Source organism: Rhipicephalus sanguineus, unplaced genomic scaffold (assembly GCF_013339695.2).
Source record: "Rhipicephalus sanguineus isolate Rsan-2018 unplaced genomic scaffold, BIME_Rsan_1.4 Seq444, whole genome shotgun sequence".
In the NCBI taxonomy this organism is placed as follows: Eukaryota; Metazoa; Arthropoda; class Arachnida; order Ixodida; family Ixodidae; genus Rhipicephalus; species Rhipicephalus sanguineus.
Window position 1 is genome coordinate 1 of NW_023615271.1, and position 120,001 is coordinate 120,001.

The following is a 120,001-nucleotide window of genomic DNA, read 5'->3' on the forward strand; positions in this document are numbered from 1 at the left end:
TGAGAAGCGTGGTTGAGTACTTGGAGGGGAAGATCGCCCGTGTCCCAAAGGTTCTTAGGCGAGGACTGAAAAAATGCCTTTACTAATGTTTCGGCCGTGCCAGGGTCGTAACGCTAGTACATGCATTTTTACAGTGAAGCTCTACCCCCAATGGTTTCGTCTCCGTGGGCAAAAAAAAACGCGTGGGCAAAAACCACGCGGCCTACGTGGCGTAAAAACAAAACGCCAGGCCCGTAAACCACCAACAGACGCTCGCGCTCGCGTGCTCCTTTGCTAGCAGATGCGCGCGCTCCCTGCGTTTTGACGTCGGACGCTGAGGAGGGGCATTCGGAGAGGTGGACAGACGAGCCGACGAACGCATTCGCTGTAGACTCATGAACAACTACAACGCCAGCAATAAATTTCGACCTCTGGGTGATTTAGGGGCAATTTAATAACTGAAGGCAAACGGCGTATCTTTCTTTGTAACGAGGCGACAGCATAGACTCAGTATTCGCTTCAATAAAGAAAACCACAAAACAGGCATCAAAGCATCAAAGCCGCATGCTGGATATTAAGGCGCCTGTGAACAATGGGAATACCCTACCACGCGTTCCCCGTAACTATTAGCTTGCAGCTGCTTTTCACTTCAGACGAGGGCTTCGAATCACGTCAAACGGCCTTTCCTTCTTCCCGCTTGTGTTTCCCGCTTTTATATATAAAAGGGAGACCCGTCTAGCAACTCATTCAATTCATTCGAAGACTGCCATAGGTAGACCAAATAAAAGAAATGAAAGACACCAAAAGAGTAGCGTGGATACAATGCTCGACGAAAGGAACTAATTCGCCTTGCGGAAGATGGTCGCGGAACCAATCGCGGTCTACCACAGCGACCACAATGTGATTATCACTAAACCATTACATAAAATAATCATAACACATAACACCCCCCCCCCCCCATCGACCTGCGTGGTAATTTCATACTGCAGGGCGGGATGGGGCAGGCTACTTTTTTGAAATGCGAAGCATTTCTTAATGAACCCAAGGCACTTTGAGCGCTTCCGTCCGTCCATCCATCCATCCGTCCGTCCATCCGTCCATCCGTCCGTCCGTCCGTCCGTCCGTCCGTCCGTCCGTCCATCCATCCATCCATCCATCCATCCATCCATCCATCCATCCATCCATCCATCCATCCATCCATCCATCCATCCATCCATCCATCCATTCATCTATCTAGCACCGTTTGAATATCGACCGCCTCCAGATGCGCTCTCAGATGAAGTTGCCTGCAGGCAACACTCCCATCAACCACACATAATAACCACACTGCCGGACAAGGTAACTGTTCGTCACTGTTTCTGCGGAATATGGCATATTGTCTGAGGATGTTTTTGTGTGTAGGTTTTAGGTGTGTTTTAAATGCGAAGCATTTCTCGGCAAACCACACGCACTTTTAGCGTATCTATCTTAGAGCACTGCACGGGCCCGCTTTATGAAGCCCGAGCCCAGCCCGGGCCCGGGCGTACATGACCAAACCCAGCCCGAGCCCGGCCCGGGCCCGGGCGTACTTGACCGTACCCAGCCCGAGCCCGGCCCAGGCCCGTCGTTCCAAGCACGGGCCCGGCCCGGGCCCGGGCGTTCATTACTAAACTAATCCAGGGCGCGCTTGTTCATGACCAGGCCCGACACGGGCCCGCGAGGATATTAGTTGTTGATGATGATTATTAATGATGTCGTGCGCTTTGTAGCGGGCGATCGGACGGAAAATCCGATGTGTACATGCATCGAAATGTTGCTTTGCCCGCGGTGGTAGCTCAGCGGTTAAGCTGTTTCGCTGTTAAGTCCTAGGACGCGGATGCGATTCCCGCGGCCACGGCGGCCGCAATTTGATGGGGGCGAAATACAAGAACACCCGTGCATATACTTATCTTTAGGTGCACGTTAGAGAACTCGAGGTGGTCGAAATTGATCCGGTGCCACTACGGCGTGCCTCGTAATCATATCGTGGTTTTGGCACGTAATACCAAGGAATATAAATGAAATGTACCGTATGTGTCAACCTCGAATGAAAGACCGAAATCTTGATTCCTCCCATGGGGACAGTTAATATATATATATATATATATATATATATATATATATATATATATATATATATATATATATATATATATATATATATATATATATACGTGATCTGGCGTGTTTATAAGGAAACCCACCACGATGTACTTGTTACTTTGACAAAGTCTGGTCCAGCAGACGAAACGTTAGTGAAAATATACAGTGCCAAATTATATCTATACTGGTGAAAAAAAATAGCACTTCAACTGTTTTTCTATTTTTATTGCTAAGCTTTACTAAGAGTCAGCTCTTTGCACGTGTCACTTCAGTTTGGCACAGTATATCTTAAACCATGCCATGCATAACGTTCGCGTGTGCTCGAAGGCCCGACTTACGCCTTTAATGAGCGGGTCCGAGTCCGGTCCGGCCCGCAGCCTCAAGCCCGGGCCCGGCCCAGGCCCGCAGCCTCAAGCCCGGGCCCGGCCCGGGCCCGCACTTTCAAGCCCGAGCCTAGCCCGGGCCCGCCGGAAAACGCTTCGGACGGCCCGGCCCGGCCCGCGGGCCGGCCCGGGCCCGTGCAGTGCTCTAATCTATCTATCTATCTATCTATCTATCTATCTATCTATCTATCTATCTATCTATCTATCTATCTATCTATCTATCTATCTATCTATCTATCTATCTATCTATCTATCTATCTATCTATCTATCTATCTATCTAGACCCCTATGTCAGGGTGCTCTCATGATCGCCTCCTTAACTTGGAGTAGACCAAAATTGGCATGGGAGGGTAAGAGTGTTTGGCGAATACGACTGTCTGGTCATAACATGAACAACGTGAAAATCTTGTCGCGTACCTCACCATACCCTTTCCTCCCGACACGTGTGGCACATACCCGTTTACCATGGGCCGCTGTGTACGGGTATGCGCCGCAGGTGATTGACAGTTTATATCTACCCAGGAACGGCGAGAACAGACATTTGTAATTTAAGTGCGAGATCATTAAGAAAAACCACCATCGGCAGTGTTGACCCGACGAATGGAAAGATTAGAAATTGGGATCCCAGCAGGAATCGAGCCCATGCATTTTCCGTGGCAGTCAGATATCCTACCACAGTCACGCCAGGGCTATAAACTGGGGTGGAAAAACAGCCTATGCAGGAGTAATCTTGGTTCAACGTCAGTTGTGGTTGTGGTGCTGGTTATCTATTTTACAAAAGAGCAATAAACACTACATATGTACTCCTACGATGCAGGCGTCATGTCAGATTAACGTCTGTGGTTCCAGTGTTGGCTCCGCTTTTATAGCAGCCTAATAAACATTACATTTGCCTGGTCATTGTTCGCTCTTGAGACTTATCGGAGTGGTCGTTATGTCAGCCGTGCTCCGCCGCCGCCATATAGGAGCCCGTCTTAGTCGCGGGCCTTGATTTGAAGTTTCGTGATGTTCCGTTACATGAAGCGAGCTTTGGCTGGCGTGTGCAGTTTTTGCGGTGTTTGCGTGTTGCCGCCGTGGTGGTTAAAGGGACCGACAACTGGGCAGAACGCGGGATTAGATCCTGGTATAAATGAAAAGACCGTAAAATATAGTGACCAATTCCAGCATCCTTTTCGCGCTGCGAGTAGAATTTATAGTTTCAAATCGTGTGTAAATGTAACAAAACCGGTATGTCGCGCAGCCTAACAAAAGAGCCTTGAAGCTGGATTATTGAACATTGAACATTGAACATTGTTTATTTTGCAGGAAAAAAAATACAAAATTTCCCTGCGGGAGGCAAAGACTAAAGGCTAAATAGCCTGACGAGGTCTTGACCTCCTGATACAGTCTGCGTCAGTGCCACATCATACACATTTACACATCAGTAACATACACATATACAAATAAGTGACATATTATACACATATTATACACATTTCAGTAGTATGAGATATTACTTGGTTTTATGCTATCATATTCATGTTTTTTTTTTCATACATATACATTCACAACGATTTATACATTCAGAACGTGCTTACTTCTGCATACATACACAAAAATGTTTTACAAGAAACAGGCTTCTTTCTACATAATATACATTCGGAATATAATTTTCATAAAGAGAAAACAATATTGGAATCAAACGATTCTGTTTTAATATCATTGTTCACAGCAAAGAAAAAAAAAAGGAATCAACTAAGTATACAAGTATTTCTAAATGTAAATGCCTATGGATCCACTATGACGTTAGTCGAAAGAAGAAATGATTTATGATGACATTTAAATTTTTTTGTTTTCAGTGTAAAGTCTATATTCGATTCGTGAAGGTTTAGCAATTGTACAATCTTATAATCAATAGCCTGCTTGCCATAGTTCGTGCGTGTTTTCTTGGTTTTGCGGGTAGAATTTCTGAAGCCGTATTTTGTTGATACAATGCGTGGGAAGGAATCCTGTAGTTTATGCTTATGAATGTGTTGCATCAGCTTAAGGTTATATACTTTCCTAACAGATAGAATTTCATGTTTAAGAAAAAGCGGCTGAGTGTCTAGGTCCTTGGGATGACCTTTATATTTTTCTATTATACGGAGCATGCGCTTTTGCAAGATGTATATTCTGTCGTAATTGGTCTTAGTTGTCGTTCCCCATACAAGCATTCCGTATAGAAGTTTGGAGTAAAACATGCTATAATACAATGATTTAGATAGCCACGAAGGGAGGAGGAAAGCGATCTTACTCAAGCACCCTACAGAACGAGCTAGATCTGCCAAGAGACTATTGACGTGCGGTGTCCATGATAAGTGCTCGTGAAACCAGACTCCCAGGAATTTTTGTGTGCTGACTTGTTCGAGTCGCTGATCGTTAAACGAAATTACTATATTATCACTGATGCGCTTGTTAATGGGCCTGAACATAATAAATTTGGTTTTTTGCGTGTTTAATTTTAGTTTGTTTTTTGTTAGCCAACCTGAAAGTTTCGAGAGGTATGTATTTGTTGAAGCTTCTACTTCCTGAATGGTGGAGCCTGTGAAAAATATACTTGTGTCGTCAGCGAACATTTTAATTTCGGGTGTATACTGGACCTCTGTAATATCATTTATATATAAAAGGAAAAGTACGGGGCCTAAAATGGACCCTTGTGGAACTCCTTTCTTTATGCTTAAATACTCGGATTTTTCACTGTCTATACTAACAAATTGTTGTCTGGATGATAAGTAGCTTTTAAATAAATCAGAGACTACTCCTCGAATTCCATAGCAGCTTAATTTCAACAGTAGAATATGATGGTCAACAGAATCGAACGCTTTACGCAGGTCAAGGAAGACACCTAACGTGAACATTTTATTTTCAATATTTTCTATTATGCGGCTTTTTACATCAATTAGTGCCTCTTCCGTTGTTTTATTTTTGCGAAAACCATATTGATGCGGTGATAAGATGTTGTATTTCTCAAGATATTTCATAAGGCGCGCATTTATACATTTTTCATAAATTTTTGAGAAGACAGGTAATACGGATATCGGACGATAATTTGTTAATTCACTAGTGTTGCCACCTTTATGAATGGGTGTAACTTTGGCCACCTTAAGTTTTGTTGGGAAGATTCCAATCAGAAAGGAATAATTTATGAGATATGCTAATACGGGACTAAGTATAGATGCGACGGCTTTAACTGGAGCCACCTTTACGTCATCATAACCACTCGCAACGTTTGTCCTTAGTTCTTTTATATATCGGTAGACTTCCTCTGGTAATACTTCGTGCAGTACGAGAGAGTTCAAGCAACTACTTGTTTCATTTTCATATTGTGTTGTCACTTCATCACAAACAGCCACATTTACAAAGTATTGGTTAATCGCGTTCGCCAGTTCCTTGCCCTCTAGAATGATATTGTTGACTTTTACTTGTTTAGGTGTATTTGATGCTGCTGTTCTCCCAGTTAAGGAATTAACCTGTTTCCATATTTTTGCCGGTTCTGATTTTATACGTGAAAAGATGGCTTCATAATAGGCAAGTTTAGCCTTCCTAGTGTCACTATTTAGCTTGTTGCGGAATTGCTTGAATTCACGCAGTATTGCAATATCTCTAGTAGCAAGAAATCTGTGAAAAAGCGTGTTTTTCTGCTTGATTCGTTTCAAGAGGTCGCTGTTTATCCATGGTTTTCTGTTCTTACCCTTTCGTGTTCTGATCTGTTGTGTCGGGAAAGCAATATCGTAGCACTCAAGGAAGATAACTAGGAAAGTATTATATGCGCTATCTGGATTGCATTGCACATACACAGGTGACCAGTCAGCACTTTCAATTAATTCGGCAAACTTAAGCAGTGATTTGTCATTGATGCATCTGTACCGCGCAAGCCTTGGGCGTTTAGTTTTATGCAGCAGGTTTTGTGTAGAAATGTAGATAGGTAGGTGGTCACTTAAGTCTGAGCACAGTATGCCCGAGGTGTAATCACAGCTATTTAGGTTTGTTATACACACGTCAAGTGACGTGGAGCTATTGTGGGTAATACGAGTTGGATATATAATGGCATTCTGACATCCATATGATGCTACAAGGTTTTTCAAATCAAGCGCATACAACTCTTCACTCATCATGTTAATGTTCACATCACCCATGATAAAATAGGGTTTTTTTATGTCATTAAAACAATGCATGAGTTGTTCCATATGACTGAGAAAATGCCGCTTATAGCCAGTTGGGGGTCTATATACCACGGCAAGTAAAAAAGAATTTGTTTCTATTGCTAGGCACTCTATGTCACCATTACTCATAGACAGATCATCAAGCATTTGAAAACAATATTGCTGCCGGAGGTATATAGCCAACCCTCCACCTCTTCCTGCACGATCCAAGCGTGCTATGCTATAATTAGTGAACTCAGGAGACATGTCAGTATTACAAAGCCATGTCTCTGTAAACAGTATTGCATCGATGTCCGCGTGAAGAGAACTCATAAAGACATCGAATGCTTCATGCTTGTTCCTAATACTTCTTATATTTTGGTGTAGTATGGTAAAGGAGGCATCATTATTTATTGGTATTGTTGTTTCTATAGTCGACATGGTGAACTGAGAAAGAAAGAAAAAGCTGTTACCTGGAAAAAAAGAAAAAAAAAAGAACCGCCTTTCCCTTCTCTTTTCCTTCCTTTACCTAATGAGATCTAAATCAATTGTGCTTGCTATCCGGATTACATCAGACGTTTCATCTTTGCGCGCAAGAATTTTTCCTCCACTTGACCATACAAATTTCCATTTGGCAGATTTCTTTTTCGCTAAGGCTGCGCCAAGAAGCTGCTTGTTCTGTCGCGTCAGGTGCTCGTTAACATAAATAACGCTTTCCGCTCCCTCGTAATCGAGGTGACTAGAAAGGATCCTCTGTTTCTTTGCTTTTGCGAGCACCGCATTACGTTTGTTGCGCGAGATGAGCCTGACAACAATGTTCCGTTCATTCCTTTTTGCCGTCGACACCCTGTGACAGATGTCGATGTCATTGTCAGATATTGGCTCGCCCACAAGCTCACCTATCTTTTTCACGACGACAGTTGAGTCAAGTTCCTCTGGTACACCCTTTATCTCAAGATTGTTACTTCTTTGATATTGCTCAAGTTCTTCAACTTTCTTTTCAAGCCGATGGTTCTCGGCTTTTAGTTTTTCGTTCTGAGAAACCAGTTCTTTTATTTCCGCTCTTAGTGCCTTGATATCGGTTCCTATTTCCTTTACTTCATCACATGTATCGCAGCAAAATTTCAGGCTATCTTTTAGTGACCTTATCTCGGCTCGTACTTCCCGTTGAAAATCAGAGATTAACGTTGCGATTTCTTTCTTGTCACCCTTATTCATTATAGGAACTTCCGCTAACAAGTTTCAAAGCAAAAATGTTTGTCCGGCAGCAGTGCAAAAAAGCAAGGAAAGTAGTAGAGGGAGACCTCTTCCTTACCTGCAAAGAATTGCAGATGTGTTTTAGCCGTCAGATCGCTTTGTGCACTGCTGCCGGACTGTGCGGGAGACGAGAATCCCAGCGCTTATAAAGCCAGCCGAGAATCAGCTGACAGCCTTCTGCGCCGACTCCGTGATAGCTTGTTCCAGCAATCAGGCTAGCAGCGTCAAGATGCCGGTTCTCGATGCGTTGCAGGCCATACGTCGATGAAGGGTGGTTTTGCTGTAGCGTGCAACCGAAGCGTACACGTGGAAATTTCCTGCAAAGAATTGCAGATGTGTTTTAGCCGTCAGATCGCTTCGTGCACTGCTGCCGGACTGTGCGGGAGACGAGAATCCCAGCGCTTATAAAGCCAGCCGAGAATCAGCTGACAGCCTTCTGCGCCGACTCCGTGATAGCTTGTTCCAGCAATCAGGCTAGCAGCGTCAAGATGCCGGTTCTCGATGCGTTGCAGGCCATACGTCGATGAAGGGTGGTTTTGCTGTAGCGTGCAACCGAAGCGTACACGTGGAAATTTCCTGCAAAGAATTGCAGATGTGTTTTAGCCGTCAGATCGCTTTGTGCACTGCTGCCGGACTGTGAAGTCGATCACTTTGCTGTACGTAGTCTGATGCTGTCATGAGTGCCATAATTAGTCCTCGAAGTTCGAGTATGTATATTATTATCCAGCCCCACTCAATTCTGTGCGGCTTACGAGGTAAAAGGAGCTGCACGGTGAGTAGCGCCGCTGCCTTCGCGGCCGCCAGTGGACCATGTAGAGCCGCGGCGCATGCGCGCGAAGTGCACGCATGCGCAGTAACTCACCGCGCTCGAACACGAACCGCTCTCGCACTCACTGTTTGCAGCATATGTTGTCTCGTGCGTATAATGACTTCATACTCGCCGCAAATGGAAAAATTCTGATTACAAATGTTTCGCGGCGTTTTCCACGTTACCATTGCGTGATTAGGCGTTCTGACCGGTCAGCTTTCCGCTGCGCTGAAGAAAATATGTACCATGAAAATTGTTTGTCGGTCCCTTTAACGGCAAGCACCATTCGTACATCAGTGCACGGATACTTCAAGACCGGCCGGGTTAAGAAAGATCCTTCCATGTTCCGAAAAACTAAAGGTGAGCATGCGTCTTGCGTTCGCAGCCACACATATACGAGTTGCAGTTGGACAACACAATCATTGTTTTTTTTAAATATGGCTGAATCGTGAAGAGCATGACGTTGCAGTTAATATCGCTGTTCCTAGAAGCAGTGAAATTAAAGCACTTGAGACTCATCGTTTAACTTTCGCGTCTATGACAGCACTGCGTGATGGAAGTGCGTTTTGCTTTTTTTTCCCTGCCATCGCCATCGTTTAAATACGCGTTTCTGAGACTCAATAGGCAGTTTTAGAATAGCGTACGCAAAGCCTCGCGTTGGCTTTTCGCGCAACTGCGTATGCGTCGTACGCTAACCGCTTGCCGGCTCCCTTAAGTGACGGAAATAGCAGGCCGCAAACGCTAACTTAGCGTACGCTATTCTAAAACTGCCTAATGTATCACAGCTTGCACTGACCTGAGACGACGAAACTACGTTTGCCTCATGCGACTGCGTAATTTGTATCGTTGGAATTCATAGTTTTCAATTGCTTTATTTCAGGACGGAAACGTTTTCGGAGTATTCGAGAAGGCAAGAACTGATGCGTTTGCCCAAGGAGGGGTTAACAGCTGCAGAATCAGCTGTCTGCGAAGTCTCGATCCGTAGCTCAAGTGGACCAGCTTTCTATCCTGCCCCCAGTGCTTCTTCTCGGTGCGTGAATATGCTATGTACTGACGGCTGAAGAAGTACTCTGCGTGTTTATGTATTGTCTCTGTAATTACCTATGGAAAAAAGCCACAGTTTCGCCGCAATGGCCAAGCAATGAATGCGATAGCAACAAATTGGAATGTAACGCGAAGAACGGAAAGCAGCTCGAAATTGCCAGCGCGTCACTCGAGCCCAAAGGACGCACGAAAAGAAGGCACACAGGACGAGCGCGAACTATCATGCGTCACAGCTTGATACTTGAAGCGCACTGCTGAAACATAAAGCAGGACGCACGAAACGAACGCACAGGTACACACAGGACGAGCGCGAACTAAATGTCGCAGTTGTTACTTATTTCTGTTTGAAAAGCGCGCTCCTTTCGCAAACGCGGACGCTGCAGCGAGTGAACTGGCATTCGTACGCTCTGTGACTTCAGCGTGGACATCGAGGGGAAAGCACAAGACATACAACCCCCTGCCCGCCCTCCTTCTTTCCTTGAGATAAGCGCACGAAGGCGACCACGCCCTGTAGGGCGCAGAGCATCGGCGTTCGCAGGAGCGGGGAGACGACCTTCGCGCCATCTCGCTGGTAATGAAGAAACACTTATAAGCGCCTGCCGTCTCTGAGTCCGGCCAGCGGTAAGGGGTGTGTATATAACGCTCGCCATTAGCTACCTGGAGGATCTGCATTTCGTGGCGTAGTGGTTACCGTCACGCGCTGAGGAGCCAGAGGTCCCTGGTTCGATTGCGCACTTTGGAAGCATTTTTCTGAATGATTTTTCTTTGGGGCTTATATATATATATATATATATATATATATATATATATATATATATATATATATACATACGGTGCACGACGGCGACGGGGACGGACAAAAACCAGCCGAGAATGTCCATATAATTGCTATCGCAATAAAACCGCTCTAAGAATTCATGCGTAGGCATGATACATGTCCTATATGCAGAGTTTTACTGTTTGCGTTCGTCACAATGAAGTGCTCAGTGTACCCGACATGACGTCCTCCCTTCAGTGGCGTTATATTCAGCTAGGCATTGTATTCGCGGTGAAAGAAAAACTGCGTATAGGCTTAATTACAGTAAGGACAGTATGGACAGTTGCGGGCACGGCACTCACCAAAGCATGACCTCAAATACGCTCGTCTTTGCTTGTTTACAGATTCCGATTATCATTTCTGCAAGCAGCACGACTTTGCCAAGTGTGTTTTACTCGTTCGAACATTTTTCAACAAGCGGACGCATTCACGTGGTTCCCCCGGAGCCAGCAGCCTACGTCATCGACGAGCCATGCTGTGACTACGTGGCCCAATCAAAGATGGATGTGCACACCCCTCAACCGTACATAAGGAACCCCTCGGACCCACACGGACTCAGTTGCGGGCACGGCACTCACCTAAGCATGACCTCAAATACGCTCGTCTTTGCTTGTTTACAGATTCCGATTATCATTTCTGCAAGCAGCACGACTTTGACAAGTGTGTTTTACTCGTTCGAACATCTTTCAACAAGCGGACGCATTCACGTGGTTCCCCCGGAGCCAGCAGCCTACGTCATCGACGAGCCATGCTGTGACTACGTGGCCCAATCAAAGATGGATGTGCACGCCCCTCAACCGTACATACGGAACCCCTCGGACCCACACGGACTCAGTTGCGGGCACGGCACTCACCAAAGCATGACCTCAAATGCGCTGGTCTTTGCTTGTTTACAGATGAGACGGTGCTTTTCATGTTTTCAAAGAGATGAACTGTTTATTATAGTCGTGCCGTGCCCCAACACACTGTTCTCTTTATATTGTGATTGCTGGTCGGTGTTGCTGAAGTTGGCTAGGAGCGGTATTATTCAGACAAACCCCGGTCCCGCTGTACTCGAAGAAAGGATTGAACAAATTTTGCAAACATTGAAAGAACAGACGAAGACACTTGCTGATATAAAACGTGATCAACGTGCGCTTCAGAAGGAAGTAAAAGATAATGGCAGTGTCATAAAAAAATTTGAAGAACGATTGTCTACGATTGAGTCATCCCTTCCGAAATTGATCAAAACTAAAGAAGCAGTTTCTGCTTTAACTGAGCAAGTTGCTGTGCTTTCCCGGAGGGTCGACGATCTGGAAAATCGGCAACGAAGAAATAATTTGATCGTCTATGGTCTTTCTGGGAAACCAAATGAATCAGCCGATGAACTGTTCGAAGCTGTAAACCAAAAACTCTTTTTCTGCAATAGGTCTAAGCCCGTGTAGTGTAGAACGCATACATCGACTTGGAAAAAGGCGAGACGATTCCCGGTCTGTTATATTTCGCTTATACAACTCCAGAGAAAAGAGCGATATCTTGAGCAAGTGTTCGAAATTGAAGGGAACAGGTGCTTCAGTGAGTGAAGACTTTTCAAAGCGAGTACTTTAATGTCGCAAGCGTCTTTGAGATGGTGCAAAAGAAGAAAAACGAAGCGGTGCGCCTTGTTTATGACAAACTTTACGTGAACAGGGATGCATTTTTCTGGGACGAAAACACCGCTAAGCCGTGCTTAGTGGCTGATAATTCCGCAAGCCACATGAAAACCCAGGAACGTGGGCGCTAGTCCTTATGCAGTAGTGGTTATTAATCTGAATGCGCGCAGCGTCTTGAATAAAATTTCAGCCATTGAAGGTGTCTTGCTTGAGTATGAACCAGATGTACTGATTGTTACTGAGACTTGGTTGAATGAATGCATTGAGAAGAGCTATAAGGTGGGCTAGTTGGTGTTGATTCATCTTCAAAGGTGCGCTTAGTGAACACAAACGACACAAACGAAAAAGTACAGGACATAAGGCAACGAGCGCAAACTACCAACTGGTTTATTGTCTGAAAAAACGTAACCCCAAGAAAGGTGTGTGTCAAACGAGCATGCGCAGATGCTCATAAGAAGGCAAACGGGGCAAGGCGATAATGAGCGGGGGGGGGGGGGGGTACGGAAGAAAGGAAAAGGTGAGAAAGGAGGGTAAGGAGGGAACGCGATCCGAAGAAGCAAGGTCGAATCAAAATTAGCTTGTAATTTTCGCAAAATCTACCTCAGCCGCTGTAAGGACGATAGAAGGGGCACTAACACAAGCTTCCTCGCCTTCTTCCATAATTTTCAATGTCTCTCAAATTTCTCGGACCGTTTTATCTTCGGAGCGGGCTACTACAGCTGTTCTTTCGAAGAAGGCTTTACATGAACATTTCTTGCAATGTGCCGCTAAGTTACTAGTTACCGCTAAGTTACCGGGCAACCCGTTCAGGACGATAGTTGAAGACAAAGGTACATGGCAACGCTGCCTAGCGGGCTTCCTCCAAGTTTGCCTTCCTTCTCTCCCAGTCAACGTCCCCTTTAGGGTTCCCAACGCCCTCAAAGTGATTGAATACATACGAGACAGCCCACCGGTGAACTGTTTTTCAATACACGTCAAAGACCTTTTCTACAATATTCCGAGGAAAGAGACTGTCAGGGCAGTAGAGGACGCCATTGACCTGTTCGGGATTTCCAAGTTCCAGGACTTGTGCAGGTGCAGTGTTGCGGGTTTCCTCGACCTTTTGGACTATTACCTGCAGTCAACTGTGATAGCACATGAAGGGCTTTTATATGTCCAAAAAGAGGGTGTCCCAATCGGTTCTTGCGTTGCACCGGTTTTATCAGATTTGTTTTTGGCTGTGGGTAACCGTGAGATGTCGGATAGTCTACGCGAAATTGGCATTATCGCATGTTTCCGATACGTCGACGACTATTTAATTTGCACCAAAAGAACCAAGAAGGACACATTTACTCCGCAGAGTATTGTCAAGTCATTTGAAAGGGCACATAAAGGGTTGGAATTCACATTTGAACTCCCAGTGGAAGGTAGATTACAGTTCCTTGACTTGGAAATCGAAATGGGTGATCAACATACCTGTTGGTCGTACAAAGTGCGGGGTGAGAAAGGGCTTCTTCCTATCGATTCGGGGCATTCAAAAATAATTAATATATGCCTACGAAATTAATTAATTTCGTAGGCATGTATCATGCCTACGAAATCATGCCACCACAGGGTAGAAGAAAGCGTAGCAACCCAAATTAAGCGACTTCAGAGCAGTGGCTACCCTAAAGGAATGATTACACAAATTTGTGAAAAGCAGATAGGAGAACTAAAACGCGACCCTAGCATAGCTAAAGTACCTATAGATAAAAGCAAGAGGCCTGTCGTTTTGCCATACATACACAGTCTTTCACATAGAATGAAGAAAATCGCTGCGCGACACGATATTAACGTAATCTTTTCAGCTCCGAAAAAGCTGAAAGCCTTGTGCAAAAAGGTCAATACAGGTCAAACGACCCAAAAGCCAATTTGCGATGTTAAGCACAGAGACAGGTTCGTAGAGTGCACGAAAGGGGTGGTGTATAAGATACCGTTATCGTGTGGTAGGTCGTACGTCGGACAGGCGGGACGATACCTTAATCTAAGGCTAGGAGAGCATCGGTACGCTTGCCAGCAGCTAGCAGCCGCTAGTAACTTAGCGGCACATTGCAAGAAATGTTCATGTAAAGCCTTCTTCGAAAGAACAGCTGTAGTAGCCCGCTCCGAAGATGAAACGGTCCGAGAAATTTTAGAGACATTGAAAATTATGGAAGAAGGCGAGGAAGCTTGTGTTAGTGCCCCTTCTATCATCCTTACAGCGGCTGAGGTAGATTTTGCGAAAATTACAAGCTAATTTTGATTCGATCTTGCTTCTTCGGATCGCGTTCCCTCCTTACCCTCCTTTTTCACCTTTTCCTTTCTTCCGTACCCCCCCCCTCCCCGCTCATTTTCGCCTTGCCCCGTTTGCCTTCTTATGAGCATCTGCGCATGCTCGTTTGACACACCTCTTTCTTGGGGTTACGTTTTTTCAGACAATAAACCAGTTGGTAGTTTGCGCTCGTTGCCTTATGTCCTGTACTTTTTCGTTTGTGTCGTTTGTGTTCACTAAGCGCACCTTTGAAGATGAATGCATTGATAACTGCGAGTTTCTTTCTCCAAACTATGCAGCTTATCGTAGAGATCGCGGATCTAGGGGTGATGGTGTTGCGGTTCTCTGTAAAAGATCAACTGTGTGCACAGAACGTTCTTCCCCACCAGAAATAGAATGTATTGCATGTGACATGACTTTATACGGCAGTTTGTTCACATTCATTGCAGTGTATCGTACTCCCGATTCATCGGAAGACTACATGCTATCTTTCAATGACTTTTTACAAAGCGAATTTCAGAATTCAAAAAGAAAAATTGTAATGGCCGGTGATTTTAATCTTCCGTATATTGACTGGGTGGAGTATATATAAGGCGGGTCAAGTTGATGTATTACCATCCCGGGCACTACTAGATGGGGTGTTCTCGCTCAATATGGTTCAAGTTGTACAGGGGTACACACGTGTACACGAAAAGGGTGGCTCTCTACTTGATCTTGTATTTTTGAGTCCATCGCTGGCTGAACAAAAGTACACTTGTGAGGTGATGGAGGGTATTTCAGATCACAGTATGGTGATTCTTCAGCTATTAGGAATGCGTCATGAAGCGCGAGCCACAAAGTCTGTACTGGTGCCCAATTACTCTAGAGCTGATCATGTTTCAATTCTGGACTTATTTGACGTTGACTATGAAGATTTTAAGCGCATTGCTGTATCTGATATTTCAACGGTTGATGATGCGTGGATAAGGTTTAAAGAAACGGTACACACACTAATAAAACGATATATATCTGAACGAAAAAAAAAGGTTCAGAGAATGAATCCGTGGGTTTCGCGAAAAATTATTCACATGAAGCGTCATTTAAGGCGCATGCGGGCAAAACGAAAAAAATAGTAAACAAATTCTGAGATCGGCTGACGTCCCGACGCTCTCTTTGTCGTTCAATGCTGAGTTGGCTGACGCAAAGAATCGATACATGAATGAATCTTTAACGCAGTTTATTAAAACAGCACCGCAGAAATATTGGCGATATTTATCGAAATAAAAATCCAATGTTGTGTATTTAACTAACGAAAACGGCACTGTTACCGATAGTTTTATTAGCCTGTACTTTTAATGATTATTTCGAATCGGTTTTTACGAACGATGATGGTATATTGCCGGAATTCAGCTTAGGTTGTCTTGCCTCGCCAATAACTGATATTGTGGTTACTAAGGAAGGCATTTGTAACCTTCTTCTAAATCTTCATGAAAAGAAATCAACTGGCTTAGATGGCATTCCGAATGTCTTTTTAAAAAGGTATGTTGAATGGTGCTCTTATTGTCTCACTGATATATTTAACAAATCTTTGCGTGACGGAGCGTTCCTAATGATTGGAAATGTGCTAAGGTCGTACCGATTCATAAAGGAGGTGATAAAGACTGCGAAAACAACTACAGGCCTGTGTCTTTGACAAGAACGTGCTGTAAAACACTGGAGCATGTACTTACTAAGCAGTTAACAGAATTTCTCGAAGAGCACAAACTAATGGGAGAGCAACAACATGGTTTCAGACGAGGTTTCTCGACTGTGACAACTCTTACCGAGGTAACACATTTCATTAAACAGGTCTTAGACGACAGAGGGCAAGTTCACATTATTTTTCTTGATTTCAGAAAAGCGTTCGACAAAATACCACACCCAAAATTGCTACATAAACTTAACATGATCCTGCAGAATGATGAGCTCATAAATTGGATAACGGCTTATTTGACAAACAGAGAGCAAGTGGTTTGCATTAAAGGCACAATTAGTACGAGACGTTCGGTAGGTTCAGGAGTTCCGCAGGGCTCTGTCATAGGTCCACTACTGTTCTTATTGTATATCAGTGATATGAACAGCGGCTTCTCGCCCGATGTTTTCATTAAGCACTATGCGGGCGACACAATCATCTACTCAAAGGCAGAATCGAACTACGACCAGGAAAAGCTTAATGAACATCTCGGCATGATAGGCTCTTGGTGCAAAAAATGGCAAATGGAGTTGAACCCAAGCAAAACAGTTTTTATGCCGATTACAAGAAAAACCAAGCCTCTCGTATTCCGTTACGTGATACATGATGAACCGCTCTGCCATGTGTCAGAATATAAATACCCGGGAGTTTACGTCACAGATAGCTTGACCTGGAACCGCCATATAGACTCTGTATGTGATAAGTCGCAAAAAAAGCTTGCTTCGTCAGAGGCTTGGTGACGCGACACCTGAAGTAAAACTTACAGCATATAAAACCACAGTTCTTCCGTTGCTGGAATATGCATGCCCGATATGGAAACCATATACGCAAAATAACATCGCTAAATGTGAACGGGTTCAAAATAGAGCCTTAAGATTTATTTTTAATTCCTACCGAAGAACGCAGTCCGTAACAAGCCTAAGAACAAAAGCTCATATTCTTACATTGCACGAAAGAATGAACATCAACAGCATGAAATTCTTTTTTTCAGATATTCCATGGCATTTACAAAACAGAGATAAAAGTTTTCACTCTGGACACGTCGCATTCGCGGACAAAGCACACCAAACACATTAAACCGTTGAAGCATAACACAAAATCGTTCAAGAATTATTTCATTGTATCCGCTGTTGACACATGCAACAAGTTGCGAAATGATGTTGTACTGTGTAACAATGTTAAAGATTTCGAAGGCGCATTGTTGAATTAAATGTACTTTTTCTCTTTTTTTTCTTTCTTTTTTTCGATGCTGGTTTCAAATGTTCAACTGAGCTACGAAAATGTACTCACTTGCTCACCTGTGTTCTGCAGAGTTTGCTGCAGTGTGTGCATTGAATGTTGCTTTTTTTACTTTCTTTGTGTCAATATGTGAGATTTCCTTTCATTTTTGCAATGACTTTTGAAATTCGTGTACTTGTGCCCAGTTGACCAACTCCTGTTTTGGCATGTATGTTAACAGTATGAATAAATAAAAATAAAAAAATTCGGCAGATCCCACGCACTGTGGGAATCGATGTAATGCGAAGCAGCCAGCAAAGAGCTGCGTACATCGCCTTGTTTGTCTTTGAGCCAAATGAAATCATTCACGCCATGGCATCTAGTCCACCATATATCGCATGTTTGCCATGTACGCATGCATGCAAAATCTAGTGTGCACCATGCCAATGAAACGCATATTTTGGTATATAAATGCATGACCTGTCGTTTATGTTCATCACGCACTCGTGCCATGCTTACCAATTTTGGTATATATCACGTTAACAAAACGGCCGGAAGCGCACCATGACAGTGGCCTGTAAATCATACCGTACATGACATGCACAACATGATTCGCATGTTAAGACCTCTCATTTATGTTCGTCATACAGTCACATCGCGCAATACCAATTTTGGTGTATATAAAAGGAGCAAAATGGCCGCGAGTGCACCATGAGTAGAGCATGTAAATCATGCCATACTTGACATGAATATTATGGTTTTTCGTGTTACCACCCGTCACTAATGTTCATCATAGAGTCACATCGCGCAATACCAGTTTTGGTGTATATCAAGCTATCGAAACAGCCGCGAATGCACCATGAGCGTGGCATGTAAGTCATGACATACATGGCATGCATGTCATAGTTTTCATGTTACCACCTGTTATTCATGTTCTTCATACAGTCACATCGCGCAATACCAATTTTGGTGCATATAAATCTAGCGAAACGGCCACGAGTGCGCCATGAGCATGGCATGTAAATCATGACGTACATTTCATGCATGTCATGATTATCATGTTACCACCTTTCATTTACGTTCGTCATACAGTGGCGTCGCGCAATACCAATTTTGGTGCATACCAAGCTAGCGAAACGGCCGGGAATGCGCAATGAGCGCGGCATGTAAATCATGACATACATAACCTGAATGTCATGATTCCCATGTTACCACCTCTCATTTACGTTCGTCATGCAGTCGCGTCGCGCAATACCAATTTTGGTGTATATCCAGCAAGCGAAACGGCCACGAGTGCGCCATAAGCATGGCATGTAAATCATGTCGTACATGTCATGCATGTCATGATTTTCATGTTACCACGTCTCATTTACGTTCGTCATACAGTCGCTGCGCGCAATACCAATTTTGGTATAGATCAAGCTAGCGAAGCGGCCGCGAATGCATCATGAGCGTGGCATGTAAATCATGACATACATGGCATGCATGTCATGGTTTTCATCTTACCAACTGTCATTCATGTTCTTCGTACAGTCACATCGCGCAATACCAATTTTGGTGTATATCAATCTACTGAAACTGCCGCTAGCGCATCATGAGCGTGGCATTTAAATCAGGTCGTACATGACTTGCATGTCATGATTTTCATGCTACCACGTCTCACTTACGTTCGTCATACTGTCGTGTCACGTACCACAAATTTTGGTGTATATCACGCAAGCGAAACGGACGCGAATGCACCATGAGCGTGGCATGTAAATCATAACATACATGTCATGGATGTCATGATTTTCGTGCTACCACCTGTTATTCATGTTCTTCATAAAGTCACATCGCGCAATACCAATTTTGGTGTATATCAATCTAGCGAAACGGCCGCGAGTGCGCCATGAGCGTGGCATGTAAATCATGTCATACATGACATGCATATCATGATTTTCATGTTACCACGTGTCAGTTATGTTCGTCATACAGAAATGTCTCGTCATACCAGTTTTCGCATGTATCCCTTCATTTAAATGGCCGCGAGCGCCCCGAGACCATGTCATGTAAATCATGCCGCACATGACATGCGCGTCATGATTTGCATGTTAGGACCTGTCATTATGTTCGTCATGAACTCTTGTCACGCCGTACCAATTTTGGGATATATGAAATTAACGGAACGGCCGCAAGAGCCCAAAGGCCGTGGAATGTAAATCATGCTGTTTATGACATGCCTGTCATGATTTTCATGATATGACCTGTCATTTATTTTCGTGATAAGGCCATGTTATGACGCACCAATTTTGGTATACATCCGATTAACGGAACGGCCAGGGAGCCCAAAGGCCGTGGAATGTAAATCATGCTGTTCATGACATGCGTGTCATGTTTTTCATATGACCTGTCATTTATGTTCGTTATAAGGCCATGTTATGACACACCAATTTTGGTATACATCCGATTAACGAAACGGCCAGGAGAGCACAAAGTCGTAGGCGGCTAGATAGATAGATAGATACGCTCAAAGTCGCAGAAGTTCGCTAAGAAATGATTCGCATTTTAAAAAATTATTTCACCTGGTCGTTGAGTGATACGCTTTTCTTCGAACGTTATGTGCTGCTGCATAAACTGACCATCGCCTGCATCCTGTTGCCACCAACTAACTCTCAAGTACTGCTCAAGTACCATATAATGCGTATTGCTGTTTTTAGTGCAATGTGCTACTTACTCTGTTAAATCTGATCTTTTTCATTTTGTTTATGTAGTGAAGGTGTCCAGCATTCCATGTATATTTGTGCAACATCTAAGCAAACATGTAACTGGTTGTTTTGTGTTTCGTATCTGTACAACGGCTAGTAAGTAGATCATTGCATTATAATTTCACATTTAGGCATTTTGCGCTTGTTTATGCTTTTGCCATGCACTGACATTTCTTTAAACTTCATGATTATCTCTAATCAGAGGCTCCTCTGCACTTTGGTCGGTATTGCACCAAATGAAAATCGTACTCCTTATATGTGTACATGTCAAATGGCCTACACAATTTAATGTGTTCAATTTTTTAATTTCTAATTTCTAAACTTTACAATGAACTTTTGTGTTGTTTAGTCACGCACACGCTGTGAATTCTTCCCATCTGTTCTTCTCCTGAACTTGTGCCCCATTACATGCAAATCTTGAGTTTAGGAAACACAGCAATAAAAAAAAGGTTACAGAAATGTTGTGGGTGGATTCATCCTTTATGCTCTAGCACATGCTGGCTGCGGACAAACACGAATGCGTTGCCAAGCACAGCACGCGCGAGTGCACGCGAAAAAAGAAAGAAAGAACAGGCGCGTGAAGTGGGAGGGGGCGAGAAGCGAGCGGCTGTTGTTGCCCCGACGACGCAAGCAACGTAATCGCTCCGTCATCGCCGCCATTGCCCAGCGGCCTTCCGCAAGAGCCGTACTCAATCGGGCTCTTGGCGCTCTCGGCGCTAACGTCGGCGGAACGTTTGAATTTCGCGTCCCTATGGGAGGTACACGAAGAGACCCACTTTCGTTGGGACAAGACACGAAGAGAAAGGCAAGACAAACCAGCGCAAACTAAGAACTGAGTTTATTGAATGATGAAACCAGCCTTTTTAACAGCCTCAGCCCATATGACACGTCCCCCTAGGAGTAACACAGGAACCGATAAAAGCCATGAAAATAAGTACGTTAAGGAGTTGCCAAGAAGTCTAACGCTCCAGCTTTGCATTTACCAGCGCACTGCCGGCAGTGCGGATGCGAGGCACTTTTCCAAGACGCGACAGTTCTGTCGAAAGAAAGGGAGTTGATAGACCGCGAAATTATCGAGGCGTTCATATCAAGAGGCAGGGCGAGGGATGCATCAGCCACCCGTCGATTATTCTTACTGACACAGAGTATGCATATCTCGGCTCCACGTGCACGTAACCACCTCTGTCTACGTGGTTGTTTCCACGTGCGCACAATCGTTCTCATGCACCGCGTGTTTTTTCATGTTGTTTGTCATGGCTTTATAGCCTGTCATGTGTCTTTATTATAGCTCTTCAGCTGTTTCATTGATAACTCCTTAACGTGCTTATTTTCACGGCTTTTAGCGGTTCCTGTGTTAGCCCCTAGGGGGACGTGTCATATGGGCTGAGGCTGTTCAAAAGGCTGGCTTCGTCGTTCTATAAACTCAGTTGTTAGTCGTTTGTCTTGCCTTTCTCTTCGTGGCTCGTCCCACTGCACAATTCGACCAGAATGAACTCGTACCAACGCGCACAACTCTCCACGCTGCAGAACTACTCTATACGGCACTGCGGCAACTCAGTGCATTGGGATGGTGGGTTGTTGCACACAAATCAGAAACGCGTCCCTTGTGGCCACGATTCCGCCTCCCACACTCCTAGCTGGCTGCTCTTGGTGCACGACGGATTGTGTGGCCGTGACTCGTTTATCCAGGGTCACACGTACAATGCGGCGTTTATGCAAGACCTGGCCTCAAGTTAATGGAAGTAATGTTTTCGCCTCTGCAAGCCCACGACTTGACGAAAACAGCGCCGCCCTCTTATACACGGTCCCATTATATTATCCCTCGAGCACAGTCAGCCTTGAATTCAGCCTCCATCCTTTGTAAAGTGACCTCGGTAGGGCTGAATGTGAACATCGAGGTACCTTCCCGCGCCTTATCTCAGTTTGCACGTGGTAACAAGTTTGATGTCTGGCAGGGGCGTAGCGAGAAATTATTTTGTGAACCTCCTCACCTTGGCTACGTCAATCCGTCACCCCTGACAGGCATGGCGTTGCGTGCTACGCAAGCGTGCTGACTCTTTCGCGGCGTCGAGTCATCGCACGAGCACACGTCACAGACCGTCCGACCTGATCTGATTGGGCTTCTCTATTCGAGCTCTCTTCTGGTGAGCGCTTTTACGCATGCTGCGGTAGCTGATCAGATGCATGCACAGAGTCTGATTTGGCACCTTCCACTTCTCTTTCTCAGTGAACGACTAGTCGGTTAGCTCAGCTCAGCGTGCGCCTGTACTCGTTGGCATAGCGGTAAGCCTTTGTTCACACACCGTTACTGCCGCACTGTGTGGTATTTTCCAAGTCCGAAAGGACACGTGCGTGCTAGCACGGTGGTGATGCAAGCGAACGGCTTAGCAACCTAAAGGCAGGTGGTGTTATCCGTCGTACCTTGGTAGGCAAGAGTGGCGCAAACGTCGCTGGACGCCCCCGCCGGCAACCAACAGGCTGGCCGCACGGCACTGGAGAGCGTTAGGGCCTCTTCGAGCATCACCAGGGCCAGTGTCCCATCGGCTGAGAGCGTCGCTGGACCCGACAGGCGCACGTCCAAAGGTGACGCCTTCCGCGCAGACCCGAGACGAGCCTGTAGCCGCTCGTCTTCTCGCCTGCGAACAGTACAATTGCTTTAGAAATTACGATTACATCTTATACGTGTTTATGATGACTTGGGAAGGAATGTATACTATGGCATTTTCTAGCAGAACCAGGTAAATCTGTGACAGTGTTTTGTAAGCTGTTATTTTTTATATGCTGTTCAATTGGTCAGCTGCCCAGAAACCTGTAATTGTGCTCCATGACCAGCTTCGGGTATTCTTAGCCCCCCCCCCTCCCCCCCAAATGGTAAAAGAAACGTCCTCAGTCACTTCTCAATCAGCTACGCGTAAGTGTCGTAAATTCAAGCAGGTTTCGAAGCAAGATTGTAAGTGATGATTAAAGGACCAACCGCATGCACGCGCCTTTGAGGCGACAGCGACAAACGGGCTCCGTCGCGCTGTCGCGTCGAGACGGGAGCACCCACATGTTCGCGACAAAGTGTCACGGTTGCTCGATTGAAAACTATTGCGTGCACGCAGGTAAATTGCGAAAAAGAATTACAAAGTAGATGAATGAGAACATGCTAAATTTATTATTGTCTTGTTGAGATAAGGAAGCCATAAAAGCGTTTCGTGACTTTCTTTTTTCGCAATCTTATGTTAACCGCGACAGTAGTATCTGCTGTGATCTCCATGGATATCAACGGGGCGCACGGGAAGCGTAGGCTGCCTACGCTACTACGTCGCACTTTGCACACTGCGTTATGTTAGGGTTGGTCCACGATGCGCATCTCGACATTTCCTCTTGCTGTCATGGAACGTTTAAGAAAAGCGCAGCGCCTCACATCATTGCTTCGCAAGGAGAAGGGCTACCTCACACGACGACGATGTTGACATTGCAGCAAGCTACCACCAATGCAGCAAGCTACCACCGAACATCAAAACGAACCGTCGAACAAAATTGACAAAATACGGCCGCTGCCTCGGTCTCCGCGTGAGATGGGGCTCTCACGCGGAGAGCGAGGCAGGTAGTCTATAACTTGCAGAAGGTAGTCTATAACTTGCATTCCTTGAAGTACGCGCCGAATGGAAGAATCACGAGCAAATTGCAACCGAAGCGAGGGCCAGAGATGCTGCCATGTTGCCGGATATCGTCATGCTCACTTCGAAGCGACAAGCGATTCTTTCTGGCTTTTCAGAAACCCGCGGCGCGACAAGCGACGGCGATGGATGGCCCTCCGCGACAGCAAATTCTGTCGCTCGTCGCTGTCGCTCGTCGCCGTCGCTCGAAAATCGCGTGCATGCGGTTGGGCCTTGAAGGCCCAACCAACAGTTAAATGGTAATGCTTGAGCTGTTTCTGGGCGAACTAAGGTATAGGGACACTCAAAGTACAAATCCAAAAAAGCCACAAGTTCAGGGGAAGATGGAAGAGATCAAAATTTCTTGCACACGGGACGTCGATTGAGCGGACGTTTTGACAAGCGGACTTGTGTTCTTCAAGGCTGCAGTTGCAGCCTTGAAGGAGACAAGTCCGCGTGTCGGAACATTGGCTCCAGCGACTCCCAGTGTTCACGAATTTTTCATCACTCAAAGCAAGAGTAATATCCGCAGTACCAATGGTAGCAGTGAGGACGGTCGTCGATGACCTGATCGCCGGTGAAACATGTCGGCTTTTATGCATGCATGATCGAACGTTCCGCGTTATCGCTGGTGCTTGTGTTAGTTCCGCCATAAACTAAAAAAAAATACCGGCAGTTCCCACACCTTGTGGGAATCAGTTTCATGCGAAGAAGTCAGCGAGTAGTTCTAAGCGGCATTTTGTGGCTTTCAGCCAAGCGCTACCAGGTGGATCGACGTGTTTTTAAGTGGAGTAGCTGCGTGCACGTCGTGAGCTTACCAGGCACGTCGACAACACTGGCGTTTAGAGGGTAATTCATGCTGACGTAACGTCAGCACTTACGTTAGAGCACATACGTCAGCATTATCGAAACAAAGTGCACTTTACGGCGAGATGATGTGAATATCATACGTAACGTTCGCTAGCATATTCCTGCGGGATCGAGTAACCCTTGAATATAACTGGGTGTATCACAGGAATACAACTATAACGTTAATTAGACTGCTATTGGCCGCGAGATCGACTTATAGGTGGCAGCAGCGTCGCCGCGTTAGTGTGGAGAGGCCGTCGGCGGCGCGTATACAAATCCACCCAGTGGCGCTTCGTTGTGAGCGGTTTGAGGCGATTCTCGGCGAATAAATTGCGTTGATTGCAGCTTAGTACCACTTTAAGAAAAAAGGCAGCGAGAACGGGGCAACGGGCTCCGTTTCTCCTTCGAAGCAGCGACTTTCTCCCTCGCGGACGCTTTGCTCGTCGCGCCCTCTTGCGGCGAGCGCCAATGGAGAAACTTTTCTCCTCAACCACGTGGACTTGCCCCGCGCGCGCGCATGCGCACGCGGAGTTACGTCGCGATTCCGTGCTGCGGAGAGCGGCCGCCTTTTCGCGCTCACTCGCAGCCTCAGACCATCCAGTGCTACCCGACCTCGGCCAGTCGCGTGCAATTACTTGTACCTATGATTGATGCGAGCAATACACGTTCATTGTTTCTCGTCTCTGTGCTGAGTAACGTGTGTGGCGGGGTTTTTTCTTTCTTTTTTTAATCGCTCGGCGTGTGCGCGATGCGCCGCATGCTTTCGTTTGTCTCGTGTTGTTTGTATACGTTATCGCACGATCTGCTTGCCATAAATACAGTAAGTCCCGCTTCACAAAACAGTTGTGTTTTAATGAACACCTCAGACTGTACACCACTAATTCGATTTTTTTTGGCGTTAACATACTTGGCAAGAGGACGCATTTTTAGTTTTGCACAACACTTATAGCATTTATCAATACAACAAGCAATATAAAGAAGCATGAAAGTTAATTTTTTTAACATTTTAGCAAACGTGATACCACTGGACAGTGCATGCGTGAAAGTACGATAATATACAATTGCTAGAGTTTTACGTGTCAAAACCACCATATGATTATAAGGCACGCCGTAGAGTAGGACTACGGAATAACTGAGTTCTTTAACGTAACATAAGTACATGCATGTTCTTGCCTTTCGCCCCCACCGATATGCGGCCGCCGAGGCCACATTTTAACGTTAAACTGCATCATAATTGCACATATATTAAAAATAAGTCATTCACTTCTGTCAGTTAAGCCAAAATTCTCAATCACATGCGTTTTGGATTACGCATGCCATAACTGAGAATTAGGACGGACTTATGCACGCGTGCAGCATGTATCTCTCGTTCTCAGGAGTTTGGTTTGGCGTGCGAAACTCAACACAAAATGCACTTCTAATGACAGCTGTGCACAGTAGGTAATCACTAACATTCTCACTCACCTTTGTGAAAGGAGTACCGTATTCCAAATCCAGCGCAAGACTAACCACCTCCACAACGGCAACTACACAGCTGTCGCAGAATGACCGCATAATTCGACCCGCCAGGCGAATACCGTGACATAACAGTAGCAGAGTAGAATGTAGGTACAGCTTACTGGAATATTACAGAACACGTAGTGTGGGTAGTGTTCTTTTCCATAATTCGCGCGATGCTAGTTTCAAGTAATCGAGCCGCCGCGACGCCAAGAACCACTGACAGCGCTCTCGAAAGAACGTCCGGTGCGAGGCCATCTCGTCTTGTTTCTTCGCACGACCCGCGTTGTAACGTACGTATACACAACTGAGACGGCCGTTACCGCATCGGAAGCATTGTCATTCAAGGGCTAGCAGTTCAACGAATCCACGGCTCATCGTCATACTTGTGGTCAACGCTTAAATAGAATGTGAACAGATGTCAACGCCAAACCACTCACGATGTCGACTCGACGAAGGCGACAGAATCTGAATAGAGTGCCTCGATGCGCGCGCCCCCGCTTAGAGTGGTGTCAGCTTTTGAAAGGGCAGGTGCCGCCTCCTCGGCCTTGGCGGCAGCGTGGCCGCCATTTTGAATCCCCCGCCCGGTCACTTGTGCGTGGCGCGCGTGCTATTTTTAGGTCGGTGCTCGTTTCCCTCCAGTTTTATGCGCTCGCTAACGTCACCATGGCCGGGTGTTGCGTACAGCAGTGCACCAACCATTCCAGAAACGCTGGGAGCTGTATCGTTTTAGAAGATACGAGGTTTCTTTAGACAGTAAAAATCAAACGTGACAAGTGGCATCCGAAGAACTCATTATGCACTTGCAGTGTAAGCTTCCGGCCGGTATTTCGAATGCACATGCAGGGATAACTTCTGCCGGTGTTAACCTTGCGTAATAAATGGACACACTGATATCAGCTACATGCTTGAAATGCTTTGGTTCACGTGTGCATGAATCCTGCATTTTTCTTCGTAAACATTCTTTACTGCACTTGGTTGGTCCTGTATCTGCCTTTGATTTTTGCTTTCGCTATTTTTGTGATTTGAAATGTATCATGGAATATAATATGCGTGTTTGTCTGCAGATCAGATCCTTTTTTTTCTAATAATATTATTTGCGAGAATTTACGTCCCAATAACCCCGATGTGATTATGAGAGGCGCCGTATATAGTGGAAGGTTCCCGAAATTTTGATCATCTGTTGTTCTTTTAACGTACACCTAAATCTAAGTACGCGGGACCTCTGGTCATTTCACATCCATGGAAATGGGGGCCGCTGCGGCCGGGATTCCATCCCGCAACCGTTGGGTCCCAGTTAAGCATCATAACTGAAACCACGGCGGGGTCTTATTTTTTATATCCTTTCCGTGTTTTAAGTACGCCTTCTGTGTTGGTCTGATGCCCATGTATGTATGTGTGCAGGTAATGTTTTTTCCTTCCCTATATCTGTTTCAAGGTTACATTTTCGTCCTGGCTGTCTTAAATATTTACCCCGTTCCTGTTTTTTTAATCATTTACGATCACTGTGAATTGACTAGTGGCAGTTGTGTTTTATTGTGTAATTTGCTTTTGATTTGTGTAATTGCTTCTGTCAGCGCAGCATTAATGCGCACAATAAATGGCCTGTACACTGGATATTAACGCACACTCACACACACACACACACACACCACACCACACACACACACACACACACCACACACAACACACACACACACACCCACACACACACACCCACACACACACCCACACCACACACACACACACACACATTTAGTATTTTATTTCTTTGAGCAAGCATAATTATATATTAATAATGTAAGCCCTGAAGCTCATATAGGAACGCGCATACAAACAGTTTCTCGCGAAGCGTCTATACAAAGACGCATGAAAACAGAAAAGACGGGAAGCATTGCGCACAGTAGACACGCTATGTCAGTAAAAAATACCAAGAAACAAAGTCAAGTTGTACAATGAGTACGTCAGGAAAACCAGTTAATGAAATAAAACTCACAGGCTCCCTTATGCGTTCGATTAATACTGCTCGAAAGCGAAAGCTATCTTCTGCTTCTCAGTTTTTTGCGCACAAGCGCGGTTTTGCATTGCCTGCAAGATCGGAGGCACCTCACTTGGTTTTGCACTGCCTCCGTGATCTGCCCACTTTGACCAAGCTACGATGCATGTGATAACGCCATCATATGACGTCACGCCAAAATTTGTGAAGCCACATGATGACGTCATATGGTGACGTCATCACGTGACGATGATTTCTTGCATCCCTCGTCCCCGACGTCGTGGTACGCTGACGCCGTAGGCGCGGGACGCCGACGGTCAAATTTCGCGTTTGATGAGCATGTAAGGCTTTCGCCTTAAAAAATACGTCCGCCACGGTAGCATAGTGGTGACGGAGCTCGGCTGCTGACCCGAAAGTTACGGGTTCGATCCCGGCGGCGGTCGCATTTAGGTGGAGGCGAAATGCCAGAGGCCCGTGTACTGTGCGATGTCAGTGCAGATTAAAGAACGCCAGATAGTCAAAATTCATGGAGCCCTGCACTACGGCGCGCCTCATAATCATATCAGGGTTCTGGCAAGTAAAACCCCAGATATTAATAAAAGACACAAATAAACGGCGCCGTCCACCTGCCGCACGAAGTGTAAAACAGTATTGGAAACACTCAAAATATGTGCGTGCAATTGGGCATGCGAGAAAACCCGCAGATACAGAAAAAGAAACTGCACATACAAGAAGACGGAAAAACGCACTGATAATGCGCGCATGCAAAGTTTTACGGCATTCTAAAAACAACGTATTCATCGTTTTGATAACGACTCAAGGTGCAACTCGAGTGCCAATACAGTAGCGGCTACAATTGGGAGCCAGAAATGTCAGCAATAATAATGATAAAGAAGCTTTCGTTTCATTTTAGCAGGATATTTGCACCATACTGCCCCTCGCCCTTTATTCTGTGTACAATATGTATGATGCCATTTATAATAACGAGGAAATTGTTTGCACACTTAGCAAAATGAGCCACCTTAATCGCGCTTAGGTAGCTTCGCAACACTAAATTGTGTGTGTTCATACATATACTGCTGGTGCTGACATGTATACAATACTTTAAGCGATTGTTTGTGTATTTGGAATGCAGAGCTTACGAGAAAATTAGGTAAGACTTTAGACATTGTCGCTTCCGGCGTAAGGAAGAGGATTCGTTTTCAACGTAAGAGAGTCTACGTCTACCTCTAGCGCATAACACATGCGCAGGCCGTCAGCTTACATGAATTACATGCTTCCTTAATAAACATTTAGGCGACAACAGCAATAAAAGCTGCCCAAGCTTCAAAGAAAAAAAAAGAAAACTCACTAGCGTGCACTTATTTCCGGACGTATCCGTGCAGCGCAAGCGCTTTGTGTAGCGCGTTTCGCATGCTGCCGAGCTGCGGCGGGATTCGCAATGGCGGCCGTTGTAGCAGACGACGCGCCTGTCCTCACCCTCAGCGGAGCGCGCGGGCATCAAGGCACCCTAAATCTGAAATGAATGTTGCGCCCTCCCACAGTAACTGTAAGAAACAAAGAAATCAGAGAGGGAAATTCTATCTGTGGCCGCTATCGAAAGATGACGCTACTTCAAAATGGCGTGGAAATGGTATGAACGGTTCTCGATATAGTCGTTTTCGCATTAACTTAATCAACTCTGTAATTATATCGTTCATTATTATGCGGCTTTAGATTAACTGGTGCGCTTGGCTAAGCCATAGCTACAATTTAATAATGTCTACGTATATTGGGTTTCAGCCTAGAAATGGTAAATAGTTCAAGAAAAACGCATCGCTTGTGCCACCATGGTCCACTGTAATTCATGACTATATAACGGCCTGCGCCTCATAGAGGGGTATGTGTAAACACCTCTGTACGTACGCGTCTGTAGTGAATTTTTCTTGTTATAGGTTGTATACTATGAATGAGCTGTTTATTGAATTTAGTGAGTGTGTGACTATGTGGCTGTTCGTGAACGTGTGCGTAATAATAAAATGTGTATCAACCTTCCGATGTCCATCAGTTATCCATGAATGGGCCCACCTCCTCGCTGAAATGTATAGCATAGTATCAAGGTATGACGCCGCAGTCAGAAACACCTTTATTTTTTTTAGTATCGTTGAATCACTCTAGATGGCGCCAGCTACAACCTATTTCACGGCTGTGGCGCTTTCACAGCTCCACCTACTTATAATTGTTTGAACATCTATCTATCGAAACTTAGCTCTGCTGCGCCAGGATTGTTTTGGTGCTACAGAATGTACATTTTGGAGGCACTTGTCGGGGCCTATTGCCCCGTAAACGCGTGTATAACGTCGCTACACCGTGTGATGCTTGGACAAATAAAGACAGCAAGCCTAACGTACAGTCTCCGGGTGAGAGCCCCTTTGCAGTATCCGTCTCTTAAAGTGAACGCCGTCTCGCTGGCCGAGCGAAACGTACGTTCCGTCGTTCCGTTTCGCGAGGTTTTCATCACCACAGGTTTGTCTGCTTGATTTTATTGTCATATCGTTCGATATGAAGCTCAGCGGGACTGTTTTTGTGATTACCAGTGCCGCATACTCTTTATCAGTCGAGAATCGATGCACTCGCTAGGCCTAAATCTATTGCTCGCTTCACTGGCTTGGCGTCAGTCATCTTGATTTTGACGAGGGAGGAACGGTTTCTCCATTTGAAGACGAACATTGGGGACATCGCCGTTTCTCCCTTGAAGGAGAGAGTCACTCCATTTTTTTAAGAGTGAATATATAAGTTCATTGTTGAATCGATGCACGAAGAACATCCAATGTTATTATTACTAGTGAGAGAAGCACAGTCTACCGATGAAAGGATACTCGCCCTGGATAATTCAGTCTGCGCTTACGTACTTTATGACGCTTTTGGTTGTTTTCTCTGTACGTGCTTAGCTTGTATTATGTGTACTACGCACTGCTGTAGCACGACTGAACTACTTAAGTGTTTACTTCTTTCATTTGTATACCAGCCCATATTCCTGTGTAATTAGCACTGCTCGCGTAAATTCGCATTTTTTTCTTATTGTTCAGTTCTCCATGAAATGTAGGACAATTGATAAGTTTAGTCAGGAATGCTACGTGATCGACAGCGCTTTAGCGCCACTGAGACGTTCAACGCGTACGCACTTGTTCTTGCTCCAGTACAGAATAAAAAGGTAAGAGTTTAGCACAGAGCTTTCATCGATTGATTCATGCATGACAGTGATGCAACAAATGTCCGGTTATTTTATGGAATAAGTGACTTTTTTTTAAAACAAATAATGTCCGCGGCCTTCAATCAATTATAACAACTCTACACAAACGCCCAAGATAATAAAATAAAAAAGGATGAGACTTTGCGTGAAATTATACGACAGAAATGTAAGGCACGCCGTCGAGATTAGTTTTGAACATCAGGGTTCTTCGAAGCGTATACCTAAATCTAAGCACACGGGTGGTTCTGCATAAATTTTGCCCCCTTAAAATTGCGCACGGCAACTCCGTTTTATCACTGTCGTGTCATTCTAATGTCTGTTTTTTTTAAGGGGACAGTTTGAGTACCGAAGTGTCAGACTTCACTTGATAGAAATATTTCGCTGTAGCGGCACCACGACCGTAGAATAAAAGGACATCTTAAGCACAACTAAAGCTCATCGCATAACCGACGAACTACAGTGCCGCAGTTATACACATAAAAACAATGCGAAAGTTCACGGCCTAGAGCCTCGTTTGTTTACCAACGAGTCGCTAAAACGTTGCCTTCACACACTATTTAATGCTCCTCTTGTTTGGGCTATACCAAGCGCACTTTAGGATGCTCTTAAACCAGAAAGCGGCAACAACGTTGAAATGATTCTGGCGAACGAAGAGTACGACACCAATACACAGCCCTCTCGAAAGTCGCACTCACTCATCTTATTACAATGTGCATGCAGCCGAGCAAGCCCATTTGCTTCTGTACACCATGTTAGGTATACGCACGAGCAGTTAAGCTAACGCTAACACAACAGAACACACCGCCCTTTGAGAACGTGCATGACGTATACTCGCTCATGCAAACATGACGTGGCTAGCGGACGACGCAGGGAGCAATCCACACTACGTGCGCTTCAGCCAGTAGCCCCAAGCCGCGACTCCCCTCGATCTAGCGGCCAGTAAAAGCGGAGCCAGCACTGGAACCACAATTGAAGTTAACCTGACACGACGCCTGTATCGTAGGAACACATATGTAGTGCCTTACTACATTGTTATCAATAGACCTTTTTAAGCAATCCCAGAACCCCCCGCGGGCGCGCGAAGCACTATGGGAAAAGTGTGTACGGCGAGCTCGCCGGCTGTTCCGTCGCTCGCTGCTCGTTGCCGCCGTGGGAGCACCAAACGAAAAAAAAAAAAAAAACGCTTCGCCGCTGGTTGACTAGTGTTGAATCCTAAATACTACACATGTCTGAACGCACCTGCATGTATCTCTACGCATGAAATGCGAAAAGAATTTGTTCAAGAAGGATCCGTTGATGGGCGAGTTGGTACATGTCTTGAAATATACTGAGTATGTGCAGCGCAATGGTACGAAGACAAGAGAAGACACACAAACAACATAGACTGGCGCTGACTTCCAACTGATTTATTGAAAAGCACGAAGCCCGCTTTTGCATGCGCACCTGTTAGCAACAACTCAAACGCATCATCCGGGACCATACAAAACCTGCATCTCTTGTCACTTAGATAAACACTTGGCGTACTTACACACCTGATACCAGATTCTTAATGTGAGCTGCCTCGATTATTTCTCTTTCTGTTTTTGTTTTTGCATGCTTTATAAACGTCGCGCGATCAAAGTGCGGGGTGCATTTACACTTGTTGCAGTGATCTGCCAGATGTCCGCCTGATTCGTTTTTTGCATTCAAAAATGCTCACGTGCTCTGATGTTGAAACATCGGCCCGTCTGCCCAATGTACTCTTTCCACAGCTGAGTGGTATTTTATATACCACGTGAGTCACACAATCGGTGTAACGGTGAACATGCTTCTTCGTGCAGGATTTTTTCTTTTCTTTGGTGAGCATAGGGCAAATCTGGCCTAACTTACATGGCGCAGAAAACACCACTTTGACGTCATACCTTTCGGCAATCTTTTTAAGATTGTGCGAGAATCTATGGATGTATGGTATCACCTGCGGTCTTCGTTGATCTTTTTCTTTTTGCTGGTCAGGTTCCTTTTTCTTTATGCTCTGCAAAACTGATTCGCAGACAGAATTGTCAAGGGACGACGGAAAGCCCGCAGCGTCTAAACGTCTCAACTGATTGTTCAGACTGTCTGAAGTGGTGTGTAGGCAGCTTTTAGCTAGTGCTGATTTCACACAGGACATCGCAATCCCCCTTTTGACAAGTTTAGTGTGCGCGCTGTCATAAGGCAGAAGGCTCTTCTTTGTCCTGGGGTTTACATATAGCAAACATGGTCATTGTTGAAGGTTAACTTGAGATCTAAAAATTGCATACTGTTGTCAAGTGGCCTCTCACATGTAAAGGTTAGACCACGTGATTCAAAGGTAAAAACCTGGTAATCAAACGACAACGTTTTCAAAATCTGTGGGAGTCAAATCTGGTAAAAATATTAAGTCGTCTACGTATCTAAAAATACTAATGACTTCTGAATCAGCAACCCGAGCATTTACACGCCTGTCAACAGAGGCTAAAAATATGTCACAAAGTATCGCTGCGACTGATGACCCTATGCATATGCCACTTTTCTGCACGTACTGTTGTCCATTAAAAGAGATGGCGGTTGACTGGAGGTAAAATTGTAAAAGTTCTAAGAAGTTTGCAATTGCCCTAAGAGGGCAATTGTTTCTGAGAGGGGCACCTGGCAGCACCAGATCAGTGTCTACCTTCAGCGCCATCTGAAGACGCTAGCATTCAATGACCCTTTCATGTTAAGAAGCTCAAGTGAACTGGTTCAACTGCTGGAGGGGGTGGACTAGACTGCGCCCGCTCTGCCTTTTCGCTGGACGTCGAGGAACTCTTCTACTCCGTACCACACCAAGGCCTCTTCAGTGCAGTACGTGAGTGTATCGAACATTCGGGGGAGCTCAGCTTCCAGAACTCTACCGGCCTAAACATGGAAACTTCTTAGAACTTTTACAATTTTACCTCCAGTCAACCGCCATCTCTTTTAATGGACAACAGTACGTGCAGAAAAGTGGCATATGCATAGGGTCATCAGTCGCACCGATACTTTGTGACGTATTTTTAGCCTCTGTTGACAGGCGTGTAAATGCTCGGTTGCTGATTCAGAAGTCATTAGTATTTTTAGATACGTAGACGACTACTTAATATTTTTACCAGATTTGACTCCCACAGATTTTGAAAACGTTGTCGGGATGATTACCAGTGTTTTTACCTTTGAATCACGTGGTCTAACCTTTACATGTGAGAGGCCAATTGACAACAGTATGCAATTTTTAGATCTCAAGTTAACCTTCAACAATGACCATGTTTGCTATATGTATAACCCCAGGACAAAGAAGAGCCTTATGACAGCGCGCACACTAAACTTGTCAAAAGGGGGATTGCGATGTCCTGTGTGAAATCAGCACTAGCTAAAAGCTGCCTACACACCACTTCAGATAGTCTGAACAATCAGTTGAGACGTTTAGACGCTGCGGGCTTTCCGTCGTCCCTTGTCAATGCTGTCTGCGAATCAGTTTTGCAGAGCATAAAGAAAAAGGAACCTGACCAGCAAAAAGAAAAGATCAACGAAGACCGCAGGTGATACCACACATCCATAGATTCTCGCACAATCTTAAAAAGATTGCCGAAAGGTATGACGTCAAAGTGGTGTTTTCTGCGCCATGTAAGTTAGGCCAGATTTGCCCTATGCTCACCAAAGAAAAGAAAAAATCCTGCACGAAGAAGCATGTTCACCGTTACACCGATTGTGTGACTCACGTGGTATATAAAATACCACTCAGCTGTGGAAAAGAGTACATTGGGCAGACGGGCCGATGTTTCAACGTCAGAGCACGTGAGCATTTTTTGAATGTAAAAGCGAATCAGGCGGACATCTGGCAGATCACTGCAACAAGTGTAAATGCACCCCGCACTTTGATCGCGCGACGTTTATAAAGCATGCAAAAACAAAACAGAAAGAGAAATAATCGAGGCAGCTCACATTAAGAAATCTGGTATCAGGTGTGTAAGTACGCCAAGTGTTTATCTAAGTGACAAAGAGATGCAGGTTTTGTATGGTCCCGGATGATGCGTTGAGTTGTTGCTAACGGTGCGCATGCATAAAAGCGGGCTTCGTGCTTTTCAATAAATCAGTTGGAAGTCAGCGCCAGTCTATGTTGTTTGTGTGTCTTCTCTTGTCTTCGTACCATTGCGCTGCACATACTCAGTATATTTCAAGGCGAAAATAATGATGCAAACAGTGTAAATATTATCGAGCGGATGTATACTGGATGTAGCAGTTAAGCACCATGCAAGTTTTCACGTGCCAATACATCAGTCAAAATGTGCTATCGTGAGCAACGTGAGCTGGAACACCGAATTCGTATTATTCAATGATTGCATTAACCAATTGTAGTGAGGTGTTACAGTGTTTCAGGTATACAAATGGATGGATGGATGGAGACGTCACTTCTGGTGTCCCTCAGGGCTCCGTTCTGGGTCCGCTTTGTGTTTCTTTTATTTATAATGACATGGTGAAGGTGTTCTGTCACGTATGAGATTGTATGCTGATGACTGTGTGTGATATAGGCCTATTACTAGTGAAGATAACTGTCGTGCTTTGCAGTGTGATTTAAACCTTATTGGTCAGTGGTGTCGCAAGTGGAATATGACTTTAAATCTAGATAAGACTGTTCTCATGTCATTTACCAAGAAAAAATTCACCTTCATTTCAGTATACTTTAGATGATATTCCATTGTCACAAGTGCATGAATATAAATCTTGGTGTTACTTTACCCCTGACTTCAAATGGCATCGTCATGTTGATCATGTAGTTGCAAGTGCTGGCAAGTCATTAGGGTTTCTACGGCGTAATGCAAAATGTTTAGTATGGCTACTAAAGAACTGCTTTTCAAGACGTTTGTCAGATCGATTTTAGAATATGCATGTGAGGTGTGGGACCCGATGGTAGGTGACAGGGAACGTATAGAAAAAGTGCAAAATTTAGCTGCAAGGTTTGTTGTGACTGGAAATTTACATTTACCTTAGTGCTACCCAAGCGAAGGCGGGTCTTAAATGGAGTGCTAGAAAATCGCAGAAAAAAACTTCGTCTAAAGCTTTTTCATAAGATGTTTCACTCAAAAATGGCATTGATCGGCAACAATAATACTAGAACCTCTTATGTACTACACGGAGCGATCATCCCCATAAAGTGCGTGAAACGTTTTGCCATACTGAATCCTTCAGAATGTCGTTTTTCCAAAAACAATATGGGAGTGGAATAGATTACCTGCTGCTGTAGTTAATGAAATATCAAATGATACGTTTTGTTCCTTGTTGACTTAGTGTTTTTATTAGTTCCCATTTGCCTTTCCTACATGCTAGCTGTGTATGTAATTTATTTATTATTGTGGCTAGTGTTTGTTTTCTAGTGTTTACATGTGATGTGTATGAACCGCTTATAATGTGTGCACCCCCTCACTGTAATGCTCTGATGGCGCTGTGAGTATTGCGTAAATAAATAAATAAATAAATAAATAAATGGATGGATGGATGGATGAAAGAACTTTATTGGGGTCCAATAGGTCGTGCTAGTTTCCTAGCCCGAAGCGGGCTGCTCCCACGTTGGGACCGAAAGACCTAGCCTTTTGGCCGCTTCGCGGGCCTGTTGGACTGTCCATAATTGTCCCTCTAGTGTCACAGTGCGCAGAGCTGCGTCCCACCGCTCTTCAGTGTTGCCTTGTCGCTGCGTAACGCGGAGCAACGTCAGAGCATAGAGTGAGATCTATGGTTTCGTGGCATGTTTGGCATGTTGTAGGAGTAGAGAACTCCGGAAAAATCTTGGTAATTACCGGCAGGTGTACAGATTATTATTTGATTTAATTGACATGTCACGCGCTGTACAAAGAAGTGAGCACATTCTTAACGTCCTGAAAAAAAAAAGAGGTCGGACTAGAATTCCTTGCTCTTATGATTTGCAGTTTCTTGATACATGCTTTTAAGTTTCACTGCTGAGCATGTTTGCGGGAAGTAGAGCCCGCGTTCAGCGAAATAGGTGTTTAATTTCACGTCGGCGCATTCCAATATTGTTAAACGAGGAATTATGACGTCAGGATTACGCACGGCATTGGACAAAAACTTGCGCACGTAATGAGCAGTAGTTTCCACCTGCAAAGTGATAAAAGGCGGATATCCTGCGTATCGTTGTATCGGTTTGCGAACATATCTTGACATCGCAAAGAAAGATTAACACGGACGTCCTCCATCCGTAAATAATGAAGAAACTAGAAATATTGCAGTTATTACATGTCACACATGTATAAGAAAAAATCTGTAAACAGGGGTGGGTGCTCGGGCCCTTCGACAGTGGACTTCCTCACGGCTGGAAGTTCCAGCCTTGACAAGTCCACTTGTTGAAATGTCGGCTCGAGCACCACCCCTTGTTTACGGATTTTTCCTTCAATCTTGCACTTCCTGCCGTTTTCTGGATACGTATAAGAAGTCGCATGGCCTGAAGGGAAGCTTGTGTTTGCCGGCCCAAGTCAGGTAGCTCACCACTTTCGAGAAAATATGTTACAGTTGTAGTCCAAAATTATAATTATGGTTTTGGCTTGAATAGCTTAGGTAAAGTTAAACTTTAGAATGCTGAAACTGCTAAAAATGTAAAACACAAAATTTATAAAAATCAAAATCTGCCAAATATGCACGTTGCGCCAATAGTCATACTACAAAATGGTTGGTGCGATTGAAACGCGACTCGGCAGGTGCGCAGTGAGGACAATGTCCCGTGCATCTAACCTCAACGATCGCCGGCCATCTCTAATCTAAGACGCGTTATCGCAAAAAGAATAAAAAAGTTTATGTTTGACAGGTTTGTTTGCACACAATTGGCCATAGTACAAAAAGCTACAGCTCATTTTCAATAATTCTGCTTGATGCACAAGGCAACCTATAAAAAAATTGTATGCAAAATTGTGAGTAAAAATATTTATCAGAGGGAAAGTTATCACTGTTCGCGTAAGTGTAAGATGCAAAAAATCATGTTTTGAGAAAAATTTTTAAAGATTTCAGTCGAATGTACATAAAATAAAGAAACATTCAATATGTCTGAAATTCTCGAGGGTCATAGCTTGGGACCCCCTGAAGCGGCGCATTCTCCTTTTGAGCGAGCTGAAGCACTCTATTTTAAAGACGATAGTCTTCTTGGGGAACTTAAACGCAGAATTTTGGTCTGTCTTCTGTCTGTCTTTCTGTTTGTCGGCACGTCACCGATCAGCCAACCGGCCAAAGTTGAACCACTTGCTTACCGCCCACCCATCTTGAACTGGTACGGCTGTTCATACTGTGAAGTTGTCGATTAAAAAGTAAATATTACGCATAGCTGAGGCGTAACATCATTAGGTAAGTATTAGGTGGTGTGTTCCTTTAGAAAATACATACGCAATTTTAAAGAGCTTGATGGTATGCGTTTAACGTTGAGACAGTAACGCGTTTATTAAAAGATTGCCACAGCTGAAGCGATCAGCGGTCCAGCCGAGCGAGCGCGAGCGCCAACAACAACCGTCTTCGTCTTCTTCTTTCGCAGGCGTTCTTGTCTGCGCCCTACCAGCGCCCTCTAGAATATTTTCAGGCCTGCTCACTACTCCGGGTATGGCCTCTGACGTCAGTCATTTTGACCCTCGTCTCCTGCGATAGACGTGCGCATGCATGCTCACGCCGTTCGAGAGAGCAGGATTGCTAAGCCTGACGAAGCCTGCCGTGGTATACTGGTGTTCTTTTGGCGTCTGCTTGAAGACCGTGGTCTGCGTTTGTAAAGTGCTGCGTGGTGATGTGATGTGCTTCGTCACGGAATGTTGTACACCTGCAAGCTCTCCCAGTGGAACAGGCTGTGGGCCCAAGTGTCGCCGATATTGGCGATGTACCGAAGGTTCCAGTGGTTTCATTCTCCAAGGCGACCAAAAAGAGAAATGAGAGCGCACCGTTCATCGGGATGACACCGATAGCATCTCTCCGTGATTCAAAGGTATGTGTAGTCTATGCTACTTGCTTTTCAGGTGTTTTAAAGGCACCACCTCTAACACGTTCAGTATTTGATAAAATAATGTCGTGTGCACTTCTGACTTGTTAGTGTAAGCCTTGACATAAGGCACATTTAGCTGAGCGTGGCACGCCCTTATGAAAATGTGAGACGAGTTCAAAAAGAAAGTCTAATGACTTCTGACATTTCAGTCATTTGCCGCTCTAATGTGTCCCTTTAGAATTTTGTAATGTATTTGAAATGCCATTCAAAACATATTGGCCGATCATTCTGATGCGTATTAACATGCAGGGGTGAGACGGCTGAAATCGATTTGGGAGCAGTTTTGGGAGCAGCAAAATTTCAATTTAGGAGCAGGAGAACCTTGTTTGGGAGCAGTTAGTGGCATTTATTATGTCGTTTTTGGAGCTTGAAAAAAACAAATTTGTAGCAACTTTGAGGAAGAAACGCACATTTTAATCGGCTTAGAATACACATAACGTTCAAAGAGCTTTGGAGAAAGCTTTTTAACAGATTATGCCAGGTGTGAACTACACTACCTTTTTACAAACTACGCAATTTATATAACCTGGGCAACAACATATGAAATAGATGAAAAAAGTTTTTTTAACTAGTTTCACTTTACATTTGAAAATAAAAAAAATTAAAAACATCACATTTTCAAATAATAAAAAACTGATTGCACAAGAAGTAGTCACATAGCAATAGGTCTTTGAATGGTCAATGACGATTCTTACTAGCACGCGATTGCGGCGATGCCTTCACGTGTAACATCAGGAAAGAACAAAAGCGGTATGGCGGCCACCGATGAACGCATGTAGGGTGGGGGGGGGGGTCACATCAGTCAACTGCCAATTTTTCGGACGCCCGATTTTCCGGACATGCTCGAAAATTCGGACACTATCGCGGCACCGTCACCAGCCCCATAGACGTCAATCTATAAGAACGTCCGAATTTCGGACGCTGAAACTCTTCGGTTCCGATTTTTCGGACTCTCTGCCCGAATGTGGTCCGAAAGGCATTAATTGGAGCCCTCACCTCTGCCGCGTCAATCATCTCTTAGGTTTGAACCAGCGCGTACGCGAGTCGATCTGTGTGCGACAGTAGCAGTCCCAAAGTCAGCTTTGCCGCAATGCCGACGCATTATGTTGTGAAGCAGACCAGAAATTCAAAGGGCCGCTATCGCGGCGCCGTGCGGCGATGTTACGGATAAGCAGCGGAAATGCACGGAGGCGTGATGGCGGCAGCTGGCAAACGCTCCGGTACGACTTAATCGCTGACAACCCTTACGACAAGCATCTTCAGTTAACTGCTCGGTAGTGCACGTGGCCTAGCGCAGTTGCATGCGTACTGCACGCATTTATAGGCGAGAGCCCAATGCGCCGCGCCGCATTCCTGCTGCCTCTTGTGCGAGACCGCTAAGTGCGCCGCTAGACGCGTTGCCTTCGCGGACGAAACCAGCTCGCCATTGCCGCGCCCGTGTGCGGTCAAGAACGAAGTGCGCATCACGAACCCTTCGTGATAAATGCGTGCGTACGATACAGCAACAGTAAAGTGACGGCGTCAGTTTAGTTGGCGATGTACTGCACCACAACTAGAAACGATCGGCTTGATACGGCAGCAAATGCTGCGTATCAGCGGCGATTCCGCGATGCTGTGCGCATATGCGCACACGCATCGGGGAATGCCGACGAGTCGTCCGCTCTTCCGCCACAGTCTTTGTGTTCCGCGTCATCGTTTAGAAACGCTTCATGCGAGATAGCCGTACTCTATTCCGCGCTTTGCTGTTATCAGCGGCGCTCATCACGAGATGTAAAAGTGGCGGTTGGCACGTACGTAGTTAAGCGGGGTTCGCGGCAGGTACCGAATTATTTGCGAGAGCCTGGGCGCGCACTAAAATGCCTGATAATTGTACTGGGAGGCATTAAGCTATTTCGGACGTGGCTGTGGCGATTTGACCGCTTAAGCGGAAAAAAAAGCATGAATTGTTTTTTCGGACTGCCCGATTTTCGGACGATTTCGCGGTCCCTAGGGTGTCCGAAAAATCGGCAGTTGACTGTATTTACAACCAGTCAGAGGCGATTACCACAGCACTATGGAAGCCTCCATTACAAAGGTGCGTAGAAGGACACGCGTGGGCGCGTTAACATGTCTGCGAACCTATCCCTGGCGCGCTTCTAAAGTTACGTTTTCCCATGCTGAAACTGATGCAGGCTTGAAAATTCTTGCTTGCGGGGTCGTTTCGGCGCAGTTCGGCGCAATTTTTGCAATTTTTTGCTTTCGGAGCAGCTTGTGCAGGAAAACGGAATCGTATCAAAAATGCGCAATATGCGCAGCTGTCTCACCCCTGAACATGTGATAGTCTGATGCGGATTAACATGTGATAGTCCGATGCGTATTAACATGTGATAGTCTAGTGAGCATGAAACGACCTTTGACATCAACACTCCGTTTGATTCTCTAATGTATTCTTCAGAATTGTTTTATGTACTCAGTCATTCAAAAACATATTGGCCACCGCATTCTAATGTGTCCTATGAGTGACTTCTTGTGAGTATGAAAACATCCCTTTGCAATGACCCTCGGCCAAGCTTGTGCTTCGTGGCCAATGACATTCATAACATTCCTGAAACAGACTATTACAGTGCATGATAAGATTTATGATATGTCCGGATGATAGTACGGAATCACATATTAGTTGTGCCTGACAATGTGTTTGCTGGTTGATACACATGCAGCCAAGCATCAACAAAAGTGCATGTATGCACCTTCTACGACACTTGTGCTGTACAAAGACATTTCACAAAAGAAAATGGATAAAAACATTTATGACTGGGAAACAGCAGGGTTAAATGAAAGAAAAATATGGTGTACACCTGTCATATCTTCGTTTTCGTTAATCTGTCTACTTAACATTGATGACAGATTGCTTTTGATGCGCAGGGTCCTTGTAGGGAATCCATGTATGTGTATCCATGCATGTGTATCCTGCACGAAAGATCGCAGTAAATATATAAGAGTTGCAAAGAAAACTTTATCCAACACATCGTGCACCTTAGAACACTTAGATGTACTGCCAAGGCCCCGTGCAGGTAGTTGACAAAAAGCACTTTTGTGAAGTTAGAGTTAGTCAAAATTGCATCTTATATCGCATTTCCAATAGAAACTTTCAGCAAATCCTGTAAGAAAACAGGAAAACACAGAAGGTCAAGTCCAGCATCAAGTATACATTAATGGAGTTACGTCTAGGGTCTTGTTTTTTGATGTTAGAATTCCCTCAAAAAGTTGCAATAGGTTCATGAGCAGGCGCAACATGTCGAAGCGCTTTGTAAAGATTGAAAGAAATGCCTACCATAAAATATAAGCTCGACCAGGCTCACAGGTAGAACGCTCCCATCTTCGTCTGCAAGCTGTCGTCTGCTTCAGTTCCACGAACAGGTGAGATCATCGGGTACATATGTTAAGGATACCAGAAACATTCATGAGTTGGCGCACCACACAGACCTTACAGCTCACACACAATACATACAATGTATTCAGGCAAGTCTATGTTTATATACCAGCAAGGGCCTTGAATGATGGACTCAGATTGCGCTATAAGAACAAGTATAACCTGAGCAACGGCTCATGGCAGACAACTGTAATGGTGCCATTGCAAGCCGAACTTTCAGAAACTTATGTACTTAGTAAACACTATGTGGTTGGAGAACGCAGATTACGATATAGGTCATTTAAATGACGAAAATTACATCAGCTCTGCTACACAATATAAAATGCATAAATTGATAAAATAAGAGTATGTGTGGCCCATGTGCACACTCCATAATGCCGAGCTTTACATATTGTATTATATGATGAATTTGAGCCGTTTAGGAAAGTAATTCTAGTCGTGTTAAAGCCAATCAATGCCTGGAAATCGGTTTGAATTTGTAGTGCTGCAAGCCATAAAAAAAACCGTTAACCACTTTTGTCAGCCTTCTCTAAACTTCTGCACACATAGTTACATATGAGAATTTAGATTTGTTTCCCATAATAATTACTTCATAAAATTAAAGTAGCACTCTCACATGAATGCTACGTCTTAGTCGCACAACCTGCAAATAAGCGCTTTTTCAGTTTCATGCGCCTTAAGAAAAGCTCACAAAAGAAACTGAACTTTAGATAAGCACATAATTGAGGTGTGCTTTTGCCACCCCAGCACAGTGGATAAAAAGCTCTTGGAACAGTGCTGCTTAACCATTACAACAACTTCTGTTAATATAAACCAGTATGCTTCAGGAAACAATATACGACGGGAAAAATATTTCACATCATTTTTCTCAAACACAAATATGGCAACAAAGGGCACCTTGCCAAACGCAACTGGCATATTTGTCTAGAATTGATAATTATATACATCTTGTCTCTTTCAATTACTGTACACATGGTGTTAGTACCAGAATATAACGTAATTCACTGACTTGTATTCTCAAGTGGGTTCACCCAACGCAAGTTCGTTTCTCGTAGCAACGACCTTGCACAGTCAGATTAAAATCCTAACCATAGTGCAACTAACTTCTAACAAAAACAAGCGCGGTGCAGTAGTCGCGGAGAAAGCCACAACACACGCCACTGAAGAGCACCGCGCGCGCATGTGCAGCCGCAGCGTGTTTTAATCTTCCTCCCCGCGTACTACATGCCAATTATTACTGAGTTTCCTGAAAAGTTACTTCATTTGTACCTGCATCATGAGAAGGCTAGGCGATGAACGTTATGTTTAAAGCAGTTCTATTCCGAAGTGATAAGCCATCGTACAAGAAGCTTCAGGCGATGATCTCGTGCAGTATACAGCTGTAGTCGATTTCAATAACTTTCGACGACGCTAAGAAGTTTATTTACAGAATCACAACTCGATACAAAAAATCTTGCAAATTATTCTTCCTTCGGTTACGATCGGTTCTGAGCGGCGGAATGCCAAGAGCGGGCCACTTTCTCTCTCTCCTCGGTCGCGACCCGTCCCCTCTCCGGGAAAGAGCCATGTTCTCAGTCCTTCCCTCCTACCTCACCTCCCCCCTCCGGTCCCCTACGCCCAAAAGGGCGAGTGTTGCCCTCCCTGCGACAACATCGCGCAGGCGTCCCCAAGGTCAACCAGTTCCCGAGTAGAGAAGCAGCAGCGGGAAGCGGGCGGGCCGAGCGACAGGCATTCTTGGAATCGAAAAACAGCCAAGGAAGAAGAGCGCCATGACAAGAAACGCTTGCGTTACAGAAGCGAGCGGAGTATCGCGCAAAGCAACGCGCCTTCATCCACCCGTTGCAGTTAGGTAGTGAACGCACATGGTGAGTGCTTCATACAACCGTATAAAGTGCACAGAAAGCATTGAGCATAGCGTAAAACATACCTGTCTATCATCCTTCCTCTGGCCATCATCCCGCAGAGTGAACACACCGCCCAGACGATCACACTCGGTTCCTGCGTAAAAGACGTCTGTAATGAAGTAACCTAGCTGTGTAATTCAGAAATATTCTAGAACTTACCGAAATCAGGCATCCACTGTGCACTCTTCAGCTTTACAGTCCACAATGTACCGTACACTCGGCGACAGTCTTGTCAAAAGGCTGCTGTACGTCCGCACTCGCCTTCAGTCACGAGACTAGGACCTAGATCGTCTTGGAAGGTACACTTGACATTGAATCAAGTAACCAACGTGCATAATCGATAAACGTGGTAACGAAGCATTGCAGAACACAGCATGGCACACACACACACAAACCGCGCGCATCGTGCACCCGTCAAACAACTAAAGCGCCCCCAAGGACAACTTTTCTTGGCAATGAAGGGAAGGCTACGGGGGCGGAGCTACTACACATGTACTGCTCCGCGAAATAGTCCGGTTCGGCGCGCGTTTCGAATTTAGTTTTGGTTTGTGAACCTTCCGTACCTCATGTGACGGCCATTTCATTGTTCGAGCGGCCGTCTCAGGCTTATACAGCCATTTGCTAGTGAAATTCGTCAGAAGCTCCCTAGGCGAGTCGTCGGGAAAGGTGAGGGTGACGAGCGCTCACTTGAAGACGAAGGCGCTATTTTGACTGTGAGGTGCACGTAAAAGGTGCGACGTTTTCACAAGTGCAAAAACGCGAAATGACGCTGCATAAACAAACAAATATAAATATCTCCTTGGTGCGCGCTGACCCTCTCTTCAAACAGCGCTCCGTAGAAAATAAGCAATGTTGTTGTTTTATTTCTCACTGTACATAAAAAAAAGTGTATTTATGGCTTTTTTTAACCCGTGTGTGCATGTTGGGAATGTTTATGGCTGTTCGATTTTGTTATACAACTATACATTTTGTTTTGTCAAAAGAAACGCTTTTTTGTTTCAAGTTACTGCCCTCTCCCTGATAGAAAGAGGTAGGGATTATGATAGGTGGAGGGAATGGGTAGGGTGTGATAGGCGACACCCCGTTGCACACAGAGGAGGTGAATGGACAAGGAAGGAGTGAAGGGAGAGAGGAGTTGACGCCGTGAGAACGGAAGAGAGTCGCGTGGAGACGACATTACGAGGAGGCGGGGCGGGAGAAGGATGTACGCGACGTTGGCCAAATCGAACTTTGGTTGTCGGCTGCTTCTGACCAGCGTTGCAACAGCGAGGAGAGATAGAGACAGTAGTTTGAGGTTGGGAAAAACGCTTGTCCACGTATCTTTGCAACCAACAACATTCTGTTTTGGATATATGTAAGTGCACCATGCATAAGAACAGTCCCTAATTTTTATCACAACAATAACGAACTTTTTTCTGTACGTCACCCATTGTCCACAGTTCCAATTCTTCTCCGCCCCCCAAATCCTTCGCGACGCCGTGCGGGTATCCCCACTCTCCTCCGTTAATTTCTACTGGACAAATGGGCAACACGGGCCCTGAGCGAGTGTTCGCAGTGTCACTTGATCAATCTGTTCATATTTGCATATGTGATCGACTCATGCCTTTTAAAAATAAGGAAATGCTTACTTATATACGGCAGGTAATATAATGAACATTGCTGCGGTCGTCAGCAATTCTTCGATCGCCGGTGCATGGGCGATATATGTAAAATATTTACGCATTCTACTGAAACACGATATTTGTGTACATTGCAACACAAATTGTTATTGCTTGTAGTCTCTGAAAGACGAACTTGTCTATTGTGATAAACTGATTTTACGGTGGCGATTAAGGCTTTTTAACTTCTTTGTTGTGATGCGCGTTTTGACATTAGGAACGGCAACTGAAAGTCTGAACACTTCAGTCACCAGAAATTAAAGTGCACATGGTCATTTGACTCTCCGATGTACACTTAATGTTAAACGACATTAGGCTTTACGTGTCTAATGTCTGTCTAGTGACTCATTAGGAGCGCACCTAGTCGACACTAACACTCAAGACTCATTTTCATAAGGGCGCTCACCCCCGCGATGATGTAGCGTCTCTAGAGAGTGCATAGATTTCCCGTTTTTGACGAGCGCGTCTGCCGAGACGCGGTGAGTTGGCTGCAAAACGACGGCGAAACGAAGTAGACGCACCTTCATGCTCCAATCAAGCGACTTCACAAGCGGTGCGAGAGATGCGTTTTGCGTTTTGCTGCACGCACCCCGAACTCATAAAAAATAAGCAATAAACGCGCGTGCAGTACATTCTCAAACAGGCGTTTTTTTCCTCAGGGTCGGTAAACATTTCGCTATTTGCGCGTAGCACCGGGGCTTCTTTTGACTGAGAAAAGCTAAGCTGTCGGTGCGTGGCGTCCGTGCATGTGTTTTGTACATAGTATTTCTGACCGTGCTTCGACCACTTTTTGCGGTATTAAATTTAGCGCCAGTCTCGCCAGCACCTTCGCCTAATTTGTTTCCTTGAAATGTGTACTGCTGCAATTCAGCCGAATTGTGGATGCCTGTAGACACCCATAGATTTTGTTGTTTTGTAACTGAGCAAATAAGGAGCACAGTGGAGCGCAAAGCCTGTGATAAACCGCTTTCTTCAATGGTTTTCAGGTGTGTGAGCTCGATTTCAAGCCAGAAAACTTAAGGACGACTACCAGTACACCGATCCAAGAACCGGCAGGACAGTAGTAGCTCCCATGGGCTACTCGGCTGACTCTGGACCTCTGGACGCAGTGCCGACAATTTTTCTCAGCTTACCAAATGAATAGGAACAGTACCTGCGCATCTTATGGACAGTGACGTGTTGCGTGTGTGTGTGTATATAAAGATGAAGTATGAATCAAAGTTACCTATTTTTATTTCGTCACTTTCGGGGCCATCAACTTCGCATTTATAAATCGGTCACATTTTCGATAGCGCACAATCTATTTTTAGGTGGAATAATAAGTCGCTTACAGACCAATCACCAAAAAACTCTAAAGCGTAACACTTCCTTAGCCATGCAGCGCCAATCCCGACGCAAAAGGCAAAATAAAGTTGTTACGCATGTAAAACTAGCCGCGAACGCTTTATCATTTCATAGGCGACGATAGTGGCAATGACTTCACTGTCTCCAGCGCGTTCGCTCGCTCGGTCAAGAAGCGTGACGTCACGGTGGCAGTGAGCAGGCCTGAATTTTTTTCTAGTGGCATTGGCCCTACCATGTTACAAATCACTCCCCCCCCGCGGAAAGGAGCCATCCTGGCGCACCTAAGGAACAGGTGCAACTGGTGGTCTAATGCGGCTTCATGTCGATCGTGTTGAAACTTACTCCGCTGCCGCGCGACGGCGGTCCGTCGATATGAACAGGCTGAATCATATAGTTAACTGGGTGTTGCGTGACAGTGGTAGGGGCCTTCGTACTTAGGCATAGCTTTGTGGAAAGGCCAGTAGCGGAGGAGGAACGCGAAGCCGCACCAACGTTCCAGTCGAATACGACTGAGGATCAGGTTTTCGTCGTGACGGTCCTTCTGGCCCTACTCGCCCTACAATGTTACAACCCTAGTTTCTTAAGGTGCGCTGAAATACGACTGCGCTGAAACTTGTCTTCCTCCGCGCCCTCTGCACAAGCCCATGTTGTGTTTCGGTTTCGGTTCAGTATTGCATTTACGAATGTCAGGGGGCGCCGCTATGGCATTCCTGCTTTACCCAGGCGACCGTGTAAGTAGTTTGTGGAGAGTACTCGTTGAGTGCGGACGTTTCTTCTCCTTCGGCTCGCGCCAAACAGCGTGTTCGGGCTGGCCGGCGTCCCACCGGTCGCGTTGGTCACCGCCGGTCTTCGCCTGCCGCTGCGCCGGGACTACCAGCCCGAAACGCAGCACTCTGTTTCCCGACGTATTGCCAGATGGCGTCCATATCTCACGCAGCGCCTCTTCTATCGTCTTTAGACGACATTTGCAGCGAAGCACGTAGATACGCGGCCAATTTTTCTAGCTCATTTTGCATCTCCACTGACTCTCATCTATGTGCGCCACAGCGGGTCCGTGCTTGTATATTGACTCCATACCGTGCGTTGATGCTTTCTTTTTGTCCTATACTTTGCCATATTTCATGGCGTACTAGGCCTATAACTTTCTCCTTGAAAGGTCACTACTAAGTCCGAGAGATCGAAGTGGTGTACAGTGGCGTAACTAGGGGGGCGGGGGGGGGGGGCAGGGGGGTACAAGTGCCCCGGGCGACACTTGGGAGGGGGCGCCCAGCCGAGTCCTCCCGACATGCGCTCGGAGACTTCCTGAGAACCCAAACGGGGCGCTAGCGCCCCGCGCCTCATGGAAAGGTCGCCCTCTACAGGTTCGAAACCAGTGGGGGCATGCCCCCACTGTTCTACCACCCCCTTCCTCGCCGTCTTCTCCCCTGGTACCACTCGTGAGGCTAGAGACTCCTTTGACTAGTTAAATGGCGCTCCTTTCCTTCAACAAGCGAAACACAATCTTCTGGAAGCCTGAGGCTTCCGACATTCAATTTCAGCGCTTTGTCTGCGTAAGCAGCACTGCTTTTTTTCGTCTGGTCCAGCGTATCTTCCGTCTTGAAATTGTTCTTGAGGAGGTGAAGGCTTGCGCTATATTCTGTAGCCCTTGCATGAGCACGTCTCTGCGCCACGAATTCGGAATGCTTCTTGTTTTCTCCCTTTTTTTTTTGCTCATATCCAAGCCCATGAAAAGCAATAAGATAGAAAGGTCGGTTTAAGCCCGTTTCCACATAAGCATGATGTTAACCATGAACGTACCTATCCAGGGTCGTACACAAAACCTTTTTTCTGGGGTTCTGACTTCCCTTTATGTGTGATCTGGCATGTTTTTGTCTACATATACATATACGAAATGTAATAATATCGGGCGGTGGGAGGTTGAACGTCCCAAACAGTGTTGCCACTGAGTTTCGAGCAAATGTCGCCAAACAACAAGCAAAAAAAAGTCGCCAAAAGTCGCCATTTATTTACAATTTCGCCAAAAAAGTCACCATTCTAGATATGTGCGGCATACCTAGTAATAAAAGTTTCCACTCATGTATAACCCCGTAGAATACAGTACCATCCAAGACCCTTAAATTATATTGGCGTTTCTCAATGCCAGTAGTATCGCCCGCTTCACCATGGGAGTGCATGGTGCTGCTTTTCCTACTAGCCGCAAGATGTGCGTGGTGGCGCAAGGGTGAATGAATGAAACGCCATGATATCCTTCCCTGTCCGCTCGTTTCAAAAGTAAACGTGTGGTAAACATTGGGCGAAACCATGAAAGCGTTGTTTGTAGACAGCTTTACGTACGCTTATATGAAATAAAGGGATTAAAAGGTTTCTTAAAGGTAACACGACAGAATTCTTACACGAGCCGATCATTAGTGAGTCTTACACCTTTTCAGTGTGAACTAATATGATACCAGACGCCACCGACCCTTTCTTATAGTCACTTATTTACACGGCACGTTAATGAACGCCAGGTGGTCGAAATTTCCGGAGCCCTCCACTACGGCATCTCCCATAATCATTAAACCCCAGATATTATTCTTGCTTATATCTACACGCGTCAATCCGATGCGTTATTAATGAACAGGTAAATAATGTAAAATGTTATTGTAGAAGAATTTATGTCTGGGCAAGTTTTTGCGCCGCCCGTTTCAAAGATGTAAATGTAATATAGCACTTGCTTTCATTGCACACGCTCACCGACAACAGTGAAAATGATTCAATAAATATTTTTTTATTGTACAAATAGCCGCGTATCCGCCTCTCTTCGCTATTCCAAACAGTCTTTACGAGCTGAATTGGGGGTACTGAAACAGTGAATAAGTCGCCAAGCTATTCAGAACAGTTGGAGCTTTCGCGGAAGAAATGGTCGGAACACACGGCCAACCCGTCGCCTAGCCCCTTCAGAAGCGAAACTTTATAGAAGTTTAAAGCACCTAAAGCCATAACTTATAGTCAAACACTGCCCCCTCGCGGTTTGCAAGACAGTCAGCTGACTTACATTTTGCTAAAATGTCGCTGGGGGACGTTCCAATACCTCCTGCATCTAGATGAATTCACGAGATACACTGAGTTACAGGACGGACATACTGAATGACGCGTAATGTGCACATTCTACTCGTGTGTCTAAAACCAAGAAAAATACAGAGAATGTTGGCGCTAATTCGTTGGGAAAACACTGAGCTTAGGATGCATAACTCAGTGGAGAACTAAGCCGAAAATCGCCAAAAATTCGCCATGTCGCCATTCATAATTTTAGGTCACCACGGGCCTCTCAAGTTCGCCAATTTGGAGAAAAGTAGCCACCACTGGCACCCGGCTCCCAAACCTCTTTCTAGCTTCGCCACGGAACTTATACCTTGAAATGTTTTAATTCTTCTTCGGTCCAAAACAGCTTAGTTCTTCCTCACGTAATAACCGTATCAGAAATCAGAAAGAGAAAGCGCTGCCCACGGTCTTGTTGCTCAAGGGTTGCGATCGAGCTGCTCTTTACCAACTCATCAGACATGTCAGCCTCCAAGCTCACGACGAGCTTCCATGGGCAAACGTCGGGTTGAAATAATGAAATGAAAAAAAAAACTGGGCTTTCCTGCAAGGTTTCTTTCTTGTCGTTTTCAAATGAGAAACTCGTTGACAGACTGCTTTCTGCTATCAAATTGCGTCACCCCTCCTCATTTTTATCTGTGTATCGATACCTTCCCCACGACGTTTCCCCGATCAGCGTGCGCAGGATGGGGTTGACTGTGAGGAATGACGTCCCCGAAGTAATTTTTGAGAAAACTTGGTGGTGTGGGCGTCACGCGTGAACTCGCTCACCAAATTAACAGTGTGGAGACATAGTGGCCTTCTCGCAAGTGTTTGCTGAAGACACATGCGCGGCACTTTGGCTCATTGCCCTTTATAAGCCGGCTTTAACAGCCATGCGTCGTGATGTTCGTTATCCTTGAAGTAAAACCGTAAATGTGAAATTACACCCTGCTCCTTTTGCGCGCGCGGTGCACTAATTGTGTCACACAGCATCACCGAAAACATTGGTCACGCTTTCCAAGCTCTTGTTGTTTCTAGACGCCAGTGCACACGAACTGGTTGTGAAACGAGGCTGACTGAAGGGGGAAACTCAAGGACGCAAACTCAAACGCGCTCGGACCGCCGGCTTTCCGTCTTAAGAGCAAGGTTCCGTGAAGCAAGATGACATCACGCGATCGTGATGTTGTAGGATGTCGACTGCAGCGCCCGCGTCTCCAGTGGTGGGCCTCGTGCACAATAGCACCAAAGATACAGTAAGTAGAACTGCAATGGCAAATTATGCTGTTACGATCCCATTCGTGCCATTATTACTGTGAACTGAGCGTTAACAAGCGACAAAATTGCGAATACCTGAAGGATATATACATGTACTAACGCCCCTACACGTTTCTCGTAGTGATCAGACACAGTCCGCCGTGATTTGCCGAGAGCTATTCATCTTGATATCTTTCTCATTCGTTTCGTTTTGTTATTTGCTTGTGCCGGTGAGCGCGGTGGCAATAACAGCAGCCAGGTGTAGTGTGACTCCAGTGATGTTGACGTAGTTTATATGAGCGAGCCTCGCAGCAATTCTACGTCGGATTTCACACGTGTTCTGCCGCCGTCCCACAGAGAACTATGGGGCTTCGATGGTTTTGATCTCATGATACATTTCTCCGTACCCTCCCTCCTGCTCTTAGGATGCATGCCGCATTCCACGGTCGGATTGAGTGGCCCTGTATGGCCCTGCGCTACCTCTCTTCATGGCGTGGCGCCTCTGCTCGAGTTCTCCAAAAGGAAAACGTCATTAATAAAAAGCCGGCAGATCCCACGCATTGTGGGAATCGATGTAATGCGAAGCAGCCAGCAAAGAGCTGCATACATCGTCTTGTATGTCACGAAGGAAAATGCCTGTCATGGTTTTCATGTTAACTCCTATTATTTATGTTCGTCACACAGTAACGTCGCGCAATACCAACTTCGGGGTAGATCAAGCTAGCGAAACGGCCGCCAGCGCACCATGAGCGTGGTACGTAAGTCATGCTGTACATGACATGTCTGTCACGACTTTCATGTTCACTCGTGTTATTTATGTTCGTCACACAGTCACGTCGCGCAATACCAATTTCGGGGTAGATCAAGCTATCGAAACGGCCGCCAGCGCCCCATGAGCGTGGCACGTAAGTCATGCTGTACATGACATGCGTGTCATAATTTTCATGTTAACTCCTGTTATTTATATGCGTCGCACAGTCACGTCGGAAGATACCAATTTTGGTGTATATCAAGCTTGCGAAACGTCCGCCAGCGCTCCATGAGCGTGGCACGTAAGTCATGCTGTACATGACATGCGTGTCATGATTTTCATGTTAACTCGTGTTTTTATGTTCGTCACACAGTCACGTCACACATACCAATTTCGGAGAGATCAAGCTAGCGAACCGGCCGCCAGGACCATGAGCGTGGAACGTAAGTCATGCTGTACATGGAAATGAGTGTCATGATGTTCATGTTAAACTCGTGTTTTATGTCGTCACACAGTCACGTCGGAAGATACCAATTGGTGATATCAAGCTTGCGAAAACGTCCGCCAGCGTCCATGAGCGTGGCACGTAAGTCATGCTGTACATGACATGCGGTCATGATTTTCATGTTAACACTGTATTATATGCGTCGCACAGTCACGTCGGAAGATACAATTTTGGTGTATATCAAGCTTGCGAAACGTCCGCCAGCGCTCCATGAGCGTGGCCACGTAAGTCATGCTGTACAGACATGCGTCATGATGTTGGAACTCGTGTTTTATGTTCGTCAACAGTCACGTCGCTCAATACCAATTTCGGGGTAGATCAAGCTATCGAAACGGCCGCCAGCGCACCATGAGCGTGGCACGTAAGTTCATGCGGTACAGACATGCGTGTCATGATTTTATGTAACTTGTTATATATGCGTCGCACAGTCACGTCGGAGATACCAATTTTGTGTATATCAAGCTTGCGAAAGTCCGCCAGCGCTCATGAGCGTGGCACGTAAGTCATGCTGTACATGAATGCGTGTCATGATTTCATGTAACTCCTGTTATTTATATGCGTCGCACAGTCACGTCGGAAGATACCAATTTGGTGTATATCAAGCTTGCGAAAACGTCGCCAGCGCTCCATGAGCGTGGCAACGTAAGTCATGTGTACATGACATGCGTGTCATGATTTTCATGTTAATCCATGTTATTATATGCGACGCACAGTCACGTCGGAAGATACCAATTTTGGTATATCAAGCTTGCGAAACGTCCGCCAGCGCATGAGCGTGGCACATAAGTCATGCTGTACATGACATGCGTGTCATGATGTTCATGTTAACTCGGTTTTATGTTCGTCACACGTCACGTCGCTCAATACCAATTTCGGGTAGATCAAGCTATCGCAACGGCCGCCAGCGCACCATGAGCGTGGCACGTAAGTCATGCTGTACATGACATGCGTGTCATGATTTCATGTTAACTCCTGTTTATATGCGTCGCACAGTCACGTCGGAAGATACCAATTTGGTGTATATCAAGCTTGCGAAACGTCCGCCAGCGCCCATGAGCGCGGCACGTAAGTCATGCTGTACATTACATGCGTGTCATGATTTTCATGTTAACTCCTGTTATTTATATGCGTCGCACAGTCACGTCGGAAGATACCAATTTTGGTGTATATCAAGCTTGCGAAACGTCCGCCAGCGCCCCATGAGCGTGGCACATAAGTCATGCTGTACATGACATGCGTGTCATGATTTTCATGTTAACTGTTATTTATATGCGTCGCACAGTCACGTCGGAAGATACCAATTTTGGTGTATATCAAGCATGCGAAACGTCCGCCAGCGCTCCATGAGCGTGGCACGTAAGTTATGCTGTACATGACATGCGTGTAATGATTTCATGTTAACTCGTGTTTTTATGTTCGTCACACAGTCACGTCGCACAATACCAATTCGGGATAGATCAAGCTGGCGAAACGGCCGCCAGCGCCCCATGAGCGTGGCACGTAAGTCATGCTACATGACATGCGTGTCATGATGTTCATGTTAACTCGTGTTTTTATGTTCGTCACACAGTCACGTCGCGCAATACCAATTTCGGGGTAGATCGAGCTAGCGAAACGGCCGCCAGCGCACCATGAGCGTAGCACGTAAGTCATGCTGTACATGACATGCGTGTCATGATTTTCATGTTAACTTGTGTCATTTATGTTCGTCACACAGTCACGTCGCAAGATACCAATGTTGGTGTATATCAAGCTAGCGAAACGGCCGCCAGCGCACCATGAGCGTGGCACGTAAACCATGCTGTACATGACATGCGTGTCATGATTTTCATGTATAACTTGTCATTTATGTTTGTCATACAGTCATGTTACGCCATACCAATTTTGCTGTACATTCGATTAACCAAGCGACCAGGAGAACACAAAGTCGTAGGCGGCTAGATAGATAGATAGATAGATAGATAGATAGATAGATAGATAGATAGATAGATAGATAGATAGATAGATACGCTCAAAGTCGCAGAAGTTCGCTAAGAAATGCTTCGCATTTAAAAACGAAAAAATAAATACGCGAGAACATAGGCAGTATTTGGCAATCGGACGCCTCGCATGCCGTCGACGAACACGACGCTTCGCTTTCCGTCGGCTGGAGACAGGCTTCCTACGCAGAAAGAGCGGCTGCCGCCGCTGCGAGAGCACGGGGGATCATTGTAGACTCACTGAAATGCATTCGTGCTTCCATGTTGAGATCTTTGCTGCGAGGTCTGCAACCACATCTATCGCGGCAATCATGAAAGCCATAGCTTCACTGCACCGCGGCCAAGCAGCGGCCAATTGCTCGCGTGAAGACGTGTGATGGAGCTTTCTTACTCGCTGAGAGCAATCAGATTCGTGACGACATCGCTTCAGCACTGAGTGTGGGGCGAGAGAAATTGAGTAAGGGATATTCGGTCTTCGCTTATGGCCTTATCTCCACTAATAGCTTATCTTTTCACACCCAACTTGCACGCATTCTTCAACACCCCTGCTCATTCCACCTCAACTCCATATTTCTCGTTAGCGTCCCTTTAAACTTACTAACTGACTGTGCGTATCGGACGCCCAGGCAGGAAAGTTACACCAGAAAAAGATCTATACGCTCATCTTTTACCCACTACCTCGGGGAGAAGGCGGATCACGAACATCGACTTCACTTCAGTGAGGCGGTAAGCTACAATGACAATTCATTTTCTGCGAATAGAGTTCAAGATTTTGCTTTTGATGTTTCATGTCAACGGGTTATGGTGGCTACATGAGGATATTAGCGTCATCTGGTCGATATAGACTCTGCATGAGGCACAAAACACACACAAAAAAAGGCTAATGTTTCAAGTGGGTAATGTTGCCATTTGAAATGACTTTCCTCCTATCTCATATATGGGTCATTTCGGAAGGCGACTTGGCTCGCAATTCCAACAACATATTATCGACCTCCAAAATGACTAAAATCTAGCGACGATTCTGAAATATAGTTTTGTTTTCACGTTAGTATCAACACATGTTGATCGCAGGGGTTCTCTCAAGACGAAAATGCTTTATCAAGTCATGCCTGGTAGCTCATGACCGCACTTATTAAGAAATATAATATAAAAACATGCGACGAAGACAGGTCACGTGCGGGCCGCTGTCGCTAGCGAGAGGTCCGCAGGCCGCGTGTTTGAGACCCCTGGTCTAGACTGCAACCGACGGGGGTGGAAATGTGTGACCGGAGAGCGACAGCTCCTTTCTTAATGCGCGTGCGCCATGTCAAATATAAAGAACGCGCTTTCCTTGGCAACCATTGTTCACAATCAAAAGGAGCACTGGCGCCGCAAAAGGCAAAATATATGCGACAACAGGGTTTGCCTGAACGAATTTCTGAATGCATCATTAGCATTGATAAAGAAAATGTAGGCACAGTATGCAGATTTGATGTACGCAATAAATCATTTTGAACAATACATTTCATGGTTATGTAGCCAACAACGATAAGAGGTGTTACATGCCTACTTCTTCGATCCCTTTTGTGTGGTTGTATGTAATCTACGAACTTTTCATGCAAAGCGAGACAACGGGACAGCGGCAAGGTCCATTTCTTCTTTAATTTTTAGATGCGCAGTATCTCTTGCTCGGGGGTATGTAACGCGGCGTGGTCATCCGCACGTAGCGTAGCCGTATTCACATACGCATGCGCGACTCTCCTGCTTCCCTCTCTCCAACAGCTGCGCGGTAACTCCTCTTCCACTTCTCTAACCAGCACCTCGTGCGCTTCTCCTGCGTCTCTGCTTCTGCTCTCACGGCGCTACGCCTACTCTACTCCTCTAGTCTCCTCTCCTTCAAATGGCAGAGCGCTGCGTGCGTTCAGCTCCAGCGCTTGCCTCAATTGGATTCCTCTGAAATGCGGGTTCGACATGCCGAAATTCTCTCCTGCGCAGCGCCGCGATGAGGGCCAGCGCATGCGCGTTCCCTCCCCCCTCTCTCTACTCTCCTACGTTGCCTCTCTCGCGCGAGCCTAGTCGTCGTTCCCGCAACGCCCTGTGAGAATTAACGCCGGCTAGAGGGAGAGACACGACGGCGTAGTGTCCTTCTTCGCGTTCCACGACGCGAGGTCGGTAGCATGCCCAGCGAACGCCAACGGAACGCGATCGTGCAACTGCTCCGGCTTCGCATCGCCTCGTGGCCCCTTTAGCGGGAGATGGTGAATTTTTTTTCTAACCATGTGGACTTCTGGAGTGTCATACGATGTGAGGATGTTCAAGCGGCTTTAGTCCCTGTAGTGAACAATCAATCAAGTAACGCTCATTCGCTTGCCCAGACAGCCGATGGCTTTTTTCACATAATATATAATAACAATCAAATCAATCAATCACATCAATCAATCAATCAATCAATCAATCAATTATTTATTTAACGTGCCCAGGAACAACCGTAAGGTCTTTGTGCAGGCGCACGAAAAAAAAAACAATAAAAATAAAACAATGCAATACAGACAGTTTACAGAATAAAAGAGCAAAAACACGTAGACAAAGAGAAATGAACACAAAAGGGGAGGAGTAAAATAAGACAACACGAAAATATGACGGGGAATAAAAATTTGATGCATATATATAACTATGCGGAAATACTGAGAAGGACAGACTTTGTACATTGTGCCAACTATGTCAAAACAGTGCAAAGCTCGGATAAAACAGTGATTGTGGACTATGAAAAACGTCAAGATCAAGAAAATTAACATTTTAGAGACTTTGTATCCTGTGAACGGTAGAGTGTGGGAAGAAGCAGGCGGGTACATGAAGCGGTCTGTTCTCTTGGTTAACTTACACAGAATTCGAAAATTAACACAATTGAGAAGTACAGGGCAGGATATGATACCGTGGACAAGCTTGTAAAGAAATAAAAGATCAGAACGATTTCGTCGGCAGTGAAGTGATGGCAGTGATATAATTCAGCAGTATTTGAACGAGATCCAGAGTCATTTTTAGCAAAGCGATGGTTATATCGCTGAGGAATTTTCTCTGGACTCGTTCAATGGTGTTACCGCTGGATTGAGCAATGCCATTCCATATCACGGACGCATACTCAAGTTGTGGAAGACATATTGCCGTGTACAATTTGTGGGGCCATGGGAGACCTGAATTCTCGAGATATTCTACAAACACATCCGAGAGAACGAAGGCCCCCGCATAGCAGCACGCTTAACGTGAGCAGAAAAAGTTTAACGCGCCGTCAACAACAACACCAAGATCAGCTGATCTCATCAACCTTGCATAAGGACACAGAATTGACAGAGTATTGAAATCACACGCTAGATGTTTTGCGAGTGATAGGCATGAATTTTGTCTTCGAGGTATTCAGAGAAAGGTTATTACCATTGCACCAATTCGGAAAAAGAGCGCAAGTCTGACTGCAGCAAGCGACAGTCGTTAACTGAATGAATTTCCTTAAGAACCTTGATGTCATCGGCATACAAGAGGAAAGAAGAATTACGAATGGCAAAAGAAACATCATTAACGTAATTAAAAATAGGAGTGGGCCTAATACCGACCCTTGAGGGACCGCACTAGTCACCTTTATACAAAGAAGACGTTGGTACCATTACGGCTACATACAATATCTATTGAGCAGATAGCTCTGCAGGAGATTCACAACCGACAAGTCAACATCAAAGTGGGCAAGTTAACCATAATCAGTTGTGGCTGACTACTCAAAAGCCTTGCTCAGGTCACAGTAAATTACCTGTCCTCTCTGGAGAATAGGTGTGGAGATCTGCGTCATGAAACTAGCGAGATTTGTGGTAGTTGAGCGGCCAGCGAGAAAACGATGTTGATTCAGAATCAATGAGTTTTTCACACTAAAAGACAATATGTTGTGAAGAGCCAGCTCGAAGATCTTTGATGTGGCCACATAGTAGAGAAATCGGGCGATAATTAGAAGCATCTGTTTTAGAGCTCGACTTAAATGCTGGAAAAACACGAGCAGTTTTCCACATGCTAGGAAATGTGGAAGTGTCCAGGGAGTTATTATATATCGTAGTCAGTACTGGGACAAATATACTACCATAAGCTTTTAGTATGGCGGAGGGGATGCCATCTGGGCCACATGATAATGATGGTTTTAAGTGCTTAATGCATTCGCAGATAACATTTTCATCCAGCGACAAAGCACTGGATGAGCTAACTGCCTTGGGATGTTGTCTGATATCAGTGCTAGAGTCTGAGCCCTTATAAACGATGAGAAAATGCGTGGCAAAACAGTCAGCGACGGCATGAACTTCTACCCCATTTGAGTCCAGTAGTCTGAAGGACTCTCCGCTTTTGCTAGACCGTTTACGTACATACTTCCAAAACTCAGCTGGCCTGTCATGGGCGCTTTTTTCTAAGAATTCATATAATAATAATAATAATAATAATAATAATAATAATAATAATATATAATATAATAATAAACTAATAATAATATAATAATAATAATAATAATCACTATTATGACCATCATGAAGGGCGCGGAAATATTTTACCATGGGCGCCGTCCTATCTAGTTACGCCACTGGTGGTGTACGAAAAGCACAGACAGCCGAGCGAAAACGCGCAAACCTAAACAACTGAGTGCCGCAGCCGTGTAGTAGAAATTTTCAAATAAATCGAAAGCATCATGCCCCACAAGCTTTAGAATGTACTTAGACACTTAGCATTGTGGAATATGTATAAGGAAAAACATTTATGACGACATGGCAGGTGTTGTGGAATCAGAAACCTTCCGTTTCGGTTTCGAATGCGTCTTAGAGATGTTGGAAAAATGGTCATAACTTTCGAACGGCTCAAGATAACTGCATAATTCTTTTCGCTAAATATTCTTGAATAGACAAGGAGCTTGAAAATGTCGAATTCAAAAAATCAGTTCTTTTTTCAAGAAAATTCGTTTTTGAAGGTGGTGACCTGCCTTAAGGTCGCAAGGCACTGCGGCGGGCAAAGAAAAATGCGGTCAGAGGCATGCCAATTGTTTTGTAAATTGTGTAGGAGTTAACCGCAAATGTCTCTTTCTTGTGTCCACATGTACATCTGCCGGACTGGACGATGTATTACTACGCACCTCAGCGAGCATCGAAATTCACTGAATGGAGTTGTCTCATCTCGCATCGCTATGTCAGTCATGAAAATGTAATCCCATCTTCGAAAGCACAGTAAGTTTGTACCATCAACCTAATCAGACAATGCGAGAAATTTCGGAGGCATATCATGTCACAGATAACGCCACGCTTTGTGGCACTCAACTTTATCATCATTACAAGACAAGGAATACAACTTATTAATCGCCTGTAACACGCGCCTTGATTGTTTGACTTTTTGCGCCTCTTTATGACACGCGCGACGCACTCCCATTTTATTGCGATAGCAATTATATGGACAGTCTAGGCTCGTTCTTGTCCGTCCCCGTCGCCGCCCGCCGTCATGCGCCGTATATGTATAAGTATGTATATATATATATAAGCCCCAAGAAAGATAATTCAGAAAAATGCTTCCGAAACGCGGAATCGAACCAGGCACCTCTCGCTCGGCAGCGCGTGGCGCTGGCCACTACGCCACGAAGCGCAGATCTTCAACGCAGCTAATGGCGAGCGTTATATACACACCCTTTACCGGCTGGCCGGACTCAGAGACGGCAGGCGCTTATAAGCGGTTCTTCATTACCAGCGAGATGGCGCAAGCAGCACGCTGAGAGCTGGACTTTAAAGGTCGGCGTTCCACTCCCGCGAACGCCGATGCTCTTGCCCTACAGGGCGTGGTCGCCTTCGTGTGCTTATCACAAGGAAAGAAGGGGGGCGGGCGCGGGGTAGAGCGGGGGGTTCTATGTCTTGTGCTTTCCCCGCGATGTCCGTGCTGAAGTCACAGAGCGTACGGTCACTTCGCTCGCTGCAGCGCGGCCGCGCTTGCGACAGGAGCGCGCTGTTTCAAACAGAAATAAGTAACAACTGCGACATTTAGTTCGCGCTCGTCCTGTGTATACCTGTTGGTTCGTTTCGTGCGTCCTGCTTTATGTTATCAGCAGTGCGCTTTAAGTATCAAGCTGTGACGCATAATAGTTCGCGCATCGGCCTGTGTGCCTTCTTTTCGTGCGTCCTTTGGGGCTCGAGTGACGCGCTGGCAATTTTGAGCTGCTTTCCGTTCTTCGCGTTACATTCCAGTTGTTGCTAGCGCATTCATTCCTTCGCCGTTGCGGAGAAACTGTGGCTTTTTGTGTATATGCGTTTTTTCACGCGTGCAATAAACTTTCAGTTGTGTGTGAGCGCTGATTTGTGCATTTCCTTCCTTGTACTGCTCCTTTCTTTTTTCGCTCTCAGTATTATTCCAACCTGCAGTTATAGCACCAACGAAGGTTAGTAGGCACTTATCGTTCGTTATATATATGGTGCAAGAGACGCAATGAATGTGTCTCATTTCGCCAAATGCCGACTACACTTTCTAGTGCACTCTTACATATCAGAACCTCACACTGCACTCGTCGACAGTGTCGATGGACGTTGATTCCAAATGCATCCGCGAATCATAGGACCGCTACTTGCACTTCATAGGCAACCGAGTTGTATTTTTTTTTTTCATTTATGTCGTAAGGGCGCACTGGCGCCAAAAAAATAATAAAAGGTGACGCCTCGGAGGTCGCTCAACTGGTCCAACAGTGGAACGATGGAAATCGTCGAGAGCCGTGGCAGCTAAACACTGACGTTCGTGATTGAATTGCGCAGTAACATGTTGCACCTTGCCAAATTCACTGTGTCTAAGAAGTCCTGACACGGCGCAAGCGGAAAACTACAGCGCGAGGCCCGCGCGCTCATCGCGGCGGTTTCTGCGGGGTGCAACATTTCCCATGAGCGCTTGCGCGCCCCTTGGTGGTGCTCGTGTGCTTGAACAAGGTCTATTAGATACCCAAAACTACAATCACAACTGACGTTGCACCGACAATAAGTCGGCATAGGATGTTTTCCAAAGCACCTTTATAGACCTGGCGTGACTCTGTGGTAGAATACCTGACTGCCACACAGAATGCTTTGGTCCAATTCCTGCTGGGATCCTAATTTTTATTATTTGCATTCGTCGGGTCAGCGCTGCCGATGTGGGCTTTTCTTAACGTTCTCGTATTTAAATTGCCAATGCCTGTTCTCCTCTCCGTTGCTAGGTAGATATAAACTGTCAATCACCTGTGGCGCATACCCGTATACCACCGTGGTAAACGGGTATATGCCACACGTGTCTGGAAGAAAGGGTTTGAACGGCGTACGCAACAGGATTTTCACAATAGTCATGTCATGACCAGACAATCACATTAGTCAAATCCTCTCACCCTCCCCTGCCAGTTTTAGTGTACACCAAGTTAAGGAGGCGATTCGACAGCACTCAGATAGATAGATAGATAGATAGATAGATAGATGATAGATAGATAGATAGATAGATAGATAGATAGATAGATAGTAGATAGATAGATAGATAGATAGATAGAGAGATAGATAGAGATAGATAGATAGAAACTCTAAAAGTGCCGTGTCGTTTACTGAGAATGTTTCACATTTAAAACACACCTGAAACCTCACACACAACCTTCATCAGACAATATGCCAATATTCCGCAGGAAAACTGACGATACAGTTCTTCGTCCGGCGGTGTGGTCATTAGGTGGGTTTGATGGGAGTGTTGCCTGCAGGCAACTCCATCTGAGAACGCATGGAGGCGGTCGCTATTCAAACGGTGTTAGATAGCTAGACAGACAGACAGACAGACAGACAGACACAGACAGACAGACAGACAGACAGACAGATAGATAGATAGATAGATAGATAGATAGATAGATAGATAGATAGATAGATAGATAGATAGATAGATAGATAGATAGATAGATAGATAGATAGATAGATAGATAGATAGATAGATAGACAGACAGACAGACAGACAGACAGACAGACAGACACAGACAGACAGACAGACAGACAGACAGACAGACAGATAGATAGATAGATAGATAGATAGATAGATAGATAGATAGATAGATAGATAGATAGATAGATAGATAGATAGATAGATAATAATGCCAAGGAAAGTAAAGGGGGTGTTATTTCTAGTAATTAGGATATAAATGTGAAGAAAGTAATGTGGACGAAAAGAGAACTTGCCGTCGGCAGGGACCAAACCTGCGATGTAGTAATTTCACTTTCCGTCATTCATAGCGAGGGTCTCAATCTGGCAGACTTGATGCCTTCAGGAAGTATGTGAGGGATTATTGGTCAGCTGCCGCTCGTAAAAAGATCACGTGCTACGTGACGCCAACAGGCAAAAAAAAAGTGTTCCACCACTCGCCGCCATGGCTGCGATCGGCGCTGACTAACACCTCCTAGGTTAAATGTACATATATATCCCATAAAGCGGACGAGAGGATGACTGCCGCCGTAGCTCAGTGGTAGAGCATCGGACGCGTTATTCGAAGTTCGCAGGTTCGGTCCCTGCCGACGGCAAGTTATCTTTTCGTCCACATTACTGTCTTCACATTTATATCCTAATTACTAGAAATAACACCCCCTGTATTTTTCTTTGGCATTATTGTTTCTTAGTTCTCATAAATATTGTGTCTAACAAGAAAACGAGCCCCTTAAAAGTCTCCTTCTTTCCTTCATTGAAATAAAGGGGATGAAAAGACACCTTGCTGGCCTGAGGCACCGAACGGCAACCTTCGGATAACGCGGTCCGATGTTACTACCAATTGAGCTAGACGGCAGCGGTTGTCCTCTTGCCCAATTTATCGGGTATTTGCAGTAAACCTAGCAGTATTGTCGGCGCCACTCGTAGCCATGACGGCAGTGCGGACACAGTCTTTTTTTTGCCAGCTGGCGTCACGTACCACGTGATCTTTTTGTAACTAGCGGAGAGCAACCAAATAGCCGTCTTTACACTAACTGAAGGCAGGAAGCCTGCCGGAACGAGAACCTCGCTATTAATGCGCATCAGTACTCGAGAAAGTGGCGAGAGGACGACCGCCGCCGTAGGTTATAGGTGGACCATCGACGCGTTATTCATGCGTGCAGGTTCGGTGCCTGCCAGCGTTAAGTGTGTTTTGGTCCATATGACTTTCGAGTCTTATATCGCAATCACTAAAATGCACTTAAAGCTGTACAATTAACGTCCCCTACACCATCCTTGGTTTCGTTGTCTGCTGGTTTTCATTAAGGTTGCGTCAAACAAAGAAACAGGCCCGTAAAATTTCCTTGTTTCAAGCAGAAATGTAGAAAGAGCTAGATAGCAGAAATAATCATGTAGCACGGAAAACTTAATCGGTTATGAAAGGGAGAAAAAGCAGATCAAAAGGATTCGCGTGAATGACCTGACCATGTAATACAACTTATTCATGCGTACTTCTGTTTATGGTATAAATTTCGCCCCTTAGTTTTTCGTCATAAGGGCAACAAAAAATGCAAAGGACGAAGAAGCACACGGACAATCGCTGTATTAGACATTATCCGTGATCCGCCGCTCTGATCTGCTGTCCCTTCTAACGCACTAGTTTGTAATATCATGAAGATATGCAAAGTGGATAAAAATTACACCATCTCTCGCTAAAGGGGACCATGAGGTGATGCGAAGTCGGAGCACTTGCACGATCGCGTTCCGTTGGCGTTCGTTGGGCATGCTACCGACCTCGCGTCGTGGAACGCGAATAAGAACAGTACGCGCGTCGTGGCTTCCCTCTAACCTGGCCGTTAATTCTCACGGGTGAGCGGGGAACGCGGTCGACAGGCGCGCGAGAGGGGGCAGCGTAGGAGAGCAGAGAGAGGGGAGGGGACGCGCATGCGCTGGCGCTCATCGCGGCGCTGCGCAGGAGAGAATTTCGGCATGTCGAGCCCGCATTTCAGAGGAGTCAACCGAAGCAATAGCTGGACTGAACGCGCGCAGCACTCTACCACTTGAAGGAGAGGAGACTAGAGGAGGAGAGTAGTGCATGTGCCGCAAGAGCAGAAGCGAGAACGCAGGAGAAGCGCAAGCAGGTGCTGGTAGAGTAGTGGAGAGCGTAGCGCGCAGCTGTTGGAGATAGGAAAGGAGGAGTGTTGCGCATGCGTAGTGTGAATGCGGACTACCAGGCCAACGCCGCGGGACATACCCCCGAGCAAGAGATGCTTCGCATCTATAAACAACTTGCCCCCGGTAAGTTGTTGCATTGTCTGTTGGTTTTATCAGGTTCGCCTAACAAAGAAACAAGCCCTTGAGTCAATGTCTCCTTACATAACAAGATGTCGGTGCGCTCGTGGTCGTTCACTTTACTTCATATACGCCAAAATTGCCGTGACGTGACATCACTAACATGAAATATTGGTCATGGGCTGAATAGCATGACATGCATGTCACGCACAACCAAACCGTCCCACAGACAATAAGCGAGGGAAAGCATTAAGTGTAGTGCAGTGGCGTAAATTGAAATGAAGTATAGGGGACCCTTTCCGCATCCGAACCCACAGTTTTGCTCTACCAGTTGAGCCACGGCGCTTAATTCGAAAGTTGTTGGTTCCACCGACGCAAAGGGTCATTTTCGTCCATTTTAATTCATTCTAATTAACGTGATAAATTCCTCGCCACAGTTAAAGACAACAATTTATGTTCACTGTACTTTATTTATTTATTATTTATTATTTATTTGAGAATACCTCACAGGCCCCGTAAGAGGCATAGGGTGAGGAGGGCATACAGTACAATTCAATACATTGTATATGCAGGTTTTCACAGAGTACAAATTACAGGGCAGTAGAATAAAATAACATGTAGAAAAGAGATTAACAGATAACTATACGTGCAAAGGAGGAAGAAAAAAATTTTTGTGCGAGACATAGTAAGTATTGCGTAGGAGTATTATAATACGAATTACAGCCACAATACACAATATAACAGCCACCATACAATTGCGTCATTGTAAAAAACAAAACATGTGTGACAGTGGTATGAAAAGACAGATGCCACCAGTTTGAAAAGCACCTTTGCAATAGCTTATCAAAAAAGAAGTTATACAAATAAAAAAATTAAGGATACTAAGCGAAGTGTGTGGAAAAATGTTTGTTCAAGTGAAGACAAAAAGCGTCATGGTCTCTAAGTGAAGCAATGTTGTCTGGTAAGCTGTTAAAGAGACGGATAACGCGAGGTAGTGGAGAAGAATTAAATGATTGCGTCGCACCATATAGGCGGGCGTAACTGAAAGTGTTGTGCAATGTTCGCGATGTGTAGACTTGATGATTCAAACAGGGTAGTGATAATTCGTCAGAGTGAGTGACCTCATGGAACAATGACAGCAATGCAATATTACGGCGGGTACTTAACGACGGTAATGATAGTTTGCTTTTGATTTGCGTGACACTAGACAGGGCACTATAGTTGTGTATTGGATTTATTTTGTTGTGTGCAACAAAGAAACGAGGCCCTCGAAAAAATTCCTTTCGTTCACGTACTACATCTTGACATACATGACAAGGCGCCATCGTGTTTTAGATGCGAAGCAGCTTTTGCTCGGGGATGTGTCCGGTGGCGGTGGTGGCGTCCGCGCTCCACTGCGCATGCGCCTACTCTCTTTCGCTCTCCTCCTTTACGCAGGTGTTCGGTCGCCTTCCCCCTCTCCTCCCTCGCGCTGCAGCCGCGGCGCAGCCTCTCCTCCCACATGATGCAGCCGCGCCGCAGCCAAATACAGCCTGTAACCCATTCTTCCTCTCCTTCCCCATTTCATGTGTATATAAGCGCGTGCGCTCGGTCGCCTTCCGTCATTCTCGCTTCGCTCCCGTTCAGATGAGTTGTAACGTCAACGCCGGCGTCATTCTCGCTTAGCTCCCGTTCAGATGAGTTGTAACGTCAACGTCAGCGCCAGTTGCAGGAGCACTCCAACCTCTGCCGAGATCGAGATCGTCGCGGAGCAGCAGCAGCGCAGGGCTCGCTAACAAACACTAAATACAAACCGCGCACACTAACGGAAACGCCGAGTGAACGTAAACGGAAACTTGGGGTGCACCCCCAATGCTGCTTCGCATCCCCTTATGGTTCCCTTTAGTTGGAGATGGTGTAATTTTTTTCTTTGTTTTCCCCTTATCACCCTATTTGACACTTGAACCTTTGGGGTTTGAGGGAAAGTGAGCAACTCGTCCAGATATGCATTCTGCCAAGGAAGGCAGTTGCTGCCGTGACGAAGACTAGTCAAAACGTTGACAGTCGTTGTTCAATCATTTCCAGCCGCCATCTTCCCCTAAACCTCTGTCATGTAGGTGAACAGAAACACGTGTGGTGCTTCTTGTGACTGGTGTCATTGTCTAAAAGATGCCATTTTTATGTGGACATTGCTACGTTGGGCAAACAGGCCATTGTGTAACGACCGCTTGCGAATGCATGTGTCCTCGATTAGGGGTTAAGTCGCAAGTCACTTGGTTGATTCATGCAAAAGATGTTACTTACGTGCTATTTCTTGATAAATGCACGATCGAGGACGATACTTCGAGGAACGAGCTCGTGAGATTAGTGAAACATTTCAAGTCATAAACAACACTCTGAAAGAGATTGCCTATTACTCACGCTGATCAGTACTGACTCGCCGCACATATTATTCTAGATGACAAATCAGGGATTCGAGCCAACATTTCTTGAAATGGACTCCATCAGGGCAGCAACGTGCTTCCCCGAGGCCTTGACGAACACGAGTGCACTCGTCGAAACATTGGCTCGACCGAAATTCCCTGTTCAACGATTTGTCAAGCCTTCCCCTGAACTTCTGTCTTGTTTGGATCACTTTAAAGATGCACGTTAATCTCTTCTGGGAGAGATCGTTATACTCTCATCAGAGAGTCGGACGAGGCGCGACTCTCTAAATGAAAGTTAAAGGCCTAAATAAGAACGATGGTGTAGAGAACCCTAAAAAAGTGTCGTGGTGCCTTGAAACGCATTGAACATATATTGAATACAGCTACATTAAAAAGCTGCTTCTGGTTTCAGTATGGACGGTGCAGTTTCACAGTGACGTGTCAATGTCACGTGCAGACAGCCACTCGTGACGTACTAGCAGCAGATCTTTTGTCTGCTGTCAGTTGTACATGGTGCACATAAACGATGAGTGAGGTGCCGTCGATTGTCTCCGACAGGTTTCGGCTGCACGTAGGACGCAGAGCTCACAAACCCAGCGAACTGTGTTGACTCGTCATGATAATCGCCATTGCGGCGGGGCTGCCTTGCGGATGCTCGGCGATGAAAGCTTTAAGCTGAACGAAAATATTCTATATGTGGCTCCGCTGCGTGGATTTAACACTGCATGCTTAAGAAACAAAAGAAACTGTCCCTTCTGCGATGTCTTAAAACTGTGTCTCTACTTCTTCACCAAGTACCTTTAAAGAGAGTTTTGTCACGTCAAGGCTCACTAAAAAGAGTAGTAATTTTTTGTTAGAGTGAAGTTGACTTATGTGTCCGAGGGCGCTATTTACATCACAGTGCATTACGCTACCCAAATTTGAGCCTGCGTAAAGTAGTTGGGTTTGAGTATTGTTTTCGTTTTCTGTGCCACTGGTCTTTTTTATGTAGCATACGTGAAAATGGAATAAAAATGGTTCTCAGTGTATGCCGTCCTTTTGATGCGTTGTTTGTTCAACTTGATGATTGATGTCGAGGAAGAGTGCGCCCTACAAAAGCAATCACGACGTGGACGCGCAAGAAATGTTATTCACCTTCCTGCAGGTAATTATACTCAGAGAAGGTGAAGTGACTGTACAGTATCTGGTCTTCTAATGTTACACGCATGGTGAGCATTTTATCCGTTATCTTGAACGATCGCGACTACACACACCCTGACTTGACATGACTTGCATTTGTTGGACGTCGCAATGTGACGTCGCATATGTGAAACTTTTCTACACATATGCATGTGAACGTAGCATATGTGAAACCTTGTTTTAATAGTACTCACCAATGCGCTACGCAGTTTCCAGTGGTGAGAACCCACTTTTCGGCGACTAGCGTCCCGTCACAGACGTGCTTGCCGAACCTTAGCAGCATCACGTGCCAAGGCCAGTCACCGCGTCGAGCAGGACCAGCTGCCCCTGGTAGTGCCGAAGACTTACCGCAACCTGAAAGGGAATTAAGATCTATTTTAAAGAGAGAGGCGTTACCCTCACGATATAGTAGGTTGAATTTGGTTTAGACGTTTAGAGTTGAAGAAAGAGACGTAATTAAGGCGATGTTTTCACATAGCGCCCCCATAGAAATTATATGGACACTTTCGGCGAGTTTTTGCCGTCGCCGTCATGTTCCGTATAAAGTCCAAATCGATAACATCGTCCCGCGCATCGCATGTTGCGGGAAAAAGCGCGCGAGCGCTGGCGACAAACGCGGCTGAAGCAGAGATGAAACAAGCCGGCCACCTCCTTGGCACGCATGCGATGACATCAGTCTGCGTGCGGGCATGCCGTCGATTGCTCCTCAAGCCGAGAGGAAACGCCCCGCCCGTCTTTCCTAGGGTGAAGGAGCATGCACCCCGGGGAAGGGGGGGGGTGCGTCGCTCATAAGGGCGCGTCCGTGACCGTTGGCGAGCAAACTATTTCGGACATGTCCTTCTACGTGCTGTGCTCTCACCGCTTCGCGTTGAGCTGCAGGAAAACTGCTCATCTCCCTGAAGCGGCTCTATTCCCTTAAGGTCAAACTGTGCGAAATTCGGCCGTCAGTTGTCACACCGCTTTTCATGGTCCGTTCCGCCTTTTGAGCGGGCTGGAGGCAGCAGCAACTTTTCGACTTCGCGCGGACGGACCGGCTCCGCACGTTTTCTCGGTCGCTGATTGGCTGAAAAAAGGCGGTGACGGTATGACGTCTTCACGTCTGCTCGACGTGCAACATCTCTCCCGTCTGAATCGACGAAGCGAGACCCAGGCTGAGTCGGCGTCCGCGTAAGAAGTTTTATGATGAGTACTATAGGGTTATCGAGCCCCCACGGAGATATCCGTTGAAAGGCAGCAAGCCGGCTTAGTCTTCCTTCCCTGATCGGTGCCTGTGATCACCTACCGAACCAAATGGAGTGCGCTGAGTTTCCGCGAGGTCTGGAGGCCGCCAAATTTGTGTTTCGTGCCATGGCTCACTTTGATTTGGGAACTAGAATGTCATTACCTGCAGGTGTAACCTGTGTATGACACATGCTCGTCGTACATAAACATCAAAAGTGTTCGATCGCCGTATACAGCGTATGCGATTTGTATGTGCTCCGTGTTCAGCGCAGCGAATGCGTACCTGTGTGTTCGTGCTTTCAGTGAACGGCCAATCTTGCACGAGTGATGGTACACTGATTAGCGATAAGCTTTGTTGCCTCTTCATCAGCACATGTTCTGCTGCGGGTGCGCCGCTTGCGATGCGCCATGCTGACCACGTCGCATCCGAAGTGCTCGATCATGTCCCCTGACGAAATTTCCTCACGCTATACAAATCCGTATATGTGCTGCAGCGGTTGTAAACGTAAAAGTGTTATCTGCGACTTGTGTGTGCTGAGAGGTGTGCCGTGCATGTACAGTCGCGCTCTATATGACTTGCAACACGGGAGCGCGTGGCCTCACCAACTCCAAGATCACCCATGCTTCCACTAGCATTTATCTCTGCAAATAAATGCTGTTCTCTGCCTTCGGGTTGATACAATATAAGAAAGTATTGTTTAGCTGTGTAAATTAAGGCAAGCTGAAGCCATGCGCAATTTTAGATCATGAGGCCACGCACTCCCGTGTTGCAAGTCATCTCGAGCGCGGCTGTACGCAGCCAATAGAGTTTTCTTGTGTATCAGGCTTCTCGATTGAGAAGCTGTCTGAAACTTGAATTTGTATTTCGCTCGCGTATGGTCTGTTTCAAGTTTGTTCTGTACTTTTGAACATTCTGCTGTATACAGCGCTGTTCTAGATATGCACGAGAATGCTGGAATCCTGAATGACAATTCTGACGTCGGCTTCATTTCTGTATTGTGGAAATAATGCGAAGAAAGAATTTCAGATTAGGCAAGTCATGATGCGAGTTACTTGCACGAATAAGAAGCTCTGTTGCTTGGTTCTTGATGGTTCCCAACGACACAGAATGCTTGTCTGGAGCCATGTGGAAGAAAAATGTTTCATTTCAATTCTCAACAAACTGGCACTGAAAAGCACATGCATGTACCAGAAAGTCGAATTACTATTCTAACCAAAGAGGTAGGTTCATTATAGAATATGCTAAAGTACAACAAGCACAATAACTTGCATAAAACCTTACTAAGAGTTTGCCCTCACGGGCTAACTGTGGTCATATTAAAAGAATTGGTAGAGTTTCCCAAAGCAAAGTTTCTCCGCATCTTGCAGATCCGCGACTGTTTATTCTGTTGTTTGTGGCACACGTTTTTTACCATGGTCTTTTAATTAAAGGCCTACTGACAGAAATGTTGCTGAAGTCATAACACGACACATCGCCTGCTGCAGCGCACGACAGATTAATCGATTGTAAGAGCCTCCTTATTACAGACCAGTATCAGATTCGGTTCGGGATAACCCCAAGAACACCAAGCCGCCATGTGCAACTAACGCCATCTTTCGTGTGAAACGGTGGACCGAACCGTGACGCATTTCCCCGCTGCCTGCATCGTCTCCTCGCGTTGTTTCACCTGCCATATGTGATGCGCGATGTCGTTGCCATCGTCGTCATCTGGTGACAGCGACATTTTTTAGGGTTGCACACGTTAGCCGCGGGCACGGACCGCGAGCAGCCGCCGAATAGTAGCCGGCTGGTTCAAGCACGACAAAAGGGTAATGGCGACTATGACGTCATTCTTTAGCTTCGCCAGCCCGGAGATCGGCCGCAGTGGTGACGTCGCGGTGGTTGAAGTCACCTTCAGGTCACATTAGATGATGTCAAAGCCGCGAGGTGCGGCGTAAAGCGCTGGGTCGCGCACACGAACTTCAATAATTCATGTAGCTTTGCCTTCCAGCTATACACCAAGATGCCGGTCTCTCAGTCAGGCTGCTGGCGAGCCGAGCGGGATACACTCGCACTACACCGCAGCCAGGAATTTTTTTCGTGGGGTGGGGGGGGGGGGGGATGGCACTTGCTGAAAACCTTGACTATTTGAGAAAAACCCTATTTTCATTATTTATTTTTCGTAAAAGCATCTATTCAGCAAAATATCGGGGGGAGGGGGGCAGGCGGGTCCCTAGGCGCCCTGGCTACGGGCCTGACTCGCACCCAGACCATATTGTGCTGGGCTGGCAAGGCGCGCGTGTGTTGCGGTGGCAAGCTGCAGCTGTAGGTTTCAAAGTGCGAAAGCGTACCCGCTGTTGCGACCGGGGTTTAGATCCATCCCACCGCTGCAACGAGTCGTTGCGACGTTAGGGTTGCGTCGCACGCGGACTCCGTTTGGTAGCGTGACAGAGTCTCCGGGTTGAGGAACTGATCCTCGCAAGTTTGGAAACAAAAACGAACATGTTTACTGGCACATTTTGAACATTTGATTACATAGTGAAATGGGACGAGTTCAGCGATGAGCGAACTGGATGAGCCTTTAACCCAGGGCCCTTTTTCTCACTCAGCACCGTCGTTATATCCCCTCAGGCCGACCCTCCTTCTTCATTGTAACCAATCAATCACACACACGACACCAGCCACCATGGCACCAGCCAATAACACTGTCGCTGAGGGGTCGTTGCTTTCACTGTAACAACAAAGGTCCTGCGGTCACGACGCGCCTGTGGGGTCCTGGGAGCACTGAATACTCGGGAAAGTTCATCTGCCTCTCCCCAGAGGGCAGGAAATGGTTTGCGGCGACTTAATGACTCCTGTCAAAACATACAGGACAGGTATGTATGTATTTATTTCCACAAACCAATACAGGTTTGCGGAGGGCGAATGGAGAAAAAAAGAGGCTCATACCTGCTTGACCAGCCTCAAAGCCCTTACAAAACAAAAGAAAATAGCACAGGAGCAGCAGAGCGGAAATACAGTTTTCCAGCAGGTTACATAATACACAAGATATACAGTACACATATTATATAAAATACAAAGAAATCTTGTCACTAAACTGCATAACATACCTGAGAAGAATGTTGCATGCAAGAGAGAAAATCAAGAATGGCATGAGAAGAAACAGGACAAAATATCAGTGTTGCCAACGATCAGGTCTTTAAGCAAACGAGGTAATCTTGAGCGCAACGTCTGACACCGTAGTAGTCACTGCAGCGTACCAAACCATGTCAAAGTGGCCCATTGTGAAGACGTCGCCCCCTTTGACGTCTCTCTGCTAGTTCATTGCATCTCTGCCGCCCAACGGAACTCGTTAGAGGCTCTTCCATTGTCGGGCGGAATAAACATTTTATTCAAATGCGCTTCCCGTCACGGGGGTCCATTTGGGATGGTTGCAGGCGCGCCAGTAGTGTGAGAACGCATCGCCCGTCCATTCTCATAGTCATGCGTCGCCACCAACGGTCAGTCATAACACCGCTCACGCCGCTTCCGCCTATAAGAGCTCGTCGGGTACTACACGTCGTCTTTAGACGCCAAAACAGCAGCGCAGCGGGATGATATTAGCGCTGTCTGCGACGATGACAACGCTCTGTGGGAATTGTGCCGGTGCAGTGCTTTGAGCTTCGCCTCCAGCGTATAACTGTAATTCACACAGAAAACTAAGAGCGGAGAGAAATTGAGCGAGTAAGTACACAAACTGCGTATCATCTAGCGTGATGCCCACCTAATCCATTTCACGAAACTTATTTGCGTGACACTCAGCTGGGTTGAAGCAAGCTTCGTGTGGGGAGCGCACTTAGTGCCCGCTATCTTTCAGCGTCTCCTTTGACGAAAATATACTGCAAGGTTGAGGCTTGCACTATATTTGCACTATGCGGTTCTGGTGTTCAAGCACAAGCAAGCAGCGTGCTTTGCCACTTTCAACGTAATATTAGGCTTGAGCGTCTTGATGGTATTCACACCTTCAAGATTGCAAGTTTTCGTCTTCAAGAGGTAGTAAATGGTATGATGTTCCTGAACAGCTACTTCGTGCCTTCATTCCAGTGCGACGGAAGGGAGCTCGCTCAGGTTCTCCATCGCGGTGAGCACGTGAAGCCGGCGCTCCGTTTTCTGCAGAGAGACAGCGACTGTAAACGATCTTTGCTTTATTTAATGGGAATTGCGATTTTGACAGTGGAAAACATATTTTGTTACGAAAGTGCTTACAGAAATGCCCTGGAGGACTTCCGCGATGTGTTTTTGCAAAGCAAGGACAGCAAGACCTATTGCCAGCGCGCCGGCGCTATCCTACTTAGCACTCATCGAGGCGCGTCCGATGCTCTCTCTCCATATATATATATATATATATATATATATATATATTCCTACTGAAAAAACCTATATGGTTTCATACAGGATCCGTATGGTTTATACAGGACTTACAGGACTAATATAGGAACTGTATAGGACCATGTGGGGGTATATAGGATCCAAACAGGATCCAAATGGGACCTAAACAGGACCCATATGGCGGTACATAGGACGCAAGTAGGACCTACAGAGGACCCATATGGCGGTATATAGGACTCAAATAGGACCTCCAGAGGACCCATATGGCGGTTATAGGATACAAATAGGGCCGCCCAGGACCTATATGGCGGCATATAGGATCAACACAGGAGTTTTCTTTCATCCGCTCTCATTCAAACCTCTCACAATCTCTTCCTGATCAATAGTTCACCTTTTTATCTTTATAAGTGGCAGGACAGCACTTAATTCTCAATGTTATCTTTCAAATTCCCTTTCATCTCAATCTAGCTCTCGAACAAGCTGGCTTTTTTTTATCTTGACAAGTGGCAGTGCAGCACGTAATCATCCGCTTTCATCTACACCTCTTACAACATCTTTTTGCACGCGCACCCCTTACAAAAATGCACTTTGCGTGTCAATGACCCCGAACCGAGGCCTTTTGACTCAATAGCTGGTCAATTAAACGGCAGCTTCTAATGAGTGCCCTCAATAAACATTGAATTGACATTAGGTTTGAAATATTCAGTTGACTCTCACTCATTTTATTTGTAATGACACACATAAGGAAAAGTTTTAATTGACCCACGGTCACTACACATTTAATTGACCTAGTATTGAGCGCTCTCAATGAGGGGATGTGACACCTACATTAGATTCTGGGGTAGAATTCACAAAACTTATTGTGTCTGTGGTGGGTGTGTGTGTGTGTGTGTGTGTGTGTGTGTGTGTGGGCGTGCGTGCGTGCGTGCGTGTGTGTGTCATATGGCCAGCACCACTGTTGGCTGCAGTTTTCTCTTACGCATATTTTTCATTTTTCTGTAAGACAGTTCGTTAATACGGGTCTGATTAGGCATAAACTAAACTTGAGGATACAGTACAGCACTCAGTGGAGCGGCATTGTATTACATAAAAAACTGCATGCAAGCATATGCTTTCAGGCACTGACTGTGCGGCGCACGTGTTTCTGAACTGTGTAGACGGATCGTGTCGCGGTCAAGTGCGACACGTGCATTTGCTTCAATGATGCGCTTAAAATTCTGCCTTCCAAAATTAGCAAAATACCCTTGATTCAATGTTATCGGAATGGTATTCAATGCTTTGACAGGCAGAGTCTTTATTATTAGTATTTTATTACTATTTATTCATGAGAAGTACGATAAAAATGGGAATAAAACACGTCGTGGTAGCCGGCTTACGCGAAAAAGAATGCGGATTCGAGCGTCTTTCAACGGTCGTGCATTTTAGGCTGCTCTCCCCCGTGGGGGGAAAAGGCGCGCCCCTATTGTTCCGAAACTCGCCTGTCTGGTAAGTCGCGGGCGGTAGTCTTTGCACGTGGCGAGACCATGAGGGGGGAAGAAGTCTGAGAACGCATGTCGCAAACTTTCGCTGCACAGGTGAAGGAGGCCCGTCTACTGTTGCGATCAAGAAAATAACGCGAGAAAGGTCAATTTGTATTTTATAGGGTGCTAATTGCAACATGAAAACTGAAAACTTGATAGTTCACAAATAAGCTTAAGCCTCGCAGAATTTATTGGCAGTTACACCAGTGTAAATTTCTGACGGTCACTTTAGTTCTTGTTGCGTATCCCTCCGCGCCGCACTTTCTTCTTCAGAATTGCTCACCAGCGTCACGAGTGCGGATCGTGTTCGTCACTTGCGATCTCTCTTGCTCTGATTTCGTGGACATCGGTGCCGCGATGTGCACAGGCTATCAGCGAAGAGTGAATAACATACTTCGCTCGTGCTGCAATGTGGCCGTACATGCAAGTTTTGTTTCGGCGGAACGGTTTGTTCACCAGACCAGCATCGCAACTTTCCTGCGGAAAATGGACACCCAGCCTACATGCAAGACTCCATCGCAGCTTCCCTTCTGCAAAGCTGCAGAGACAGATACCGTCACCATGATGTGCCATCAACATTTTCTGTATTTGCTGGATCTCCAAACAACGCACCTCTGTTGATTATCTTGAAGGTAAGTTTATCATTTTCACTGCCTTAGTACGTTCTATCTAAAGTCATGAAAACTGAAAAAAAAGTATTGTGCGTTGCATGTTGTATCAGTATGCAACTACGTAACTATTGTGGTTTACATTATTAAACCGTTTCTCTTCTAGCTATTTTATTTTTTATGACAAGATTTTCTCTCTTTTTTTTGTATTTCTTACAGGCAGCCTTGCCCTGGTTATTCGGAAAACAGGCGCTACGCCACTATGATGGGCATTCGTCCCTATTGGAGTTTTCGTAAAATAAATATAGATGTTAACAGATCTGTGTTTTCCATTTTGACTTAACCTTTACAGAACACCGAAGTCCGCTGCAGCTTACGCAATGAGAAATCACAGCATCTGCATCACTGTGCATTGCGTGTATGGTGCCGTTTCATTGCGGATATGCTTAAAGATTTAAATAAATAACAGTTACCACAATATTCTTGCCTGATCGTTTTTCTTCAAGTATATATCAGTGCAACAGTGAATTCTTACATTCTTATAATTAGACTGCTGCGAGATATCATTACAGCTTGAATTGCTGTATATATTTGCTTTATTACACGCTTCATAAACTGGCATGTCTTTATCGATATGTTCCTTTGCTGCACGTCATTTGTGACCCAAATCGCTGATTCGGCCCATGTAACCCATATCACCTGTAACACCATGTCTCAACCTACCTGTATCACCTATAACCTCTATCACCTATAACCTGTATCACCTATAAACCTGTATCACCTATAGCCGTAATCCCTATACGACCTGTATCCAATGACATCATATGTATGGGTCCTGTATATATAGAAATTTCAGTAGGGTTTGGGAACCACGCCTACCGGTTCTCGAGATAGTGCCACTGCTGAGCAGAGGCTGTGCGCGTGGCCCAGCTGCGCGGCTTAAAAGGGGCAGCCTGCGTGCTGCCCAGGGGAGAGGTGCCTTGGCTGCCAGGAAGGACGGATGCTGCCACCCGCTGGCCGATTGCTGCTGCCGGAGATCATGGTCGCCGCCTCGCTGTCTCGTGTCCCATCCCAGATTCCGCAATTTCTTTATGGGGCACATTCGAAAACCCTTGAGCATCTCGCACGGGAGGCCCGCGGTGTACTACAGACGTTCTTTAGCTGAGGCATTAGTGCCATCGCCAGCGCCGCAATCTGTTCTTGAGCCCATCATGGCTTGGCGCGGCCCGTACCAGTCCCTCATGCGACCTGACGAGCCCCAGGTGCATTCACGGCTGTCTCCTCCCGCGCCCTGGACCCCTTCGCACATGAGCAAGGGCGGCGGGGCCATTCATGCCGTATCAGGGTAAGCTGTTCCTGGGAGCAAGTGTCCGCGGGAGCAGCGTCATAGTGCAGAGTGCTCGCTCCTTGCTCGAGCCATACAAGAGCATAGTCGGTCGGACCCCCAGTCCCGATATGCAGGGTTCACAAGTCCTGCGCGAGCGACTGCGACAGGCGCTCCTGTGATGGGTACTCCGCCAAAAGGCGTGATTTCAGTTATAGGCTAATGGCCAACGCAGACATGCGCAAGTCGTATGCTATCGTGCGGTCAAGCTGGTCATGTGAGGCGGGAATGCTTTGCGCGCCGTAGCGCAAATGCAGAAAGTTCGGGAAACCGCTTCGGCCGGTGACAGTAACCACGGCGTGTGTCGCAACCCACGGCCATCAATACCATGAGCGTGGAACGCTGTCCAGGGCGTATAATGGAGGAACATCAAGCTGGTGCGTCATTCATCGTTCCCTCTGTTGCCGCATAACGCAGGCACAGTCTCCAGAACCGACTATGAAAGTTAAAGCGCTGGGTATTCTGTACTGCTCTCTTGATACCGGTTCAGGAATCTCGTAATCAATGACGTGTTGCGGACAAGTGTAAAGGTAAAAAGGTGAAGTTCGTAACACAAATGTTCACTTGCGAATGGCATCAAACCACGTATCAAACGCTGAAGTTGTGTTCGTTTACGGATAAGCTTTAATGGGAAAACGAAGCGCCAGCGATCTGTTTGTTTGCCTGGTCTATCAATGCCAATGCTTCTCGGCCGAGATTTTCTTGCAGACGAGGGGTTCACACTGGACTTTCCGGCAAGAGGCTACCGCCTTCATGGACAGTCCGAGACAACACCCTTTGCGGAGAAGATGGACTTCGTGCCTGTACCAAGATACGCGGAAGGCGTGGCAGCCACTCGCACCACTCTGCCGTCAGCAGTCAGGCAGTCCCTCAGCGACTTCAAGGGAACGAAGCACCAACGGAAGTTGCTAGATCCCGTGCTGACACCGTTCTCGGGAATGTTTACGGAACGTCCTGGGAAGACCGACGTCCTAGTGCATCGCATCAATACCGGCGACGCCCGGCCTTGGCGTTGCAACCAGAGACCGCTGAGCCAGCACAAGCGAACCGTTCTCGATAAAGCCCTGGACGAAATGGTCGACACAGGAGCCGTACGACCCTCGGACACTCCGTGGGCCTTCCCTGTGGTATTAGCACCAAAAAAAAGATGATACGGCACGTCTTTGTGTGAAGTACCGCGGGCTCAACGCAGTCACGGTGAGAGATTCCTACCCTTTGTCAGCAATATCGAGCATAACTTATGCGCGGGAAACGCAAAGTTCTTCACCACTATCGACTGCTCGTGGGTATCTGCAAGTTGAGGTTCATCCTAACGATGTCCCTAAAACGGCATTCACATGCCGCAAAGGCTTGTTTGAGTTAGTGCGCATGCCCTTCGGTTTTTCCAATAGTCCTAGTTCCTATCAGCGCATGATGGATATGGTCTTGGGAGATACAAAGTTTAATTATGGACTTTGGTATCTAGATGATGTGACGGTATTTACGCGTATACGTTGAAGAGCACCTTGAACACTTGCAAACGGTGCTGCAGCGGATGTCAGCAGCCGGTCTAACAGTTCATCCCGGAAAACTGCAGCTCGCTACTAACAAGATCAACCTTCTTGGGTTTGTTGTCGACAACGGTTAACTAAAACCAAACCACATAAACTGAAGGCAATTGCAGATTACCCCCCACCCAGATACTAAGAGCTTGCGAAGGCTCCTCGGAATGATTGCTTTTTATCGTGACTTAATTTCGGATTGCGCAGACATCTCCCGACCACCAACTCAATTGCTGAAGAAAGGCGCGAAATGGCTCTGGAGCGGTGAGCAACAAGCAGCTTTCGACACGCTTGTGAAAGCGATCACCAGTAGCGCCTCACTTCAGCTGCCAGATCTTAACAAACCTTTTGTGTTACAGACCGACGCCAGCGATTACAGACTTGGCGCAGTACTTTTACAGGAATGCGCAGGCGCTCTGAGGCCCGTTGCTTTCGCAAGCCACACTCTGACCGGGGCGGAACGAAACTACTCGGTAACAGAAAGAGTGCCTGGTTATCATTTTCGCATTAAAGAAGTTTGACATGTTTTTGGACGGGGCTCAGTTTGTCATTCAGACTGATCATCAAGCGCTCTCTTGGTTGAAACGATTGCCTAATCCTCGGGACGATTGGCCCAATGGGCTCTTAGCTTGCAGCGCTACGACTATGTCTTTGAGTACAAGAAGGGTAGCACTACCACAGTTGCTGACGCATTTTCACGTGCGCATTTGTCAATTGAACCCCAGCTCGAGCCGGAAACAGTGTGTGCGGTTACGACACCAGCTGTGATAATGCGTCACGTTGGGTATTTGGTCACTAAACAGGAGCTTGTTGCAGCACAGTAGGGCGATTGCCTTTGTCGTAAGGTGTCAGAAAAGCTAGCGGCTCGTCACCAACTGACACCGCAAGCGACGAGGAGACTGCTACCTGCTCGGAGAAGGAGGCCTCTTGTTCCGGTACTTCCTCAGGTAGATGATGGTGGTGTGGAGTCACCGTTTCGAGTTGGTATTTCTCGCAAACTTCGCAAATTGTTCATAAAGTACTACCATGACAGTGCTTTAGCTGGTCACTCTTCAGGGCAGAACACGTACGAGAAGCTGTGTCGTACGGTAACCTGGCCAGGGTTGAAACAGGATGTATTACGCTACGCGCGTTCCTCTTCAGTTTGTCAAAAGGGAAACCACGTGGGGGTTTCCCGTTAGGAACAATGCAGTCAGTTGAGAGTACATTGCCATGGCAGATTGTTGCATGTGACGTATTGGGCCCGTTTCCTTTCCATGAGTCCGCGGCGAACCATTATCTGCTTGTTGTGACTGACCATTTCACGAAATGGGTTGAATTGTTTCCTTGCGCAAGCTCGCTTCGCAGAAAGTATGGGACTGGCTTCTCGAATCCTTCAGGAGGATCGGATTCCCTGCCCAGCTGATCACAGACAACGCGACGTACTTCACTGGCAAGGTGTTCACGGATTCTTGTGACGTCCTGGGAATTCGTCACAAGCGCAGTCTGTATATCACCCACAAGCCAACATCATGGAAAGGGTAAACCGAAATATAAAATCTATGGTTGTCGCGCATACTGAGCGTCATAAAGACTGGGATCTGAAACTGGCAGAAATAGCGTTCGCAGCTAGGACGACAGTGAATCGCTCAACAGGTTTCACTACTGCTCAACTTATCCTGGGCAAAGAATTGAGCTTTCCGCAGGACAGTGCTTTGACATGTGCAACCACATCTCCGAGACCTATGAGGCTGACCGACGCTGTACAACAAGCCAGACAGCACCTCGAAGTATCCCGCATTCAACAGGCAGGACAGTATTAAAGGCGTCGACAAAACATCCGCTTTGAGGTTGGGGACTTGGTGTTGAGGCGGACACACCCGCTTAGCGACGCCTCGAAAGGTTTTGCAGCTTCTTTAGCTAACAGGTGGGACGGACCGTATATAATCACCCAGAAATCCAGGCTGTCGTACATGTTGAAAGATTGCTTAACTGATCAAGCGTGTGGCCCTAGATGTCTCAGATCTGAAACGATTTTATGCACGAGAAGACTCAGCGCTGGGGATCCAGAAATGCCTCCCCAGAGCTTGGCCACCCAGTCACAGACACCACCAAGCAAGTGGTACAACCTGAGTCCTCGGGTCGGATAAGAGCGGTTTATTTTTGAGCGAGGAGGAAGCATTCGTAGGCCTTCCCAAAGTACTCTGATGTTCCGTTCGCCTTATTCTGCGTTAAATGCACATACTTTTGTTGGTGGCGAGAAGAAAATGTTTACTGGTTTTTTTTTGTTGTCCTCGCTACGATTTAGGGTCGCTGCAGGCGGACCTTCCGGACCATCCTCTGGTACGCACACCGTCTTTTGGGGGGACGTGTGAAACCACGCCTACCGGCTCTCGAGATAGTCCCACGCACTGAGCAGAGGCGGCAAGGAGGCGGTGCGCGTGGCTCAGCTGCGCGGTTTAAAGGGGCAGCCTGCGCGCTTCCCAGGGGAGAGGTGCATTGGCTGCCAGGAAGGATGGATGCTGCTGCCGGAGATCATGGTCGCTGTCTCGTGTCCCTGGACCGACCTCGCCGTATGCAGCGTAGCGTTAATAAATTGTTGCTTGTTGTGAGTTGAAGCCTCGGTCGTCCTTGTTTTAACTACGGATGGGACGCGGGAAGCCCAGTACCCACTATATATATATATATATAATATATATATATATATATATATAATATTATAATAGGAAAAGGTATACGCTTCTAAAAAACTGTTTATTTGTCGACGTTTTGATCGGAGACTGATCTTCGTCAGGATGACATTTACCAGGCTTCGATGCGCTTTATATCATCGTTCTCCGTAGCCGAGAGGGACGAGCGAAAAAAAAAAGGTTAAGAAAAAGGACATACACAGAACACAAAAAATAAAGAGGAGAAGTAGAGAAGCAAAAAACCTGACGAAAAAGAGTCGCGAATACGCCATGTGCACATACCTTACTGAACATAAAGAATAACACGTGTATTTATGGAAAAAAAAAATGAAAAGTCGTCAACACCCCACGAGCACATACTTGTGGGCCGACGAAACACACGTGTGTCCTGAAAAAAAAGCAAAAAAAGAAGAAAACAAAAACTACGCTTGATATGGCAAAGATCGTCCAGGTGAGGTACAATTCTTGTAGTCAGCTAGTGCTCAGTTCCAATGCTGTCGAAGCCAACCAACAGCAACATGGTGTGCTATTCCTCCAGCCCATTGTCGCTCCTCACGTCGTCGCTCCCCCCCACTCCACACATTGTCTCCGAGAAGCCCTGTGAGGGGATGAGCTCACAAGAAGGGATAAGCGCTTAAAGGTCAGGCAACCAAAAAAGCTTAGTAAAAGTCCGGGAAGAGTGTACAAAGGCCATTCACTAAAAAAACAGGTGGTCACGATCTCGGTTTGTGGCTCCAGTTAATGCTTATGAAGAAAATGGGAATACCTTAAGATTGAGAATGCGTGTGAGCATGCTGTATGTCCGACAGCGTGCTCCTGAAGAGATGTCCGAAAAATAATAAAATACTATAATAAAAAAAGAAAAAAAATATAATACAAAATAATAACAAAGAGAGAGATCTTCAGTTAAGATTATTATTAACTTGAATCCTCCAGAGCACGAATTGAAGAAGTATGCCCGGATTGATGTTTAGTCCAGCCTTCAATGTAATTAATTATAAATCATATATGATGTCGCGCTGTTCACGCTCCCTTGTACTGGAGAAACCACTTTGCAGGAGTGTAACCTTTGATGGAATCAAATGGGTGGTTTTCGGAATTTATATGCGAGGACAGAGGAAGATGCGGAAGCGAATTAACATGGGACGATGGTTATTAAAGCGGGTGCGGAAGGCCGTGTCTGTCTGACCTATGTATTGAATACTGCATACTCCGCACTCGAGAAGGCATACTACATTAGAGCTGTCACAGTTAAGGTTTGAGTGAAGAGAGTATCTGAAATTGGAATGGTGTGCTTTCAACAAAGTTTGTTGTCTGTATGTGTTTGCACACCTTGCAACGAGCCTTGCCGCATGGCTGGCATCCAGTTAGAGGTGCCTTATCGGTTTTCGAACGCACAAGATAATCCTTAATGTTTTTGGGGCTCTATAAACGACTCGCGGAGGGGAAGGGAAAATTCTTGATAGTCGTTTACTCTGTTGTAAGATGTTATAGTGTCTCTTTAGAATTTTGTTTACGTTAGGGGGTTGCTTCCTAATGTTAGAACCAAGTTTTTCTGTCCCTGTTGTTTTAATTCTTTCTGCTGATAAAGTAGTTGTTGGCGGTCTAGGTTTGCTCCTTTACGTATGGCGCCGTTGACTATAGAAGGAGGATAGTGTTGCTTCGCAAGTACGTTGCGCAAGTTATTTGCGTTGGCCTCAAAGTCTTCGGGGCGGGAGCAAATTTCCTGAATCGGTTGGCCTGCGAGTACGGGATGCTCGTCTTGCAGTGACGAGGGTGGCAACTATCGAAAATGAAGGTACTGCTGCCTGTCTGTAGGCTTTTTGTAAACGGTAACTAGTCAAGGGACCCGTCTTTTACTTTACGTGGACGTCGAGGAAATTGGATTTCCAGTTCGTGAGTATGTGTGAGTGAAAGTTATGTCCTGGATGAGCTTTGTTGAAGGATTCTATAATAAATTAAGTTCTCTTGCGTATCCGTCCAAATGATAAAATATCATCTAAGAAGCGTTTGTAAAGAAGGGGGCTTAATTTCTGGGTTGACAAGAACTTAGTTTCAAGATCATTCATAAAAATATTAGTGTAGTTGGGTGCCATTCGAGTCCCCATAGGAGTGCCATTTATTTGTAGATAGTATTGGTTATGAAACTCAAAGCTATTGATTTGAAGTACAAGCTGCGCAAGGGTTTCAATTACTGTTGGACTTGGCGAGTCATCACATTTGTGCTCACTATAGGACTCTACTAATGTGCCGTCTTTATGGGGAATATTAGTGTAAAGGGAAGTTACATCAAGAGTTACAAGAAAGGCACCATCAGGGATTTTTATATCGTTGATTATCCGTATGAAGTGGTTGGTATCACGTAGGTAGGAGGAGTGTGTAGGCGGAATGTCCTTAATTAGGGAGTCTATGTAGCTTGATATTGGTTCGGTGAGGGTACCTCTTCCCGAAATAATTGGTCTGCCGGGGTTTCCTTTCTTGTGTATTTTCGGAAGCATATAAACCGTCCTGGTGTAGCACGTGCTACAGTAAGGGCCTTAGAAATTTTTGGATCTAACTCTCCGAGCTCCACGAGATCATGGACTGCGGTTTATTATTGCTTGATGCTCTAGGGTTGGGTCTTTATAAAGTGGTTTGTAGAAAGAGGTGTTAGTTAATTGGCGGGTGCCCTCTTGGATATAGTCCGATTTATTTAATATTACAATCCCTCCCCCTTTATACGCTGGTTTTATGACGATATCCGTTCGTTCACTGAGTGCCTTAAGTGAGTCATACTCCTTTCTTGAGAGATTTTTAGCTGATGCCGGTCTGTGTGTTATATTCCCGAAGTATGTCTTTTGGACGGCTTCTATGTAGGTGTCTAGATGCTTCTCCCGCTGAGAGCTTGGTGTCCACTGTTGCCTTGAGCTGGAGGGTATTATGGTAGTGGTTTCTCTCTGGGGTTTGTCGAAAAAGTATTCCTCTAGGCGAAGATTCCGTGCGAAGTTATCAAGGTCTTGTAGTAAGGTAAACTGATTGTATCGGCCAGTAGTGGGGCAAAATGTGAGTCCGCGGGATATTACTGCTCGTTCATGACTGTTAAGTTGAACGTTGGAGAGGTTAATTATGTTTTCTTCTGTGTTGCTTTGTGTGTTATTGGTGTCTCTCGGCCGGCCGTTAAAGGTTTTATTTACGTTTCCGAGTTGTGGCCTAACCTCTGTTGAGGGCCCTCTGGGTTGCCAATGAGCAGCTCGTAGGAGTATGGAATTTATCCCTTGCCATTTTTTTCTTTTGAACCTCTAAGATTTCCTCTGTCCTCTTTCTCTCAAACCGTTCCAGTTCCTCAACTTCTAGAGTGGATAGGGACGTATTAGATCTAGCCCGACGTTCCACTGCCCCCAGAGGCGCGAGCGCCCTTTCACAGTGCGCCACAACGAGTTCGGTTAGCTTTAGTGACGCGGATCTTAGGATTTGATTGCATTTCTGGGTTCCCTCTTCGTCAAAGTCGTGCAGTGACGGCTTAAAGGAGCACTGACACAAAATTTCGAAGGCGAGATAATGAGTTAAATAGATGTATGCGGAGCCGTACACAACGTCTACGAAATATCAAGGGCCAATATAGCCTAGAACATATTTAAAATCAATTTCAAAGTGCATGCCACGCGACTGAGCGAGATGCGAGCGCTTCGCGACGCCGACATCAACGCGGGGGGTGTGTAAACAAACCTACGTCACGAGTTTGTGTTGGCTGGTGGCTGGTTGTGCCCTTGCGCTTGTGCCGTGCTACCTGCCATTTCTTCCTCCGTGCCTGCGGCTTGGCGTGTTCTAGTTGTGTTCTCTTCCGCTGTTCGCTCGTCGTGCCCGTTGGCAGATGTTATGGCCCGCTCACGCTAGCGGCAAGCCTGCCGCAACGGCGCGGTGCCGCAGAACGTCGGCCGTCGCCGCACGCGCGAGAGCTGTCCAACTTGCACGGCAAGCTTCGTCGGCGAGGCATTCGCGCCTCCGAAAAACATGGCAGCACTGCCAAAAGCGGTTGTCGTCCACTTCGAATCTATCAAGTGGCCGCCGTGCGCTCTGTAACGTGTAAGTTCCGAACTGATGCTTCCATTTGCTTTAGATTCATGTCCTTAAGCTTCGACACCAGTGTATTCGTCCCGATTCGGCGCCGTTTTTGAGAGCCATAGTCAAATAATCGATGCTGTAAGCTTAGCGAGTCGAGATGGGCGCTTCGAAGCCCGGAGGACATAGATTACGCGTTTGTTAGTTGCTTCTAATCCTCCATAGCTGGCGCCACTTCACCTGGTTCGGCGCCGACCGCACTCACGCTCGCGCGTCGCCTACGTCACAATTTTGCGTGTTCACGTGGCCAGCTGTGGCTACCCGTCCTCCGGAAGTAGTGCTGCCCAGCTCGGTGCTTTGAAACCGAAACTGCGACCGGGCGCTCTAAAAACGTCTCTAAATAAATAACGTCACGCACTCGCGCAAACGAGGCTTGCAGCCGTGATAAGTGGATCATAAGCTATTGCAAACAAAAAAAACATGGCTGATCCCTCTGTCATAGGAATCGGTATAACACGAAAGTGACACGTGTCTTCACCGAAGTACTGCTTACTGTGTAGTGATATATGAGAGCTTGTACAATGTCTATTCGTGTTTGGCAGCTATAGCACCGTTTGACGTGGATGCACGCATGCTGACAGCATGTCTATATCGCGACGACTAACGCCCATGATCATGATTAAACCGTTGCGCATGGTAGCTGAAGGTGTGAACATATATTCGGACACAGCGAATCGTGAATCCCGCGTAAGGATGATATCAACAAGCTCATAATCAACATTGGTACCCGGTATTCACTTCTTCAAAGCGTCGTCAATTAAGGAGAGAAACGGCACGGTGTGCGCTTTCTAGTAAAGGGTAGCCGACGCCTGTGCTCATGCATACATAACACACTGCGCTTCAGCAACACGGGAGGTTCGTAGCCTGAGCCGCAAACGCGTGCGTCCCGCTGGCCTCTGTCTCGCAGGCGCTGCTCTCGCTCCACCAAGGCACGACATTCGCCCGTCGAACTCGCGTCCTATCTGCAACGCATATTGCAGCAGTTTTGTTAGTCGGTGCTCTCGCAATTGAAGCAGTCGGCGGCGGAGAAATCCCGTTGGTGGACGTGGGAGCTGCACTACTCCGATGAGCCGACGCACGCTAACACGAAGCCAAAGGCAAAGAACATAACTGCGTCAAGGGTGCCTCGGCGACGCCAGCGCGGCCAGTCTACGCTCTGGTATCGAGACGCTTTAACCATGACCTCCGATACCGCGTGCAATCTCGGAGTAAGCGCTAGTAAGTGTCGAGCGTGAAGCATTACTTCTTTTCATATCTCACAGACGGCGGCATCGCCCCGCTCCGACCGCCGCGAAAGAGAGTGTGTGGAAGATATAAGGCGCGTTCGCGCCGTGTCAAGTGTTTCCCGAGTTAGCTTAGTCGGTAGTGCGTCGGGCGCTTGCCGTCGCGGCCGCAACGTCGTGGGTTCGATTCCCAGCAGGGTATCTCTTTCTTGGTTTTTTTCTTTCTCACCCGTTGGCGTCCATTTTATCAACGTCATATCCGGACGGATGTACTTGGTGGACCCCGGCATAAAACACTTTCGTGTTAAAAAAAAAACAAGGTGCAAAATTTTTGTGTCAGTGCTCCTTTAAATGATAATTGAATGCCCCGAGGGGCGACACCGGATTGTAAATAAATTTTGAGACATTGTACATGCAGGTCATGGCGTAGCCGTTTATCAACAATTTTTCTTAACCTCAAAAAAGGGGTGTCTGCGGTATTGCGCGCGCGTCGTCGGCGGGGGAGGTGAACGGTGGATTTGAGCGACCGGGTTGTCAAGACCTAGTAGAGCCACAGTATTTCCGGAGATCGTACCTTTTTGAGGAGGGGGCAGCTGCTTGTTCCCTGTGTGCTTGATGAGGGTCCAATGGCTCGGAGTCTTCTGTGGTCGGTGGTGGGCCTGCGGTGGACGTGCAGGGCTCGGGTCGAGTTGACCGTGGTCTTGTGGAGGGTGGCGAAACCAATTTCCTCGACGTCCACGTACAAGTAAAAGACGGGTCCTTGACTTTCCGTTTACAAAAAGCCTACAGACAGGCAGCAGTACCTTCACTTCGATAGTTGCCACCCTCGTCACTGCAAGACGAGCATCCCGTACTCGCACGCCCACCGATTCAGGAGAATTTGCGCCCGCCCCGAAGACTTTAAGGCCAACGCAAATAACTTGCGCAACGTACTTGCGAAGCAACACTATCCTCGTTATATAGTCAACGACGCCATACGTAAAGGGGCAAACCTAGACCGCCAACAACTACTTTATCAGCAGAAAGAATTAAATCACGAGGGACGGAAAAACTTGGTTCTAACATTTGGAAGCAACCCCCTAACGTAAACAAAATTCTAAAGAGACACTACAACATCTTACAACAGAGTAAACGACTATCAAGAATTTTCCCTTCCCCTCCGCGAGTCGTTTATAGACGCCCCAAAAAACATTAAGGATTATCTTGTGCGTTCGAAAACCGGTAAGAGCACCTGTAACTGGATGCCAGCCATGCGGCAAGGCTCGTTGCAAGGTGTGCAAACACATACAGACACCAACTTTGTTGAAAGCACACCATTCCAATTTCAAATACTCTCTTCACTCAAACCTTAACTGTGACAGCTCTAATGTAGTATACCTTCTCGAGTGCGGAGTATGCAGTATTCAATACATAGGTCAGACAGACACGGCCTTCCGCCACCCGCTTTAATAACCATCGTTCCCATGTTAATTCGCTTCCGCATCTTCCTCTGTCTCAGCATATAAATTCCGAAAACCCACCCATTTGAATTCCATCAAGGTTACACTCCTGCAAAGTGGTTTCTCCAGTACAAGGGAGCGTGAACAGCGCCGAATCATATATGATTTATAAATTTAATACATTGAAGGCTGGACTAAACATCAATCCGGGCATACTGTCTCAATTCGTGCTCTGGAGGATTCAAGTTAATAACAATCTTAAACGGAAGATCTCTCTCTCTTTCATATTTTTTTGTTTTTTTTTTTTCTCTTTTTTTATTATAGTTTATTTTATTATTTTTCCCGGACATCTCTTCAGGAGCACGCTGTCCGGACATACAGCATGCTCACACGCATTCCAACCTTAAGGTATTCTCCATTTTTCTTCATAAGCAAGTAACTGGAGCCAGCAAACCGGAGATCGTGACCACCTGTTTTTTAGGTATGTGCCTTTGCACACTCTTCCGGACATTTACTAAGCTTTTGAGTTCAACTTGCCTTTGAAAGGCGCTTATCCCTTCTTGTGAAGCTTCTTCCCCTCACAGGCTTCAGGGGCAAATGTGGAGGGGGGAGCCGAAGACGGGAGGAGTGATAAGGGCTGGAGGAATGCACCCATGTTGTGTTGGGGCTTCAAAGCATTGGAACTCGACTAGTGACTACAGGAATGTACCTCACCTGGACGATCTTTGTATATCAGCGTAGTTTTTGTTTTCTTTCTTTTTCTTTTTTTCAGGAAACCGTGTGGTTTCGTCGGCCAAAGTATGTGCTCGTGGGGTGTTGACGACTTTTCTCTTTTTTTTTCAAGAAACACGTGTTATTCTTTTGTTAGTCAAGTATGTGCACTGGCGTGTTTGCGACTCTTCGTCACGTTTCCTACTTCTCTCTTTTTTTCTCTAAGTATGTACTTTTTCTTAACCTTTTTCTCTCTCCTCTCTCGGCTCGGAGAACGATGATATAAAGGCGCATCGAAGCCTGGTAAATTTCATCCTGATGAAGATCGGTCTCCGATCGAAAACGTCGACAAATAACAGTTTTTTAGAAGCGTATACCTTTTTCCTAATGATTTTGCGGCAACCGAAGACAACTCTTCATAATCTACGTACTATATATTATAATGCTATTAATGCCACGCAGCGATTCGACAGAAACCGAAGCGCACTTTCTTTTGACATACCTGTTGTACTCGGCGGGCCGCACCACGTAGTTGTTGCTGGGCACGGGGGCGGACTACTTGATAATCATCGCAAAACTAGCAGCGAAGCTGAAGAAAGTTGTTACGCCTTGGTACGCAACAAAATTCGTACTGCCAGCGGACATGCAGTCTACCCCACCCTTGGGTATGTGCACTATCAGAGTACGCCTCCGTGAACTTACGTTTCTCGCCGGTGGCCTTGTACTTCGTGAATGTTCCGAGACCTCATTCTGGGAATCAACTTTTTACTGGAATATGGCGCTATTATCGACCTTCGGGAGCGTACCATGACATTTTCTGCAGAGAGCAACTGGCAAATCCGATGACAGCCATCACAGCCCGCTTCGCGTTTCCGCCGACAGCATAACGCTGCCTCCACGATCGGGCGTCCTGGCTGATGTCGTATGCGACAATTTACATGATGGTGAGGCTGTCGCCGAAGGCAACTTATCGCTTTTGTTCACGGCTAGGTGTCTGCGCGGCCCGCAGGCCTCGTCACGCTTTGGGATGGACGTATTTTAGTAATGAGTACCGGCACCTTCTTCGCCACACTGCCATCGCTTTGCTTCCCCTGTAGCAGACGTTGCCGAATATTTCGCCTCTACGTCAGAGGATCAAGAGCTGACATCAAGGGACGTGACTTCATCACTCGGAGAGGTTGACATTAAGTCGGCCCTCTCGGAGCAACAAGAAACAACGCTGCGTGAACTGCTACTACTCCAATTCAAAGCGTCCGTCATCCTCTGAAGTACGACAGACGCCAAGCACCGAATTATTACGTATACCGACGCCTCGCCGTAAAACAACAGGCTTACCGAGTTTAGGCAAATGAACGTGACGCGATAAATGCCCAAATCAAAGAGATGGTTCAAGATGACGTTATACAGCCTTCCAAGAGTACCTGGTCATTGCCGGTCGTTCTCGTAAAGAAAAAAGACGGGACACTGCACTGCTGCGTCGACTACAGAAAGCTTAATAGCGTGACTAAGAAACACGTCCATCCTCTCCCCCGCATCGATGATTCACCCGACAGACTGCGGCAGGCACAGTATTTTTCATCTATAGATTGAAGAGCGGGTCAGACAGATTGAAGTTGATGAACGAGATCGCGAAAAAACTGCCTTTGTTACACTTGATGACCTGTATGAATTGACAGAGTGCTTCCCTTCGGCCTATGTTCTGCACCTGCGACATTCCAAAGAATGATGGACACTGTTTCTTACCGGCTTAAAGTGGCATACTTGCCTAGTAAACGCGGCATACTTGCAGTGTTTTCAGTGACCTTTGAGGAAAACCTGAAGAGTCTGCAGACTGTAGTGGACCGCTAACCTCACGCTGAAGCCAGAAAAAATGCCACTTCGGCTACAAAGAACTCAAGTTGCTCGGCCATATTGTGAGCGCAGACGAGAGGACCACTGCCGTAGCCTCGTTTCCTGTTCCCCGTGACAAGAAAGCAATAGATTGAAGTTTGAAGTTTATTCACATGAATAAATACATATTGATTGCAAACACTGTATGACCCCTTAGCCGAAGGCTAGTATTGGGGTCATTTACAGACATGTAATTACAGAAATGTTCAAACGTTGCTTTCTGGGACTTCGCGCGTACTATCGCCGCTTCATTGCCACTTTTGCGAGGATTACGCAGCCTCTGACACGCCTCACTCGTGAAGCTGTGCCGTTCACCTGGAATGAAGAGCAGGACGCGGCTTTCACCTAGCTACGGGAGCGTGTGCAGTCACCACCATTCCTCGCTCACTTTGACCAGGATGCTCACATTGAGATTCATACCGACGCCAGCAACGTAGGTGTTGGTGCTGTTCTTGTCCAACATCAAGAGGGCACGGAGTGAGTAATAGCGTACGCCAGCCGCACTCTCTCACGTGCCGAGGTAAACTGCTCTATGTCAGAGAAAGAGTGCCTCGCGGTTATGTGGGCCACGATGAAATTTAGGCCTTAGCTCTACGGACGCCCCTTTAAGATATCGACCGACCATCATTCATTGTGCTGGTTAGTCAACCTACGAGACTCGTCCCGGGCGACTAGCACAATGTAGTCTTCGTCTGCAGGAATTCGATTTCACTATCGTTTACAAACCAGGCAGCAAGCACGAAGATGCTGATTCATTGTCACGTGCACACGTCGACCTTTGTGACCACGACGTCGACGACGACAGTGGCTTCCTCGGGGCTCTTACCACAACGGATATGGTCACATGACAGCGCAAGGAGTCCGAAATTCGCGCAATCAGCCAAAATCTCGAGCGGCAAAACTCCCCCATCCCTCGACATCTTTCTCGGAGTCTACCATCGTTCTGCCTGCGAGGTGGTGTTCTATACAAAAAAAACTCGAACGGCAACGGGAAAGCCTACCTTCTAGTCGTGCCCACTGACATGCGTGACGACATTCTTCTCGCCTGCCACGACCAGCCCATCTCCGGTCACTTAGGTTTCCTCTCAAACTCTCGCTAGAGTTCGAAAAGCGCACTACTGGCCCAAGGGTTCCGCATCTGTAAAGCAATAAAGAGCTGCCGTGAATGTCAACGCCGCAAATCCCCGCCACTGAAGCCCGCAGGGCCACTGCAAACCGATCACACCACCAAGGGCGCCGTTCGATCAATTAGGCATGGATTTATTGGGGTCCTTTCCGTTGTCATCTGCCGGGAACCAGTGGATCGTAGTAGCCACAGACAATAGTGAAACCTCGGTGATACCAATCTCACGGGACCACCGAAAATATTCGTATCATCCGAAATTTGTATCACCAGAAAGCATGGAAAATTAGCATGCGACAAAAGAAAGCTGGCGTACATTTTCATTTATTGTTTGTCAGGGCTGCTGCAACGTCAGGAAGAATCCTGAATGATTGTCAGTTAAGTTTTTAGATGTCGGCAATCATACCAGCGCTCGTAAATATACGGCCCGTACGCGCGCATTTAATTAATGAACCAGGTTCGTTGTGACCCGCGACACTGGGAGGCCGTGACGCGTCTCTGAAGGTTTATTCTGACCGTAAGAAAAGTGTTTTTCTTACACCGTGATTCTGACGATTTGGCGGTGTGGCGTGCATGCCCACGCTTGCGTTCCCGCGCTCGCGCGTGCTTGGCGCGTTCGTATCAAACGTCGATGGCTGAAAATCGGTTCGCAACAACCGTACTCCATTATATTGAGGCCAATGGGCCTTGGCCGGAACCAACAAAAAATTCGTATCACCCCGAAATTCGTATGAGCTGTGATCGTATCACCGAGGGTTCACTGTATTTGACGAAATACGCCGAGACAAGGGGACTACAGCGCGCTACGGCTTCCGATGTTACCCAGTTTTTCATTGAACAGATCGTTCTTCGCCATGGTGGCCCGTCGTACGTAATCAGAGACAGAGGAACAGCTTTCATAGCCCAGCTCATTGACGACGTCTTCAAGCTCAGCTACACGAACCATCGCAAGACAACAGCATATCACCCGCAGACCAAAGGCTTGACAGAGCTACTGAACAAAAACCATCGCCGACGTATTATCCATGTACCTAGACGTCCGGCATAAGACGTGGGATCATATCCTACCATACGTCACATACGCGTACAACATTGAAATACAGGAAACTACCCGATTCACGGTTTTCCGTATTGTCTATGGACGTGAGGTTCAGACTATACTGCATGTTATGCTTCCACACGATTGCGACGCATTGGTAAGACATGGCGCTGTGCAATTCATCCAGTAAGCCGAAGAAGCTCGCCAATTAGCGTGCCTGCACATTACACAGCAGCAGAGTGCAGATGTACGCCGCTCCAACGCTCGCCATCGCCAAGATGAATACCATCCGGGCGATCACGTTTGGGTACGGACTCCAGTTCGCCGCCAATGTTTGTCAGAAAAACTGCTCACTCGCTACTTTGGACCCTACAAAGTATTGCGACGCCTTAGTGACGTGAACTACGAGGTTGTCCCCGATGGTGCCTCGTCGCCGCAGCGTCGAAATCATGCCTCTGAGATAGTGCACGTTGTGCGACTCAAGCCGTATTTTACGCGGTAGTGCGACTGCGTCTCCACCTTATTGCTTTGTTTGTGTGCGCGTGTGCGTACTTTCGGTTGGTTGGCTATTCTTCGTCTTTACATATCCACTTGTAGAGCATCAAGACGATGCCTTGTTTTTCAGAGGGGGAATAATGCCAGCTGTTCACCAGGTACGGCGAGCGCGAGCCCACAGTGCGCAAGAATGGAAGATGTTTCGGGACAGCGCGCGCTCTCGCTCGGGGCGTTTTGTTGTTGTTGTTTGCGCAGCCATCTTGCCAGTTTTGTGTGCGTCGCTCCGCCGGTGCGGTATTTTCTAGAAGACCTTTTCGTAGCACGTGACAATATATATATATATATATATATTGTTACCGTAAGAGATGTTTATTGTACAAGGCGGCAGCATCATCGATAGCCGCAGAAGGCTTAGCTCAGAATCCAGCCTCACCTCTCCTCTTTCACACTTCGTCCCGTACCTCCCCCGTTGCAGACGATGCCCACCGGGCGAGTCAGTCAGTGTCACGCGTGTAATGGCTTTAAACGGGCGACATGCAGGACGTCAGTTTCGTGGAGCGCCGACTAGTAGATGTGTGACGTGACATGGAGTGCGTAACGTCGCTACGACGCGACAAAACGACGGAGGGACCTGTGTGGTGGGCCAGAAACTTTTGGCACAAGCCACGCTTGCGGTATGGAGTCCACAGCCACACCAGATCCCCTTCGCTGTACGGGACGCGTCGGTGTCGCTTATTGTAGCCAACCTTTGAACGCGCCTCGTCTGCGCAACAGTGTCTCATCAAGAGGTGGCTTTTCCTGCCCAGAAAACGGGAGAATGGTGTCAAGGGCGCGGCATGTTGGACGGATGTAGAGAAGATAAAGCAGACTAAAACCAATGGTCGCATGCAGCGCAGTATTGTAGGCGTAAGTCATCAAACGTAAGATTGCATCCACGTTTTTGTGCTTGGAATCAACGTACGTACATAGCTAGCGTGTTAACGAGCGTCCAGTTGACGCGCTGAGTCAGTACGTTGGTCAGTGGATGGTACGAAGTGGCGTGATGAAGCTTGGAAGCAGACCGGCGGAGCAGTTCCTATACGACGTCGCCTAGAAACTGACAGCCGCGATAGCTGATAATGGCGCGAGGCGACCCATGCCGGAGAATGATGTCGCGTAGTGTCAAGTCCGAAACGTGATCGGCCTTGCGGAAGAGATCGCTGCGGTTTTAGCATAACGAGCAAGATGGTCAGCACAGATTATAATCCAGCAGTTCTCAGTGATCGATCGCGGAAAAGGCCTCATCAAGTCAATACCGACGACCTCAAAAGTGAAACACGCAGGCGGGATAGGATGGAGAAGTCCCCGCGGTGCACTAGTTGTACGTTTGTACCGTGTGGAGATAGGTTTGCGAGAAGGTCACCCTACGAGGCGACCGGGAAGGGACGCGACGTTCTCCACTGCCGCAGCGAATAAAGACGCTACGGCCGAGTTGACTCTCTGACACGGCGCAGAAAAGGCATTCGCGGCAGGTTGTCAAGTAACACGGGTTTATTAACCCAAGATTCAGCCCACTGCGACAATCACGAGCTTGCAGGTACAGTGTGCTGTGCTGTGCAGGTACACTGTGGTGGTACACTGTGGTGGTACACTGAGCTCAAGGAACATCAATGGCACCCTAGGATAACCAATTTTTCCCGGTGAGCAGCCTTTTTGCATCTTTTTTTGGACGAGGACATGACCGCTATGGCCATGTGAAAAACGCAGCGGTGGCGAGACGCCTACGCCTGAGACGCAGGGAGCGGCGACGGCGCGGCAGCTCTATATGGCGAAAACTGCGGCGGCTCCAACGAGAGCGTCTGCGGCGTCCCATGCGCGGCCAAAAGCGCTGAAAACACCATTTAAAAAGACTACACTTCCAAAGACAGACCAGAAGGCAAAACCTGATACCTCGGACTTGGACCAGGCTTAAATCGAATGCCAAGATTGCGAAGCGGGGGATAGCATCACCCACCAAGACAACGACGGGAACGACGGAACATCCGGAGGCAAGGTACGCGACGATGATGGAGGCTGGCAGATGGTCCTTACCGTTCGTCAAAAGAGAGCTCTTGCGAAGGTGGGAAAGAAACTAACGATAACTGAGGGAGACTGACTTTTCGAGTCCGCCATCAAACTCACTTTCACAACCTACGTCGCAAAGAACACCGCAGAAGAGGAAGCGGCCACCACTCCCCAAGGAAGACTTCAAACTCATCGTAAGCCCATGTCATAGACTACCTGTAAGGGAACTAACGGCACCACAAATTGCAGAAGCAGTAGTGAACGCGTTTCAAGGCAAAATAACGTGCAGCTAATTCCTGCTCTGGCTGAAGCCAGGATCCACCATTTTCACCATCTCCACTCCCGAACAGGAGGTGGCAGATATCACCAGAAAAATCACGGGCCTAACTCTCAACGGATGACTGCATACTGTCAATGCCTATGCAGCTGTAGGGGACCGCATGCGAAAAGGAGTATATGTGGTGTCACTCCCAGCACAAGCCCGGACAATCTCCTAGCAAACTTACGCATACGAACACAAGGAATCGACCCCCTCAAACCGAGAATGCTTGGACAGATATTTTTTTGGTCCCATAACACCGAGATTTGTGTACTATATGGGCGGCGAGATACCCTGTTTTCCATTCAAAAATACGATACCGTTATACTATGCCTGCAAGCAAACGAGACACAGAACAGATGTTTCCCGACGCCCCACATCGCCGTGTGTCACAGATGTGAAATGAACGAGCCTCAACCGGACCACACTTGCAACCCTGTATGTTCCACGTGTGGAGAGGGCCACTTGACGGGAACAAAAGAATGCAAACAGCGCTTCAAGCTGCCAGTAAGCCAGCAGCACCCGAAGCTACAGGACCGGAAGACAGACAAAAAGGCAGCTAGAACAGCTTTTTCATCGCCGCCAAAACCGAGGTGGTATTGATCGGAGGACACCGACGATGAAGAATGGCCCCAGCTGATTAACCAGGCGGACATACCCGAAAAGAAAAGGCACGAACGAGGACAAAGGGAAGAAATATCCACAACTACAAAGTCGCGTCCTCAATCACCAAATAGAGGGCGCCGGGAGCATCCGGGTGCCAGAAGCAGGGCGGCACGAGGGGAGACCCCTGTAGCATCTAACCCGAGTATCAGAAGTTTGAAAACCGACAATTAAAGAAGTCTTTGGGCCAACTCATATTGGAAGTAGCAGGGGTTCTATGCAGGATGGCCCGAGTTTGGCGAAACTCGGGATCTTTCCGAGCTCTGGCGAGACCCTCTTTTGAACGAGCTAACAGTAGGAGAAGGTGAAATCCACCCCTCAGCGCGCGCTCCGTTCCATTGGTTACGATGGAACGCGGCGTCACGTCAAGGGCGGTCGACAAGGTTGGGTGGTGTCTTCAAACAACAGGCACCTTCTTTTATTTGTTTGTCGTTCCACTGAGTGCAGAAGTGCACCCACGCAAGAAAAGTGACAGAAAGTTCTACTAACTATATTTTTTATGTATTCGCGGGCCGCTTGAATCCATTTCAAGCGTTTAATCCTTTGCGATGACGTCGCAAAGAATTAATCCATTTTCGTCGCAATCCATTTTCAAGCGTTTATTCTGAGAGGATCCTTTTGAATAATCAGCACCGTGGCCTCAGAGATTAGTTCCGACCGAGTGCCTTACAACACCGCGGCTAGAGCTAATCGCCGAGGCCACGTGTATAATAACCCTGGTCGGCCTGTACATTCTAGCACATTGCTCGGCCGGCGCGCGCCCTCTTCGTCCTCTTATTAATCGTCTGCTCGCTTCCCGAGCAGGTGCGACCGGCCTATTAGCTAATTGGCTGTGCGGTATACCTAGCGAAGTCAGGACATGCTATGACGAAGCTGATTAAGCCAAATCATGCTAAGGCCGAGCTAATGAAGCCGCGTCTTACTAAGACCATGCTAATGAACCGTGTAAAATTAAGAACAAACAAATTAGGACCATGCTAATTAACACGACGCCAATCACGAGCGTGTAATTAAAACCAAGATAATGAAGACCTTGCCGAGATCGTGTTAATTATATGGTGCTAATTAGGATTATGCTAATTACATCTGTAATATTCAGGACCTCGCGAATTAAACCTGTGTAATTAATGTCTTGGTAATTAAAACATTAACAATCAAGACAGGACTATTCAATATCATGTTAGTTAATACCGAGCTAATTAGGGTCATGCTAATTAACACGACGCTAATTAGGAGCACGCTAATTCAAACCAAGCTACTTAGGAACTCCCTCACGAAGTACGTGGTATTTGTGACCACTCTAATTACTATTGTGTTAAGTGCATTCGTGCTAATGAGCCTTTGGTAATGAAATCTTGGTAATTAATGCCGTGTTAATTAAAACATTACCAATTAAGACATAACTATTCACTTCCATGTTAATTAAGGCCTAGCTAATCAATAGCACGATTACTGAGACCGAAATGACACGGTCATTACTCCGAAGCAAGCCAAGGATACTGAGTAGACGAGCCACGTAATAAGCTCGAAGAAGCTAGGTGACCACAAGCTCCTCCGATGGCCCCAGCCTTGCAGAAGTAGTGCAAGCTGACAAAATTATTTTATATGGAAAGAATATGGTGAGTAGCGTCCGCTGCATGAAACACTGGACAGGCACACCGGCACTATGACAGTCCCGAGTTGAACTGGGGCCTTTTCGGAACTGGGCCTTTTCGGAAGTGCCCGAGTTCGCACGTCGATCGATTTGATTGACAGACGCCCGCGGCGAAGATCGGGTCCGCCCACCGGCGTTTGCTCTTGCGGAGGAGCAGTGCTCACGGCGCAGCGCCAGCCAGCGGCACGATTCATCTATCAGCTTAATCGCCCAGACTATGCACGCACGCACGAAGAACTAAAGGTTTCTCGTGGCTACAATGTCTCGCATTCAACTTCACCGCGCTGACGATGTACCACTCACAACCACGAAGCAAGCGCGCCTAGTGGGCTTGCGGCGAGAAATGTTATTATTTACTTGTTTGTGGCGACATTGTTTCTACCGATTCATTACTACAGAAAAATCTTCAGACGTGTAATGTAAGTATAGCAGTAACCTGTCCATTTATTTATCTGTAATATTCCAGAGAAGCGAAACGAGCTGCAGCAGAGTTCTGCATGTGCGCCTTTGTTGCCTTCGAGAGTGGAAATTTCCATGCTGTAGGTGGAACGAAAGAATTCGCCGAAAGAGGACAAACGCCCACGAACACACCCATGGGAGGCGCGATGATCAGTTGGAAAAAAGATAGCGCGACAATCACGCTGACGTCGCTACATTGTCAAAATGTTGACTGAGTGGAGGCGCTGACGCGTTCTTACGCGGCGTTCCTTTGAAAACCGCCGCAAATGCCGCACGTGAGTTTGTGACGCCATTCTCGTTCTTGTAGCCGTTTTTACCAACGCTCTTACCGCGTGCTCCGCACTGTCTTCCTGTCATGACCGCCGTAATGCGAGCTCGGAGCAAACTGTGCCCGAGAAGCTCGGGCCATACTGCATAGCACCACAGCTCTCAGGATGCAATCACAAAACATCGCGGGCGCGATAGTCAAAACCAATCCCACATATAAACAATCCACTCAGCCCGTCACGTTGGAAAGTATTGCAAAAACGTGAGCCACCTAGTTCAACAGATGCACGGCATGCAAAATTTTCAACAATTATATGCGGAGCTTCAGAGCCACAATGCTTATGTCAACGAGCAAATGAATACACAACAAATATCGCGTAAAAGTTCTTGGAGCGATGCGGATGCGCCCATGGCTAGTAAAATTCAAATTGGGGTAGCCTCCGATTCTACCAATGCCGAGAGTATGATTCTTAAGTGACTTTCGCCGCAGAAGTCTGGTGTCATGCAGAAAAGCGTAGTAAGATTAGGAAGCAAAATCAAAGCAGAGCGCAAAAAAGACGGGACACAAGAGACAAGAAGACCGGACGGGTCTTCTTGTGTCCCGTCTTTTTTGCGCTCTGCTTTGATTTTCAGACAATGCAGCAACTCGACCAGCAACGTATTCTCTTAAGATTAGGAAGGGGCAACTAGCGGTCACGGGGCACAACACATCTGGTTCAGTAATTACACACACGCGCATGCACCGTATAATTACGAGTAGTATGATCGTTGACGTCTAAAAACTTCACTGGCAATCATTCAGAGCTGTTCGTGACGTTGCTGCGGCCCTGAGAAACACTAAATCAAAACTCATGCCAACTTTCTCTTGTCGCATACTAATTTTCCATGTTTTCTGGTGATACGAATTTCGGATGATACGAATATTTTTGGTAACCCCGCGCGATTCGTATCACCGAGGTTTCACTGTACAAAGAAACACATAGACAGGACGGGCGCTCATTTGCAACTGTTTATTCTTTGAGGAATACAGGCTAATATAAATCCACTTGTCGCCAACGCATGCGCAACGTGCTCGATCCATCATCTACCTAATCACATTCTAGATACCGCACTTCCGACTCGTACAGATTGACTGAAGTTTCGCTTACACAATTACTACCTCGTTTCGGTATAAAAAATGCCTCCAAAATTTTCCGTGCTACCTTGGTTGTGCTTTTTCCCCAAGATCGAATCTCCGTGAAGCGTGGCGTGCATCCACGTAATGTCACATGCGCGCTTAAATGCGCGCCATCCTTATTTCTTGCAGTGAGAGCGTGTTCCCTTGCTCGATCATTCACGCAGCGCCCCGTCTGGCCAACATAGCTCTTTCCGCATGTTAGGGGTATTTCATAAACCACTTCAGTGGCACATTTGGTGAACGGCCGAGCACGATTTGTTTTGCAGCCTTTCGGCTGTTGAGCATGGCTTCCCGTAATGCGAGGGCACAACTTCGCCAGTTTGTTCGCGGCAGCGAATGCCAGCGGTACCTCATGCCCACTAGCAACATTTTTCAGGCTGTGCGTAACCTTATCTATAACCACCTTATGGATCGAGCACGTTTCGCATGATGATGAGATGATGGATTGCATGAGATGATGGATCGAGCACGTTGCGCATGCGTTGACGACAAGTGGATTTATATTAGCCTGTATTCATCAAGGAATAAACAGTTGCAAGTGAGCGCCCGTCCTGTCTATGGGTTTCTTCGTATCTCAGTGTGGTGGTGATTTTGGCGCGCAGTTGACTATTGATTTCAGACGTATGCAAGCGTGACGTGTGGCGAGCATTGTCCAGACATGTCCGGACGCGTGGCTTCGTGCGGAGAAGACCGCACCATGGCACCATGGAAAAAAGGCCTGGCAGTGTAGCCACGGTAGCCATTTCGCCGATTAACGGCGGTTCCCGGCGCTCGAGCTGCGCGGGGCCAGCACACGCGCTAACTGGGGAACGAGGCGCCAAAGGGGAGGGCGCCCTCGATTCCCACATCCCCCTTCCTAAAAACAGAGGCCAGCATGCGAAAGAGGCTGCAAGGTATATGTAAACTGGTAGCGAAACTTCCATAGAAGCCCGTGTGTCAAGTAGGTGGTGCCTCTTTGCCACCGTCGGAATCTACGTATCGCGGGGACAACAAACAGCAAGCAAAAAAAATATATGGCATCACAACTCGAAGCGGTAGCGACGTCGCGCATTTGCACTTGATCGCGCGAAATTGAATTTTTATAACTGCTGACCTTTTACATGCTTTTGATAACTAAGCGATTTTATTTCCTCTTCATTGCTCGCCAATTGCATGTGCGAGAGAAAACGAAGAGCAACAAGAAAGATTGGAGAATCAAGCTTTACTTCACTAATTCATCATTACTGTGGCCTCCGCGATTTGTACTGCAACGCGTTACACGTTCGTCCCATTGGGCGCGTTTTCAATAGAAGTGTAATTTTGTCAATGCCTTCACAGGTGGCGACCTTTACCCAAGCGTCGTAAAAGCGTCCGCCTCGCTCATAGCATCACGCTAATCCAAACCAAAAATAGCTCTGCGACGCGCGCCTGCCTCACCTGGCTGTAACACCACGTTCCCCGCCTACGCGCTCGCCCCGAGAAAAATTGCGGCCGGGCTACCGGGGCGGCGCGACGCGCTTTGCGTTTCCCTCTAGTGCGGCCGTGGTGTTCAATCACATTTTTACATGCCGCAGGACGGCGACCAAGTTCTGCGTCCAATATGCGACGCTCTTCTGGCTATCACAACTCGTTCTCTGATTACGCTTTCACCGTTAAATACTACAGCTACCACAAGGGTTTGTTTAATCATTGAACATGACGTTAGTCGTCGGCATGGAGAGGTACCACCAAGCATCAAAGTGGGTGCATCCACGTTAAACGGTGCTATAGCTGCCAGACATAAATATACGTTGTGCAAACTCTCTTTTCTAAATCTAGAGTAAGCATTCAGTTACTTCTATAAGGACACGTTTTACTTTCGTGTTATTCCGATTCCTATGACGGAGGCATCAACCATGTTTTTTCCCTTTTTTTTTTGCTCTTCTCTCTTCTTTCCGCTGATGGTTCTCCATGGTTTCGCATTCGCCAGCCGCTCACGCCATTTCAGCGCGGCTGCGAATGCTTGCCGGCGTGTAGGTCGCATTGTAGGTCGTCCCACCTGCCATCTCATATGATCGAACACGACACACTTTTCAAGTGGGCCGCCCTCGCATGCGCACTACTACCTTTTCCGCCTCATTCTTTTGCCATGCTGCTACAGGGTGGAACAACCTGCCTCACCAGATCGTTGCAATCACTTGCCCGTGTGCGTTCAGGGACAGTGTCACGGCGCACTTTTCGCAATGAAAGCGTTATTTGACTTTTATTTTGTATTGATTAGGTATATAGGTATTTGTGCTGACGTAATAAACCCATCACCCCATGTACTCATCTGTACATTTTTTCTATTCGGTGTTCAGTTATGTATTATGCAAATGTATAGCGCGTGTACTTTTTCTTTTTTTCTATTTTTGTTCTTTCAGTTATGTTCATGAAAATTACGTACTAATGTATTCCCACCCCTTAGGTAATGCCTCTACCAAGGGGACTTTAAGGTAATAAAGTGAAGTGTCTCACTTCACTGCTGCTAGCGGTTCTTTCCGGGAGTTGGAGGAACTAGAGGACTACGCTGAACCTCATAGTTCCCAACAGGCAATGTTACGCGGTAACATGAATAACGTCATCAAAAAGCATCCTAGAGCGAAACTTGAGGTTAGATAGCGTTCATGCAAGCGCCAATTTTGAAAATACACATTTATAGGTATTTGTAAGCATTTAGACACGAACGCCAAAGATAGCTATTTATAGGCACTATAAAAACACTAAAAAAGACCTTCTTAACCTCTAATTCATGCTCATATATCATAATGGCGCCATAGGAGTGCGAGGAACAAAATAGGTATCTGCCTTAAATCCGGTCTCTATAAATTATTACTCATAGCAAGGATCTGACACTGCTCAGAAATCGCACAACGCGGTACAAACACATCCTTCTTTGCACAGCTCAGGTGGATCGGGTCAACTACAAGACAAGGTTATCGGCTACGACACCACAGACATTATCAGGCACTCGAACTATGGGCTGCGCCGGCAAAATTATGCCCCCAACAGCGGCAATAGTATGTTGGCAGCGCGCGGGCTCCTCACAAAAAGCACACAGTACAACTTAACCCGCATCGCAGTCCACGGTGGCTCTGCATTCTTTCAGAAAGTCAATCCCCAGGATACCGTCGTAAGTAGAATTGACAACTGCAAACTCTGCCTTGAGTAATTTTGCGCTGAAAGTAACAGTTACAGTATACACTCCCACTGGGTGCAATAGTTCCCCACTCACTACACGAAACGTTGTGTTGCTTCCCTAAGAGAACATCACCTTGTGACCGAGTCGAGTCTTAAAATCGCTGCTCAACGGAAACAGTTGTTTCCGTGTCGACTAAAGCTGACGAGGGAACACCATCCATAAGAACACTGACTTTAACACGGAAACTGGCGGAAGTATATCTGCGTGCCGTGAAAAAAAGCTCACCTCCATCGGCCGCGGCGTCTAGTTTCCAGACGAAGGAGGACAGGTGAGACGACCTGGTGAGTTTGTGGCGTCACACTCCGTACAGAAGCAGGCGAATTGCTGCGCAAGTTTTTATGGAAGTCGTTGCCGCAGTAGCTGCTCGGTGGCCAGCGATAATTACCACGTGTACTTTTGCGACGTGAGGATCCCGTTCATACTGCGTCAGAGGTGCACGACGGCGCGACGAGCATACGCGGGCTATATGCACAGTAGAAGCTCACAGGTGCTTCACGCACCACACGCGGCTCAGTGCAATCAGCGGGATCTTGTCCCGCTGTGATGTCGGAGGATGCCCTCTTGACGGAGTCGTTTCGAGGCTCATATTTCTAAGTATGACGACGCGGCTGTACCGGTGCCCTTGAGTCGTCGAAGCCCGCAGCATTGATGGACACAGGCGGGGCGCCGCACGGCGTGAATGCACCGTGGACATGTGCTAATGATGTAGCGGTAGCGTCCCGGCGGTCAAGCGCTTCGTACACTATTTGTCGTGTAGTTGGCGCCAGGTCACTGGACAGAGGGCCCCCATCAATGCTCGCGACAGTGGTGACGTTAAGGAGTCGATCAAACTATTTCTAAATGCACCGAGCTTTAAGTGGCTCGGACGTGCGGCAATGTCGGATGATGTCATTTGTCCATTGTAGGTCGTCCTTGCGTGGTAGGTCGTCCTTGTGGTAAATATCCTCAGCAATTTCTTTGAAGAGGTGCCCAAGCTTATCCTCATCTGTGAAAGCGGGTCGAAACTTTTGCACAACTTCAGACCTTCCTCTATATAGTACATTGCGCACGTCTCTCCTGGGATTTAAGCACGTTGGCCCTGCGTCGGCTTGACACGCTTTTTTCATAGGCGGGTCGCCAAAGCAATTTTTCATCTCGTCCACGAAATTCGCCCATGTAATCGAATTCACCTCGTGATTCTCGAACCACAATAACGCGGTTCCCTCAAGAAACAATGATACGTTGTGCCGCTGGCTGGCAGGGCCCTAGTGGTTATATAGACCCACCCGCAGGTAGTGCTTGAGCCATGGCACGACGTCCTCCCCAGCTTTTTGTTCAGGGGTGCTAGACAAAGGCGGCGGCATGTCACCATCAGGGTTCATGATGGTTCGTAGCGGCGGAAGGCCGGCGGCTTCGGCGAAGCTCCCGGGTTCGCTCTTCCGTCGTTATTTTCGGGGCTCCAATGCGTTACCCAGCACTATCCACCAATTCCGTTATGGTGAGAGGTGCTTATTTCACAAGGCCATCATGTTTATTTTGCATGATTGATGGCTGCGGAAGGCTTAGTGCAGAATCCAACCTCACTTCCTTCTCTTGCACACTTTGTCGAAAGACCGGCATCTCTGTGTGTGTGTGTGTGTGTGTGTGTGTGTGTGTGTGTGTGTGTGTGTGTGTGTGTGTGTGTGTGTGTGTGTGTGTGTGTGTGTGTGTGTGTGTGTGTGTGTGTGTGTGTGTGTGTGTGTGTGTGTGTGTGTGTGTGTGTGTGTGTGTGTGTGTGTGTGTGTGTGTGTGTGTGTGTGTGTGTGTGTGTGTGTGTGTGTGTGTGTGTGTGTAACAGTGTATGCAGGCGCCCGTACACAAACAAAAATGACATCCGCGACCGGGGACCTGGGACAAAACGTCGAATCGCCGTCTTGATGATAGCCGCGGGCGCCTGCATAGTTTCCGGGGAAAGCGGCTCACTTGACAATGACCGCACCAAACCCATCCTATAAGGCATGCGCGTGCTCGCACACTTAACTGCATTTGATGTATCTCTACAAGATAGGGCGCAACGTCTCCATGCGCTTTGTTTTCATCCCGAAGCGTTGTCACTCCGCTTTCCGCGTGCGAATCGCGTTGCTACCTCTCTCTTCTTTGTCCTGGTATATTTTGACATAGGAGCTGTTCCAAGTCGAGGCTGCACCGTTTATATGTCTGTCCGGTGTCACGCAGGCGCAAGTTCCCCGCCTGACCACTAGGGGCGCTCCAGTCTCGCAGTGTGGCTTGATGCCAGCGCCGCCGCTTCCAGGGTGGAGACACCATTTCACCCACTCCGCAGGGAAACATATTGGTCCAAAAGTGTCAGGAGGAGTGCAGTGGCTAGCGCGGGGACGGTGCTGCACACGCGTTAGTGTTATTAGATCAGTTCTGTGACAGGCTGCTGTGTGTCACCGTGTACTGGCTCACATGCAAACGGCCAACGAATGTTTCGCTTCCCTCGCAACAGCGAGGGAAGAAACAAATGGGAGGTGCAAGTGAACCGCGACCGCTGGAACCCGACAGGTAGCACCAGAATATGCGAGGTTAGTTGTTAGCTTGTAACATGACCATGCATTTTCGATCGCTGGCCGCGAACATGCTGTTGAGCAAATTCGTACACGAATAAATACTTGTCTCCCTGTGGCTCTATAGCATAATCATTGTGTGAAGGCTTTACTACAGAGTAGCTGCTAAGATTGGCCGTGCGCAATGAACAGAAGCTCGGCTCAGCTTGCCTATGCCTACATAACCCAATTGAGGCTTATACAAGCCTAGTTAAGACAAGTTTATCATAGCTCAGGCTTAGTCAAGCCAATCTATACTAATCGATGCCACTCGAAACTGTTCGATACTAATCAATACCCATTAAGCCGACAGATTAAGCAAGTTAAACTTAGAAAAAAACTAGTTAGGCCAGTACGTCCCGGCCCATTTCCTCTTGAACAAGCCAATCAGCACTAGTCGATACCAATCGATAGTATCGATACTAATTAAGCTGGATTAGGCAGCATTAGTGTGGATGATGTCAAATTACGCGAATCCGCATAAAGATAACATGGACTAGTCACGAGGTAGATTAAACCCGACTGAAGTAAGCAAATCCGGATTAATTTAATTTTGAACAAGTCAGTTTTCAGTAAATAGAGAATGCCTAGCCAGTTGGGTGACTGAGTATGGCGACATTAAGCCAATCCGGATCAGAACGAATCAAGCTAATCCGGATTAGGATAATGTTGAACAAGACACTTTTAAGTGTGTTGGACATACTCAGGCATCCAACCAAGTTGGATGCCTGAGTATGTCCACATAAAGCCCATCTAGATTAAGCCGGATTAAGCTGTTCTGGATTAGGCTTATCCAGAGCAAGTCAACTTCAGTAAGTTGAGATTGCCTTGCCAGTGTTACGATTGAGTATGGCCAGATTAAGTCAGTAAGGATTAGCTCGGATAAAGCTTATCCGGATTGACTCGGCCAGCGCAGCGCTGACAAACCGGTTGAAGTTAGACACTTACCCGTTCCCACCAAAAAACGCCAGGCCTGCGCTGAAACCGCAGCACAGTCACAGCGAAAGCTGGAAGAGCGGCGTTTCTAGAGCCCGTTGTATGCTCTCTTGGGGCTACTAATACAAGTACACTAGCAAGGTACCCACTACGCCATAAATCACAATCACCAAACGCCAGGCCTGCGCTGAAACCGCAGCACAGTCACAGCGAAAGCTGGAAGAGCGGCGTTTCTAGAGCCCGTCGCTCCCAGGTCAACGTATGTTATACAGCATTGAGGGAGAGGGAAATAGCAACCGGGCGTCACCCAATGCAAAGTGCATAACTGGTGGGCCGTTTAAAGCTTCCAACCCATTACAAAGGGCTGAGCCAAAATTCTTCATCGTCATCAGTCATCGCGTCAACAAAGTGCACGTAATGCCTTACAGACGTGTAGCTGGTGCCTCGCTTCTCCGCAGAATGAAGAATAATGGCTTACTAGGTGCTTCCCAACTTCACAAAAATTGTGATTTATGGCGTAGTGGGTACCTTGCTAGTGCACTTGTATTAGTAGCCCCACGAGAGCTTACAACGTGCTCTAGAAACGCCGGTCTTCCAGCTTTCGCTGTGACTGTGCTGCGGTTTCAGCGCAGCGCTGGCAGCGCTGACAAACCGGTTGAGGTGAGACACTTACCCGTTCCCACCAAAAATACGCGAAGCTCAGACATGCCAGCGCGCATCATGACGGTGTGATGTTAGTCATGCCGTACATGACATGCTTGACGTGATTTCGATGTCATGCCAGTTTCGTTATACATCCAGTTAATAAAGTGGCCTCTAGAGCACCTGACCGGGTCATGCATGTCATGACGTACATGACCTGCATGATATTGTCACGGGGTCGTGAAGTTGACGAAGGCAGCAGTCGGCGTATTAGACTAAACTGTGTATTTGGCCGAACTTGCGGCCGGGAAGCGCACTAAAACTACGGCAATACACTGTACACTGACAGCGACGAAGAGAGCGTCGCCCATCGATAAAACTGCTTAGCGGTAAGGCGCGTCGGTATTTGTACATGCGGCGTCAAACATTCGAGCCTTATCGCTGGTGGCCGCGTTAGTTCCAGAATAATCTCAGCTGTTCGCGTTTTCGCGCTCAGGCCTATAGACGGTTTCAAGACTGCGATAGCAGCAGCACGTGTTGTAGCCCAAGAAACTTCTGGTTCTTCATTTATCACTCTCTAACACCGAAGCGGAAAGTCTGTTTTAACAGGAAAGTGTTTTATGCCAAGGTCCACCAAGATTCTTGTGACGTATTTCCGTCACGGAAATACGCCAGCAAAATGAACGTCATCAAATGGCAAAGAAAAAAGACTATAATAAAAAGTTCCGTTAACAGGAGTCGAACCAATGACCTCTCGGTCCGCGACGATGGCTCGCGGGAGTTTAGCCCACTGAGCTACCCCCAAACGTTTTTTTTATTTATTTATTGGAGCTACCCCCAAACACATAACGGTGGGTGCATGAACGCGCCTTTTAACTTTCACACTTTCGTCTCACAGTGCTCTTGCATGGATAGATGGATGGATGCTATGAGCGTCCCCTTTATAACGGGGTGGTGACATGTGTGCCTCCAGGCTCGAAAAACAAAACAAAAAACGCGCCGTAGCTGCGACCATCCGATTCGGCCTGTTTCCGATAGAAGTGTAACTTTGTTTAACACACCGCGAGGTGGTGGCTTTAGATTGCTTAGGTACAGAGGACCGAGGCACAAAATACATTTCTTGAAAAAGAGATGGCGCTTCTCTGTCTTCTCTTCTGCTTCTCCCTTTTTCAAGAAATGCATTTCGCGCCTCGGTCGTCTGTACCCAAGCAATGTACGCGCCAACTAGCCCAGACACAAGTCCTTTTGGTGGCTTTAGCCTAAGCCTCGCTCATAGCATCCATCTATATCGAAAAATAGCTCTCCGACGCTCGCCTGGCTGTCGCACCGCGTTTGCCGCTCGCCCTGTGAGAATTAATTGCCAGGCTACAAGGAACGCACAACGCGCGTAGCGTTTCTCTTCGCGTTTCACGACGCTTTGGAGGAGTGCATATCGAGCATCCATGTTTATTATGTGCTTGTTGATATCATATTTGCGTGGGATTCACCCCCCCCCATATGCGGTGTCCACGTATATGTTAAGAACTTCAGCTACCGCAAAGGTTAAATCATGATCATGGGCGTTAGTCGTCGGTACGGGGATGCGCCACTAGGCGTCAACATGAGTGCGTCCACATCATGCGCTGCTGCATCTGGCAAACACCAATAGACATTATACAAGCTCTGATAGACCAATGCCCTAATGCAATCAACTACTTCTGTGACGACACGTTTCACTTTCGTGTTATACCGATTCCTATGACAGAGGGATCAACCATCTTTTTTAAGTTATTTCTGACCCTTTTTCTGCCTTCAGATAAAAGGAAGGCGCATGAGTTAAGGACTAACTCTTATAACGGTGGGTATACATAAGAAGCATCTTTATTTGAAATATTTGGCTAGGCCCAGGGCGAGAAGTGTTGAAAATTTGCGGGCTACCCGCCAAAGCTTTTGTTCCCCGCCAATGCTACGTCAGTGTACGAAACCAGAAGCTGTCCAGGGACTGCGTTTGTAAACAGCGAAACCGTCTATAAGAAGGTTCTAACATAATCTGAAAGGCTCCCAGACATTAGGGTGCAGCTTGCGCAAGGCAGTGGTTACGAGTGCAAAGGACTAGTTACAAAAAATAACAGAAGAAGCGCGCGTGACAACATCATTTTCATGCTATGAGCAGTCCTTATTGTTCGTCATACGCTCTTATCGTGCTGTGGCAATTCCGGTATACATTATGTAAATAAAACGGCCGCCAGAGCACCATGACCGGGTCAAGCATGTCATGACGTACATGAGATGCTTGGCACGATTTCCATATCTTGCCCAGTCATTTATGTTCGTCATGCGCCCTTGTCATGCCATGCCAACTTCGATATATATCAAGGTAATGAAGACACCGCTAGAGCGCCATTACAGGGTCATGGCGCTCTTGCGCTGGCTGTGTCTCCCGCCGATCGCCGCTATGGCTGCGATCGGTGCTAACACTCCTAGGTTGAAATGCTCATATATACACCATAAAGCGGACGAGGGGATGACCGCCGCCATAGCTCAGTGGTAGAGCATCGGACGCGTTATTCGAAGGCCGCAGGTTCGGTCCCTGCCGGCTGCAAGTTATCTTTTCGTCCACTTTGCTTTCTTCACATTTATATCCTAATTACTACAAAAAAACCCTATACTTTCTTTGGCATTCCTGTCGGTTATTTCTCATTAATATTGTGTCTAACAAACAAAACCGAGCCCTTAAAAGTCACTTTCTTTCCTTCATGACAGGGTCATGTCACTTATGACATGATTTTAATATAATGACCAGTCATTTATGTTCTTGATACGCTTTTGTCATGCCATGCCAGTTTTGGTATACATCAAGTTAATCAAACGGCCGCGAGAGCACGAAGACCCAGCCGACTAATTACGTAAGTAGACAGTTAGATAGGCTAAAATATTTTTGATTGACCATCAAATGCTTCGCGCTTAATAATAAACGCCTAATTTGTTACTAACAATATACGTTCAAGCCCTACCGTCGGAAGGGATAAACTGAGCTAAATTTCCGCTCATGTTACTGAAAACGCTTCGTCGCTGCATGCGAGGCAGTGCCTCGCATGCAGCGGGAACGGGAACGCTTTAACCAAGATGGCGACCACAATGCAGTGTCTCCAACCTGTAGTAGAGAAGGCATCGTAGCGCCCTTGATGTGGTTAAAGTCACTGTAACGCCAAAAGTAACGCGTTCCGCGCGCTCCCCCCTCCGTCCTCCGCCGTCCCCTCGCGATTCGTTTTCTGTGGGCACGTGGTGATTTTGCGCGATAAATGCTCACTCGCATTGCTTATTTCTCCCGGCCGCCGATGCACGGTGGTTTAGATGGCGATTGTTTTTATGGCTTGGGGAAAGCGTAGACGAACTTTACGCAAGTATCGTTCTAACAAGGTTATCGAGAGATCGAAGAATGCCTGATGACCCCCGTATTCTAGAACGTTCCTTCCCTCGACGCTTCCCCTTGACTTGAATGGATGGATGGATGCTATGAGCGTCCCCTTTATAACGGGGCGATGACAAGTGTGCCACCTGGCTTTTTTTATGATGGCCTCATGCCTCTACATCGACAAAATCTATCTTACTACAGGAAAAAAAAAACGTAAATTGTCAGCCCAGTTCTCTGCCCTTTACGGCAGACTGTCCTCATTTTTTCCCCTATATTTATTTTTGTCCTTTCTCTCTAATTTTCTGCCACCAATACTCCAACCGTCTCCTATTTATTTCAATCGTGGCTGTGTTCAGCTTTCCATTGTTGTTCCTAAAACCCAAGGCTTCAGGTAGGCTCGTGCCCAAACGTACACCTGGGTGGATATCTTCACATTCAATCAGAACATGCTCCATCGTTTCCTTATTTTCCCCGCAGCATGTGCATTCCTCTTCTTCTTTACTGAATCTCGCTTTATAACTACGTGTTCTAAGGCAGCCCGATCTCGCTTCAAACAGTAAAGCACTTCCCCTTGAATTATCGTACATTTTTGCCCTTTCGGTAGTTACTCAAAGCCGGTTTTTTCTCCATAGCTGCCGTCTAGTAAATCCTCTCCGCCTCTCTGACGTTTCGCTTAACGCTCTTTGTTGACATATTGCTCACACTGCCAGCCGTATATTTACTAGTGAGCCTCCAAGTTCTTTTTCTGCACTGTGTGTCTACACTCTTCCTATACAAATAACGGAACACCTTCTCTGCCCATCTACTCTCCTTCATATTTCTTAGCCTTTCTTCGAACTTATTTTGCTCTGACCTTCCCTCGCCTCAAAACCAGCCCATCCCGTATAGCCCTTTACAGCCTCATTTGTCGTGTTCCCGTGAGCACCCAACGCGAGGCGCCCCACAGTCCTTTGATTTACATTCATTCCCGATGGCACCTCTGCCCTCATGCACACCACTGAGTTCCCAAAAGTAAGCCCTGGAACCATTACACCTTTGCACAGACCTCGAAGCACCTCGTACCTATTGTATCGCCACAACGCCCTGTGCTTCATTATTGCAGCATTCCTCTTCTTTTTGCTGCCGAGGCTTTTTCCTGTACCTCCATGTATCTATCACTCTCATTTACCCATACTCCAAGGTACTTGTATTCGCTTACCCTCGGTATTTCTTAGACTTGTATAGACACCGTCTGATCACAGGGATTATTGAATACCATCAATCCACACTTCGTTACACTAAATCCTAGTCCAAGAGCTTCACCTTCCCTTCCGCATATGTCCGCCAGCCGGTGTATATCATCACGACTGTCGGCAAATAACACGATATCGTTCGCATAAAATAAACCTGAAAGCTTCTGCTAAATCATCACGCCGCCCTGTTTGTATGACGGATTAAAACCAATGTTGCTACCTTCTAGCGCTTTTTCCATACTCACCACGTACAGCATGAATAACGGCGGGGACGAAGGACATGCCTGTGTCAGCCCCTTGCTAATCTGAACTTTCTCTTTGCTACTCATTCCTTTCCATTTTATACAAACTGTATTTTCTCAGTATATCTCCCTCAAAAGCTGTATAAAGTCGTCCCCTAAGCCCATTCCTTTCAATATATCCCACAAAATTTCCTGATTGACGTTGTCGTATGCCCCAGTGATGTCTAGAAAAGCCACGTAAAAGGGCCTATTTTCTATTTTTGATATTTTTATACACTGAGTGAGAACAAACAGGTTATCGTCCAACCGCCTGTCGGCTCGAAATCCGTTCTGAAGTTCTCCCAAAATATCGTTATGTTCTGCCCATGTTTCTATTTTAATTTTTACTGCTTGCATCGCCAACCCCTATAGTACCGATGTAATGGTTAGTGGTCTATAAGAGCGAATCTTATCCTTTTTTCCCTTGCCTTTATAGATTAAGTTCATTCTACTTTTTCGCCAACTGTCCGGTACTTGAGATCAAGTCGATGAGAGCGCCGTCTCTAGGCAGAACAAGTCACTACGTGTCATCAATAATCTGCAGCAATTCTTGAGAAGCGCGGTGTCATTTGTCAGTCGAAGATCGGCGCTGTGCTCAACTCGGTCAGGTGAAGGGCGAACTTCGAGTCGAGGGTTGTTTGAGAATACGGGGGTCAGTGCTGCGCTTTTGGAAGCAGCAACCGGCAAGAACTGGGCAAAACGCGCCTTCCTATTCCGAGCGAAAGAAAAGCGCTAAGCGATAGGCTCTCTGGCCGCACAGATTACGGCGGTAGAAATTTTGTTCCCACGAATGATACCCACCTTTGTGAGGTTCAGCTGAGTATTCGCAATTGTTGTTTCCGTAAATGTTTACGACGGCGCTATACTAGTCCAGCGTGTTTGACATGGTTGCCGGAGAAGGTTCATGCACGATAACATTTGCGGGCAGCTCTGATTGTGTTTGACGTAAAATTAACGCCTTTGGGCTCACAAAAAACGATCAGCGCGCCATGGAAACACACAGCTACATTTGTACTGCAAGCGCTTTCCGTTCGACTCAATTTGTATGGTTAGTCTTTGTTGCGATAGCAATTGTATGGACACTCTAGGCGGGAATTCGCCATCGCATATATATATATATATATATATATATATATATATATATATATATATATATATATATATATATATATATATATCAGGCAAGTGGTTTCAGTGGATCCAGTGATTAATAAAAATTGGCTTGAGCAAGCGAACGTACGAAAACTTTTATTGTTTCATCGTTTCGGCCGGGGTCCGGCCTTCGTCAGGTATTCCCTGATGGCCGAACCCCGGCCGAAACGTTGGATCAATAAAAGTTTTCGTACGTTCGTTCGCTCAAGCCAATTTATATATATATATATATATATATATATATATATATATATATATATATATATATATATATATATATATATATATATATGCTTTCTAAAGCGCGCGCCCCGGGATTCTTACCTGCGACCACTGGCTCTGCAGCGTTAAGGAACTTCGCCACGCAGCATACATCGTCAGGCATACTAACTGCGAGCTATTTATTTCAGTATTTAACGCTGGCTTTGCGCAGAGCTCGGAGGTGCTTTAGCGTGTTCGCTAGCACCCGCGAGATGGCGCGAAGGGCGCGCTTTATAGGTGGTCGCGTCGGCGTTTGTATGCGCTCCTTTGACTTGTATTTTGACACACAGGGCCTCGTCGTGCTCGCGCGCTTATCTCTTGATGGGGGAGGTTTGGACGTCTTGCGTTTTCACCGCGCAGTTTGCGTGTCAGCTATACACATGACGAAAGTCACTACGCTCGCTGCAGCGGCTGCGGTTGCGAAAGCAGTGAGCTAGAAGAGCCAAAACAGAGGCTAGTTGAAGTAACAACTGTGACAGTTTTTAGTTCGCGATCGTTCTGTGTATACCTGTGTGTTTTTTTCGTGCGTCCTTCGTGCTTGAGCAGCGTGCTGCAGGTGCCGTTCTTCGTAAGATATTCCAGTTTGTTGCTAACGCATTCATTGCTTCTCCCTTGCGGCGAAACTGACTTTTTTAACGTGCATGCTGTTGTTCGCAGTTCGCAATTCAACATGCACCGAGCTGCGAATTCCATGGGAACATTCGCCGGATATTTTTCGTTTCTATAAACGAGGTGTGTATGACATACCTGTTCTCAAAGCTTCTGAAAGCGAATTGCAACCTCATTTGCTGAATGGCAGGAGGTGCGTATGTTTTTTACGGTGTCAACATCAGTCCTCCTGTATTAGCTTCACAAAAAAGTGGCCGTGTGCAGTAAGCGCGTCTGAGGCTTTGCCTTAAGGAGATGGAATAAGACTGCTCAAGAGAAATGCGCCACCAAAAGCTTCCGTATGCGCGCAGCTGTGGCAAAATTGGCGTAAAGTAAATCTCGGATGGGTCACTGTGCATCTGTTGCATGGCTGCATGTAGTTCTGTATCTCTCCGTGCGCCTGCACGTCACGGATTCTAGCATGACTGAGGCTATCAAAAGGAATGCGAACATCACGGCGCCCTCGTGCGGTTTTCGTTGCTGTGTATCCAGAACGTTGAAGAAACTTCAAGGAGCACTGATTTTTGGGCTAGTTGGTTTTCTATCACCGACCACTTAAGCGCGCACAAACAAGGACAAAGGGAGGTGACGATAACACAAGCGCTTACTTCCAACTGACATTCATTTACGAAAATGCATAATATGAACTCTTTTTTTTTCCTTGACGTCACAAAATCGTACTGCTGATATTACGTGACCGTGCTGAGAAACTGTGTTTCTTTCGACGACAAGATAATGGAAGGTGCGCTTACGCGTGACTTACCCGCCTTTGCAATCAAATCCGCCTCTATTATCTCCCTCACATCTTGGCTTCTATTTCTAGCTACCACCCTACAAATATTATACAATGGTTTACAAGGCCTACCATTCTTCAACCCACAATCATGACAATGCACCGAAAGATTGCCATCACGATAGTTCCCACCTTCCTTTTGTGTTCCATTAGTCTGGTTCAGACACCTACCAGTCTGGCCGATGTAGCTGAAGCCGCATGATAATGGGACCTCGTATAGTACTTCTTATACACACAATGGGTCCCGGCGCTTGATAGTGCGTGGCTCTCTTTTTCCACAAAACGATCGTGTAAGAGAATACGGCCGCTCCAGGGAGAGATGCTCTCTGCATAGTCACTTGGCTTTGAGAGGGCAGCACGTAAAATGGTACGCGAGCCGCCCGCTGTGATGCCTGTCGAGATAGCGCATGCGCCAGCGATCGTGACCGCGCCCTTAGATTCAAAGTTCCAAGTTGTTTCTCGCGCGACGCCCCCCCCCCCCCCCCCTCTGAGCGAATGGACACTCCGAGCGACGGAGGGTGCATGCGTCTTTCATGCTGGTTAAAGACGGGCGCGGCGTTTCCTCTATGCTTCTACCGCAGGCCTTCTGAGCGGGGTGATGTTATCGCATGCACCCTCCCAGCGACGGAAATGGGCCGGCTCGTTTGATCTCTGCTTCGGCCGCGTTCGTTACCCACGGTAGAACATATGATGCGCGGGGGGATCTTATCAATTTGGACTTCATACGGGAGGGACGTGACGGCGACGGCAACGGCGACGGCAAAAACCCGTCGAGACAGTCCATAAAATTGCTATCGCAATAAAATTGTCCCCTGAGCTTCCCGTCTGACGTATCAGGGCTCAGGGATCTGTGTGCCCGGAGCGCTCAGTCTCAGTATCGCCTCGATCGGGGCCTTGAATTTCAGTTATTATTATCTCAAACTGTGTGCGTTTTTTACGATATTCAAAAATGGCCATGTTATAAATTGTCACGTCCTACAACTCTTGCATATAAACAACGGCCCTCAGGCTAATAATTATTGACTTAAGTAACAATTTTTTGTTAAGTATTCATTTGAATGTAACTTTAGGTGCGCCAATGTTTTTCCGTCTTGGCGTAGAGTTCGTTTGCGACGACGACAGGGGAATCACTGTCATAACATTTTTTATTTAAAAATCTCCATTGTCTAAAAAAAGCACCCTGTATATCCCGTTCCGACCCCGTGATCAATGTACTGAACATAAGTTTTGCAGCTTTTCTCAGAAGCGTGCAATATCTTTTTAATGTAGTTCATTCCTGAGCCGAGTTTTCTCATTAAGGCGCCTCAGGGCAATGGCGTTGTCCGCGAGCGAAGTAAGCGAAATTATTCGCGCAATTCAAATAATTTAAATCATGCAAGCTAAGTGATGTCATCTTGATACAGTGTTGTGCAAAGGTAGCCTGTGTAATTACAAGTTTGCTCGCAATGCGAGAATGTATTCATGTTCAGTACACTGTAGCCTTTGTAATCAGAAGTTTGCTCGCAATTCGAGAATGTATTCATGTCAGGGCTGGGCAGAGATACTCAGAAAAGTATTCCGGAATACAGATATCGAAATACATGAACTGGAAGCCTAAAATACAGATACTGAGATACATTTTCCTTTAACGTAACGGGATATTTCGGAGATACTTTTGCAATAAGACGAAAAAGTATTCCGGAATACAGTTACAGCGATACAGATACTGGAATATTTTTTTTAATATAAGGATGCGCATACTACGCAAAGGCATTTATTACTGCAGCATAATGTTGTAATTAAAGTTGCTGCTCATTGAAACTTTCAGTTCATATGTTTATTTATTACAGTCAAGGAGAAACCTCCTTGATTACAGTACCCTCAGCGCCATTAAGACATTGCAGGGGGGGTACAAAGTACATAATTAGTAATATTGACATAACTACAACTCTCAATTGCAATAAAAAATACACTATTTCACAGCAACAGTAACAAGCATTGGACACTGAAATCGACGTACTTGGTGACAACAAAATGAGCTATGCTAGAAATAGCACAGCTTAAGCAAATCACTCGATCGAATCACTAATGAACACCAGTGAATTGAGAAAAAGCATAAGGCTGCTGTGTAGGCTTCTCAAATAGGCTGTCTTCTAGACAGCGTCGGTTCAGCCTCAGCACAACACTCGCGAAAGAAAAAAAAGTCTCTCTACCGCTGAAGGCGAGCACAAATTCGTGTTACAGTGAATAAATACCTTCATACCAGATTGCCCTGCAGCGTGGCGATATCTCTTCTCGGGTCATCTAGATACCGAAACACTTCCGTCCTCACGTGGGTTGTTTTGAGCTTTCAGAAGCCGAAGTCGCTTCCCGTCTTCGGAATCCTCAGCTGACTGACCCGGTCGGCACGGGTCACACGGCTGAGGATTCCGCTGCCCATATAGGCCGGCCATAATTACATACGCGCAATGAAACCCAATACGTCTAAACTGCACAATTCAAACATTGGCTTCCTAAAATCGCGTTCTTTGGGGGTGAGAGGGTTTAAGCCCTCCCAAGTCGCTCCTGCTCTCTAAACAGATGTGGAAACAGGCACAGCTGCTCCGAGCGCCCCTTCAGAAACTACATCAAGCACTCGTCACCTGGGCCGAAAGGGTCACTCTTCAATAAAGCTGTCACCACCACTGTCGCTGCCAGCGCCCATTTCAGCAAGCCGCAACAGGCGAAGTCGGCTTCGGCGGTGGGGGATCCTGGTACCACAAAAGACCGTTTCACGCTTGTAATCAATTAGAAACTCATCCTGACACGTTGGAGAGGTGGCTGAAAGCGCGACAAATAAAGCCATCTTGTAGTCACTTCCGCCGCGACTACGGAAACTGCTTTTGGAAGTGCCGCCGCTTTGAAAACTGAACGCACGCGAAGCATTGCAAAGCCTCTGTTCCTATGCGGTATCTGCGCGGGGGGTCGCGAAGTAGTAGCATGCCACACGAAAAAAATTAGGCGTGCTGCACTGGCCTTGAGAGACAGCGACTTTCGTCGGCAGAGGCCGACAACACTGCCTCCGCGATTGTGCCGTCTGCGGCGTCGCGCGCTTCACCACATGGGCCATTCTGTGCTTGAGGGGAAACCATCGGGAAACCTATCTGTCGGCGACCGGCGGCACGCCTTTGCTTGTCTTGGCACAAAAAAAAATGTCATTCCCCCGTTAGAAACACGCCTCAACTCATTTCCGACAAAAAAAAATGTAACGAGATACCCGTGTCCTGCATAGTATCGCGATACAAACGATGCATCGTAAAAGTATTTCACTACTGAGATACAAATACATTTTTAAAATGTATCTTGATACAGAAATACAGATACACAAAAGTACCTCTGAAATACTATCGCGATACTGCCCAGCCCTGATTCATGTTCAGTACACTGTAGCATTTGTAATTAGAAGTTTGCTCGAAATGCGAAAATGCATTCATGTTCAGTACACTGTAGCATTTGTAATCAGAGCTTTGCTCGAAATGCGAGAATGCATTCATGTTCAGTACACTATAGCATTTGTAATCAGAAGTTTGCTCGAAATTCGAGAATGCATTCATGTTCAGCACACTGTAGCATTTGTAATCAGAAGTTTGCTCGCAATGCGAGAATGTATTCATGTTCAGTACACTGTAGGCTGTGTAATCAGAAGTTTGCTCGCAATTCGAGAATGTATTCATGTTCAGTGCACTGTAGCCTGTGTAATCAGAAGTTTCCTCGCAATGCGAGAATGTATTCATGTTCCGTACACTGTAGCCTTTGTAATCAGAAGTTTGCTCGCAATGAGAGAATGCATTCATGTTCAGTACACTGTAGCATTGGTAATTAGAAGTTTGTTCGCAATGCGAGAATGTATTCATGTTCAGTAAACTGTAGCATTTGTAATCAGAAGTTTGCTGGCAATGCGAAAATGCATTCATGTTCAGTAAACTGTAGCATTTGTAATC

The 120,001-nt window shown here is 46.6% G+C and overlaps 1 protein-coding gene across 1 annotated transcript; it reads right to left on the reverse strand.

The window, feature by feature from the left end:
- Positions 1 to 22,563: 22,563 nt before the first annotated feature.
- LOC119377380 (serine protease 33) lies at positions 22,564 to 69,404 on the reverse strand (the record flags this gene model as incomplete). The annotated part of the gene is made up of 2 exons (XM_037646875.2): positions 69,244 to 69,404; positions 22,564 to 22,778 (listed from the first exon to the last, which is right to left on the reverse strand). Coding segments are annotated over exons 1-2 (304 nt in total), but the record flags the coding sequence as incomplete, so codon positions are not given.
- Positions 69,405 to 120,001: the final 50,597 nt, after the last annotated feature.